The 133,106-nt window shown below is 41.4% G+C and overlaps 6 protein-coding genes across 12 annotated transcripts; 4 read left to right on the top strand and 2 right to left on the bottom strand.

Annotated features, from left to right (window-relative positions):
• The first annotated feature begins 14,565 nt into the window (after positions 1–14,565).
• XCR1 (X-C motif chemokine receptor 1) lies at positions 14,566–17,926 on the top strand. Its single transcript, XM_064667024.1, has one exon. The coding sequence runs from the start codon at positions 14,727–14,729 to the stop codon at positions 15,738–15,740; it is 1,014 nt and encodes a 337-aa protein (XP_064523094.1). The 5' UTR covers positions 14,566–14,726; the 3' UTR covers positions 15,741–17,926.
• Positions 17,927–23,323: 5,397 nt separating this feature from the next.
• Positions 23,324–69,317, top strand: FYCO1 (FYVE and coiled-coil domain autophagy adaptor 1). Of its 5 annotated transcripts, none has more exons than XM_064671248.1 (19): positions 23,324–23,430; positions 32,796–32,978; positions 34,457–34,563; positions 35,595–35,720; positions 39,328–39,434; positions 40,313–40,456; positions 41,188–41,281; positions 41,675–44,305; positions 45,199–45,291; positions 46,349–46,467; positions 47,373–47,540; positions 47,970–48,119; positions 49,569–49,774; positions 50,111–50,255; positions 59,395–59,478; positions 62,347–62,442; positions 63,480–63,690; positions 64,961–65,070; positions 65,484–69,317. In XM_064671248.1, exons 2-19 carry the CDS (start codon positions 32,924–32,926, stop codon positions 65,557–65,559), a joined length of 4,722 nt encoding a protein of 1,573 aa, XP_064527318.1. In that variant the 5' UTR covers positions 23,324–23,430; positions 32,796–32,923; the 3' UTR covers positions 65,560–69,317. The 5 variants fall into 5 exon arrangements, with proteins under 5 accessions (XP_064527318.1, XP_064527340.1, XP_064527334.1 ...); XM_064671264.1 differs by lacking the exon at positions 23,324–23,430 and adding an exon at positions 23,984–24,230; XM_064671256.1 differs by lacking the exon at positions 23,324–23,430 and adding an exon at positions 23,984–24,386.
• Positions 55,123–56,808, bottom strand: LOC135425321 (C-X-C chemokine receptor type 6-like). Its single transcript, XM_064677511.1, is given in 7 exon segments — positions 55,123–55,510; positions 55,512–55,707; positions 55,710–55,867; positions 55,869–55,941; positions 55,944–56,089; positions 56,091–56,175; positions 56,766–56,808. Coding segments are annotated over 7 exon segments (1,089 nt in total).
• A 3,330-nt stretch (positions 69,318–72,647) lies between the features above and the next one.
• CCR9 (C-C motif chemokine receptor 9) lies at positions 72,648–75,288 on the bottom strand. Its single transcript, XM_064671237.1, has one exon. The coding sequence runs from the start codon at positions 75,178–75,180 to the stop codon at positions 73,924–73,926; it is 1,257 nt and encodes a 418-aa protein (XP_064527307.1). The 5' UTR covers positions 75,181–75,288; the 3' UTR covers positions 72,648–73,923.
• Positions 75,289–80,829: 5,541 nt separating this feature from the next.
• GLB1 (galactosidase beta 1) lies at positions 80,830–121,489 on the top strand. Its single transcript, XM_064671185.1, has 16 exons — positions 80,830–80,953; positions 90,485–90,654; positions 97,873–98,023; positions 98,332–98,392; positions 99,206–99,300; positions 100,571–100,751; positions 101,936–101,994; positions 102,886–103,007; positions 103,110–103,150; positions 103,606–103,718; positions 106,651–106,725; positions 109,266–109,355; positions 110,662–110,775; positions 111,721–111,852; positions 115,811–116,050; positions 120,086–121,489. Exons 1-16 carry the CDS (start codon positions 80,900–80,902, stop codon positions 120,344–120,346), a joined length of 1,959 nt encoding a protein of 652 aa, XP_064527255.1. The 5' UTR covers positions 80,830–80,899; the 3' UTR covers positions 120,347–121,489.
• On the top strand, positions 80,854–85,147 carry TMPPE (transmembrane protein with metallophosphoesterase domain). 3 transcript variants are annotated; one of them, XM_064671197.1, is made up of 3 exons: positions 80,854–80,953; positions 82,988–83,114; positions 83,613–85,147. In XM_064671197.1, exons 2-3 carry the CDS (start codon positions 83,111–83,113, stop codon positions 85,016–85,018), a joined length of 1,410 nt encoding a protein of 469 aa, XP_064527267.1. In that variant the 5' UTR covers positions 80,854–80,953; positions 82,988–83,110; the 3' UTR covers positions 85,019–85,147. The 3 variants fall into 3 exon arrangements, with proteins under 3 accessions (XP_064527267.1, XP_064527275.1, XP_064527284.1); XM_064671205.1 differs by having other exon boundaries at positions 82,988–83,137; XM_064671214.1 differs by having other exon boundaries at positions 82,988–83,148.
• Positions 121,490–133,106: the final 11,617 nt, after the last annotated feature.

Genomic DNA, 133,106 nt, shown 5'->3' with positions numbered 1-133,106 from the left:
CCTGCCGTGTGCTGTGGGCACAGGCAGAGTTTCCCCATCTTTTTTTCTATATTTAAATTTCTGAACTTCCATTACATCTGATATACAAGCCCGAGTGCAAACTTTATCATTTTTCCTCTGCCATCATTAAAAAAAGTAGGCCTTGCTTTTTCAGCATGAAAGAACAGAATTATACCCTACTGCTCAGACACCTCCGGGAACAGTCCCATAAAATCCTAGATGAAGGATTGAAACAAAACTACCTAAATTTTGTTTTCTTGGTGTTCGTAGTGCGTTGACCCGGTACCCACTAAAGCTGCTCTCTCAATCCCCTCTGCAACTGGACAGAGGAGAGAAAATACAATGAAGGGTTCATGAGTTAAGAGCTGGGAGAGGTCACTTACTGACCACCGTCATGGGCAAAACAGACTCAAAGTGGGGATATTAATTATATTTATTACTAACAGGATCAGAGCAAAAGAGTGAGAAGTAAAATAATCTTAAAAACACCTTCTCCCCACCCCTGCTTCCTTCCAAGTTCTACCTCCTCCCCCCAGTGGTGTAAGGAGACAGGGAATGGGGATTATGGTCAGTTGTTGTTTCTGCCACTGCTCAGGGAGAGGAATCCTTCCCCTGTTCCCTGTGGGGTCCCTCCAACAGGGGAGAGTCCTGCACAAACTTATCCAGTGTAAGTCCATCCCACAGGCAACAGTTCTTCATGAAACTGCTGTCCTGTGGGTCACTTCTCCATGGGGTGCAGTCCTTCAGGAACAGGCTGCTCCAGTGTGGGTCCACCACAGGGCCACAAGTCCTACCAGGAAAACCTGCTCCAGCATGGGCTTCCCATAGGGTCACAGAATCCTTCGGGCATCCACCCACTCCGGCATGGTCTCCTCCGTGGGCTGCAGGGGGACAGCCTGCTCCACCATGGTCTTTACCACAGGCTGCAGGGTAATCTCAGCTCTGGCGCCTGCAGCACCTTCTCCCCCTCCCTCTGCACTGACCTCGGTGTCTATATTGTTGTTCACATGTTTTCACTCTGCTCTTCCCTAGCTGCAATTGTCATCTGCCCAACAACTTTTTTTCCCCTTCTTAAATATGTTACCATGAAGGCATTACTATCACTCCTGATTGGCTCGGCCTTGGCCAACAGGGGGTCTGTCCTGAAGCCGGCTGACATTGGATCTGCAGGTCATGGGGGTAAGTGTTTAGCAGCTTCTAACAGAAGCCAACCCTGTAGCCCCCTTCCCCCCTCAAAACCTGGCCACACAAACCCAGTACAGTGTTACAAGCTGTGACGTGCCACTCAGTTTGGTAACTAGATATTCACAGAAAATATTTAATTGGTTTGCCTAATCTCTTCTCCACTTGAACTCCAGTTGACTTCTGGCAGGGTTATTTACATGTTATCCTAGAAGTATCACTGTAGCCAAGGGACTGTCCTTACACAGTAGATGACAACAGTTAATGTCAACAGTTTTGTCATAATCCTTTTACCTCTTTCTGCTTTTTCTGTGTTCTTCTATCACCTGCCTTATGGAGATACTTAAGAACATCTTTAAGAATAATTCACTAATATTTTTAATAATTTTAAAGAATGTCAAGAATAATTTATTTCTTATTACAAGAATAAATTAGAGTATTTTAAGAATTTTAGTGTTAATCAGCAATGTGGATACGCCCAGGTGAAACCCAAGATAGGGCAGGTATCAGGATGTCTCTGAGAAAGGGAACATTGAAACCTAATTATCATGTTATCATGTTATGTGTTTTTTATCAGATAGAGTGTGAAAGTGGCTGTTGGTGGGGGAGCTGTAATGAAAGGACATGCTATCTTCTTATCTAAAATTCAAGCAAAAACATAACACTTTTGTCCATCAGGCTTGGGCAGGTGGTGCCTCTCATTTGAGACTCCTTCTCTTTGGAAACTCTGTGAGCAAGATTCTCCCAGAGAAGCTTCAGGCAACAATTTGTCATTCCTCCTGCCCAGGGGCAAGTTGCAGACAAGGGCAGTGAGGCACAAGGATGCATGGCTTGGATGCTGGAGCAAGGGCACCTTGCACCTCCCATGGAGCCAGGGTGGTCTTCACCTGCCTGAAGAAGGGGTCCCCGCTCCAGAGGGTGCCATTCTGGCCTGCCCAGGCAGAGGCAATGGGGCAGCACCCACCCTGAGTCAGCGGCATCTGCCACTGCCCAGCCACAGCCCTGCCCTGTCAGCCTTGTGCATGGGTGAGTCACTTCCAGCAGCCTTCAGGGAAGTTGTGGGGGTGGGGAGCATTTAACAAATATTTTCAGCTGGAAAATAAAAATAAATAAAAGAAAAAAAAAAAAAGGAAAATGTTGTGAGACGTCAGCACGCAAGATTTCATCTTCTAAATGCAAGGCCTGCCTTTCTTCACGTTCTACCCTTGTGGTTTTGCTTGAAAATGATGTTTGCACTTTGAGAAATGAGAACACCACTGGGTAATTCTGCCTCCCCCCATGAAACAGTTTGCTCCTAAACATATGGGTGTTTTTCTCACTTTTTCAGTAAGAATAAACCCCAAATATTTTCATTTCAAGTGTACCTGAAAATACACTGTTGCTGCCGAGGTTTCAGTGCAGCTCCAGAAACTGAACCATAAATTACACATGCAGATACAGCTGGTGCTTAGAGCCTCTCATGCACCTTCCAGGACAAACTTGACTGCCTGGGGAAGACCATGGCCACCAGAAACATCCTGGACAGGTAGTTTGAAGGCAGCAGGGAAGGAGGAAGTGAGTCAGCAGCAAGACGGCCAGCACTAGGCTGGTGTGATGGAGTTCCAGACTGGATAGGAGATTAAGTCCTGCAGAGGCTCATTGAGAGTGACTGAGGGGAGTAGGGGAGGAATGAAACTCACTTCCCTTCCAGGAATGTCTTTATGGAGGGAACGAGTGTCAGACACTAACAATAACTCCTACTAATCTCTGAATGTAAAACCTTAATAGGTAAAATTCAAAGCTATATCAACCCACTGAATTATCACATTTATTATTGAACAATAGCTTAAATTTTTTTGTAAAATTATAAGGTTCACTTGTAGGTAAAAATTCTGAAAATCCACTGTAGCTCACAACAAGCAGCAGTGCACTTTTTCAAGGAGATGCTGGGCAAGGGATTGAGAAAAGCTGAAAAATCTGACTTGTAACAACACATGTGCTGCTTGCATTGTCCCTGCCTCAGTGTTCACACACACTAGACACAGACAATCTGAAGGCAGCAGGGAAGAGGAGGTGAGACAGCATTAAGATGGCCAGTCCCAGGCTGGTGTGATGGAGCTTCAAACTGGATGGGAGACCAGCTCTTGCAGGGGCCCATGGAGAGAGGCTGAGGGGAGTAGGGGAGCAGAGAAAGAAAGATCTTATCCCAACAGCACTGATGAAAAGCTTACCACCAGCACTCCAGTGCCCCACAAACAGCACAAGGGGCTGGGGCTCACCTACAGCCACATGTAAGACCTGATCAAATCTGGTTTCCCAGCAGCCCTGCTTATCTGCTGCTGGTGTAATTGTGGATGCATCTGCCTGCTGAAGAGCAGATGCTCATCTAATACTCCCTTTGGAATAGAGCTGTGTCTATCAGGGGACCTTGGACTGCTGAGGGAAGGCAGGGGTTAGCCCTGTTCAAGTGTGCCACCTATAGCAAACCATCACCACTGCACACAGCCTGCACCCTGCACCCTGCTCCCCTCTGCAGTCACTGCAGACACAATGGGTCCAGGGCTCTTGTCAAATCTGTTGGTCCTACTGCAAAAAAACAGACAAATCTCTTGGCTCACAAGCCTTTTTTTTTTTTTCTACAGCTGTACTTACAGATCTAAAAAAATCAATAAAATCTATAAAAATGCTGCAAAACTTCAACAGACACACATTCATTAACCTGGATAGACCAGCATAGTACTGCTGTTGAAGGGCATGGGCAGGGTGATTTGTTGCCAAACAGGATGGTTATTATCAAAGCTAACAGCCCAATAATCATTCTGGATCTTAGGGTATCTCCCACAACGTGTATGCGGTCTAAGGAACTACATTATACCTGAAGCCATAGAATCATAGAATGGCTTGGGTTGGAAGGGACCTTAAAGATCATCTAGTTGCAACCCCTCTGCCATGGGTAGGGACACCTACCATTAGACTGTGTTGCTCAGGGCCCCATCCAGCCTGGCCTTGAGAACTTCGAGAGATGGGGCATCCACAACTTCTCTGGATAATCTGTTCCAGTGCCTCACCATCCTCATAGTGAAGAATATCTTCCTAAGTCCAGGGAGGCACAGGTACAGTGCTACTAGCTCTTACACTTCATATTCTTACAGATTGAGAAATATTTCTAATTTTATGGGCACTGGTTTTATCTTTTTTATGGTTTTTTTTTTCCATTTATTTCCACAAAATTATTTTTACTTTATATAATTTAAGTGACTCAGCTCCCTGATTTGTTGGTTTTTTTTTCCCCAGCAGAAAGATAACAGAATATGAATGTGATTTAAAAAGGACAGGTTGCCATCTGCTAGGAATCAGAAGGGCTCTGTACAAGTTAGAAAAAATGCTACCAATTTATTTCATCTGAGAAGCCCCTAATAACTGCCTCTTAATGGAGGACATACCCTGGAGTTCCTCCAAAAGCTGCAGTTAGTGACTATCATGATCCATCCCTACTAATTTATTCCTTATAGTCAAGGCTCAGTTTTTGTATCCTGGATAATGTCTGCTACAGGCTGAGAAAAGCCCTTATCAGCCAGACTTTACCTGCAGCAAGACTGTATCTTTTGCTAGAACAAGAGACATTGGTGGGAAAAGCAACAACACAGTGGATGGAGAGCTGAGCTGTTTGATATCTCAATCATAGAAGAAAACCTGAAAGTGAAGGACTCACCGAGATGCTTCTACAAGCAGAAAAGCTCTCCAAGCTTCTTGGTTTTTCATTCTGTGTCAGCTGGTTTTTAAAAACTTCCTTCTGCAAACCTCACTTTGCTCATATCAACCACCTAGTGTTACCAACAGCTTTATACAACAGCAGCTTGTGGTAGGGGTCAGCAGAAGTTGGCCTTTTTGGTGCTGTGGGAAATTCCAAAGTAAGGAAGAATTGCAGTTTGTTTTAGGAAAAGAAGTGGTGGTTTGTGACAAAAAGAAACAAAACATAGAAATTGCTCTGAAATAATGCAGGTTTTAATTCTGGCTGAGATGGGAACTCTCACTTAGAGCTGAGGTCTGCACTTCCAGCCAGCTCTGGCATCCAGAGCTGAACAGGGGGCTTGGTGGTAAAGGGTCCTGACCCTCATCAGGGCAGAGTTACACAAGAGCTGAAACAAAGCTCAGGAGTGGTTCATGAAGTCTCCTTGCTTCATTTTACATGGCCACGACAGAACAGGGCTTTGGCTATGTCTTCCGAGAACGACAGGCTGCTGCAGAGCCCCAGGACCAAGTGGTTTGCCTTGCCCAAGTCCTTCATGTTTGACTGCCTCTTGTCTGGTGAAGGAGCAGCCTCTGCAGGCACACTGTGTGGTTTTGCAAATGCATGCTTGGACCCACAAGCACCTTGCAGCCTCACAAGTGTCTGCTGGGAGATGGGGGTGGAAGGTTTGCTCTTTGCACTGCAGTCAGCTCAGCTTCTGGAGAAGAGATGCCAACAAGTGCGGAGGTACCTCTGGTCACTCAGGGTGGTGGCTAAACTACGTAGCAAAATCCAAGAGTTTCGTCTCTGAGTCTTAAAGCCTCTGCAGGGGAACCTAAAAGCCTTGTCCTTCCTGGAGTTGAGACACCAGGGGTCTGATTCTTTGGACTGGGAGAGAGTAGGTGGGATCACATCCCAGTTTTGAATAAGGAAACATATTTGTTAATTCTACGTCCAGAGTGGATTCATCGTGTCATCCATGGGTAATTAACCTGAATTTCCTTCTGAATTACCATCCATAAATGTAATTAAAATCTGTTTTAAGTAAGGAAAATTTGAAAAGGGAAAGGATACAAGGGGGCTGTTTTATAGATTATTTCACCTTTACACAAGCCTAAAGACTCGTGCTAAAGGCTCCTCATTGTCTTAATGCCTTCAGCTTCTTGCCTTCAGGTTCTCTGCTCTTTAATTTGAGTGAAGGAGTTGGCCATACTTCTCAGCTCACAAACTTGAATTTCCTTGAGAGACACAACAATGGTTGTTTAACATGGTTGGAGCATAATATGACTAAAGAAGAAGAATATGCCTCTGCCAGACAAATTGAACAGAATAGACGGCCTGAGCGACTGGAGCTGTCTTCAGGTAAACATCGTGCAATCTAGGAGCTAGGGAACAGTTTTGGGAAGAGCATGCTAACCCTTGTTGCATAAAGTATTGTTTGCCCTCATTGCACTTACCACAAGATCTTGCCAAAGGGCAGAGGTGTTATGAAATGGCTCAGGAACTGTAATATTAAGTTTTTGTCTCAGTTTACCAATGCTTCATGCACAGACCTCCTGATGTTACCTCCTGCTGTGGAATGCAGGCTACAGCTGACTTTAGCTAAAGAACCCTTTATCTGGGTGGAGTTGCTGCTGCTGGCCACCTGCTTGCTCATACTTTGGTGCTGAAATACATGCACACAAGCGACATGGTGTGGCAGATGGAAATGTGCAGATGCCTTCTGGAAAGTGGTAAAGAACTGCAAGATGCCTCTCGTAACAACAGTGAATCTTCAATATAAGGAAATGAGCAAAATGCTAGAGAAAAAGATGTCAGAGTATGAGACCAAGTCAGGTCTAGCAGGATCCTAAGAATTGCTGGGCTCGGACTGAAGGTTTCAGCCAGCTGTATTTCAGCCCAAACCTTTGAAAGGAACAGCTGTGCTCACAGGGGTAGCCAAAGGAAAGGATTTCTTTTCTGAAAAGCCTATTGAGAGGAAAGCATGCACTGAGTCTGTCTGCCAGGAGATGGGTCTCACCTGGTGGCATGGACCAAGCGCAGTCCAGAGCTATCTGAACTGCAATCAGTGCAGGATCAGCTTGAGAAGTCACTGTTGTTGCAGTTGTTCTGGGGAACTGGGGGAAAATATTTGAAAACATGGGTTCCCCTCTTCAGATGAAGCTTTGCAAATGCACCATGCCTGGGCTGTGCCTCTGGCCTGTGAGCAGACATGGCACACCAGGAGGAAGTTGCTGGTGTTTGGGGAAGTAGTGGCTAAAACAGCACAGGAGTGTTTTCAGTTGTGGTCAATTGTTTCTGGTGCAAGCTATTAATTGCCTCATTGTTAACGTAAACAGTGCTCTGAATGTACTATGTTTTGTAGGTTTTTTTATCAAATATGATTTTTTTTTGCTTTGACTCATTAGACAAAGAGAGTTGGGAAACAGTGGCTGTGGTTTGGAAAGATCCTTGCACAAGGAAATTCCTCCTGCTCTGTCTTCTGCAGAACTTCATTTTAATTATGAAAAGCTTTGCTTTCCACAGTCAGTTTTCTTTTCCCAAAGTCTGACTGAGCCAAACCCATCACTGAGCCACTTTCCCACCACCGTTTGAGATGCTGTCAGGTTATCAACCCAGTAAAGCCTCAGGCCATTTCTCTCTCCCGTTCTCCCTTGCAATTTTTTTTTTAAAGCTGTTATGCTCCTGACCACTTCTTATTTCTCTCTTTTCTCTGACTCCAAATTTAACCCAAAGAACAGTCCTGGCGTTTGGTTACTCTTCAGAAGCAGATGGTGACCAGGATCAAAGAGAATATCTTGCAGCATACAATCTTCTCTAAGACCTGAAGGAAATGAGTGGTCAGCGGTGAGCAGAGTGGTTTCTTTTGTGTTTGTTTATTGTTTCATCTGGTTTTCTAGCATCAGCATCTTCACAGGCTGCAGTGAGAAGTGGCAATTTTGGGGGCCCAGTAATTCAGTAAGGGGTGGCAGCAGAAAGAGCAGCAGAGCAGCAGTAAGGTATGCTCAAATGCGCTTTATCTCCATGGCAGGTCCACAGCCTCAAGAAGACTGTGCCAAAGATTGCCTCATCCAAACTGCTGTCAGACCACTAGCAGCTGCCACCTTGAGAAAAAGCAGGGACAGCACAGCAGCCAACAAAATTGACCTAGTGACAGAAAAATGCCATGATGTGACTTTCCTCATGTTGAACCACCTCTGGGCACAGGAGATTGCTCTTACATCAGGTCTTAGTCCTCACAAGAGCGGAAGTGTGTCCATTCAAGAGAAAAACTAGCAGTTCATACTGGTAGAAGAGGGACCATCATACAGCCAATGGAGAGTGGGATACAGCGGTGCTTTGTTCATTGACCTGGCTGCAGCCCTTTGTTCTTCAGTCTCGCTTCTGCTTCTGCAAGAAAAGGCTCCCCTTCACTGTCTCAACTGAGTGCCACACTGTGGGAAGTGTGCAGCAAGGGGTCCCAGCATAGCCAGGGCTGTCCACTGGGAGAGGTAGAGACCGGTAGGGTGATACCCACTTGTGTCTGGGTGCCAAGGAGCATCCAGGATCAAAGTAGGCAGTAGCTGAGGCCAGCAAGTACCATTAGGATAAATAAGGCAAACTCAGGCTCTGTGCTGTGCTGCAAATTGTAAGGGATGTGATGAAGGAAAAGCAAAACAAAACTGGTTACAAAGCAGTGACATACACAGTTATGTTGTTTGCTTCCTTATGCTACACCCAGCCTTTCATTTTGTGCAAACATGGCACAGTGGGTAGCATTTTCTCTCTTTCTCTTCTTTCTCTCTTTGGCTAAAGCCTTATGACTTTCCTGGACTTTGGCATCATAATGGCTTACAAGTGTAAATAGCCTGATACCAGCAAGCCCATTTCATAGTCAATAAAACCAGAGATGGGCTGCACTGCAGGGATGAGGACAGCCTCTGTGACAAAGCCAGGCTCCTTGCAGCAATGTTGCTCAGCTCTAGAAAACACACCTACTTCTGCCTGCAACCACAGATGCTGAGGCTGTCCCCATCCCCTTTCCCCAGGTCACATCCCAGGGCTGCAGTCAAAAGCGTGGCCTCAGGAACAGGGCTGCACTCCCTTGTACATACTGGTCACATCAGTGGCTGACAGTGTAGTTTCTGTCTGTTTCAGCGTCATTCCTGCACTAATGGGCTCAGCAGGAACACTGGAAATCCCATTAAAGATGTGGTACATAAATTCTCTAGACATATGTCTTATAATCCTTCTGAATAAAAAAAAGGTGCATATAGCCTAAATACACCAGTAGCAATGCAATTCTGTAGAAAAATACAACCCTGTTCTTCATGTTGTCTCTGAGCCATAAAAATGAGTTCATGAACTTTATATGGAGGCTTGAGTTTTGCTAAACTTTAGAGTGAAGACATGTGACTATTTCTCCCAAAAGCGTGTTGTGCTCCTTTGTCTTAATAGTTGTCTTTATTTTGCTACTGTAAGGATTTGTGAGAGAATAGAGCCAGCTTCTTTACACACATTTTACATAAAAGACTTCTTATTCAGCTTTAAGATTGCGATTTAAATATAGTGTAGTGTCTGGTGAGATCTTTTAAGGACAGCCCTTGTCTTCCAGTACTTTGTCAGACGGATATATGTAGACCTGCACATAGAGAGACAAAGGTGGGTGGGTGGGTGTCAACATTTTGTTGGCAGAAGAAACCTGCAGATATGTTCTGCTTTAACCAGAAAAATAAGAAGTGGATTTGCTTGGTTTCTACTGCCAACAAACCCAGCTACTAAGAACCAAAGTGATGCTCTTTTCACGGCCAAATAATGGAACATTTATATTCTCTATGGAGCAGATGCAAAAGTGATATGTCATGTCACTGCTGTCTGGCCTGAGAGAAACAAGCTAGTGTTCAGTGCCTGCCAGGAGTGTTACTATTAAGACAAATCAGAATTACATGTCAGACACAGGGATCAGTGCAAGCTCTTTGTTTGCAAAAAATATACTATAAGATCTCACTCGTCTACACTGTAGAAACAAACAGACAATTTCTCCACTCAGAAAATCCCAGGAAGCTTGTTTTCCATTTCCTCACAGCCAGTTATTACCAAAAGGACTATTTCTTATCATCCCTGGGACATTCACTTACTCATCTCATCTCCACATGAACTACCAGTAAAAAAAAAGCCAAACCCTGCCTGGCTGCAAGAAGGAAACGATGTTCTCCTTTGCACCATCCAGCCAAATTAAGGGGTTGGATTGCTCCTCACCCTTGCCCTTGGGAACATGGGGAATACCCAGAGCTGGAACCACAGTGGCACAAAATCTGTTGGAGGAAACCACAGGCAGGATACCAACCACCCTCGCTTCCACACAAGCCTCCTTGGCTAAGGTTGCTCCAGTCTGTGCTTTGTTGTACAGCTGCTGCCCAGCTGCTGCCCAGCTGCTGACACCACATCCTTTCTGACCAGCCTTGGTGCCAATAAAACCTACTGATCAAATAGATATGGGGTTGTGGTTTCATTGTCACGCACCACAGACCTCCAGATCATATACTGTCACCCCAGCACCCCTTAAGGGGGCACAGAGGACTACATTTGTGCTTTGGACCAAGCCTACATAGCAATCATGACTTCCAGGACTTTGCTGTCCATGTGACTCTGAGACAGATACCAGTCATAGTTAGGGTAGCAGAGATATTAATGTGTTTTAGCTTCCTTTAAATCAAATGGCTTCTCCATTAATCTGTTTGAAAAACTAAAATCTCTTCCTACAGAAAAAGTCACATTTGGGATTTTTTATTCCTATCCCAATCTGGAACAAGAGATTGGCTAAGGAAGCAGCTACCAGATAAATTCCAGTTTAGGGGAACAGAAATTTATATTCTGAGTCAACCTTTGTTGTCTGGTAGCTAAAGTGCAAACCAGCCCACAAAACCAGATAACTTCCCCCCACCCCCCCCTTCCCCGGAGAAATCTGGAGAACAATCTGTGAAGTGCAGATTACTTTTTGAATAAAGTGAGTAACAAATGCCATCAGTGTATGCCTTATGGTAGGGGGCATTATTTTCCAATTAAGATGAAATTAACCTCAATTTGCCTGTGTAAATGCAAGGAATCCTCTTAAAGGGGTCTGTCTCAGCTTCCTCTGCCTGGGGAGGAGACTGGCATAGAACAGAATGAGGGGTGATGTGGCTCCTGCTAGTGCCTCTCTGACAGTCCCTCAGCTGACTGCAAAGTGAGCAGACAACTCCTCCCAGCCACTCTTTCAAATGCTCAGTTTGAAAATGAAATAAACTGATGAACAATATGTATCTTCAGCTGATGGAATTCTGGCTGAATTTTCAAAGAAAAAGAAAATTGAACAGGCGGCCACTAATAATATCATTTCCCCATTTCTGTATTAGAATCCTTTTTTTTTTTGTGATGCCCCAAGGCAAAGCACAGCACTGCTAGAAAATGAAGGTTTCTGGAAAAGCAGTTTTTCTGGATAAGAGGGAAATGAATGTTGAATGCCTTGCTCTTTAGAAGGGCAGGAATGACTTTAAACTGTATGATGTGTTTTTCCTCTGTTCCTCTTTGTCTTGACAACAGAAAATAAGGTAATTGCCATTTTTCAGCCAACTTCTGCTCTCAGTTGTACCATAGTATATACAATGAAAATAGTTGCATGATTTGTATTTCCTGTTTGATGCTAACAGGTTATTAGCCTGTTGATCCAACCACATAATTTTTTATATCCTTCACATTATCTTAACTGAAAATCCATACACAGTAGGAAGGGGGAATTAAAATACAATAGAGCAAAAATACAGGGTTTGATTCTAGGAGTTTTGAGGTAAAAAGGAAAAGATCCAAGTGCCTTAGGTTTCTGCAAGGTTCTCCTTACCACTACTGACCTGATGGAGGGTTTCCCAGTTGGTATAAATGTAATATCAAAGCCCATAATCCTGATCAACCATCAAGGAGGGCTGATGCTTTGTAGGCTAGAGCCTCCATCTGTAATTCCCTGGAGCCTGCACTAGGCAATATGGCACAGCATGCTGTATCATATAGATGAGTTATAACTGAGCACAAAGTGCAAAGCTGTGTTTACCCTGAGAACGCTGAGCCACTTCCAATGGCAAGTCAGCAGTGAAGAGGTCTTGCCTGCACTGGGAGCACAGTGCAGAGGTATCATGCTCCGGGCAGCCTGACATCACTGTGAACAACCGAGTGCAACATTTGCAGGGCCTGGCCCTGCAGCAAACAGGAAAGAAAGAGACAGTTTGAACTATTTCAGGTTCCTCAGTGGACAGGAAGCGAGGAGGAAAGCTGAGGACACCGTCTGGGAAAGGCACAATAGTTGAGGGAGAAAGAGCAACAGCTGAGGTAAGCAGAGGCATTACCACCTCTCCAAGAGTGAGCTGTGGAGACGATGCAACCTCAAGAGGGCAAGGAGTTGGTGGGCACTTGGAAACTGAGGAGCTGAATGTGATGCAGTGCACCTCGGCCTCCTCCAGACTACCTGGATGTCAAGGTGGTGAGATCTTGGTAGCAGGGTCTACACCTCGCTGTGTAGCTTTGCTCAGGCATGTCAATAGCCCTCAAGTTTGTCTGCAGATTGACTGTTCAAATGCCTACTGTCCAGATTTATGGGTTTGGCAGTGACACTGAGGGAGAAACCCAAGACAGACAAATGAACTTGTTTTGTGAACTGAGGCATTATCCAAGACCTAACTTTGTGGCACTGAAAAAGAAATAGGAAAAAGCTGCTTCACAGAAGCATTTTTCTACTTTCTCTGGAAATGCTGGACACAAAATCAGAGGGAGGACACTTGTCCTCTTGCAACCATTCCTCTGGCTTCTTCCAAAGTGCAAGACAGAGACTTTTGAGTCAAGTGGGTAAGATGCCAAGGCACACAGAGATTTGGAAATGGAAACAGCAAGAGTTTCTGACAGTTTCCAGTCACAGCTAGGCACCTGCCTTCCTAGACACTCAACATCAGTGCTCTCAGGGAAGATGGACACAGGAAAATGGAGGTTATTTGGACTGTTAGAACTATTTACCATCTCCTATCATCTGAACTGTGAAGAAAATAGATGGGTTGATATACTTGTTTTATTTTGGCACTTAACTGTTACCTGACATAATCTCAAAATACCTTTGCAAAATGGTTCTTTCTCCCTTGCAAGTGTTGCTCAGCTCCTGACAACAAGCAGGAGGATGAGCAGTGCTCCACAGCAGATATCTGATCTCTAACCACTGCCTGCCCTTCAGCAGGGGTGAGAGGAGCAGAATAACATGGGGTGATGTGGGACAGGACATGTGGAGGTCATGTCAGAGGTAGGGAGTAGAGGCTGAGGTCTTTGTGAGAAAGTTCCTGTGTCAGGGGCCAGCAGGAACTGCAGCAGAGGGAAGAAGCAGCCCAGCAACTGCCCTGTTAACTGTGTAGCTCCTGGCAAGTGGCAGTCCTGCTCTGGGGTTTACTGTCACTGAGTGGCCAGCATGGGAGGAGAGTGTAAGTGGGTCAGCACTGTCATCTCATCCATGGAGCACCTCAACAATTTGTAAAGAGGTTTCTTTTCTCCCTTAGGACTGTTGCTAAGGAGGAGTCATACCCCCCCAACCTGAGCTGAAACAGGACACGATGACAGTCAGGACCTCAATCTAACCTATTTATTACTTAAGTGTCATCAGTACTACCAAGTAAAAACAGAGGGGATGACTGCCTTGACAAGGACTTATCCTGCATGCCTGAAGATTGCAGCATGGGGCCAGAAGCGTCTTTCCAGTTAGGACTGTGAATCTGGTGGCAAATGTTCCAGGGTCATTTGCTGTCACAGTACTGAGTCCCACACATCCCTTGCCTCCAAAAGTGTGTGACCACATCCCAACGGATAGATGGCCCCTGGACCTGTGCTGCCTGTGCTATGTTCTTGCTGAACTGAACCACCTACCCCCATGTATGGCATTAAATTAAATCAGGACTCAAACATGGTGCTGCAGGTAAGCCTTCATCTGGGATAAAGTGAATTTAGACTTTGAACCATTGGTTGGAGCCATTATTGATTTTTCTGGACGTATTTTTTAGCTTAATTTCATAAAGAAATGAGGCTACTGTGCCTGTGTATATTCACCTGATTGTATGCCACCTTCTAACAGGAAGGCAGCACCCCCAGAAAAGGAGTTTGATGTGATCTTTGCTCCTGTTGCATCCTGGAGAGTCAGTAGGCCACAGAGATGCACAGAGAGCTCAGTATGATGATGCTTCTGCCAAAGCTTGGAGATGTTTAGATATCAACAAACCTCAGGACAAAAAACTGTAAGAAACATGGCTTTTCCCATTCTTAGTGCTTACACTTGTTGATACTGGTACTGCTCAGCTTTTTAGGTTTATGCAGTGCTGAACCTCGATGACAAAGAATCACATATACTGTGAAGTGCTTAGGAGTTTGATACCCTTCCAGAAAACTGAAAAAACAGTAGCACATTTGAAAGTCTTGGCACCTCAGATATTTACATCAAAAAACCATGCATCCTCATCCTTCACATGGTAGAAACTTAATAAATGACAGTTGTCACCAACCATATTGGTTCAGAAACATCTTAGTTTCTGACTTCTTAAGCAATTAAGATCTTGATGTTGCTTTGAAGGTAAATTTTTTGTATCTATCTGGTCATGCTCTAGTCATAAGAAGAAATGAGTCCTTCTTCTCCCAAAAACAGGACAAACAAGGTAGTTTCACTGCTTCTTTTTCTGTCTTAAAACAGAAGCCTCCACAATGGGAGTTTAGTCATTGGATTCATTTTCACGAAAGGTTTTGTTTGATTGTTGCGGTCCTGTGAAGTAGCTGCTGGAGAACAGCGCAAGATTTCCACAGACAAATGGATGAAGAATATTATTCAGGCAATTTAGATGATAATTACTCATATGAATACACTAATGAAAGCAACGTCTGTGAAATGGGTGACTATTTCATATTTAACACCCATCTCACCACCGTCCTCTACACTCTGGTATTTTTGCTCAGCCTGCTAGGAAACACTTTAGTGTTATGGATCCTACTCAAATATGAAAACCTTACATCTTTAACAAACACCTTCATCATGAATCTTTGTGTCTCTGATTTAGTCTTCTCCTGCATGCTGCCTTTTTGGATAGTGGACCAGTCTTTCGGATGGATTTTTGGTGAGTTCCTTTGCAAAGCGGTGAATGCCGTTTTCTCCATTGGCTACTACAGCGGTGTTTTCTTTTTGACTCTCATGACTATCCTGCGGTACGTATGTGTAGTGAACCCCCTTTCAACTTTGAGATCCCAGACACGGTGCTACAGTTTTCTGGTGTGCTTGGCTGTTTGGACTGTTAGCGTATTAATTGTGGTTCCCGAGGTGATTTACACCACAGTGCAAGAAAACTTTGAAGGGAACAGGACCTGTGATTATGCTGACTGGAAATGGAAAAAGGTGGACATTTATCTGAGAAACGTACTCTTCCTGTTTTCCTTTGGAGTTATCGTATTCTGTTACTTCAAGATACTCATAATCCTGCTCAGAGCAAGATCTCGCAGAAAGCACAGAACTGTGAAACTCATTCTCATTATTGTGGTGGCTTTTTTCCTGTGCTGGGCGCCCTACAACGTCCTCAGCTTTCTGATTAGCTTTCCACCATCTACGTGTCAGTATGCAAGGGATTCCATTCTTGCCTTTCACATCAGCCGTAACATTGCTTTCTCCCACTGCTGCCTCAACCCTGTGCTCTATGTATTTATTGGAGTCAAGTTCAAGAAGCATTTGGCACAGTTATGCAGTCACTGCTCACACTGTGGCAATGCTCAAGTCTCCAGCTCCAGGATCTGCTCTCAAGGTAAATTCCAGCACGAAGGTGCATCCATCTACTGAAGCAAGACCTAACTATTAGGACTAGTCCTGGAGGAACCTTCAAATTTTGCATGCCATATGGGTAACCTCTAATTCTTAGAGGCACTTGCCTGAGAAAGACGCACAAATTTACTCTTTGTAAACATTCTGTGTATGGAAAATAACAAAATGTATTTGCAGTGGGATGGAGAGCTGAGAATGCTGAGAAATTACTTCATTGGCCTGTAAATCTTAACTTTAAATTTTTTGCACAGTGAGATGGATTTTCTCTCACTTATACTGTGTTTTTAAAAGAAAAAAGAATTGCCTATTCTTTTGGGCTCTAAAACATCAAGTTTTAACATAAATATTGTTGCATATCTCTTTCTTGCCAGACTTAAAATACTTGGATTGTATATAGCAATGGACATATAAGTATTTTAATAGCTTTTAGTCTTTTTCAGTGCTTATCAGTGCTAAACTCATTGGACTTTCTGGAGGGGGCTTTGAGGATTAACTGTCCTGACAATGGCTACAAGACCTCTGAATTTCTGAAGTTCTCAGTGCAAATGTTCTTTTATCTTTTGGTAGACAAATATATATATAAAACTAGATCAGTATAAAGGCAGTATTTTGGGTCTGAAATGGAAAGTTTGGGAGAGTCCTAGAAGGAACACAAGCTGTTAAGAAGACACTTCAGTAAGGTACTAGTTTTCCTCCTGTTACTGCTCCTTGTTGCAGGATTCTTCCAGTCTTTGAACACCCCCTTCAGGTGGCTGCAGCAGATTGACAGCCCATCTCCTGAGCAGTGCAGGAGCATATTTGCCTCTAAATGCTCTTTCCCTCCTTTTCTCCCTTTGCAATGGTACTGAAAAAGAATTAAACTTCTATAGTGCAAGAACAAATGGCTTCATAAATAGCAGGATAGAAATAGCTTGCTTTATTTGTAAAATTAATGTTTGGCTATTTTTTTTAATGGAAACTAATATTCTTCTTCCTGCTAGCTCAGTAGGTCTTTTTTCCCCGGGGAGGGTAACATATAGTGTGTACTCCGGCGTAGCTGAATGACAAAGCCTCTGGAAACGAGAATATTTCATTTCCTAGCATTTGTATAGAAAGCCAAGGTAGTTTTGCTGTGGTATCAAGCAATGATTTGGCAGTGGTTCTAAGCAACAATTTGGCTTTTTGGGCATCCATCTTAAAATGTCTATGCTTTTTCTGCACTATTTCATTTGATCTCTGAAGATCATCTGGAGCAGACTGCAGATTCTTCACAGCTGTTCTATAGTTTACAAAAAGCAGAAACTCAAGTATGCCCATAGTACAATATCCTATTTATGAGTAAATCCAGAAGCAACCTAAGGAAAAGCCTAAGAATGGGGCAAACATATATGGCATAGTCCCAAATAATCTTCCTAGGGCTTGCCCATGGTTTCTAGTTTGTGCTTCAGTTTACTTGCCAGAACAAAGTGATCATATTATGTCCCTTATCATCAGATGAGCCTTTGTGAACAGATCAGTCCTGGTATTCCACTACTACAGTTACAGACCAAAACTTAAAAAATTAGAGAGGTTACTAATTAACACCACAGGGGAACTCACTCATGTTCAAACAAATCACAGAAAATTAGAAGTTGTCATTTTTGCTGGCTATGGTAGAGACTTGCCTTTGGATCTTGTCTCCTGATAAGAAACATTTGAAATTAATGTGGTTGCCTCCATGCACTTCAAGACACTTTGGACTGGGGACTCAATAGCAGAGATAACCTATTGAAGGACAAATGAGTCCAAATTCTTCTTCTGTTCTGGTAAGCCAGGACCACTTCACAGGCACCAGCAAAGCTCTACAAGATGAAAATACTGTGACCATGAGCATAAGAAGGCCTTGTGCACCTACATCATTTCAACAAGCTGTCATTCAACTCATAGACCTAGAGCCACACAACACTGAAATCTTTACTGTCAATACATTTTATATTTATCTTTAAAAAGTTGAGAAGTATAACAGAAGCATGGAAGACTGAAATGATCCTGCTCTGCCCAGTTTTTAACAAGTTATTTTAATCTATTTGTTGCTTGAGTATATTTTGTTACAGTGTATCTGAGCATGTTAAGGGGATGCTTAATATTACCTGACTGTATTGCTGCCATAACCAAAGTAAGTCAGAATGTGGATATTTTGCCTCCTGATATAATGAAGTGGTACTAATAAACATTCAGAAATTCAATGGAGTACTACGTTGTAAGTATTGTTCTCGGTCTTTGATAACTGTCTATTATAAAAAAGTTATTTTTAATTGAAGAAGTAATTATGAATTTTCATAGCTTAATTTGGCTTGGAAGAGACTTTTTGAGGTCATGCACTCCTCCATGCTGCTCACAGAAGTTTTGTCTTTCCTGTCAGCAAAGGTTGCTCAGGGCCTTGTCTGGTCAAATTCTCAAGATCCCTAAGAACAGGGACTCCATAATTCCTCTGGGTCCTTGTTCCAATGCTTAACAACTCTTAGGGTGGATTTCTTTCCTTCTACATGAATAAAATTTCTTTTCCTGCAACCTGGTGACATTGCATTTTCCCTTGCCTTCTCTCTGTCTTCGCATTATGTAATGGAAAAGAGCCAACAGATCTCCCCTAAGCCTTTTTTTTTCCTGGGACTAAACATATCCCAACCAATCTAGTCTCCTCATACGTCACGTATGCCAACTCCCTGTAAGGCACTTGGAGCTGTATCCACTGTCAAGTTGAAATCATGGCTAGGCTTCGTGAACGAAGATTTGGGAAATATGTTGTTGCTCATACACATATGCCATTAAAGATTTGTATTACTAAAGCCACTGGAAATGTCTGGGGATTGGTGGTTTGTGCATCTCTCTCCTTCTGGGAACTCCAGATGCTTGGAAAAAACAGACTGTTCTGGATACAACATCATGCTTGGGACCCTGAATGTTTAATTTCAATCAATCAACTATTATGTGGTCTGAGCAAATGCAGAGCAGAGAGAAAGAAGTTTGTGAAGTAAAAAAGGAGAAACTAATTGCTTTTGGAAGCCTATTTGGGGAGCAGTGTCACACTGAGCAGTGACAGTACTACAATTACTGTATAGTGTCAGGGGTGCCTTTATGCAGGATGGCACCACTAACCTTAATTTCTAGTTACAATTAAATAGATACGCTCTTGCTGCTCTGGTTAAGTACATATTAAGTTCCATCCAGCGGGAATGGCAGAGCAACAGCTTCTCTCACAAGCAGTTTAGCTGGATTAGGCCCTTCCCTACCTGTATTTTTGGCAGGTTAACACAAAACTGACCCTCATTGCTATAGCCTGTTGGAGCTCCCACCTTCTGTGCAGCCATGGGAGCTGCACATCATCAGTCAATGATCTGCCAGCAGGGAAGATCCTCACTGGTAAGGGTTAAGGCAGGTAACCAAATTAATCCTTTCCATCACTAATGCAAACTGTCTTAAACAAAACAAGCAAACTTAAAATCCACATGTTTAAGAAAGCATCCTACTCAAACCAATGATAATTTTGCTTTTGCAAGAATCAGACTCATAATTATGTGCAATGCATTGGCAAAGCACAGCATGCACTTCTTACTGCCAGAAATATTTTCACTGAGAGTCAGGATACGTTCATTTATATATCATTTCCAAACATTGAGTTTATAGAAATCATAAATAAAATTCTATTTTATCTTCTCCTTATGGTTACTCAGCAGTTCAAAATGCCCTTGCTCATCCAGTGAAGCAAGAAATCAAGAAGAACAAAGGAAAGTGTAGGGAGTGGAGTACTCTCTCCGTATTCAGGAACTGCTGAGGTGACAGAACTAAAATATTTTTGAGTTTGTTGAGTTTGTTTCATACCTCCAAACGATGCTGCTTTATAAGGTCAAGTTGTGTTTCTTGGTGGCGGTATCATTCCAGTCACCATAACTAGCTTTTAATCTCCTAAACCTTAGTGTGCTCTTTATCTGTGTGCCATCCATCTACATGCACGTAGGGGACTTGGGTTCATTTAAACTGCACAGTTCAGAGTCCACATCCTGGCTCTCCCATATCATTGCTGATTCAGCTGAATCAGCACCAACAGCTCAAAATCTTGGTACCTACTTTGTCCACACAGGAGTGAAATGCAGCCAGCCCTAAGCAGTGATAACTCCTAAGCCCAGTGTGCTCTGGTGGAAGCCAGTCTCAGAATCTGACCTGATATTAGCAGAATACTCCTCCAAGCTCCTCAGCCATCTTGTCTAAAATGCCATATTTGCTTCTAGAGGTTTTCCAGAGCTTTGCTGTTTCTTTTTATGTTGTCTGTTTCCAGTTTTATACCTACTGACAATTATTTGTCCACCTATTCAAAACAGAATGCAATCAAATGCAAAAAGTGCTTCCAAAGCTTTCTCCCTACAGTCAAAGAAGGTCTCTGATGATAAACAGCAGCCTGTTGTTCAGTCTAGCTACAATGGTATGTTAATCCACTGAGGGTGACCAGGGAAACTGGGAGTTTTCTACTCTCATAAAATACCTCAAGCCCCTAGAGGAAGCAAAACCCTCTCCAGTCATTATATAACACCAACTAACTCTTTAAAAACTCTAAAGAAAATATGTAGCACATGTAACAATAATGTGAGACAGATGGAAAGAATGTGTTCTATGGACATATACTCTGAGACCATGATGAAATATTTCCAGAGTCTACTATCCACAGGAGACCATATTTTTTTTCTGTTATTCCTTGTTTGGTTGGTTTTTTGTTTTGACTTTTTTTTTTTTTTTAATAGATCCCAGTTATTTAGAAGGTTTGGTAAAGACCTGCTCTAGTCAATGAGGTACCAAAGTGTTGCCAGCATTAAATGGTTGATGACAGTGTATGATTTTTTCATCACAATTAAAACTAAAGGATTCTATATTTATTTGCAAACTTTGTATAGAAATGGTGACATCTAGTGAAATGGGAAAAAAACCCCCCACCCAAACCCAAACCCAAACCAGCCAACATTCAAATTGTATTTTCAGAATCACTCTCAAAGAACTGCATCTAATGTTAGATTTAACTTCTGATGTCAGAAGTCAGTTTCAGCCCTGAAATATTTATCTTGGCCTACATTTCAGCAATATGGAACAGAACGTAAACACGATCTTTAAGAATCCTTAATATATGTTAAGCAGCAATTTAGTTATTTGAGTTGATTGAAGTGGCTACCTCTGTTACATTCCACCGAGTAGTGAAAAGACTTTTCCCAACAAAGGCTTTACTTTTGCTGGAATGACTGACATTGCCTTTCCCAAGCAAGTAAAATTGATAATAATCTCCATCCAGCTTACCACAGTTTATGAAGAAGTTATTAAATTAATTTTATCAGAATAAAAATAAAGGAAAGCATCACACATGGAGCAGATAACACATTTTTTTCTAGTGCAGTTTCCAAAAAGGAAAAATCTTGAACTTCTTTTATTGCTGAGAAATGAGAAAATATAGAAAATTATAAGGAAGTGTTGGTCAGCTATGTACCTAGTTGGAAACGGCATATTTTCCACTGAAGAAATTGATGTGTATGTAAACAGGCAATGATTCAATAATTAATGTCAATAATTAAATATTTCAGAAAGCAGTTTGTCACTACATAATTAAAAGGAGGAATAATTAATTCTAGTTGATTATTTTTAAATGAAAAGTAGAATTGCACACTGACTTTTTGAAAATACGTTAAAAAAAATCCATTGCAGTGAAATTATATGGGATTTGATTTACCATTATTTGCATCTGATGACTCTGAGATTACTTTTGGAAGACAGCCAGTTGTCTACAGATCAATGGAAAATAAACATTTGTTTTCAGTAGGTGCTCCTGGCACTGTGCTGCATGATTCAGCAAAGCATGCCAAGAAAATTCAGCTTGAAGGTTCCTTCCAAACTATGTAAGGCATTCCATTGCATTTCACAAGTCATGTGCCCACAACATGTGAAGCCCTATAACCTGTATTTCTGAGGACATTAAAATGCTTTTGAGCTGTTCAAAAACTATACATTAGATTAATCACCAAAACTTAAGGTCACTTAGTCATTCTTCTGCATGGAGGATGAAAAAGTGAGGATGATGGAAACCATGTACAGTGACTATGTACAAAATGTATTTCCTCAAGAGTCTTGAAAATGGGATGCTTTGATCTTATGGCTGCCTAAGCTGAAGTTCATGAAACTAATAAAGTCACAAGCATTGTGGCAAGAATTGATGACAAACTGCTTGCTCACAAGTTTTATTTAAAATCATTCATTTACCAAAGTCATGCAGAAAAAAACAAACAAACAAACAAAGGAACTTAGTATTCCAGTACACTTCAAGCATAAAACCAGCATAGACTATTTCAGATGCTGTGAAAGAAATGTCCTTTCAGAGAATTATATGCCTTATGGGAGGGTTAAAATCTGAAGAGGGGAAACAGTCTGCTTGTAGAAGGAGCTCGGTGCTGGGAGATAGTGTGCTGTGAGTGTTAGGAACCCCATGCCCCCCATGCCCCACATACTCCCCACACCCTGGCTCAGAAAGCACCCTCTTGTTCCAGTTTCAAACTCGCTTTCTCTCGGTCTTTTACTTTCCATGGCCTTTATTAATCCCTACCTATATCTTTCACAGAATCACAGATGCATTCACATTGGAAAAGACCTCTGAGATCATCGAGTCCAGTCTTTGACCAAACACCACCATGTCAACTAGACCATGGCAATAAGTGTCACATTCAGTCTTTTCTTAAACATTTCTGGGGGTGCTGACTCCACCACCCCTCTGGACAGCCCATTCCAGTGTCTAATTACCCTTTCTGTGAAGAAATTCTTCCAGATGTACAATCTGAACCTCTCCTGGCGCAGCTTGAGAGTATGTCGTCTTGTCCCTTGATCTTAGGGATGAGGATTTTCCTTCTGCCAGCAAACAAGGGAAGAAGGGGGAAATCTGCTGCTAGATTTATTGAACCTGACTTTCACATTTGCTTCAGTTGTCCATGCAAAGAGCTTGATGAACTCATCTAGCAAACCAGGAAAGAAAAAAAAAAAAAGAAAAAAAACCCCATCCATATTGAATAGTCCTAAAAGCAAGCAAAAGCTGGCATTATATTAAAAAGTTATTGTATTAAAACAAACAACCAAAAGTTATCATATGAAAAAAATCTTTTCGGTGGTGCCTAGCAATAGGATGAGGTGAAATGGCCATAAACTAAAACACAGGAAATCCATCTCAACACGAGGAAGAAATTCTTTCCACTGAGGGTGGCAGAGCACTGAGACAGGCTGCCCAGGGAGGTCGTGGAGTCTCCCTCTCCGGAGACATTCCAAACCATCTGGATGCGTTCCTGTGTCACCTGCCCGAGGTGACCCTGCCTTGGCAGGGGGGTTGGATTGGGTGATCTCCAGAAGTCCCTTTCATCGCTAACAATCCTGTAATTCTGTAAAAAGCGACCTTGTCTGAGGGTACCAGCAACACACCTCCTGAGAGGAAACCACCCCAACCCTGCAGCTGTAGCCGAAAGCAGCGATTTTTCCCCCCACAGCCACTTAAACCCCTTCTGTTTTCACCACAGACCTCTGCCCCCCCGGCCTCCGGGAGTCCCGGGCGGGGCTCCAGCCACCGCCCCGGGGGTGGGGAGGCCCGTCCAGCGGCCTCACGGGAGTTGTAGTCGGGCGGGGAGCGGCGGAGCCTCACCCCGGGCCGCCTCTCCGCGACATGGCGGCGGCGGCCGCGCAGGTACCGAGCGACACCTCCCGCACAGCCGCCGGGGGAGCGCGGCGGGGCCGGGGGGGAAGAGGCAGCGGCTGCCAGAGGGAGCGGGGGCGGGGGGGAAGTAACTTCAGCGGCTTCCACTTGTTGCTGCTCGGAGCTGGGTTTCGAGGGGTGGAGCCCCGGAGGGGAGAGAGATGCCGGCGGCCTTGGGGGTGCCGGGGTCGGCCTTGTGGCGGGGTGAGCGCGGGCAGGGCAGGGGCACGGGCACGGGCACGGGCACGGGCACGGGCACGGGCACATCAGCCCAGGGTGGGCTCTGGTTGCTGGCCTGGGATACCCCTCGAACGGAGATTCCCCGGCCCTCAGGGGCACCGCCGAGGCGGACATCGGCCACCAGCCAGAGCCAGTGCCCCTGTCATCGTGTCCACCTGGTGAGGGATGACTTTAAAACGACATGAACACCGTCCTCTGTTTTCTCCCCTCCTGCGGCTGTAGGAGGAGCGGAGTCACCCTGCTGGAAACCAAACACCCTCCCGTGTCCGTGCCCTCACCCCGCTATAAAGTGCTGACAGGCAAATATTTGCCGCTTGCCCCTAATCCCGCTTTGCCCTTGTGTCGGCAAATCTCCGGCGGGTGGAAAGGGAGAGAGTTTTGCTGGCACACGGTGCAGCTGGGTCTGTCTACAGAGCAGATGCCGGGGTTGCAGCCTCCTCCTCCGGCTTATGTTGATCCTGGTAATCCAGAGTGAGCAAGGAAAAGGGAAAAAAGAAAGGTTTTAGCGAACTGGTTGTCCGCCGCCTTTGTGCTCTGGATTCTCCTCGGTGGTGAGTCCTGCGGTGGTGAGTTGGACTGTGGAGGGGCTGTGCCGTGTTTTGGAAGCTGGTGAATTCCTTGCTGCTGCAGCTGCCTGTTCAGGAGCTCAGGACCCGGCTGTTTTCTGCCTGGGTCATCGCACCCACCCTCCTGCTGATGTTTGCAAGGTTTGTTTCACATACAGAGTTGGTCGGCTGCAGGTGTCACAATCCTGGTTCTGCTTCTCACTTGAAACCAAGTTTAAAGTTTCAAGTTTAAACAGAGGGAGCAGTACCAGGCCTTTGCCTCTTTAAGGCTGAAGATCGAAAGTGGGTGTTTGATTTTATCCAGCTCAGACTTCATGCACACACGAGGCAAGCTAGGATGAAACTTTGAGGGTAAAACATGTTCTCTGTCTTGTCAGGAACAAGGCAACATGTTCTTTCTTGATGTTTTTCTTATTTTCAATTCTGACACGGTGTTTCAGAACATGCGGCAGAGGAGATAGACTGCCTTGCAGTAGTGTGTTTTATGTTTTCCAGATTTTATTGTGTACAAGGCAGTTTCCTGTAGTCTTTAAATGATCCTCGTGGGAGTGCTTGAATTTAAAAAATGTTCTAGATAATCCAAATAGTGTCTCCAAACATTCACATTCAGAAGACTGCACTGCAGTTAAAAAGTTGTATTTAAGATGCTTTGGTGCAAAACAAGTGATAGCCTATTTTGCTCTGCTTGTTGTAGTAAAGACAACGCAAAAAGAATCGTGTCCTGCAGAATATACCACCTAAGGAGTCTTTCTGCTGTGCCTTTTGCAATCAGATATGTCTATCTCATATTGGCCTCATTAGCCACCAGCGTGCTTGTAACAAATGTGGGTAGAGCCTTCCTAAATCTTCGTTTACGTAGCCTAGCCATGGTATTTGACAGCATTTGTTGTAAACATGGTTTCACTACTTCTTCTGAAGAGCCTGTTAGTTTGTTATGGAGTCTAATTTTCACGTATAAAAGAGTCTCTTATGTACACCATCTGATAACAGTGAGTGTATTGTATTTGCAGTCCCTCTCTCCACTGCTAGAGGGTTACATAAAAGGAATAGGAATTTGTCCTAATGTCCTGGAGGCCAGGATCCTCTAAGACTTGTTCTGTGAGTGATCCAAATCTAAACAAACAACTAGGGAGAGAAAACTCTTAAAGATGTAAAGAAAACTATGTAAAATTGTGGAAATTATGCGATGCACTCAAGGAAAAGTAGTGCTGATTTTTTTTTATCTCAAATTGTTATTTGTTTTTCTTAGTTGATTACATTTAAAAATTAACTATTGCCTATTTGTCACATAAACCCTGAACTCTTCTAGTATTCTTTAGATGTTGTTGAGATTATTAAACTGAAGGGAACTGTAAGAGCCCTGAGTGCTTTCATTGTTACATATTACTGGATTTGTTTATTTATTTGTATTACTATGTTTTTATGTGTTTGGTTTTGCCAAAGCAAGGAAACTTTTTAGCAGCTTGTATCCAGTCTAGTTCATATTTTCATGTAGTAATTCCTGTTTGTCCAGGGAGTGGTGGCTGTTTGTGTCCAAAAATTCTGTAGTAGTACTAATTTAAAGTACTTTACCCAAACGTATTCTGAAGATGGTTTCACATTTGTAACACTGGTAGAAGGAGCAGAGCCTTTTTGCAGAGTGCCTGGATGTCAGTGCTTGGTACAGTGCTGGGAAACTTGCTGCGCAGGGCCTTGACTTGTATACCCTTCCCTGTGATTTAATATTTTTGTCCATCAAAGTATTCTGTGTTTGTTCATGGTATAGTGATCTCAGCAAAGATATTTATAAACAGTTAACCCCTGAATGTGTCCACCATGACATTTAATTTCTTGCTGGGAAGAAGGATGAGAACAGGAAAGCTCTTGCTGCTGCTACAAGCCAGTTTAGGTTTTGAAAGTGAACCGGTTGGATCAGGGTATCCCTGAATAACTGGGCTCATGCCACGCCTGCGTCATCTGCGAGCCTGTCTGTTCCCAGCCGGCCCAGCAGTTGCAGTCTCATACAGGCCTCTCTTCCAAACTTTGGGGCTTGAAACTCTGAAATTTCCCCTTCCCTACAGAATGGTGACCTACACTAGAAAACCCACAAGAAAAGAGGGAGAGGAAATACTCTGTTCTTCCTGCTGCAGAGGAAGGAAAACAAGAGTTCTTTCTGTTGGCTCTGGGGCAGCATGAAGCACTTGGTGGCCTGTCAGTTTGAGTTGTCTCAGTGTGCTTTTCACTTGCCTTGCCCTCTGTTTGATCTCCATGCATGTGACCAAAACCTTTTCAGTGTTACAGGTTGCTAGTTCACTGGGAAGTATATACAGGCCAGGAGTTGTCCTAGGGAGCTGCCACTGCTGTTGGACATGTGCAGTGCTACTGGTGGGCAAGTCTCAACACCCACCTGCCAAACTTCCCAAAACCATTAGCTGGAGGAAGCCTTTTCAAGTGCCTTTGAAACTTTGTCTTGGAAAGCCTGCGTGGAGTGGTAGATAAAAAGGTAAAAAATCCTGCTAAGGAAAGGTCCCATTCCAAAGAGCCAGGATGTAATGGTTGTTGCTTTTAACCTATACCAAAGTCTCAGAGGTGGCTGAAATGCTTTAGTCAGGCTGAGCTTGCTGAGGGAGTTAACAAAGCTCAGAGGCCAACTTTGGAGACCTGAAAAACATGAGAGTTTTTGAAATCTCCAGGCTTGGACAATGAGCAAGTTGGGTGTCATGAATCACCAACACTCCTTTGCAGCTGGAAGTCCTCTGCTGTTTCTGTTTCTGTAGGTGTCTACAGGGTGCTCCTCAGAGTAGCACCTGAGCATTAGGTGTATGGCTTGAAGAACGTGTAAATAGTTGTGCAAGTTATGGAGTGGAAGAGCAGGTTTTGTGGCAGGGAGGGTACACAGTGACATGGGGAGAATGGTTTGGGAGTATGAGAGCACAAATGGGGAAAAACCTTTTAACTTCTGAATGAAATATATCTTTTCAGCTCACCATACAGGCAGAGGGATACCTTCTCGAGGGGGAGTGAAATAGGATGGGAGCAGCTGAGAAGAAGCAAGTCTCTGGGAGAGTTATGGTTAGGTTAATTGGTAGATATTAGTAAACAAGGTAGAACTCCTGACATGGGGTGAGGTCTGGTGTGTTCTAAGGAAAAAGGGCAGACGAGTTTGTTAAAAGTGATACTGGTGCAATTCCTGTTATCAGAAGAGTGCTCTTCTCTTTGTAAACTGACTGCTTCCTCAAACAGGGAATTTCTCTGGTCATGAGATAGGGCTGAGACAGGGTTGTCTTTGTGAGATATGTACAAGCCTGTGATGTTGTTTGAAGAAAGTGATTGTTTGAGTTCATGTTGTTCAACAGGAGTCTCTGTCTCTCCTCTGATGCAAAGTCTGATCCCTCGTCCTGTGTGGCAAAGTTCAGTGTAAGGTTTTAAAGAGTTTTAAGCCAGGTCTTAGAGTGGAGGTGCAATTCAGTAGGTGCAGCATTAAAAAAAATTGTTAGGGTTGCCAGCTTTGCCCACATGAGGTTAAAAATTAACTCTGTCTCATGGAGTTCTTACTGTGCCACTAGTATAGTCATGTCTGTTGCCTAGTTTTGATCTTTTTCTAAGAACAGGTTACAAATACAAGGAATAGGGCTGGAATGCAGGTCAGTTGTTCATAGAAAGGGAAGATTGTACAAAGAAATTTATAAAACTTTACTGATTCTTCTGTGTCAGTCTCTCTTTCAGATTAGGGATACAAGCAGTATTTTATGAATGTTGTTAGTTTGTGCACCTATGCTGAAAAATGCAAATATCCCTAGAGCACAAGAGCCTTCCCACAAAACAGCTTTACTCTAAGGAGTCCTGAACTATAAAGTGCTTCTTCTCTGTGAGGCATTTGTGAAATACATGATTGTTTTTATGCACTTCATCTTGTTACTCTATTCTGCTATGCCAAAATAAACTTCAAAACAAGGTTTGTGTGTATCAATATGTGGAAAATCCAGCATGAGTTTGCAGCATGGTCTTATACTTGAGGTACTAGAAGAAATAAACATTCCTTTAAAATGTTTTTGTTTGTCATTGAAATGTGAAGGTTTGTTGGTGTAGAAAATGCAGGGGGAAGATTAATTTAGCAAGAAAATTTCACTTCTCAGAATGGAAACCCTAGCTGACATTAAGGCTGTGCCTGCCTTTTGTTTTCAGTTGTCCTATGTATTGTAGTCCAGCGTGTGTTTATATCAGTCACATTTCTTTGCATGCAGTGTTAAAGCACAAAGGTTTGGGTTGCCCAGTAAAAGCGTGTGTGTGGTTATGACAGAAGAGTCACTCTGTCCTTTTTACAGCTCACTTCAGACTCTTACTTCCAGCAAACAGTTCTTCAGCTTCATGAATGTGCAGCTTTATGTACCTGCATGGGACAAACTGGGAAAAGCTAGCAGCACAGTTGCCAAGAATTCCACTGGGGCTCTGTTTCCTGTAACAACAAAGTACCAAGTAGTTTTTCCAGACAATTACTGGAATGAAATTATTTAGCTAGATCAGTGGTGTTGCGGTCCTGAGAGTTAGGGATTTTCTTTTCCCAGTTCTTTCTTCATCTTTGCTGTGAGGTTTGTATTCAGTGTTCTTTTGTTAGTGTGTCTTGTAGCCAACTGTATGACTAGATAGGTTGGGGTTTTTTTCCACAGTGTGCTTTGCTGTTGTCAGTCAGTATCTGCTTTTATAGGACAAATCATGTTCACACCACACAAGGGAATAACGCAGTTAAGGTTGTTGTGACTCACAAACATAAGTTTTATCTCAGTATCCTCACTTGTCTGTTTCGTTTCATATAGAATGTTAGAACAGGCATAGGACTGCACACACCAAATATTTAAAGGTGTTATGATACTGTTGAGGGACATGTGATGAAATGTCCTTATTTATAATGGCTAGACCAGAGTAGTTATGTTAACAGGAAATATTTCTGTAAGCAGTACAAAGTAGTGGATCTTGGTTTCCAATGAGTAGTTCTTGTAAATCTGATTTACTGCTTAGTTGAATTACACCAAGTCTGCAGTGTGAGCTCTGCTCTTAGAGTACGCTGAAAATGCACGAGTTGGGAGTGGATTCTCTGATATCAGGCTATAACAGAGGTCTCACTGCAGCCTTTTTATCAATGAAGGGACACTCTGCTCATGGACTTCCTCCCAAATTACTGTTCTGATTGCACATGGGGGAGTGTAATATTTTGAAGACAACTACCTTCTGTCAAAGTTGGCCAAAATTGACCAATGAAGTAAAAAAAAATGTACCTGCTGGAGATGCAGACATGATGTAGAAAATTTTATACAATCAGATTAAAAGTAGGTCATTGTAGCTACTCCACTAACCAGTTTAATTACAGTCATTAAACTTTGTTTCCTGTTTTATATGTGTCTCACTCCCCTTCAGGTAAATCTTTTCTTTTCCTGGACGTGGGCTATTTCCTTTCTGCTTCTTTCTTTAATCTCCAGGATATCCTCCTCTGTAAAGAAGATTGTCACCCCCACACCAGTACTTATGCCAGCAAGAGAGGCAGGAACCACCTTCAGAGATCAGCAGGCACAGCCCAAGAGTGTGAGGAGGGACTGATGACATGTGTTGCCTCCTCTGTGCCACATCTTTAGTGTAGCTGCACTGATGTCATGGCAGCTCTGCAGTTCTTGTGCAAGTTAATGCCATCAGCCTTAGTCCAGTGCTGTTATGTTGTTATGTAAGAGGTAATGATGCATCATCTGAAAAGCTTTTGACCCGCAGCAGGTCATTTGTGCCTGAGGAATGTATCATGCTGTTTTCGCGTAGCAGATATTTACAGGCGTACATAATAGGATAGGAAATGCTGGAGGAACAAGGTTGTGCTCCAAAGAATTCTGTGATCAGGAAGGATTAGATCAGGTGTTTACAGAAGTTCTTCCTATTTTGAAACACTGAGAAACCAGCTAAGGTACGTTACCAGCTTTCTTTGCCACTGGCAGTGGGAGCTCTGCACCTTTCTGAGGGATGGACTGTGTTTTCTAAGAACACCTCTGGAAGGACCATGGAGGGGAGAAGTACCTTTCTCCCCATTTTGCAGAGGAGAAGGCAAGTAAAAAAGCTAAAAAAGCTTCAGCATATTTGCCTTATGTAATAGCCCAGGTCAAAAGATCCCCTTCACCTCTGGGAAGAGAAGGGGTTAAATGCATGTCTCAGGTTTGGGAGCTGATGCAAGGAAGGGGGAGCTGTGAGACCTTGCTCCAGGTATTGAGAAAAGGGGTGACTGGGAGTAGACAGAGGAGCGGACTGTGCAGCTACATCCCTCCAGCTGACTTGTGGTCTCTGTTCAGGATTTTCACATTCTGCCTAGGAGATCCCAATGGGAATAAAGATGCATGTCTTGGGCACATTTGACACAAGAGAATCAACCCATTGGGAACACAGCCTTCCCCTGCGCTGTGCCACTGAGCTGTTGTGACTTCTGGGCAAACACACTCATTTAAGCAGTTCTAGTGGTGCTGGGGAAACTCTAAACTGCCTTAGTCCTCCTCCAGTGAATATCTGACTGGGCACCCTGCTGGGAATTAGCACTTGGCAAGGTCCCGTGCTGTGCCTGTCTGCTGTAGGATGCCCCATATCCTCCTCCCTGCTGGTTATTGCAAAATAAGGGCTCAATTCCAAATTACCTTCTCTTCCAGGCTCTCTGTACATGCCTGCTGTTGGCCTGGTCATTGTTTTCCTGGCATGCCTCTTTGTGCCTCTGAAGTCTTGAATGGGAGCTTGTTGTGGCCTTTGGGAAGGACAGGCAAGATCCCCTTATTTGGTCCTTGCTCTTTTCCTTCTTTGTGTGAGGAAAAGCATTTGGTTTGGTCACACTTTTTAGCTTGCATTGCCCACATGGCACTTAATCTTTTTGTAGCAGTTGCCAAACTGAACAGCTATGGCTGATGTTACTGTGTGTGCTTAGAAAAGGAAACATTGACTCAGTCGGATTGTTATTCTTGCTTTTCTTTGTTGGTACCCAAGCTCAGCAAGTTGCCCGGAAGTGTGGTAGTTCGTATGTTCACTCAGTAGAATCAAGGTAGGAGTCTTGGGTATGTAATATTGTTGATTTAGGGTAAAAAATTGTGTTTGACACCACAGAAGGTCATCTGGCCTTCTCTCCCCGAAGCTACCCAGTTGTGGTGGCCAAGGCCCTTCACCGGACAGCACATGGCCCGTGTGACACTTGAGTCATAACATAACAACTGCCATCAAAATATGGAAATGGAAACTAGCAGGTAACGAAAGACAAGTATTCAGAGAAGCACACTGGTAAGCCTAGTTTCAGCCTTCTCTTTATACTTTATCATGTTTCTGTCTCTGTGGCTTTGTTAAGGTTTGCTTTGCTTCAAATGGAAAAGAATAGGGGATCACATCAGGATCATTTCGTAACAATATCGTGATACATAGGGAAGGATGGTCCATTTGATTAATTCAGACACCTACATCAGCCATGCCAATTTAGTTCTTTTGGGAGTGAAAGAAGGAAAGAGAAAGGAGATGTAATAATTTGACCTAGTCACATTACATTTCAAAAATTTGTAAGATTTTAATTAAAACTTAATTTCATCTTGGTTAATCTTGAATTATAACAAAAGCACTGAAACGTAACAGCAAATTTTCTAAAGGTTCAGTACTTTGGGTGTTGTGCTTGCTTGAAAATTTGGCTGTACCACTGCAGATGGAATTCTGAACAACCTTTGAACAGGATGCTTAGTAAGTTCCCTGTGCGGTTTCTGTGTGGCCTTTTTTTTTCTGAATGATTGTTCCTAGATTAGTGTTTGAAAGTTTGGATCCCCAGGCATGGTTATTTTAGTAAAGCATTTTAGGCTTTTAATTAATTTTACTTACAGAAAGATTATCTATGAGTGCTAGGTATAACTCGTCGTTGTCCTAAGCAAGGGAGGTGGTGCATGGTATGTTTATCCAGCCAGGGATGTTGTAACAGAGCTTAAAATAAAGTGGTGTCCTCTTACATGTGTTGGGAACAGTGGGTTCTGAGAACGGGATGGGAGGTGTTTCTCATGCTAAAACCAGGCTCCAGTACTACATCTTTTAGTAGCTCTTATGCATTAAAAGTACTTTACAGTGCCAGAGAATCAAGAGTGCATCATTTTTTGATTCCTTGGTCCCTGCCTACTCTATGTCTTGAAAGTCTCCCTGAAATGGAAAAGTTGTCATATCTTTTTACTCTGCAGCCTGTAGGGAAGATCTAGCAGAGTGCTTCGAGAGGGAAAATCACATGTCATTGGAACCTCCATCAGGGTCACAAGATGGATTGCATGAAATGCCAGCCTGAGCTGGGCTGTACAACTGACTGTGTTGTATCTACAGTAAAAGAAAATCGCTCTCTGAGGTTTGCTCAGTAGTTTTGAAAGATATAACTGAAGAAATAACTGAAATGGAAAGTGAAATCTATAAGGAAATAAAAAAGGAGATTCCTGGAAAAGAGTTGGCCTTGGAATTCATCACTAAACAGGATCTAAAATGCCAAAGCACCTCTCTGATGCTCATTTGAGCTGATAAAAACTTTCATTTAATTTTTGATTTTTACAGTTGCAGGTGTTACAGAGAAAAATAACCAGCGTCAACCCAATGGTCATCAAGGATATGAACTCTGCTGTTTTTATCTAGATGGATGAAAAGGTTAACAGCCCAGAAGGGGAGTTCCTTTTGTTTTCGAGATGGCAGCAACTAGTGGTGAAAGCCAACTGCAGCGGATTATCAGAGACTTGCAAGGTACAATGCCATGCTGGCAGAGGCATTCTGTGGGCTGGACTGCAACCTCTATGTTTTAGATAAAACAGAGTAGAAGTTGTGTTTTCAGTTGTTACTCTTTCATGCAGCCATTATAGCAACATAATTCAAGGTGTGTGATGTGACTGAGGTTTTTTTGTGAAACAAGTGCTGTACCTTCTGCAGGACCCTAAATTCCTAAATCCTGCAAATTTAAACATACAAGATAAGAAATAAGAAATATTTTTCATGCAAGATAAGAAATAATTTTTAAATATAATTTTTAAAAAGGTGTCTGGAGTGTGCATTGTGAGCTAGGACTTTGAGATAAGAAGGCCTAATTTTTAGACCCTTCCTTGATGGGAAGCTGGTGTGGAGTTGCTGCTAATGTGGGAAGGGAAAAAAAACAGGAGGCCAAACCAAACTAGGAAGGGAGATCCAGAGGAAGAGTGCTGGCGAATTGAACCTGCTGTTCTTGCTACAGTGGAACCTAACTTATCCTCCACTAGAAGTAGCCAACCTAATTTTCAACAGTTCTGTTGCAGGCAGAATTGGCAGCAGATTCTTAACAGTTTGCCTGCTCTCTGTCCTGATCAGCTGCTTATACAAAGATCCGAATATTTTTCCTTTAAATTTTTATTAAATATAAAGTATATGCACCAAAACTGGGAACCTTGATCTTCCCACAATATAAAAAAATGAGATCTATGTACCTGCTAACAAGAAGAGATTTTAATTTGCAAAGGCGATCGAGTCGGACTGGGAGCTGAGGCTCACTCAGTCACATGAATTAAGTACAACACCCAAGTGGAAAGCAAATTCAAAATCAGTAATTTCTGATGCTGAGAAGTGCACCTGTTGGGGGTTAGGGTGTCCTGGAGGACAACAGAGTTTGTTTTGACTTGAGTTTTCCTCACCCACTACAGCTGTACATTTGAGGGAAGAGAAGTTGCTGTATGCTTTTTTTATGTAAATTATTTTCCCCGTTTGTGTTTGTAACCAGCACAAGCTGAACCTTCCTGAATAAAGCATGGAGAAGATAAATGTGCTGACCGAATGACTGTTCTCGTGTTACTGATCCCCTTTAGCAGATTACATGCTTTGTCCTTTCTAATCAGAATTCTGTTTGTTCTGTGGCAATACCTTAATGTGCACATGAAACAGCAAAAAGTTATTTCTCTTTCCTCTGCTGAGGTAGCAGTTAGCAATTGTCTGTTACCAGTTTTTGCTATGTGTCAGAAGTGCTAAGTGTCCTTTTAAGAAGAAGAAATAGTCCACACAGCAGGTTGACATAGCTTGAGCTCTAGTTTTCTTACAGGTGGTCTTAAATTGCAAGCATATCAGTAATTTTTTTGCCCTGTCATTAAGACATTTCAACTAAATGCAAAATATCCATGAAGAAACCGTTTATTTAGTTGTTTATGGATTCAGTGCTATATATCATTTGCATTAGTTAACTATTTTGGTGTCTTGTTTCACAGATGCTGTGACTGAGTTAAGTAAAGAATTTAAAGAAGGAGGGGAACCGATCACAGATGACAGTGGCAACTTGCAAAAATTCTCCTACAAGCTTGAGTACCTTCTACAGGTAGAAAATGATGTGTGTCATTTGTAATCCACCAGCAAAGCTCAGCCTTGTTTTCTCTTACTGCCTGTTCAATATGTGGGGTTTAACTCAAATAATCATAAATGTCCTACTGAGTCTCTTTTTATTTTTTTTTTTGTGTGTGTCTGGTAAGTGGACTGAAATGCATGGTGCTTATTGTACTTATTTCAAGTGAAAATAAATGTAATCAAAAGGAAGAGCTGGCAGTTTGATTGAAGAATGTAAGGCATTTCTTCTTGGATCTGAAAGATCTGAGCTTGATTTTAGAGATATATCCTGCTAAGTTATCCTGGAAAAACTGTGGTAATGAGTTCTTGACAACATTTTGATGCAAAATAAATATTAGTGAGCTGTTCATGGTACAAATATAGTAGTGTGAGTAATTTACAGAATTTTTTGCAATTTCACTTTAGAAATTCTTTTTTACTGTATGGAAGGCTTAATGCAAAATGCTGATTTTTAATCTGGAATGCTATTTTTTTCCCCGATCCTCAAAATTTAAGTAAAAGAGAACATTGCTGGACAAACTGAAATTCAGTTTGCATAGTGTCTTTTCCACATATACTGTAATCGTGTCACTGATTGCAACAAAGACATGCTAATCTAGCTTTAATCTAGGCAAGGGAGTTTTAATTGAGTTGCAGAGGCTTCAGCAGAAGCTGAAGAATCCTTCGGGATTTGAGTGGCCCAAGCTGCAACTGGTTGTTAGTTCATTGCTCTTGAACAGCTGCCGAATCTGTTGTAAATCTTTGTTTCGGCAGTTTTGAAAGGATGTCTGTATTTTAAAGAGACTCAAAACATTTTTATCTGTTACTGTCTGTAAAGTAGCTTTTGTAACTGCTGGATTGCATCAGCACAATGCAATGTCTCCTTCCTTTGTGAATACACTGGCTAAAGCTAAGAGGAGTCATGAAAGCTCATATTACTGGGAGAGGAACAGAATTCCAAGTAGCTATATATAAATATATTTATAGTTAAGTTTTGCTCATTGCATTTTGTTTTCCTCATTTAAGTTTGACCAGAAAGAAAAAAGCACATTGCTGGGCAACAGAAAAGACTACTGGGATTATTTCTGTGACTGTCTGGCAAAAATCAAAGGAGCTAATGATGGAATCCGCTTTGTCAAGTCTATTACAGAAGTAAGTATATCAGCTAAGTATTGTAATATGTGGTTTATGCTTTGGTAGGTCTTTTTAGAGAGCATTAGAAACAAACCAAAAAACTCCACTGCTTTTAACATATAACAAAAAAAATAGGGGATTTTTATTTGTTAATTCTCATGTAAAGTATAAAAATGCAAGATTACCTTTTTTACTAGAGCATTAAATTATGTAGGATTAGATACCTTGACTCCTGTTTCGAAGGCCACTTAAAATAAGTGAATGGACCTGTTTGGTTGTGCCCTGCCTTTTCATAAACTTAGTGCCATTTTCTCTAAAAAGAAGTGAAAAATTAAGTCAAGGGCAGAGCCTGCCATCTTTAGCACAGCTTACAGCAAGACTTGGCTCTAAGAGTAAGATGAAAGGTTCACCGTATTTGACATTTCTTAAGACCTTTTCAGCTGGTCTGTAGAGTTGAGGAGGACTGACTGAGAGCAGCAATTTCATCTTCTGTCTCAGCTTTGTTCCTCTGTGTGAAATAGCATGATGAAATGACTTGGAATGGTTGTCTTTATTACCTGGGTTAAGCTGTTATGAACAGCACAAAAAGCCTTGTTTCTGTTGTATACAGTAATAAAAGCTTAATCTTGTAAATGCCATGTTATGTCTTCAGCTCAATAAGTGGGTGGAATAAATACTGTGAGAAGCTTTCTGTGTTGATCCTGTCTGAGTCCTTAGAACCGTTTGAAGATTTTCCTTGTGGGTAGAAGAGGCGGTGGTGTGGTGGTGCCAGCCAGCATTGTCGTGATGCTCGGTGCCATTATCTGTGAGCAGGGCTAACTTGTATTGGCAAGTTACTATTTACAGCACATTTCCCTATTAGCAACTCTTCCACAGCAGCTCTAGATAATGTTGTTTTGATCCATCTGGAAAAGAACCATGATACTGTAGCAGAGGCAGGCCCTGAGTTCTCTACCTTGCTTTCTTCTCCCTGCAACTTCAACAGTATTAAATTTTGCTGTTCCAAGGTGAACAATCCAGGGAAGGGCTCCAGTTTGTTTTACCACTGGGAAGGAAAAGAGGGGAGAGACATGGAAATTTGATTTGAATTTCCCATTACTTCCAGGAAGACTGGCAAAGTAAGGACAGTAACTGCTGCAACAGGAAAGATCCTCTGACTACAGATAGTGACCCCTAAATTCTCAGTAGCAGTAGCCAATCTGATTTCTCTGCAAAGGTGATTGTGCTGTAGTCTTTAACAGTCTGTTGCCTGTGGTATCACCTGCATATTACCACATGTAAAGACTTTGCTTTTTCCTCCTTCAGTACCTCTGGCTGCTTGATTGTTAGCACAGTATCAGAAGTTATTGTTTGGAAGTAGGATACTCTCTATTTCAAATTATGTGCAACTATAGAATTTAGCTTGTGGAAAACTTCTTTTAACTTTATTAACTTGTGCTTTAGGAATACGAACACTTAAAAAAGAATCAATCAGCCATTTCAGATAACTGAGCTGGCAGACTTGGGTCCGTGACACAAAAATATGTTTGTTATTTCCCTTAATTACAGGTAGAAATCATCAGCCAATCTTTGAACCTGGGTGCATAGAACACAAAGGTTTCCAAATGTCATTTATTTGCTCATGGAACAAGACTTTGACTTTCAAAGGTGGAAGTGAACAGAAAGGAAAAAGCAATGGCAGTTAATTTTAAGAATGATCAAACATTTAACAGCATAATGCCTCCCCTTCTGCTCTGCCTTTAGTACTTCTAATATTCGGGTGCATGATGGGCTAGAGAGGTGGAGCAAGGAGGCAAATGGAATACCCTGGAAACTGTTATCTGTTAATTACAGAGGGCTTTATTCTTTATGGCAGTAGGTGAGCAGGGAGTTCTGATCATTCTCCTTTTCCTTTCGAAAAGTGATTACACTGAATACACATCTTTCCAAATCTTGACAGCCATACATAGCACCTTATCTACAGTGTTTGCTGTCTAAATGGAAACACTTCCAAAGCCAGATGCTGCCTGCCTCCCTGATTGCTAGTAGGGCTCTAGTGGGCGGTGGCATGGTTTTGCTTCCTAGTCAAATAGTCTTTGGCTATTTGTAGCTGCATATAAATTTTCCTCTAGTCCTTATCATGTACATTTGTTCTGGTATCTCCATGCTTAAAAAAGGCATTGCAATTTAAATTGATAAACCAGTGGGAGTAAGGATAGGATTAATTCTGTGGCTTCCAGTGGGGTTTTTTTTGGACAGTTCTTAATGTATTCACTAAATGTGCCTAGTTAGGAAAAACACTTCTAAGCTTCTGTGCACAGGGTGGGCATAATCTCCCTGAAGAAATCTTCAGACATCTCCAGGGTGAATGAAGGTGAAAACCTGTTGGTAAATTAAATTTGCTGTTTCTGGGGTACTTAGTGTTTGGGGACCATGTTTTTTGTATTTTGTGTCCTATAGAATTCAAAACAAAAAGCAGTAAAAACTGTTGCTTTCTTTGCTCCACATTTCATTTATGTTCCTTTTATAAAGAACATTTTTGTATGTAATGGGTTATTGAGCTAAATGAGGAACCTGTGTCTTACTTCAGAGCATAAGCCCAGTAACAGCAAAAACATGGAAGTTGAGAGTTTTAGATATTGCTGTTACTTCACCACAGTGGAATATTGATCAGCAGGAGAGAAAGCTTGTGTGGCCTTCTTTTACACTAACTTTTCAAGCAAAGTTTACAGTAACCTACCAACTTGTGCCTCAACCCATCTAATATTTGTCTTGTCTTCTGTTTTAGATAATGAGTTTATTTGCTTTGTTAGTTGGATGAGCAGTTTGGTGAGAAATTCTTTCATCACGTACTGATTTTGATGGAAAGAAAAAGTGAAACACTACTATTCAGAGTTTCACTATTTTGCAGGACAGAAAATGGTTCAGATGTAAAAGACATCAATCCCCGAAGTCAATCCCAATCAAAACATCAATCCCCAAAGTCAATAGCTATAACAAAATTCAGTGCTGAGTTTTGTGATTCTGCTTATGTTGACTTAACAACTGTCTTCCTAAAGAGATCCATCAGTTTCAGTCATGCAGCTGCTCTTGGTCTGAAGTAAGAATTAAGAATACTTAACGGCTAAGTATTAAGAAAGGCTTTTTGCATCATCTGGGGTTACTGTGTCCATGGGGATGTATATTTGTATATGTATACATTTTTGTTCTGTGACTAGACCTTTCCTAAAGCTCTTCCAGCTGTGGCCATAAACGTCTTAAGCATCATTCAGCAGTCACTTCTGGCTTTGCTGGGCATATTGAGGTTTTGGCTTTTATTGGGAATTGTCCTTAGCATAGTCTGTACTCAGGTACTCCATATATTCTATGATTCATTGGTCCTGTGATGCCTTTTTTAGTATTATAAAGTGGACAACAGCCAGCTGTAGAAAGAAATTTATCCTTCAAAAAAGATTCCACCCAATGACAGACTTGGGAGAAGGTGTCTCTCAGTGGCAGTTCTTCCTGCTTTCCTTGACAACTTTTTCCTTTACAGTGGCTTACTGTGAGTTTTTTTTATGGCGCTGTGTAGACTGTTCTGGCCATATTTCTACATGATTACAAATGATATTTAGAATTTTCTTTTCTTGTGGTTTCTCCCTTCCAGCTAAGAACATCTCTTGGAAAAGGAAGAGCATTTCTTCGTTACTCCCTGGTTCACCAAAGGCTAGCAGACACCTTGCAGCAATGTTTTATGAACACCAAGGTGACCAGGTGAATAGCAAAGTACCTTGTTAACTAATGGGTGTTTGCTCAGTGTGATCTAGCAACATCACCTAGTAGCTATTGAAAGAAGTTGAATCCCTTCCAAATGGGTGGCTTAGAGAGCTGGTAATAGGATATGAAGGATAATAGACCTTCTGGCCTAGGTCACTGGTTCATATCTATCTTGGGCTTGTAAAGATTGAAAGTTAGTACAGCTAAATGTGTGTGGAATGGGTGGTACTGGTGCTTCCGTGTGTCGATCTCAAAGGTCATGTTTTCATAAGTATGGAAGATCCTGTGTTTGATCAGCTGCACATCATGAGGGAGGATTAATTTGGATATGTTGCACAAAGCCCTAGAAAGCATTTCCATATGCCTCTGGATTGTCATACAGAGGAACAACTTGCCCCTGGCCAGGGAACACCAAAGGTAGCTTGTAGTTTTTTGGAGGGACACCGCTAGGGCATTTAGAATAAGCCAGCTATTTTCACAGTGTATTTAGCTCTGGATGCTGCTTTCTGTCCCTCATTTTTGATATACTAAGTGAGTGCTTTAGGTATTTACTGTGTGATTTTCCCATGTATAGCAAATATATTGTATTGTCAGTGATTTGCCCAAGCACTAGAGGAAAAAGTCTTCTGTGCAGGGGCTCCTCTGAAGATATTTATGTGGAATTAATTAAAGTTGTTTAATTTTTTTTACATCAAAGGGATGGGATGTAGTTTGGTGGGTCTAGTTGCTTTCAGTTTGTATTTAGTGTAGTGTATCCTAATTTTTCTGGGGTGGAGTAAATAATGATGTTGTTGAGGTTTTTTGCAAGAGAAACTGCTTCTTCTCTTTTGCTTATGAATAAGTATTAAATTGTTTTTTGTTTGTTTGTTTTCAAGTGACTGGTACTATGCAAGAAGTCCATTTCTGAATTCCAAAATGAGTTCTGACATTGTGGGTCAGCTCTATGAGCTCACTGATGTTCAGTTTGACTTGGCATCAAGAGGCTATGATTTAGATGCTGCTTGGCCAGCATTTGCCAGGTAAGATAGAACCACTTTGTCATTTTGTATTAACAGGGCCATAAACCACTTGCCTGCTAAAGAACCTGTAAAAGTTTATGCTTTTGAAGGTACGAATACTTGTGTTAGAGCAGGTATATACTTTTCCATGTAATTATTCTATGAACAAATTGGCCTGTTTTTCCTTCTAGTCCCAGCAATCAGAGCTGATGCTCTGTAATACAGTACTTTCAGTAACAGCAGTTTAGGCCCAAATCCTGAGCTATTCTCATCTATACAGGCACAAGAAGAAATGTTCTTGGCTTCTGTTTTAAGAACTGAGACATACAGTGGGTGGACAGGCTAGCAGTGTTCTTCACTTGCAGCAGTGGTGAACCCAGTAGACTTGGGGAATAACAAAACTACTAGGTCTGGTCCAAATCCATTTGTATCAATGAGAATTTTCTAGGGCCACTTGCTGCCACCACCTGGTTGAGCTGCTGCCACACAGCAATACAATTCCTTAGAGTAAGACTGCACTGGTTCTTGTGGATGTGGGAAGTCATGGCTATCAGCCCCATAATCTTTTATAGGTGCCTTCGATATCCCTGTTTTATTTTTCATCAACTTCAGTGGTTGTTGGCCAAGGCAGCAGGTGCAGTTATGTCTTTTTGGACGTGGTAGATACCAGTAGATAAATCTTACATATACGAGTGGAAAGACCTGTATATATGTGCTCAGAGTTATATATTGTTTCTCTGTGTGATCAACAGAAGGACACTGTCCTCGCTTGGATCTTCAGCATATTTATGGAAGCCTCCAAGTCGCAGTTCCAGCATGAGCAGTTTAGTGAGCAACTATTTGCAGGTGAGCAGATTGCAAATAAGTATTTATGTGGCATGGTAGATCTTTAGTTGGCATAGTTCCAGAGAACTTGGTGGTTTTACCATGGTTGTGACTCTTACAATGCTGAACTACAAAAAAGGGTTCTTAATTAAAAGTAAAGGGAATTGTCTGGTAGCTGAATCAGCTGAATGTGCAAATATTGTAAAGGAAAAAAATATATTCAGAAGACTGCCTGCAGATAGGTATGCTTTCATCTATCTTTTGGGAAAATAAGTCCCATTTCCTATAAGTAGATATCTTGTAGCGCTATGAACACAACGTAGAATGTCACTGTGTGTTAAGAATCTGAACTTGCATTTATGTACATGTTTAATACTACTTAAACATTCTGGTTTTCCCCCTCTGTTCATTTAGGCCCAAGAGTTTCCCTCCAGCCCTGATGTAAATAGCTCACTAAATGTTGAACACCTTGAGGGCTATGAAGAGATGCGTTTAGAACTTGACCAGGCTGAGCTGAGGCAGAGGGAACTTCAAGATCGTATTCACCAGCTAGAAATGGAAAACCAGGAGCTCCAGGCAGCTGTCAGCCTTCAAAAAGAGCAAGTACAGGTAGAAAAGGAGAAGAGCAATAACTACAGTGAGGAGAACTCCCGGCTGACAAAGATGATCACAGAGTTACAGAAGCAGTGTGAGGTCTCACACTCCACCCAGAGCACTGTCCATGACCTGCAGAAGTGCCTACAGTCATTGGAATTAAATGCAGTGGAGCAGCAGAAAGAATATTCAACAAAAGTGGAGCAGCTGTTGACCAGCAAGGAAGACTATGCCTCAAAATTGCAGGTTTCAAATCAGGAGCTGGAGACCTCGAGGGCTTTGATTGCTGTGAATAATCTTTGCATCGATGACCTCAAAGCCAAGCTGAGTTCTGCAGAACAGAAGAATCTCAGCCTCCTTGCGAAAGTTGATGCTGCCTTGGACGAAAAGGGGCAGCAAGCCACAGCCCAGTGTGACTCTGCCCTACAAATACATGCACTGTTAGAGAAGCTTCAGGAGATGGAAAAGGAAAAGGCAGATATGCAAAGACTCAATGATGAACGTGCGTCTCAGCTGCAAGCAGCAAAGGAGGAGCTGCGGCTGAAAGAACAGGCACAGAAGGAACTGGAATCCAGATACAATCGCCTCACTGCTGACTCCAGAGAAGAAAGTGAAAAGCTGATTGGGAGCCTGGAAACTATGACAAAGGAAAAGGATGCACTTCAGGAGGCCCTGACTCTGAAAGGAAAGGAGATGGCTGAGCTCCAGACCCAGGTAATGGGGTCGCTGGCTCAGGTGGGGTCACTGGAAAAAAGTCTTGAGGAAGCCAGGAAAGAAAAAGAGAAACTTGAGGAGGAATATGGTAGGAGGGAAGGAGCACTGAAGCAGGAATCCCAGTCACAAGCAGAGCAACTTGCACTACAGGAGGGTCACTTAACAAAGGTGAGTCAGACTGTGTGTAGCCTTGAGGAGCAAAACCGCAAACTCATGTCTGAGAAAGAGCATCTTGGGCAGAAAGTCAAGGAGCTGGAGGAGCAGATGGAGCAGCAAAACTCTGCAGTGACTGAATTGGATGAGGAGAGCAGGAAGCTGAAAGCAGAGAATGTGAATTTGCAGCAGTCCAAGAACAAGATGGAAGCGAAGCTGAAAAATGTGGAAGCTTCTAAAGCTTCCCTGGAAGCTGAGGTAGCCAGGCTGAGAGCCTCTGAGAAGCAACTTCAGAGTGAGATAGATGATGCCCTGGTGTCAGTTGATGAAAAAGAAAGAAAGCTCCGGAGCGAGAACAAACAGCTGGATGAAGACTTGCAGAATGCTAGGAGGCAAAGCCAAATTCTGGAGGAGAGGTTGGAGGCTCTGCACTCAGAATATGAAGAACTAAGGCAAAGAGAGGAGACCACCAAGGAGTCTTATGCCTCACTTGAAGGCCAGCTAAAGAGTGCCAAACAGCATAGTTTAGAAATGGAAAAAAGCTTGGGCACCTTGAAGGAAAGCAAAGAGTGTCTCCAGTCACAGGTCGCAGAGAAGGAAGTAGAACTGCAAGGCTTGGAGAGCCAGTGTGAGCAGCTGAGAGCAGAAACTGAAAGACACAGAAAGAAAGCAGAGACTCTTGAGGCAGAAAAGCTCAGTGTTGAAAAGACGTGCCTTCATCAGACAAAGCTTATAGAATCCCTCACATCAGAAAAAGAATCAGTGGAAAAACAGCAACTACAGCAGGCAGCTTCCCTGGAGAAGGAGGCAAAAGAGCTGGCCTTCAGACTGACCATGAGCGAAGAGCAGTTGGAGGTCAACCGAGGTGAAGTGTCAAGGCTGCAAGCAGAAGTCCTCAACCTGCGAGTCAAGCTTCAGCAGACCACTGATGAGAGAGAGAGGATGAGAGGTGAGCTGGAAGTTGCTGTGACTGCCTTGAGTGAGCACAAGGTGCTTGTTCAGCAGCTGAAAGAGCAGAGTGAGTGTCTCAACAGAAACCATGTGCAAGAACTGCTACAATGTAAAGAAAGGGAAGAAGTGCTGAAAAAAGAGCAGGAGACAACAGCCCATCAAAAAGCTGAGCTGGAAAATAATTTGCTGAACTTGAAGGAAGAGCTATCCAAGGTTAAGCAGTACTTGGAAAATGCTAGAATGGAAAACGAAGAAAACAAAGATCTCCTCCACAGGACCAACACAGATATGGCTGAACTTGGTATTCAGATTTGTGGCTTGTCCTCTGAAAAGATGGATGCAGAAGAGCAGTTAGCCCAGGCCAGAGAAAGGCTCAAAGAACTGGAAGAACAGGCGGCAGAGCAACAGAAGAAGCTGAAGCTTGACATCTCTAATCTCAAAGAAGAGAACAAGAGCTTGCAAGAGAAATTAGAGGAGGCTCAAATATGTGCCGCAGCTGTCCCAAATCTGCAATTGCAGCTGGAGACAGTAAAGAAACAGGCACAGAGTTTCCAAGAGACCAGCCAAGAAGAGCTGTCTGCAATAAAATTTCAAATGAGCACAGAGATTCTAAATTATCAGACAAAATTCAAGGTAAATTAATGTAATTATTATAGCTGAGGGAGCTGCTTTACCATCTGCTGCAACAATTACTGCATGAAATCCTAAGTTTTGTGTAGGTCAGGCTCTGAGACTAGCATGCAACTAACCTTAGCCTGGGAATCTGAAAATGTCTCTACACTCATGATCTAGGCCTGTCTGAGATAAAATCACTCTTCAGAGTGTTATGGACCTGTACAGTGTGGCCGTCCAAGCCCAGTGGAGAAACCATCCACTCCTTGAGAGGGTGATGATTTCTTATGCTGGCACTGAAGGTGGCATCTGCTGTAACTATTCCCTCTGGTTACAGCTGTGGTTGTTCTCTTTTTTGGTAGGAACATTGCAAGACCTGTTCCCCACACCTCTAACACTGCTTCTCCTTAGAACTGACTCTGATGAAAGCAGACTTAAACTGAAACCATATGCTTTTGCAGCTAATTCTCTAATGTATTTTTGCTTTCAGCTGCTCAAGGTAGCAGCTGAGAAGATCAAAGTTTGGCTTCCAGAAAAACCTGAATCAGCCCTGTATATGTGAAACAGCACACCTAAAGGCTGAAGATTTTATTGTGGGTTTTTTGCCATTCTGAGATAACGTCTAAGACTGGTGGTTGATCAGAGGCTTATGCCATTGCATGAGTTTGACCTTCTTTTTGTTCAGAATTGTAATAACCTATGGAAAGTAGCAGTAAAACACAACTAGTGCCACCACAGTTTCCTTGATTCCAAGAGTTGAGTGTCTTTTTAGCTGTCTTTCATAAGCCTGACAGTGGTGCTGCATTTATCATACGCATGGCGCTAAGAGCACTCACGATTCACAACTGGGAATTTTGTAAATGAAGGGGTGGCCGCTAGAAGATTTCTAACTCCTGGCTCAATCTCTCTGCTAGGCAGTCAGTGAGGAGTGTGGGAAAGTGAGAGAGCAACTTGAGGAGCAGAAGAGACAACAGCATGCTGCGGAGGAAGAGATTACCGAGTTACAAGTAGGTGCTTGATCTGATTTAAAACCAGAGGCGTTTGTGTCAGCAGGCATTAGTGTTATAGCTGAGAAGGCAAGCAGCATTTCTGATGACTGGCTGTGAGTCTGAGAATGCCTTGAATAAATACACCATGCTGCAGACAAAATACTCAGCAGCTGACAGCCACCAAAGCAGAGATTATGAAAGGCATAACTTCACTTAGGATTTGTTCTCTTTTGAAAGCTAGCCAGGTTTTCTGTAAGACCTGGCTATGTGTTCTCTTCTTGAATGGGAATGCAGGTTCAAAATGTGTCTTTCTTAGGCCCTGCATGCCTTAGGCCCTCCCACTGTACACAGTTACATGTCTGGATCCTTCTGTTTTCAGGCTTCAAAGGGCACTGAATCAGAGAGTTAATCTGTCTGAGAAATAACCCAGCCAGAAAAAATATAGAATTTTTGCAATAAATTTATTGAACAGTTGAGTTAGGAGGGTCATACTGAGTTGTAAGGAATCCAGAAACAAGGGAGTTAAGGTTACTGAATGTGGCCCTGCCTGTTAACAGAAATACACACACCTTTAGATGCAGTTGGATACATTCCCTGAGGACTCCAAGTTTGGCATACTTGGCATACTCTGGAGAGGCTAGCTGTGAAAGGAGTTGGTTTTGTTGTCCATTGTTCTTCATATTCCATATGGCTTTAATAAACAACATTTTTCCCCTACTTAATTTTTTACTTTTGAATTTTTTTAGGTGGTGAAAAAGCTTTCAGGGTGTATTCTTTTGCCATTATCTTTGAGAGATTTTCCTTGATAAAGAGGCAAAAGCTCAACTGACATGAACTAACAAGAATTACAGGCTTAATGCTCTCTTAGTTTAGAGTTTATCCCTTATTCAGTGTGACAGAAGTAATCAGTCACTAGTACACAACTAATTACTGCCTGCTTATACAATAATATCTTAATTGGTTGTGTGGCTGTAACTGATTCTTCTGAAACATTGTTAGCTGTCCTGGGAATTGTCCTGTGCATGGTAAAGTGTTATTTTTATGTGTAAGGAAATACGGTCATTTATTTTACTAGGCTGCAAACACGAGTTTGTCCAGAAAGCTGGATGAAGCAAGAGAGCAGCTGTCTGAATCAGAATCTGCTCGGCTGCAGAGGGAAGAGGAGGTGACATCTCTTAGAGAACTCTTGGAAAGGTGAGAGTTTAGGTTCTTTACATGAGCCGTTAATTGTAAGCTCAGCAAGGGAACAATAACCAAAATGTAATGAAAATTGCTGGGGTTTATGAAGTACCGTGTGCCACAGGGTTTATATAGGGCAAATAGTGCATGGGCACTGATGAGGAATGTCAGATTGACACTTCAGATAAGAAATAGATAAATTACACAGCACACATGAATGAGCGGTTTAGATTTTACTGTACTGTTAGCTGAGGACATAAATTCATTGTATGTCTTCCTTCATGAAACTTAAAGATGTTCTTATAACCTTCTTTTACCTTATAGGTTAAGCACAAAATTAAAACAATATTGGGAGGGGTTGTAAGGAATGGAAAATTTAAGGTTTTGGGCTGTTTGTTTTTTCTCTCCTCTCCATGAGCTTCAGGGAATCAGCAAGAATTATTTGAATGGGACCACATACTGCTTGTCTTTGCCAGGTTTCTTATCAGCTTTAATTATCGAACTCAGGCTGTGTTTTCAAGGTCTGTAATGTGGGCCTGTGTGGTGTGGATAATCTGGAAATCAGAAATAGAACTCTGAGGTGTGGACTCACACAACCACCAAAGCCTATGTATTTTTATGTTTTTTGCTGATATCATCTGTTTTATTCCCAGTGTGGTAGCCATCATAAGCTTTACTATAAGCAGGCCATCCAAGAAATTGCTGGTTGCTGACTGTGTTCACTAGATGGTGGACTATGTGCATTTTCAGTGATGCAGAAAAGTGGAGAGATTCTGTCTAGCTCTAAAAAATTTGCAAAATTGAGAACAATTTCACTGAAACTAACCATTTATCAGGGTGGAGTAGTCCGTTCTTCCATGGGGAAGACTTAAATGCACATGAGCTAAAAATGATTCTTAATTGCCTTTATATTTGATCAGGATCCAAAAAGAAGCTGATGAAGCAAAAGAGAAGATCCTGGATTACACTGAGAAGCTCAGCAAGGTGGCAGCAGACAAAGATAGCAGTGACCAGAAATTATTTGCTGAACTGGATGACCTGACAAGAACAAAACACTTCCTTGAAGAGCGTTTGATAGAACTTATCAGGTTGGCATCAAAACAAACAGCAAGCAGAAATTAAAATCCTAGCTTAGGATGTTGAGGGATACTGCCTAGGTGGTCCAGTCTTGTATTCCTGAATTAAAGATACAAGTAATAGCCAAATTCATCAGCAGCTGAAATTTTGCATTTCCATAATACAGTAAAAATTGTAACACCGAATGTTATCTCCTTAATTTGCTGCCTTTTTTGCAAAAATATGTAGTTCTCCACATGGCATGTGTTCTTCTCCTTGTCTTCCCAGAAGCTTCAGGAGGTTTTTCTATCTATCTTCATTTCTGAAAGCTCCTCAGAAATTTAGAGCAAAGGAATTTTTACTGTGAAGCTTTCACCAGCATTCCACTTGAGGTTAGTTAACAGTAAACCAGCACTGATAACTTCTGTGTGTTTTTCTTTCCTTTAACTGTGTCTCTGCAGAGATAAGGATGCTTTGTGGCAAAAGTCCGATGCTCTGGAGTTCCAGCAGAAGCTTAGTGCAGAGCAGAGGTGGCAGGGGGACACAGAAGTTAATCACTGTCTGGACTGCCAGAGAGTGTTCTCGTGGATGGTGCGCCGACACCACTGCAGGTCAGTTTGTTGAACTGTATTGCACTGTTCAAAAGCAAAATTCAGTATGATCATCTACATGGATGAAAGATTTCTTAATGTTTGCAGTTCAATGATCAAAATAATTGATATATGACATTATAGAGGCTGAAAGAACACACGAGCTTGGAAGGGGATAAAAGACATTAATGGAAAGGTCCCTTGACATGTATTAAGACAAAGATCTGGATGCAACTCTGACCTGGGGAGTCTGTTAGTATCTCATTTCTGGAAACAAAGATAATCACACCCTACCTGGTGTGTTTCTTTGAAGGACTGTGCACTTCTCTCTTCATGCTCTAAACAATATTCACTAGGATGGTTTTGCTATTGTGATGTAAGTATTCCAGAACAAATTCCAACCTGCTGTGCAAATGTAAATTTTTTTACTTACACTAGATATGCTGAGAGATAATTACCGATTGCAGAGTAATCTTTTTTTTAAAAGTTGATATTAAATTATTTCCCCTACAGTTAGTATTATTTATACGATCTAGATTTATTAAAATATTTTTAAGTGCATACATTTCAGGGTCCCAGTGATATATTTGGTTTGGCTCTTCACTGTTCCTTATTCTCATGACCTGATTTGTCATGTAAGGAAAGAAATACTGGGACTGTTTCAACTGCATATAAATGTAAACAGCTTTCCATGGGGATTAGTGAATAATGAAGTCATTTTAGGTAAAATCTTCCAAATTACTCATTTCTGCTAAAGTCTGTGAAAGGTATTCGTGTTGATGATTTAAATGGTTATGAAAAACAAAACCATTAAAACTTCATGAGTTGCAGTCATCCCTGCTGGGTGCTTTTCTTCATGAAAATCTTTAAATGCTCATTAAAAAATAGTTGACAGTTTAATACTGAGAGACTTCAGAGTGAAGAGGGCAGGAGGGATGAATGTACATGTATGAGTCCAATACTGTTTTTTCTTTCTTGTCTGAAGGGGAGAGGGGTCATTATGAAGCAGAGACATATAGATGTGTTCTAACAGTCCTTACAATCAAGTAGAGTTTTGCTGTACCTTAGTATGAGACTTGGCCTGTGCAATATTATTAAGCACATTTCCTTTCTATGTACTTAGTATAAATATTATTTATTTGCATTGCATATTTGTGTGCATTTGGTTGTTTTATGTCTTTATATTTAAATGTAATTTTATTTCTTTTTTAGTACTTCTAGTTTTTTCTGTTTTCTCTGTTTATTAAGGTAGCGAAATGTGAATGTGAATTTCTGCCCTGTGCTTGTCAAGAAGACTTGTTTCACTTCAGAAAGGAGCACAGTCTGTATAATGAGTTCTGCCACGGACGTAGTTTTCACTCTTTTGCAGAAAACAAGACTGTTATGACAAAGCCCCAAACTCTGTCACGTAGATATGTTCCAGCTGTATGTGGTGCTTTTCTAACATCTTTGGTTTTGAATCATTTCTAGAATGTGTGGTCGCATTTTCTGCTACTACTGCTGCAACAACTACATGGTGACAAAACCTGGTGGAAAAAAGGAGCGTTGCTGCAGAGCTTGCTTTAATAAGCCTAGAGTCATCGTGGACAGTACAGATGACTCTGGATCCAGTGCCAACCAGGAAGGATCACCAGGTTCATTGGAATCGCCAGTGTCACCATCTGAGAGGACTTTTGGTTAGTTTATTGTTTGCATGCTGTGGAGAAATAAGTAGGGTTCTCCAAGAAACCACATGGTCACCTCCTGCTCCAAGGACCTGCAGTAGGTCATGGAGTGTTTCCAGGGTGTGACTGATCCCATCTTTGAATTTGATTGGTATTGACAGAAACATGTATGTATATTAAATGAGTGTCAGTCAGCCCAAGGTTTTATATTAGTTCTGGTAGTTACTTAATGCTTCTGTAAAGGTAAAGGAATGGCCCAGTCTTCCCCCTTAAGGGCTTTGCTTGTTTATTTTCCAGACAACCAGCTAATATTGTTTATGTTTATTTTCATGTCCTTTTATGGCACAGTTGCAAGTGAAGCCTCTAAACCACCAGATGATGCAGCATTTGATATAATCACTGATGAGGAGCTGTGCCAAGTACAGGAAACAGACTCTCTCCACAATGAAAGTCAGATGGAAAGAGTGTCTCTGGATCAAAGCATGACAGATTTGTGAGTAAACACTGGTTCATAGAGAGGAGACTCTTTTGGGTTTGCTTTAGAATGTTCCTTTTTTTCCCCACTGAGAACCTCTGCATAAAGAGAAGACACCTCTGTTCTGAGGCCACATGTTCATTAGACCAACACAAAATAATTTTGACCTATTTGAATAGTCAGCATCAAGTCTAGTAAATATAAACAGCTCCATCCTCTCCCTCCACCTGTTTCTCCACAGCACAGGGGAGTAGTCCCAGCTCTGTGCTGTCATCAGGCCAGCTGTCACCTTTAAAGCAGCATTCAGGCCACGCTGGATCACTGGTCATGCACACGACTTGTAATAAGAGCTAAGTGATACTGTCAGACTCACCACTGTGTAGTATCAACAGAACAAGGGGGTGGAGAAAAGTTAAGGAAAGATGTGCTCTTTTTATGACAGGCTTCATTGAACTAAATGTGAAAGAACCTGTCTGTGTCCATAGGATTCCTTTTTACCTTAAGATGACAGCTCACAGAAAAGAAAAAGAGCAATTGTGTAGCTAAATCTGGCACAAGTTTGTTATTTCTTTCTTAAGAAAGGGAGAGTGAATGTGGATTTCAGTAATTTTTTTTTTACATCTATTTCTACACTGAATTAGCAATGAAGAGGATCTCATCTGAATATCTAAATACTTGGTTTGCAAATTATGTTGTAGTATTATAGTGTAATATATATCGAGGTTTAAACAAAATGTTGATTTACTATTGTTCAAATATTTCAAGTATTTTACAAAACTTCTGTAAAATATATTATCTTTTGAGAAGAAAAAAGAAAGACAAATTTCATCTAAATGATGCACTTGCTTTGCTTCTGAGCAGAAAAATAAACTTGATAAATCTAAATGCTAAACTGAAAATAGCCACAGAGGTACCAGTCTGTTGCTGAGAAAGCAGTTCTAGACTCTTTTGCCTTCAGGAGACACATTTCTGATATAAACCACAGTGACTTGCAGTTTGTTTATTTGGTAAAAAAAAACTTTTCAAAGTTCTATGTTTTTGTTTCTTGGTAAATAACTTGTCTGTATTCTGCCTATTTTGTATACTGTTGACACTGACAGTATATTTCTGCTTGTGATGTGCTGTGCATGCATGAATGAACTGAGCTCCACAGTGCTCTTATGAATTGTTTTGCAAAGGGGCAGTTTGTGGTGGTGGGTTTTTGTATGTTTGTTTGTTTTATAAAGGAAAAAGTGTAATGTACTACTAATTTGAATTTGTGCTGTCTGCAGAGGGTATATCACAGGTGAATTAGCTCTGGAGAAAACAACCAGAAGAAATAAGTGTGGGTCACCATTTGTTTCAGTTTGGGATTGATCTAGGTTCGTCTTGTCCCACAAAGTATTCAAGCTAGAAGGAAGAATTGCCACTAACAATGGAATACTATTCTTGAAGAGTGCCCATGCAACAACCTACTTGCACCATGTAAACTTTTGCAGGTTGTCCATCTCCCCTTGTTCACATATTATAGGCAGAAGAGCCAGGAAATAGTGTTTTCTCTCTGCTGCTCTTGGTTATCAGTTTCCTCAGCAGGTGGGAGAGTCTACTATGGTCATACTTGGAGCGAGAACGGCCTTCTTACATTGCAGATGACTTGATCATCTCGTGTTGATTGTGTGGTTTTGTGTTATGGGAGAGATCTAGAAACTGATAAATGAGTCAAGTGGTGGTGTGGTGCCGGTGGTCCGTGTTGAGGGGAAAAAAGCAGAGCACAGTGTTGATTGTGACAGCACAGTTTTCTCACTTGTTTATGTGGCGAGGAGTGTACGTGTACCTGAAGCTTGAGTGTCACTTAGCACATGAGCAGATAATGCAGCACAAGATGCTTTGGGGGTTTGAGAGTAAATGTGCCAGAGGCACTATACTGAGAACAAGCAAAGATTCTGCTAACCCTCTGTTCTGTCTTTGACAGCAGCCCATGGCAGATGTACTGAAAATTTCCCACATTTCAAGGATCTGCAGTTCAGTTACTTTCTGAATTTCTTTGCTGCAGATTTCTTGGCTGTACTGGACTGAACACCCTGAACTTCATATAGACCTCTAGTCCTTTTATTGTTTTTTGAAAGTGTCCAGCTAAATGTGGCCTGATGGAAAATTTCTATAGTCTCCACTGGCATTCCAATAATGTTCTCTTTGCATGAAACTGAATACTTTGAGCAGAATTTACTTTGATATTGTGCCTGGGGAAGACATGAAGGATCCAATATTGTGCTTGCTAGATGCAGGTCTGAGGAATACATACAAATAAGTAAGTTTTCAGGCCAGACTTCTTTGTTGAGATCTCCTGAAAATAATCCAGTCTAGTTGGGTTTTGCCAGAGATGTGGACTAATTGGTGCGGCTCTATAAATGAGGGAGATAAGCAGCCAAGAGAGGGAAGAGAAGGGAAGCTTGGTGTCCAAATAGAAGATCTGCAATAGACATGCTCTGTTGACATAGTTTCTTATGACCTTACTCTGGCTGACTGGCAGTCACACTGACCATATCTATTCTAGGTGTGAGTCCTTTCCAGACAGGCAATGCGAGTTTCTGCTCAAAGAAGTGAATTATCTTAAAGGACATTCCTGTTTCTATTTGTCATCCTTTTGGTGCCTACTGTACTGTTACTCTATTTTTCACTTGTTTTCTTCACCTAGCCTGCCACTGTAGTTCTTTCCTTGAAGTGACGTGAAGCAATTAAAACAGAAATATTTCATAACAGCAAATTTTGAGTCTGCCTTTACTGGTATAGGTCAGTTGAGAATCAATTAAAACTCAACTTAGTCATGAACTGCACAGATGTGTGATAAGATAGTTGATGTACCAGCATAACTCTGGCTGACCTTGAAGCAATTCTTTCCTACAGGTTAGGATTAAGCAGCAGTTGCTTCATTCTTTCAAGTCTGTTATGTGTGTTTGGAGCAACCTGATAAAAATCTTTATGTGAGAAGCTAAGTTGTGTAATTGTGGTAGATCCCGCTACTTCAAGACTCATGGGTTTTCTTTTGAAGTGTTGTATTTTTAAACTCTTTTATTTCTAAAGCATTCACATTTGCAGATTGTGTTCTAAAACAGAGGTCAGGATAGTGTATAGCACTGGATCAAAGTCCTCAGGGTAAACCAGTGCACTGTGTTTCCATTTTTACATATCATAGACATTACATGCCTGCTATACATGTTGCAGCAGCAGAACCAAGATCATAGACAGCAGAAGAATAAAAAAAAAAAAACAACAAAAAAACCACCAACAAGAAAAACCAACAAAAATAACCCCTTGCCACCACCCTGGTACAGAAACAAAGAGTTTATTCACACGTTGGTAGTGGTAGAAAGAACATCTCAGCCTATCTGCACTGTGGTTGCTTTGGTTTGCATTCTTTTTTTTCTTAAAAAAGACTCATAACACTCTTTGCTAACCTAATTACTACTAACATGGCCAAGTGCCTGTGTAGCCAAAAGAGAGAACTGAATGTGGCAAAGCATTCACTGTGCAGAACCAGCCAGGAAGGAGTGGGGGCAGAACCTCTTGCCATCCTCTTGCTGGCAAAGCCTGCCTTGCTGTCTATGGGGATTAGCAGTTTTACTTGCCACACACATGTAAAAGCACAACATGTTCCTTCCTGGTTTTACTTTAAGGATATTTCACTGTGGGAGGAACGAGAGATTGTGTAGTAAGGAAAGGATTGCCTAAGCAGCTGTTTTCTAAGGGGGAAAAGGGACATGGAAACAATAGGTCAGGTACCACTGAGCTGCACTGCTCTGATAAGAAGGACTGAGAGTTACTGGGGATAAAAGGAACATCCAGAGTGAGTGTGATTATTTAAAAAATGGTTTGAAACAGTTTAAACTGGTATTTTAAAGCTGTAATGCAAAAGACTTTCAGCCTTTGGGCCAGACCCAACCCTGCCTTCATCACAGCTGCATAAAGCCTCCTTCTGCTCCTCTCCAACATCCCTTCTTTTTCTATTCCAGTCTGTTCTCCAGCCTGTTCTCCTACTCTCTGCAAGAGCTTTTGCATACTTTCGGTCCCAATCTGCCCTGCTCCCTGCACACCTTTTTGCCTCCCACTGGGAAGTGAAAAGGCCAGAGGTGGAAAGGGAGGACTGGAGGAACAAGGTTGGAAAACAACTAAGGAGTCCACAGTTTCATGGCAAGGGAACCGGGGTGCCAGGAGAAACAGACTGGAAAGATGTCACGGGGCAAAAAATGTGTGGGAATGGGGATGTGAGTGTTTGGATCTAGGGAAACAGTGCTTAGTGTTGGAGACCACATGTGACATGATGTCCCTTGTGTTTACAAGGGGTCTGGTCAACTGGCACCATGAGCTCTGTTATCAGAAGTAAGATACAAAGATGTGTAGGGGACGTTCAGACCATGAACCTGATATTAGATGAAAGGCAGATGAAACTGCTGCTTCATTACAGAAATTTTAGACAAATACTAAAGGATTATGTGTAGAGAACTCCCAAGTGGGGAAAAAAAACCCCACCCAAAAAAAACCTAATCACACAGGAAACCCAGTATGAAGATTGAAATGTATATGTTTTTAATCTAGGAATTCTCATGAAATGAGAAATGAAAGGCTGAACTAAAATATGTAATATATTTGAAACAAAACTCATAAAAGCTTTTATTAACAAATACCATTCATGGAAAAACAGCATGCCAAAGGTTTAGGAGTCAGGAAATTCAAGTTAGCTTTATGTCATGGAGCGTGGGCTCTGCATAGCTAACTCAGGTACCAGCTTTGGCTGGAAAAACAGGAGACACTGAAGTATCGTGATTAAGATAGGTTGGTCTAAAGTTGATCACAGTGTTTATTACTGGCATTGTATTTCCTCTTTCATGCAGGCTACCTATCTCAGCATTTACAAAAAAACAATGTGAAACAGAAATGGTGAAATAGTTGACAGATTTTCTAGGCAGTTTTTGTAGCTTTTGGCATCTGCATTATTTGAAGCAGTAGGTTGAGAGTCTTCCTGTTCAGTGGTTTGCCACTGTTTAGCCATAACTTGTTGTTTGATACATCTTGAGATTTTAATAATTTCCTGTAAGTACCTTCTGATTTTCATCCCCATGAAGAAATGCAGAACAGGGTTAAGACAGCCATGGAAATAAGCAAGAGTTCCTGTTATGATAATTGCATATTCAAAACTGCTATTCAAGTTAATGCTCCAGTCTGTGTTAATTATCTGTCTCAAGAAAGTATAGAGTAACTGAGAGGGGATAAACGGGACAACTACAGAAAATATTTTTTATAGATTTGTTCTTTTGAAGAATTCTGGCATGCAGTAAAGTTCTAATAATTAGTGAGTAGCCAGTGAACATGGCTAGCATAGGAATACAATACGCAAGAGTCACTTGGATCACTTCAAGAGCCAATTCTGTGTGATGGTTTGGCTATTCTTCCTGACATAATGCCTTATCAATATTAAACACCTCACTAAAAAATATGGTGTGGCAAATGCTAGCATGACCACTGAGATCAAGACACAGATTAATTTGCCCCATGTCATTTGTTGTTTGGTTTGACACATATGTGTTTCGGTGGCAAAAGTGATAGCAATAAGTCAGTCAAAGGTGATAGACATTAGAGTTAACATTGAAGTGTATACATGCCACGGTGCCTAAAGTCCACTCCTGAGCAACAGAATATCCCTAGAGTGGCAGCATCCAAAGGAAGACCTGTCAGCTATAGCCAAGTTCACCAAAAACATGTCTGTCATCATCTTCAGTTTCATGTGGAAAACTAGTATGGCAAAGACCAGTGCATTTTCTGCTAGGCCAAAGATGAAAACATCTGAATACATACAGAGCAGGAAGACTCTTGTAAATATGAAAATTCTCACTTCTGTTTTGACTGGGACCAGTGATGGAGAAGTTATAATAGAAGTTAGCAGACTCTGTAGTTGCCACGTTGCCTTCTTTTTAAAGGCAGCCTGTAAGGAGATACATTGAGATTTTTTTTACTCAGCAAATAATTAAATCCTAATGCATCCAGGAGACAGGAAAAATCCTAAGTGCTAACAGATAAGAGTTGTAATAAAGCATACATGACAGACAAAAGCAAATCTATTTATTTGCTTAAGAGGATTGGCTTGACAGCCAAGACCCAAACACAACAGCTGGTGGATTTGAATACATCGTCTGTTACCAGATTTATACTGTTGGGGACTCAAAAGCATACTCAAAAGAATTACAAAGAAGCTTCTGAAAATAGCGTAAGGATTAAGCTTTCAAATACATCAGTGCTTTAGTGTTTGAATTGAGGTCTTCTGGGGAAACCCATGAGGAAAACAGAATTCATTTTGCCAAATCTAGCCTTTGGGCTCAGGTTGCAGGCTCTGGGTGCTGGAGTCATTTGTCTTGGGTTGGACTTGTCCTGAAAGGCATGGTTTGAGTCTCAGCAAGTGGGCACCTGTGGTTCAGTTCAGCCTCATCTTGTTTTTTAGATGTTAGTCACATCATCAGATGGTGGCACTTCTTCCTTTCCCCTTCTCAAGTGACTTACTGGAAACATGAAGGATTTTCATTGATGTATTTCTAAAAGCCATCTTTACAAGTTGTTTACCTGGTAAATTAAATCTTTCATAAGACAGGTTTTTAAAGATTTAGTCCAAAAGTTAAATGTCCTCTCTCTTGAGCTACAGAGAATGTTTCTGTGAGACTAATCCTACTACAAGATATTACTCAGCATAAGATTAGCAGAATTCACCTCTGAATCATTAACATTGGCTGAAAGGCCTTAACTGGTGTGTTGTAACATACAGCAGTCTGAATGTCTCTTGATTCTGCAAGGGAGGGAAACAGTATTCAGAGAAAGCAGCCCATGCAGTTAGATCTTTGCAGCAGTCTGTGGTACCATTGCTGGAGTGCTTCTGGGACTCTGACTTTTAGAGCAGTGTGCTTGTACCTCTGAGTACTTGAGTTTGGAACCTGTGAATGTGTATATAAAAAACCCCCAAACAACTCCAAATTTGACTTAATCCTGCAGCATCATTTACTAAAATAAGACTACTGACACAAAGCTCTGCGATGCCCTTTAAAATTGAGTTGTTCCTTGTGCTTCGTTGCATGTGGTAGCAATTTCTCTGCCTCTGAAAAAGAAACTTGAGCAAGGTGCTAAATATTCACAAACTGCTCCTGTCAAATAGAGTAGAAATGAGTTGTGAAAACCACCTGCTTTTATCAGTTATTTTCAGATGCAGAACAGAGTATGAGGATGATACAGCAGTGGCTAAGTTATGTGGTAGCATCTGTACCCTAAAGCAGTGTGAATGTCTGCCTTGAGAAAAGATAAAGTTCCCACTGTGCTGCAGAGGGCCAGTGATTGGCCCTTTCTAACAACAAGGCTCATTTAAACTCCTTAAAACCGGAAAATGTCACTTGTGAAGTGTCTTAATCATGTATTTATGGAGAGCTCATCTAAGCTACTCTGGTCACCCTAGTTCACAGTGACCTCAAGTCACCAGAGATGCTTCTTTCTCAGACTGTATGGGCAGGGATGGCCTTCCCATGGAGATCACTACTCTTCCTCCCAACATCCATTTGCCCTTCTCCGTACATAATAAATCTTGGGATCAATTCTGTAACTTTTAATAAACTCTTTACCAAAGATGACTGCAGTATCAGCAGTATTCAACCCTTAGTCCTGCATTCGGGATCAAAAGAAACTCATACATACTTCATTTCTGCTTGCTAACCTACCTGTAATTTGATTTGTTTCCTCCTTTGTTTCATAATCTGTGTTTCCATATAATAGCTTTTTGATGGACTGCTCAAAGAAGCCCTCTCTAGCATAGAAATGGTAAAAACAGAGGTGGGCTGTGTGAGTTCACCTCAGGTAGTGGGCTGAGAGATTAGCTGTTACTTCTGTACAGGTCAGTCTGAAAACATTTAATTGTATAGCTATGAAGCCCCCTGTGTGCAGAAACCACATCGGCTGCAGGGAACCTGCAGGCTCTGGGATGGAGCAGCCTCTGTGGAGGTACAAGCTGGGCATAGAGGGCTAGGGAGCAGCTCTGCTGAAAGGGCCTGGGATCCTGGTGGATAGTGATGTAAACTCATGCCAGAAACAGCCTCTGCTATACCTCTCCTATAATTCTGCCTCAGCTTCCTTGTAATAGCCTCTAAAGAACTGTGCAAAGAAAAAATTCAAAGTATCTAAGCTAGTGTTACCCACAGAGGTGGCTGTAGCCTTGGTGATCTACAGACTGTGCAGTATTTGGGATATTTGGGCAGCAGCTTGCCAGTGTTTGTAGTGTTGATTCTCATAGTCATCTGTTTGCTGCCTCCTGCTGGGGAGGGGACTTGAAAGTACCGTGGTAATCCCTAATCACTTATTCTGTACCTTTTGCAAATGAGCATTTGAAAGCTGTCTGCATCTCAGAGCCTTTGCCAAACCTCTTCCCTATCGCAATACTGAAAAAAGAACCATCATAAGATTTTGCATGTTGTCCCTTGGAGCATGGAAATATTCCTTTGTCGTGATTGTTTCCCTAGCTTGCTCTCTCTGTATTGCCTCTGGTCTTACAGATAGAGTGTAACCAATTTTAATACCAATTTTAAGACAGGAGAATCCTTTTGTATTGTTTCTTTTTTTGTTGGTTTTTTTGTGGTTTGTTGTTTTTTTTCATACAGGATATGGTGTAGTTAAGTCATACAGAGGTTTTTTTTGAGAAATAGATGGGATTTCCTATGTACCAATAAGCAGGTCACCCACAGCACATGGTGGTAGATCTTCATGTCCATCCATGGTTTTTTCCCATCAGTTATCTGTGTGATGCTTTCCCATCCCAACATATGTCAGGGTTTGCTCATAACCTTCCCATCCCTTTCCCACCCATACACCATGCAAGACACTGTCACGCACCCCGTTTAAAACAGTGAGCTCTGTATCCCCCATGCTCCACCCCAAATCAGCCTCTTTTCCTGCCCTTGTCAAGGGCAGTCTGTGGCATCCTTTCTTCCGATCCTTCACCATCTTCTTTCTTTTTCTTGTTCTTTGTTGGGCTGGAGGGGAAGGCTAATAACTAAGTTAGGGTGCTTGGGGTGGTTCTGACCTGCTAGATAACAGCAGGCCCAGGGAACCTATGGTGCACTTCAGCATAATGCCTTTGATTGTTTCTTTGCATTTTCAGATGTGTTTGCTGGGCTAAGCAGCTGTTAGGGGCTCTGTACAGCCTCCACTCTCCGTTTCAGGTTTCTGGCTTTCACAGAATTCGGTAAGATTCTCACCCTGGATGACTGAAGTTCTCTCCAGAAATCACTGCGCTGCTGACAGGCTTTTGGGATTTCACTGCTTAACCATGTGAAGCCAACACCTCAGACACGTAGCTATAGCTGTCAGAGCTCAGGTGTTTATGAAAGCAGAAAATTGCCAAGTGCAGAGTTGAACCAGCTTCTTTCAGGATTTAATTCTGAAAGGGACTTCTAACTCCCAAAGCCACTTATGATGTTGACCACAGCATGTTTAGTATCATTTGTTAGAAATGCTTTCCATGTATAAGAACAGGCATACTGGACAAGACCATCCACCTGAGGGACAGTGACCAATAGCAGCTGCCTGAGGAGGAGCATAAGAACAGGACAGGCATGAAGTGATACTTCAGAATGCTCCACCAGCCTGTGACAACCTGTGTCTTGAGGATTTGCTGAATCAGAGCTGTTCTCTTCCTCCTGTAGTGTCTTTTCCATGCTTCAGTTCTTCCTGCTTTTCATCCCCACTTCATTTCACTTAAAAAAAAAAAAAAAAGAGAAGAAAAAAGTCCAGACTGTTTAAATAGATAGAGTAGAGGATATGTACTCATAAGCTGGGGACCTGGCAGGCTGGAGGAACATCTTAATGCTGCCACATAGGGTGAATAGGTCATGCAAGAATAAATTCTCTGGTCAGGGGGACAAGAGCTTCAGTTAAATCCTGAGACTGTTTCTTATATTTTCCACATAGGCTAGCAGACCTCAGTTTAGACCGTTGGACTGAATGGGATATCATCAAGAGAAGGAGGGTTTGCTTTGTGATTATAATGCACTTTGGTTTAATACACAAAGTGAGAGACTTAGCATTTCCTTAGCCTATAGTGAGTAGATGTGTGGTGAATTTATTTATTGGAGCAACCAAGTGGAAAGCTAACCACCTAACCATGTACTGGATTGCAGCAGCAGGAATAAGGAAAATCACATGTTAGAGGAGATCATGGAAAATATATTGGTCCTGGGATTTAATTTACATGTCAGAGTTCCAAACAAAAGGTGAAATTAATGAATTAAATAATGAACTCTAATGGTATTTTGTAATAAATCATGGAGTTTGACACTTCTGGAAGCCTGTAGTCATGTAGTTCTCTTTGTCTACATTAATTCAAGGCTGTGAAATTAAAGCTGTGTAGTTATCATGGTGGGAAGGGAGACTTATATGGATCACAGCATGAAATCTGTTGCTGTTACCACTATGCAAGCAAAATATACATATAGGTTTACAAGCTACAGTTTAGTTTTCTAGGTGTTGGTGGTTTTTTTTTCCAGAATCAGTTTTCTTATCTAGTTGTATAAAGATAGTTAACAATTAAATTATTTTTATCACTTGCTAAGTATTTTCATGGATGTTGCATTAACCTTTATGGGCCAGCTTGTAGTATGTCATTTCTACATTTCACCTGGGAGGTAGTGTTTGATTATAGCTCAAGTTCTGGCACTTAATTACAGCTGTGAGTGTTCTGTACATATCCCAACTGTCTCTTTAGGGTATTAACAGTAGTGGCATGAATCTGAAGAAGTCGAAAGTTATCCAAGTGGCTACAGGAATAAGAAAACAGGAATAACAGAACATGAATTCTGCAGGTAGCAGTGCTTTGACTTCAGGAAATATGCAGACAGTGGGTGCAGCTTTTTTTTTCTGCATTCATTTGTTGCATATTGCAGTCATAAAAGTAAATTCTTCATGTTTCCAACCAATAATACCACTACACTGGACTTACACCTGGTTGCATGTGCTGCCACAGTATATTCAGATGCTGCTAGTGACAAGCTGAAGGAGTTGTTACCTGGAGATATTTTCTCCTGCTCTTGTGGAGAAATGACCCATTGGATTTAAAAGGAAATGCTAAACTGTGCAGTGCTTTTGAGAATTGCTCTACAGCAAGTATGGGGTGTGATTACACTTGGTGGTTCAGAAGTGCATATGGTATTACATTTTATTAGATTCCACTGGTTTTTGGAAGGAACTGACCAGTTGGTTTCCTGTATATAAGAATCCTTGGCATTTTTTCTGGGAATGACAGTCTTATTGTCTCAGTTATCAACCTGCTGAAATGCTGAGAAGCAAAACAAGAACTAGTTAGAGAAGCTCTAACTTACTTGGAAACTATCAGCATTTGTTTACTGGCTCTCAAACTCATCCTACTCCCTGTGTCCAGCCCTTTAATTTCTAACTGATCCTACTCCATTGTTCACCCAGAGCATACACCCTTTTGGAGGTAAGGAGTGGATAGCAGGTTCTTCCATCCTCTTCCTCTGCTCTTCTGGACACATCATGGTGTGGAGGAGAGGTCCTGCTTTGTCATCTCGTATTCCTTGTATGAAAAGAAGGCACATGGTAGTGATTCTGCAGTGATAAAATATGCTTTGTGTACAATTGTCAGAGTAAGGAACTGGATAATATGCTCAAACACCTCACAGATTAAATCCAGGGAAATGTCTTATCCATTTGCCAGCTTTGATTAAGGGACAAGTGCAGACTGTTTTGCTTGTGTCAGGCCTCCATGAAGTTTTCACCTGCCAGGGAATCTTTAAAACCTGACAGCATCTCAGTATTATCTTATGATTGCAGAAGAGATGTTTTGGATGTACTTATGTATTCTTCTTAGCTCATGAAACCAGGATAGGAACAGTTTTATGTTTGTGCCCAGTGGTGAGCAAATAGGGCTGCAGTTTTGCCCAGGCAGTTTTGTCACTAGAATGTGCAAAATAAGAACCCTAGAATTTGGTATTAGAACTATCAAAGTGTTTCTATTTTAGGAAGGCATCAGCATGCAGATGGTATTTGACCACATACTACTCAGGTAATCATGATTTTCCTTTTTCCCTTGTTCTAGAAACAGTACCTGTAATTCTTCAACCTTTGATGAATCTGAAGAGTGGCAGCTTGCTCAAGATGCTGAGATATGCTTGTTGAAGTCAGGAGAAATCATGTAAGCAGAACAGTTTCATTACCTCCAGGCTGAAAGAATAAAGGCTGAGATCAGATATCAGCTATGTGAGCACAGGTTTTGCAGGCTCCTGGAAGAGCTGATCCCTTGTGTCCTGTAGTAGAATTTGATCTGAGGAGGATGAGAGAGTGTAACTCAACTACACAGAGCAGCAGCAATAAGCCAGGTCCTCCCTCTTCAGTCCTACAAAACTTTAGTGCAAGTGGGGGACGAGAAGGAAAGATGTAGGTCCACATCACACCAGAAAATCTTCCTTTCTATTCTTAGAAGGAGGTACTGTCAACAGGAAGGGGGCTTAGAGGGCTGTGCAGTTCTAGCAGTCACTGAAAGAGACTGCAGGGACGAGTCAGGGAGTGCACTGCTAGTTGGACCTGTTTGCAGTCTGAAATAGATATCTGAATGAGGTCAGCTCATATAATGCTTTAGGACTTTAGCACCGAGATAATGCTTCATCTAGGTGCTAAGAACTTCCTTTTTAATTGGAAGTATTTTGAGGCAGCTTTTTTACAGCTTGTTTGGGTAAAACAGACCAAGATGTAGCATTAAGTGCTTCATAGGATCTAGAAGGATCTGCTGTTCACATTTCATCCATCTATCCCCTTTGTACTCCTGATCCCCATTTCCTGTACAAATGATACCGAGAAAGGTGAATAAATTAGGTAACTTATTTTTTGTTTAAATTTATGTTTAAAAAGAACAGTAGAGGGCAGCAGACTCCTTTTTTAATTGTAGTGACTCTAAAAGGCTTTATTCCAGCACTGGTTTTCTCTAGGTGAAATGAAATAAACAAGTGAACAAAATCCACATTTGCCAGAGCAGTGAAAGTTCTTAATATCAGTCAGCTTTTCTGTAGTTTTTGCCTTCCTCTAAGGCTGAATTTTCATGCATTTTGTGGACCTGTCCAAAATATGCTGTGGAGTCTACCTCAAATAGATGCAAAATAAAAAGCAGTGATTAGTGGGTTTGTCTGAGTAAGCTGATTGGATCTCTTCAAGTAATTGTATTTTTCTCACTCACAGGATCAAATTACCCCTTACAGTGGAAGAGATCATAAACTTTGGAGAAAGCAACAAAGAGCTGTTCATTAAATCCAGTACCTACAGTATCATTCCCATCACTGTTACAGAGATGGGACTAACAATTAGCTGGATCTTTTCATCAGACCCCAAAAGCATATCCTTCAGCGTTGTCTACCAAGAATCTGAAGACACACCACTGGATCAGTGCAAAGTAAGACCTTTGTTTCCTTACTACCTTAGAGACTGTAGTACTCTGCAGTCGGCTGCCTAAAGGAATCAGCAAGTATCACTAGGAGGTCTCACCAAAATGCCAGTTGCTACTGCATTAAGGATTTGTTTCTCCAGTTAAGCTGCAGTTCTGCTAAAGGCAGGGCTACATCTGTAGTTATTTAATGTCACCTGCAAAAGTTCAGTCGAAAAGCACTGTAGCTTCTACTGGTTGCATCTGAAATTCACCCACTATTATTAAACAAAACCAAAAGTTCCAAGCCTGCAAAATTCTTCTTTTTTTCCCCTTTTTCAAACTTACTTAATTTCAAGCCCTTTAGGGCAAATTTGCCAGGTCTTGAGCAGAAGCCACAAGAAAACATAAATTGCTTGGGTTATCTACATTTCTTACAATGAAGCATAAGCTTGATGCTGTTCAAAATTGCTTTGCCAGTGACCAAGGTACCAGTTTTTATATGTGCTGTCCATATTTCATGAGGATTATGGATTAAGTGAATCTATTTTACTCAAGTAATTGCAAGGTTTTACTGAAGACAAGGCAGCTGTTGGTTTAATCCACCATGGTAGAGAGAACTCTACAGCTGTGATTTACTTGGGGAATAAGACATTTATATAGCATGTGTTAATTCACTCCATGGTTACCAACTCCATGTAAAATATCTCTTAATCTGAAAGCTGAATGAAATGTGAATGTTGCTTTTGTCTTGATACATTTATTTGATATAACTTCTGAGTTTTATGGGGTCATTCTTGATCTATGTCAGCTGCTCTTCTGACAACTGTGCTAGGGTTTTACAGCAAGACACGTAGAATCATAGATACACATGCTTTTGCTGTAAGCTCAGATAAACAATTAAGATTTGCTGAGAAAGCTTATTTTATAATACAGGGAGTATAAAAGCATATATTAAAAGACATATTTAGCTAAATCTTGCTCTTCGATATATGGATTTAAGGCAGTGTTAGTAAAGTTGTTTAGATTAACGTTTAAAAGATCAGGATTTGATTCTATCTCTAAAGCAGAGATTTATAGGTTATTGCTGTAAAGAGATTATCAGAGGAAAACAGGTATCTCACTGTGAGATTTTAGCTTGGGTGAGGTTTTAATGCTCATCAGTTAAAATAATTAGTTTTGCAGGCATATATGCACTTTGGGAGTTTCAAGATGGCTGAAGTCTAAATACTTTTCTGAAGGCAAATGTCAATTTATAGGGCAAATAGCAAGTTTCATTTTGATTTGTATTGAATTCCAGGTTCTTATCCCTATGACTCGCTGCAACTCTCATAAGGAAACTATCAGAGGACAGGTGAAAGTCAGAAACCCTGGAATCTACACACTGATATTTGATAACACATTCTCTAGGTAAGTCCTAGCTGGGTGTAAAAGGTGAAATAAGCTTAATTTTAGAGACTGTGGAACTGATCAGATGTATCATTATTCTTCCATTCAGAAGTAAGTATGAGAAATTGGCCAAGAGATCTTCAAGGTCGAGTTTTGGTTCTTGTTCTTGTTTGGGTTTTTCTCCCCCCAGAACAGAATTCCACTCTTCTGTTTCCACCTCTGGGAAGGTAAACAAAAGTAAGCAAGACAGTTTGGTCAGGATTGTCATTTTATTAACAGGAGGCTTAACAGCCCTTTGCACAGGCAGACTTTGTTTTGACAACAGTCAATTTTTTACTTACATATAAAGTGAAAGACTGAATACACTTTTAAGGCTTCTTGCCTAGTTGACTTCAGCTAACACGATCTTTTTGCTCTCTCTTCTTCCTTGACAGGTTTATCTCAAAAAGAGTGTTTTATCACTTGGCTGTTGAGCGACCCGTCATCTATGATGGAAGTGATTTTCCATAGCCTTGACTATACTGTGTTATTTTTAATTAAATTTTTAAGAAATTATATTATTTATGTACATGTAAGCAGACTGATTACCACTGTGTTTGAAGACTCTGAAACTATGCAATAGTTATAATGCACTTAAGAAGAGATGGATACACTAAAAAATGGAAGCCTTTTCAGGAACACTAATGGTTCTGTACTGTGTACAGATTGCTGAAAAGCCAATGTTTGATTTAACAGGTCAATAATAACCAATTTTTTTTTTTCAGTGGGGAGAAAAATAAGTGTGTGGGTGTCTAAATGCAAACTGAAATTCTCTGCTGAATTATCGCATTATTTTTCTTCCAAAAATATCCTTCGAAAGGAAATTTAAAGAAAAAAGTGTATTTTTGACCTCTTCACTGAGGAGTAAACATAACCATTTCTGTTCTGTTACTCTTACAGTCAGAACAACAATTATGCAATATTTCAATCTTCACAGGCCTATATTGTAATCCATCTAGAATTTTTTATCTTTTCCAAGTTTTATAAACAGCAAACATAGGAGTTTTTTAAATTCTGGGCTAAGATTTGGTAAGCCTTAGCTGGCTTTTACAAATGCTTTATCACAACCAGTTACAAAACAATACAACATGAAGCAGCAACTCCTTTCACTTTTGCTCACCGTACTCTGTACATTGGTCCATTCTTACAGTAGCAGTGGCAGAACAAGGAGTATCCTCTGTAAAGTACTGCTCACTGTGTGATATTATGAGGAAGAAAATTCCTTTTTCCTGCCTTAGCACCTTAGTCATCAGCAGTCATAGGAAAGCACAGTTTCTGAGGACATCAGCAGTGTCTCTCTCTCTAGACCACGTGGAAGGCAGCGATAATGTTTGAACCGATCTCAAAACGTCCATCCAAACTGAATGAATATCCAGGCCTGAGGAGCTCTCCACCCAGTGTTAGTGTATTCTCTCCCTTTCCTAAACCTTGCAGTTGCCCTATCCAACTGCTAACTTTTCATCTTGGATCTGGAGAAAGAGCTGGCTGTAAACACTGCCTCTTAGGGGAAGACTGGGTTCTCATTTATACAGAATTTCTACGCAAACCATCTGCTTTCTATATAGAATTTTATCCTTTTGTCAAAATATCTGAAAGCAAATTTTTTTGTTTTAAAATCCTGTCCTCTGATGGAATGGCAAAACATTTGGCAGGATAAAGGAGAAAAGCTCTTTCTCCCAACCAGCCCTCCTCATCATTTTAGGTGTGTATGATTTCTCATGTCATTGTTCTCCCAAGGAAACCTCAGACCTGGAAGGTTTTAGTGCAACAGTTGGTAGAAGACCAGCACAGCCTGTCAGGAACCCTGTAGAGACCTGGTGGCAGCTGTAGCCGATATACAGGAGTCATTGTAAGAGACAGAAAGTAAAACATAAGGAGAAAGAAGAAAGAGGCTAGCACAAGCTGAAGCAAATGGTTTAGGGGAGGGTAAGGAGGCAAACTTGTAAATGTAAAAGCAAGAGCAGGGAATTGGAAGGATCAACTTGACTAGGGAAGAAAGTCAGGGGAGTCCAGCTGGTGTTTATATGTCACTGGTCCAATCCCACAAGGGATTCCCGACATCAAGAGACTGGTTGCTTGTTTAAAAGATGATGATCACAAACAAGTGTTGGACATTTACACAGTAGCAGCTGAGATAAGAGGGAAATTTATGATCATAGGAAAGAAAAGAATTGCAGATAAAGCTAAAGGTTGCTTATCATTTGTTCCAGTTCTTAACAATATATAAATGCAGTGATCTTGAAAAAGACTGTGAAAGAATAACAACTTTTCATGGAGCACCTGGATTTTAGGTGTCTGGTTAATGGATAGTGTTTCCTTCCCTTCAGCTGCCTTCTTGTCCATACCAGTGGTGTGCTCCCCAGCCTCTGCCAGGCAGAGGGGTCAGTGCAAAGTACAAGCAGATTTATTCTTCCTCCTGAGGGCTACAGTGCAATTAAACCCATACCTGGCTGTGTGCATGAACATGAGATGGACAAAGATGGACATGGGCAATAAACAGGCCATAAATAGCATACGGATCGGTTCAGGAATTATGGCATATTTCAGTGTTGAAGCTATGTTTTATATTTAATTAGGCAAGAAGAGATTATTTATTGCTTAAAAATGGAGCACTGTGTACCATATGCTATGCAATTTCACTGAGCTGTTACTGAAGTCTGCTGCAGTTTTCCTTTAAGCTCTTAGGTGTGGTTTTTAAAAGCATTTTGCTGTTCTTAGGTAGAATACTAATCTTACTGGGATATCTTTCTTAAAATGCCAAATGTAAGGTAAAGGGACACTGTCAAGTAGCTTGGGCCAAAATATGGCATCTCTGTTCAAAAGTATTTGAAGTCTCTCTATTCAAAATTATTTGAAAAATATTGAAAAATTGTCTTCATTTCCTCTCCACATCCAGTTCTTAACATTTTTTCATACTGTGGCAAATATTTTTAAGCCACTGTTTATGTAACTCCTAAAGTAATTGTCTCCATCTAGTAAGGTAGATGTTTCCCTGAAGGTCTTTCATGTTGACAGTCCTGAGACTGGCTAAAGCATATGTTTGGAAGGAGGGGAATAAAACCACTGGATTGTTTTCATTTAGCATTTGAGTCTTTATGGTACCTTTTCTTCAGGTTTTCCTGCCCCTTGAGAGTAGTTTTATGGCTTTTTTTTTTTCCTCTCTGAAAGAGGACTAAGAGTGGAAGCCAGAACCTGTAGTTTAAAGATCAAAAGGTTTGCTCCTAACCAAGGAGAGTATTTAAGGAGAAAAAGTTTCAGATGATGAAATACTCAGGATGCTAAGGTACAGGAGTGCTAAGGTACAGGTAAGGACAAGAGTGCAGCTGTTCAAAACCAGCTTGTCAACAACAAGAATCCCATCATACCAGCTAGAAGAGGCTGTGCAGAGAAGATAGTACAGAACCTGACATTAGTACTGACCTTTTGTTTGAATGCCACTGGAGCTATGGAAACCTAATAAAGGACTTTGCACAAGTGCAGGTTTGTGCAAGAGATTATTTCGTTCAAGCACCTTATACCTCCATTCATAAGGCACTTGTTTGTGTGAGCTGTGCCAGTGATGCTGAAAAGTCTGTTTATTTACAGGTGCTCAGGTGATTTGTTGAACTGGGCTTTTTATTACCTGCAGGAATGCAATTAGGAGAAAAGAAATATTTAAAATTGATCATAAAATTAATTGAAGGGGATGTCTCACTCGTAGGACAAAGAGATTATATACTGTGTTCAGCATAAGAAATTGGGTGATTTTCTTGGGTGCTGGAAAGGGTTAGGAGGTATGGAGGGTAAGATTTTTGTTATACAGAGGTTTATGTGAAGAAAAGAAATGTAGTTTCTTTAAGAAAATGACAGTGTTCCTTTACTCAATCTTACTCAGTGTTTCTTAATGAAAAATGACAGAGATGTATTGCACGAGAACGTACCATGTTACAAAATAGCAAAGCTACAAAAGCCTGACTTTGCTCCTTCCTCAAAATTGAAATTGCACTATAGTTTTAATCATGCTCAATCACTGAGGTCGTAACTTGTTCAGAAGCATCTTTTGGTCTAAACTGCCAAAGAATTGCAAACCCTGTTCACATCAAACTTCTTGCTCCAGATATGGGAAAAATTATGTATACCAGTGTCTGTTACAGAGATGTAGACGGTTGTGTACTGGAATGTTTCTTGATGCTTTTTTTTCCCTTTTTTAACCTCAGGAATTAAAAAATAAAATTCTTTATCGTTGTGAATGTATGTCCCTTTCCTGCCTTGTCGAGATAGCTTTGTGTGGAAGATAAATCTGATGATTGTATGGTCTACTTCTAAGCGGGAAAAGCTTTTACAAAATAAGGAAAATAGAAAATAGATTGTCAGCTATTTCACAAATAGTGGTGAAGGGCCACATCTGTACAGTACAACAGAGGAACAGTGGAGATCCTTAAGTGAGCCAGTCCTCAGAGGTAGAACCAGAGCAGCCTCAAGGACAGCAAGTAAAGTCACTGTTGTCCCTGACAGTGAGCCGTATGGTCCTTCAGCTTAGGGCTCCCATCTGGTTTTCCCCAGGTCTAGCTGGCTCTGTACGCCTGGGTTATGTGGCATGGCAGCGAGAGGCCAAGAAGTGCTGTGTGAGTCACAGTCACTCTTTGGGTGTCACCTCAGTGTTTGCATCTGTAATCCCAGCCCCAGGACACATGGTAAACACATGAGCTGCTGGGGCCATCCAGATGGGTCAGGGGGACAGCAGGCCACATCACCACCAGTCATTGCTTCTTTTGTCAGCTATTTCTGTTTCCTCACAGGAGTTTGCTCCTGGGGTGGAGGCTGCGATGCAGCCTGTCCCCACACTCCAGCAGGAATATATGTGACATGAGTCTGTGTTTCAGACTGATCTGTGTTTGTGGAATCTTCCTTCTTCTTCCCATCTTCCTCAAGTTTTGTTTTTATTATTTGATTATTAAATTAAAATATGAAATTCAAGGTTATCCTCATATTGTGCGATCCCTCATTTCAAAGCTACAATTACAAACAGAAGTCTCAGAGCATCTCCAGGAGCATCTCCAGAGGATGACACAAAGCAGCCTTTTATTTTCAATGCCTATGTGAAGAATTTAGATACTGCATGTGTCTTATGAATATTCCTGATTTTGCTTAAGTCTAGAGTTATCTTGCTCTGCAGAAACATCAGAGAGTGAAATTCACGCTGCTGCCTGGTAGTGCACCTTGTCACTTTATCACTGCTGAAGTGATATAGTCCCAGTTCCACACTCAGAAGCTTCTCTCTAGGACAGGGTCTCCAGCAAAGCCTAATCTGGAGTACAAGGGATCTGCCAAGACTGAGTTTTACAAATACACAATACATGTGTAGGTGACCTTACCTTGCTGCACATCAGCTCTGCAGGGAAGGCTGTAGCTATTGAAAACCTTCGTGTACATTTCCAATAATCCATTTTTACCCATGCTGATTACCACCTCCCTTCCTTGGTGCTAGCAGCAGGGCTCTCCCAACCCGACTTCTGCCTTATATTTCTATTTTGCTGTGAGGAACATGTGAAGCTGCCACAAGACAGCAGAACCCTCTGCATTAGTCCTTCAAGTGTCACGGGGAGGCTTTGAAGCCCAAGTATAAGGTTTAAAAACATGGCCCAGGAGACTTGGAAAAATCAGGCAGCATTCGAAGGCACTGGGAACCACAGTATCTGTTCAGTTAAATAAAGGATAATTGATTCAGAGCACACTTGGGTCTGCACATACTGAACTCAGATCAATGGCTGACTTTATTTACCATGACTTGAGTGATGCTTGCAGCTTTAATTGCCGTACTTTCACACCCTTCCATCACTTCCCTGCTCTCTGGAAGAGGCGCTGGTATAAAGCATGTCTGTTTCAGGCAGGAGCAGGCATCAGGAAGGCAGGTTTGCCTGAGGAGAGTGAAAGTTTCTTATCGGCTCTCCCAGCTTCCTCTCCCTGTACCACAAGCAGCGTGGTGCTGTGCTACGTGACTGCCTGCACCTTGGTCTCTGGGTGACAACACTTAGGGCAGACAAAGTCAAGCTGCTCCTTTAAAGAAGAGCGACAGCAGAGGAGACTACAACCCAAAACTGGGAACATCTATGAAAAAATGGCCTCAAAGAGAGCAGAGGGGAATGAAGCTATGGAAGATCTTAGGCCTCTCCTGGGGCTTCCAACAAGTGCTTAGTGACCATCCTGCTAGAGCTGTGGGTAAGACATGAGCAGTGTCCCACAGGAGGTGTGAAGGGACAGGGGCAGGGGAGACAAACCCTTTGCCTTCACAGAAAACTCCCCTCCTGGGAAAGTGCATGAGCTGAAGGCTGGGGACAGCCTAGTGAGGCATGAGAGTGATTTTGGTAGGATAAATTCAACTAAAACATCAGGGCAGAGGGACAGAGGAGCCCCAGGAGGGCTTGACCACAAGGAGCTATGCTGCTGGCAGATGGAGGCTCTCAGCAGATGGAAGAGGGGGTAATGACAGCAAACATTTCCATGACTGAGCCCCTGCTCTGTGGTGGCCAGGGACCCCACCAGTGACGAGGCTACAGCCAGAGGGCTTGTAGGTAGGCAGCTTCCCTGCAAATACATGAGGCACCAACAGCCTCGGAAGCCACCAGCAGCTGCTGGACTGCAGGCAGCCGTGGTGGAACAAGCCCAATGAGGGAAAACCCATCCCAGAGGGGCTGGGCCCTGGCAAAGCAGCAGGGAGCAGCCTGACTCAGAGCAGGATGTTCATGACCCAGGGATGACCCCATCACCCCAAACTGCTCCAATTTTGTTGTCACTTCACCACCCTCAGCAGTTTCACCTGCTGATCAAGCGTGAATATTTCTCATGGCATTTTGGGGAGTGAAGAAGCTTTTATCTTCTCTGAGAAGGCCACAAAATTCAAGTTCCCGGGGCTGGTGAGATGCTATGCAGGGAAGAGGAGCTTGAGGCCCCCAGACAGGACCAGAGGTTGGCAGCTCTTTTGGGGCCAGGAGGACCCTCTGGCTAGGAGCACCCTCAGCCATGGGAAGGGCTGCTATGGGAAAGCATCTGCCCCCAGTGTGCTCCCTCCTCCCCTGCCCTCAGAAACCTGCCTTCCCTCCCAAAACTCCACCCCTCGTCTCAGGAGCTTAAACCCGCTGGTGCCTGCGGAGTTCTCAGCTGCACCCCAAGGATTAGATATGTGAAGTAAACCCTGTTAGAAAAGCTTTCCTTTGGCCTTTTTGAGATGGGTAAATCCTGTCATTGGAAACAGGTCATGTGTATGGATCCAAACCTGGGAAGGACGTGTGGACAAGAAACAAACAGTTCATCCTCTCGAGATATGTGACAGTGCCTTTGTTTAGCAGAATTTCAGCTTCTGTTTGCTGAATACAGATTGCAAAAACCCCCCAAACCCTTCTTGCACATACAGTAAAAAATATGTACATCTTTGACCATTTTTTTTCCCTAAGGAAAAGTTAAAAAATATTTTAAAGTCCAATAAATTTATACAGAACTAGAACCCCATCTGCTTAGATGTACCCTATCCACTAGAAAAGCAATGCCAAAAGATGCAGAAAGCTTGTGTTTATCAACACTCTTTAATGATAAATGCACAATGAAACCACTTTTTACCTGGAAGAAATAATTAACCTGAAAGCAAACTAGGTTAAATGAGATTATTTAAAACAAAACCTCCTGAGCACTATGACTTGCAATTGAAGACTGGGAAGTGGAGGCTTGCAGTCAGGCAGGACAGGCAATGCCATGTCCCTGTGAGGGGATGAGCGAGGCGCAATGGATACACGATGTCCTGTGGCCTCAGGCACTGTTACAGCACCAACACCGGCATTCCAAAAGTCCTATAGAAGTTGTGGGGTGCATTACAGCACAGCATTTTGGGAACTGCTGCCTCTGCCAACCTGAAGTCTCATTCCAAATATCGTTAAGTTTGACACTTAATAATGATCTGTCTTACTGGCACCAGGCTAAATATATTTTGTCACTGTTAGCAAAGACACCAGCACATAACTGGCAGTCAGCTGAACCATGGGTTTGTTTTTTGTGTTCTGGTTTACTACAGTTTTGCACCATTCAGAAAATATCCCTGGGACAGACAGTGCAGTGTCTCTGATACCCTTGAATTTTTACTGTGAGGTGTGATTTGTTTCCAGTACCAAAGTAGGAGCTATAGCATTAATTGTACCAAATTTCACCTGACACCACACAGCTAAACTATAGGAGAAAGGCAGGTCAGATTCTGCAATGACCAGTTTATGAACACAGACGAATGGGTTTTCTTTGCAATAAGAACCACATGAGCAGCCAAACAGAGTTGCATTTGCCCCTGCACAGAGAGCAGCATTTGCCCTCTTCAACAAACCAGTGTTGGAGCTAAAGGCCATTCTCCTTTACAGGGGAGGGGATCTGGTGCAGGAGTCTGGCAGGGCACTGGAGTCTGGCCACCTGCATGGGAGACCTGGCATCACAGCAAATGAAGGCTGAACTCCCTCCTGCTGCTTCCTAGGAGGAGGAGGAGTGGTTCATCCTGCTTTATCTGCCTCTGTTGCTGCTGTAACCGGGTTTATCACCTCCCTGTAAGACTTGTTATTTCAGGCTGTGGTCGGAGCTGCTATTTACAGCTGTCACAAAGACAGCTTTTGTCCTCTGTCAGTTCTGCTTATAGCAAGTATGGTTCCACTTTGCTGCTCTCTGCCAAAGGTTTCCTATCTTTTCAGCAAGCAAACCTCAGTTGGGTCCCACACATCAAGGACAGGGCCGCCAACCCTTCCTGCTCCTCTGGGACAGTCTTTGGGGTACACAGGTGCTTTCCAAAGAGTCTCATGTTCCTCTGGAGAGGAGAGAGTGAGGACTAACTTACAAGAGGACTTTGCAAGGAGGGGACATAACAGAGGAGGTCAAGTGAGCGCTAAGGATCAGGGAGTTCCTCACCCGCTGCCTCCCCAGCATGGTAAAGGACCAGTTTGAGCTGTGCTCCTGGCTGTCACAGGCAGGGGAGAACTGATTTTGGACCCTGCTTCGGCAGCAGCCACTGCTTTGCACCATCCTGCCCAGTGCTATCCTGAAGCGCTCACCAGCAAAAACATAGAGGAAGGGGTTGAGGCAGCTGTGGAGGAAGGCGATGGTCTGGCTGACCTGCAGCCCGATGTCCAGCCGATTGGCAGCCTGACAACTGTACACTGCCCCGGTGTAGGTGTTGATGGCTTTGACCAGCAAAACAATATTGTACGGGAACTGAGAGAGGAGGAAAGCTGTGATGATCATGGCAATGATCTTCACCGACTTCTGTTTTTGGGATCTTTTGGCTTGTAGGAGGGTCTTGATGATAAGAGCATAACAAATAACCATGACAAGGAGCGGGAAGAAGAATCCGATTGTGACTTTCAAGACCAGCATGGTAACTCTGAAGATCCTGCTGACATTTGGTGGGTACGTGATTTTGCAAACTATTATGTCACCCACCTGCGTGGTTTGGCTGTATATGATTTCTGGGATGCACATGCCCAGCGCTGTCAGCCAGACGGCCAAGCACATGAGGTTGCTGCGCAGGAGCCACCTTCGCTTAGAAGTTTTAGCTTTCGTTGCCTGGACAATAGTGATGTACCTGTCAAAGCTGATGCAGGTCAGAAGCAAGCTGCAGCCATAGAAGTTGATCTTATACAGACTGTTGACGACTTTACACATGAAGTCCTTGAAGATCCAGCCATCAGAAGCAGCCTTGGCCCAGAACGGGAGAGTGAAAAGGAGCAGCAGGTCTGCGATGGCCAGGTGCAGCAGGTACCGATCCATCATACTTCTCCTGAAGTGGTATTTGCAATAGACAAGCACAACCAAAGCATTTCCTACTGTGCCCACAGTGAAGATAAGCCAGAAAAACACCGGCAGGAAGGCTTGAGAGAACTGCCTGACCTGCCTCTTGTCGCACATAAAGTCTGTGTTGTTCATTGGGTTTCCACACAGGAACAGCACTGCGCTGTCATTCCTGTAGTAATCCAGGCTGGTCTTGGCAGGGTGGGTGACCTGCAATACGACATCTGGTAAATTTGTTTTGAGAGGCTCAGTAAAGCATGCATTTGCCCCTCTCCACCAGATGCATTTGAAGATGCCTAACATATTCAATTTAAATGGGAAAGTGCAAAGGCTGACAGAGAAACAGTGCGTTTCAGACTGCTTGAAGTGTTCAGCACAGCAGAGACTTCTAAAAAAGACCCACTGAGTAACACACTCTTTACAAAAGAATAGTTCACCACCTCCAGCCAACTTCAGTTATTAAAACAGCAGGTGGTGAAAGCATTTTCTCTGTCAGCTCATTCAAAACATGGTTGGATTGGCAACTTCAAATACAATACAAAACGCAAAATGCCCAACTTGGAAAGAGGTGGGGAAGAAGGCTTCGTTTTACTGCTACAGTGGAATGGCACCACTGGCTTGAAAGAGGCAGAAAACTGATGGAGGAAAAGAGGGGGGAGAGGAAAACAGTGATGAACAGTAACATAGCTGTATACTCACTATGCTTGCAGCTGCCATCTTCAGCCAGATTGTTACTCAGTACTGAAGGAGGCTCCGTAGCCTGGAGAGGAAAGATCAGGGAAAACAACTGATTTGAAACAGCTCTGAAGTAGGACTGTGACTTTTTTCTTTCTTCCTCTTCTTCTTCTCCCTTTAATAAAAACCTCAACTCTATGAAACAAGTCTGGCCGGAAGATGAACAAACCACACAGAAATTGATGTTACTGATTTGAATTATTTAGCTATTTCCATTTTACAGATTTACACTTATCCTACTTTAGGTCTTCAACTTCTCTATGGCACTGTACTGATTAAGTCCTTTGATGTACTAAAGTCACTGCAATCTCGTTTTTAACAAGCTGTAGACTGCCCAGCATACACATGTAATAAGGAAGTAATCTGAAAGCACCATATCTTCAAAAAGATTCAGGAGAAAAAATGAAATATGTCTCTTAAATATCTAGCAACCAATAAGGAAAAGCATCTGCCTTTAAGGTAGTTTGCAATCTTAAATATTTGCATCCTCTGCAGCAAATGATTAACCTCTGCCTGCAACTTCTCTTTCTCATCTGTGACCCTGAGATTACCTCAGTTGGTTAGAACATGGTGCTAATAATGCCAGGGTTTGGGATTTGACTGCTGTATCGGCCTTTCATTTAGGAGTTGGACTCGATGATCCATGTGTGTCCCTTCCAACTCAGACCACTCTGTGATTCTGAGTTTAGGCACAGCGCTCATTGCCGTTGGCTTGTGAAACCTATGCCTCAGTAAACAAGTAAATATTGGTTTTTTATGCTGCAGATTGTTTTTCTGGTCAGTCCACCATCACAAAAGGCAGCTGAGTCTCACAGGCTTGATGCAAAACACATGCACTCAAGTATTATTCAACATGGTCTGCACTAGCCTGTCTGTGATAGTGCCTGGGGATGAAGCCTGGGGCTACTGGGAACCCTCAAACAGCACAGACCTTCCCTCCAGAACCCTTCAAAAGCAGGTCATGTAACCAACCGAGAGGGCGCCTTGCAAAGCCAAACCTCTCGCCACAGCAGAAGCTGGACAGAGCCGAACCTTCTCCATGGAGAAATGGCCCATGTTCGTGCTCTGGCTTCCCTCTGGCTGCTTGTTGCCTGTTGACTAAAAGCACCTGTGACTGTGGCTGGCACAGACGGTCAGCGAGCTACTGATTTCTCCCCATACCCATTTCTAACATGTTGTTGCAGCATCTGCTGAAGAGTGCAGAGCTGGGCATCCCCAGGGGGCTTTATAATGTCATTTTCTTTTAGCTGTCAAACCTACCCTAAATTGCAGTCACAAAGATGATTGTAACTGGGCCAGTTGAGTGGCAAAAAAAAAGATGATTGTAATTCTGTTTCCTTTCCACAGAGGTTGAACGTGGGAAAGACAGATATGAATAGTGGAGAAGGCGGGGGACTCCCTTATGAGACAGGTTGAGAGAGTTGGGGCTGTTTGGCCTGGAAAAGAGAAGGTTGTGTGGAGACCTCACAGCAATGTTCCAGTATCTGAAGGGGGCCTACAGGGAAGCCAGAGGTGGACTCCTCATCAGGAATGGTAGTGACAGAACAAGAAGAGTAATGTGTACAAATTAAAAGAGGGTAAATTTAGGCTAGAAGAATTTTTTTACTGTTAGGGTGGTGAGATACTGGAAGAGGTTGCCCAGGGAGGTTGTGGATGCCCCAACCCTGGCAGTGTTCAAGGCCAGGTTGAAAAAGGCCATGAAACCTGGTCTAGTAGGAGGTGTCCCTGCCCATGGCAGGGGGAGGTGGGACTAGGCAACCTCCAAGGTTCCTTCCAACCCTTAACATTCTATGGGTGTGACTCACTGGCACAGTCGCTGGGTGGGGGGTGGGGGGGAGCAGCCTGGACTTGGTGCCCAGCAGCCACACCTCTGCATGTTTGCTCTTTAAACCTGTAATCAACCTTTGGGCTTTTTGTACGCTGAGCTGGGTGTGTGCTCCTGGGACCCCAGGCTGATTAGACCTGTCACAGACTGTTTATTCTGTGGTTTGCAGGGTTTAGGTGGCTCAAACACAGATGGCAATCTTCTTTTTTTTTTTTTTCCCCCTTTTTTCCTGGTAAACTCTTTCAATAGCAAAAGGACAACATTGCATACCATCGTTTTTCTGCTCATGTGCATCATCTAGCACAGGGCAAATCAGAGGCTGCTCCCAGGCTGTGTCCTGCTGCAAAATGCTTTCACTGGAGGAAAAAAATATGCTGGAACAAGAACTGGGTCTCTCTGGGCAGCCGCCAGTGTACCCTGGGGAAGCTGCAACAGAAAGGAGGGTCTAGTCCTGCCCACTTCAGGCTGACCCACAGGCACAGCTTCCCATTGTTGCACACCAAGGCTGCAAACAAGGAGGAGCCAGGGTAGCAGGAACTGCATCATGCCTCACAAAAACTGGTGCTTTGCAGGCAACAGCAAAATGGAGCAAAACAAAAGTACACCACTTTCAAGAGGAAAGGCCAGGCTATTCCTGCTGCAGAAAGTGGAGACCCAGGACGGGACTGCAGGTAGTCATGTAAAGTTCCTGCTGGTGACAACCATCCAGAAGAGTGACAGGAAAGATTTTGAAGAGGAAGGCAGTGAGAAGTGGTTAATAAATATATGAATTTGCACATCTTATGTCTTCTTTCTGGTAAGCTGACATGCAAATTATTCTGATTTAAGTTCCTGTTTCTGCAGGAAGTCCAAGTTCAGGCTCAGTTCCAGTTAAGGAGAAAACAATGATTCTGGCTAGGTTTTGGGTTGGGCTCCACTGTTACTTGGCATTATGCTCCAGTGTCAACAGTGTGGCATCTCCTTCCAAAGGGAAGGAGCCCCAGCTGCTCCACGCTCCACCACTAAGGTGTCTGCATATGCTTAATACTTAGTTGTCATCCTGAAACTCTTCCTGAAACAGGTGTAGGTTTGTATGTGATGATACCTCTGTATGACACTTGGCCTCTCTCACAGCCTGGGTCCTCCAGTAGGAAAACAGAAGTGAGGGAGTAGTCTCAGATAAACTCCAGGGTACCTGCTAAGGAAAGCACAGGTGTGAAAGCACAGGCATAGTCTCTGGGCTCTGGCACAAGTTACTCTGGGCTGGCAAATGGCTGCCTGACAGGGGATCCATGGTAATTATTCCTAATTCAGGCTTGTTTGGCCCTTGGTGTAATGCAAGCTGATTCAGCATTGGGAGAGCTACATTAACTTCAGTAGGGTAAAGGCATGCCCATGGGTAAAGCCTCTGATGCAAAGGATCTTCACATTCTTTGGTCTCTCCTTCATGAATCTGAGCCCTTGTGCTCAGGATTTAAGTGACTTTAATCAGACTTAATTTAATTCTCCCTGGAGGCAAAGTAATAAATTTATCTTATCCCACCACTTCACACAGCCCATTCCGCTGTATTAAAAGTCCCTGGGGCAGATAAATGTCCAGACCAGAGCACAGGGAGCTACTCATCTTGTTCATTACTTTTCTGTCAAATGCCATTTGTTAAATGTGAGTGTTGCTGACAGCAACAGCTTTTTTGCCCCCAAGGGTGGGAACAGAAGCAGAACGGTGTGAACGTTTGTCCATTTGCCAAATTTCTGCGGAACTTGCTCCTTGTCTTCGCTCAGTGCCATCCACAGTTAGTTCCTTTCAAACAAAAACTGTGTGATGGCAGGGTTGTGAGCCTTCAGGTAAGGATTAATGAACAAACAAATACAACAGATGTCATTGCAGGAGTCTACTATAGGCCACCCAGCCAGAATGATGACACCAACAAATTAGTCTTTAAGCAACCAAGAAGTACCTGTAGATCAACACAGCTGATACAAACAGGTCCAGAAGATTCCTAAAACACCTGTACTTATTGGTACAGGTACTATGGGAACTGACTAGGAAAGGTGCCTTCCTTGATTTGTTACTTGTTAACAGACAGGGTCTCGTGGATGAAGTGGTGATTTGGGACCATCTTGGCCACAGTGACCATGAAACAATCAAGTTTAAAATCTCCACTGTCAGGAAGAAAAGTGACAGCAAAACTTCAACTCTGGATACGTAGTGAGCAGAATTCAAGCTGCTCAGGGAACTAATTAGTGAGGTCCCCTTTTGAAGGTGCTAGGGTCCATCAGTGATGGTCAGTTTTCAAGTGCCATCTCTGAAGAGCACCGGAGTGGGCAATTCCAAAATTCTGGAAGTCAAGCAGCCGAAGTAGAAGGCTGGTTTGGCTGAGACGGGATCTTCTTCTGGAGCTAAGGCGAAAAAGGGAAAGTGTATGACCAGTGGAAGCAAGGCCAGGGGACACGGGAGGACTTCAGAGATGCTGGAGTAGTGGACAGCCAAACTGCCAATCATGTGGCCACTGCTTTGCTGGGAAGCTAAGCAGAGGTGGCCCCAACTCCTACCAGGATAGGAGAATGCCAGGGAGGACTGCCTTCTTGCTTCTGCCTTTTGCTTCTGCCCCTTTCCATTTTGTTTTTTCTTTTCCATTCCTTCCCTTCTTCCCCTCCCTGGCCCTGGATTTTGTCATCCTCCTTCCAAAGCATCCTCGCCCGCGAGGTGGAAATCAGTCACATGGATGGAAGTGAGAGTACGGCCATCTCCCCACCCTCTTTTTGTCCCTTTGGCATCCATGCCACTGTTGCTGTCCTGTAGACTGGGAGATGGCTCTTGCATTTCCTTGGCACGGGTGCGCGAGGCATTTCTGCCCAGCCAAGGTGGTGGGGGCGGGTGTTCTGTCATCCCCTCTGGGGAGCTGGGACAAGTTCCGGGGCCTGGAGCCTGTGTGGTGCTGCAGGCAATCGCCTGCCCACGGGAGATAAAGGCCAGAACCAGCCTTCTGTCCGGGCACCTTTTCTGTGGGAGCAATCTTTGGAGATGTATTCAGTATTGGAGGTTGTATCTGTATTTCGGTGCTGGGCTCCTGAAAGAGGATGACAGTGCTTTTACATGGGAAGGAAAGCACCTAGCCCCAGTGCGAATGATGGGCTGCCCGGGAGAGGTAAAGGCCAGAAAGACCTTTCTGTCCTGGAAACTTTTGTGTGGGAGCAATCCTTGGACTTATACGATATTGGAGGTTATATCCAAAAAGTCTGCTGTGAGCTCCTGAAAGGGCATGACTGCTTTAACACGGGACGGAGAGCACCCAGCCCCAACGCATCAGGGGCAGACGATGGTCTGCACAGGGGAAGTCTCCTGGGAGGCGGTGGGAGGCAAGGGCAGGAGGAGCCAGGGCGCTGAGGGCGGTGCCGTGGGTGCCGCTGGGGCGGGAGGAAGGATGCCCGTTTCCCGGCGGAGCCGTCAGCTGACGCCGCCGTTTCCTGGCCGTGCCCGCCATGCTGCGGCTGCTGCTCCCGCTGGCCGCCCTGGCCGCGCTCCTCCGGGCGGCGGTGAGTCCCTCCTCGCCTCTCCCTCCTCCAAGCGCACCTGGGGCCGTGGGGGGCGGCTCCGAGGGGCGCGGGGGGCCGGCGCGGCTGAGGGCTGGGCAGGGGCCTCCTCCCGCCGCTGGAGGAAGGGGCTCCGCCCTCGGTCCGTTTTTGATTAAACCATGAGCGATTTGGGGCTCATGGGCGGCGAGCGGGGAGCGGGTGCCGGGATTGTGCTGCGCCGAGGGGGAGGTCCCGCGGCAGGGACAAGGAAGGGTCCGTGCCCTTCTCCCGAGCAGGCCGTGTGGAGCTGGGGAAGGGCTGGCGGTGGCGCCCTCCGAGGGGGGATGGCCGGGATCGTGTCCGGCCGGGAATGGTGGTGCCAGCTGTCCTCCGGCCGGCGCCGGGGCTCCCTGCGCTCCCGGGAGTCGTGGAGTGCAGGGCCTCGCCGAGCAGCCAAGGGCGGTGCGGGAACCGGTGCCGATCCCAAGGGAAAACTCGCTCGTCCTGTGGTGTGTGAGAGGAGGGAAAGGAGTTTTTCCTGTTCTGCATCGACTCTGTCTGTAGTAGGCACTTTTTCCCATACCACTGCCTAAGGACAGATCCTTGGTCTTGACAGTGTTGTGGCTCATGCCTTGAGTTTGAGGCAGTGTGTCTCTATTACCTTGGTAGATGGTGCAGTTGAATCGTGCACAGGTGGTTAAAGTTGTATGAAAAGCAGCACAGCCTCAAGTGAGACCTTTATGGAATGGGTGACAGTAAATATGGGGGAAGTTACGGCTGAGCCTTCCAAAATTCTGAAGGTTGGTGGGTAAGAGGAATGGAGAACCAATACTCACCAAATTTGGTGGTATTAGCACTTCTGGGGGATTTAATAGATTAGTTTAAAACAGATTAAATACTGTAAAAATATATAGTGAGTTTCAAGAATTTGCTGCTATGTGAGGTTGTAGAAGCAGACAGTGTTTACTGGATTAAAAAAATTGGATTTGCCAAATTTAAATATATCAGGTTCATAAACAACATCCGGAAATGACTAGGCAAGGATTTGCTTTCGAACATCCCTAGTGTAGCAGCTTTATCAGCTGGAGGAGTATGAGGGAGCAGACCACAGACAGTGGCCAGGGTCATGTAATTTCTTTAAACAGCATTTCGTGTTGCAGTTGTCCAGACAGAATATTGCCTGGTGTCTAGAGGACCTATGGACTTGGATCAGTAGATTAGCAGGGCATTTTTTATGCTCTTATCCTTTCTAGCTTTGTTTGTGTAAAATAGCAGTTTTTTAATATGAGAACTTGAAGAACTGAGGGTGGCAGACACGGTTTTTCTTATCAGCCCACATTTCCCTGACACAAGCAATGAGGGAAGGGATCCTTTTAAAACTTGCTCTAGTCTTCGAAATAGAGCACGGTCCTGTTATCACAGAGCTGCTAATGTTCTTTTAAATTAGCTTGGGAAGGTATATGCTACAAATAAGCAACCTGGCAAACTGCGGTTTTGAGACTTCTGGGCTCAGGCTCACTGCTGAGCCCTCTAAGGCTGCTTTTGTGTCCTAGTTCTGAGATATTTTTGGCTGTAATGATTGCTTTTTCTCTAGTTAAAGTGTGGACCGAGAGACAGGAAGTGTGTTGAAAATAAGCATATGGCACTGCATGACTGTTATGTCAGACATGATCTCTACTGTATATTATAAATGACCATCCAAACTTCTTTCATCTACAATCAAAATGAAACAGTAGGTTTGTTTTAAATAGAAATATGCATTAGTAGAAACACTGTGACTCTGAGCAAAATACTGAGCAAACCAGGGAATTCCGGTGCAATTCAAACATAATTGATCCTTGTTTGTTTTCAGTCTGTGAGCAGATATGTGGTAGACTCTGCTCCCTTCTAAAGGAGCAGAGTATGTGACGTTTTGATCCATTTTCAACTAATCCCTGTTAGAATAGGATATGCTGAAATAGGCATTGAAACTTGGAAACTGTACATGTAGCGGAAGTGGTCTGGAAGCGAGTAGCAAAACACAACGTGAGTTTCACTGATCCTACTGATTTTCAGGGCTTTGGAGAAGTCTGATTCGCAACTGCAGGCAAGGATATCTGCTGATACATCATCTGCAGTTTCTGGGACCACAGTTGCATCTGGTAGCTGTTCCAGTGGGGATTTCACTGCTGCTGTAGCATGTGTTAGTAGAACCTCTTGCATTCGGTAAGAATGAGGTAGGGTGATGCCTGCTTTTCGGATGGAGCCAACTGCTTGGGAAGAAGAACAGAAAACACATGTTAAATTAATATCAGAAACAACTTAGTCCCAGAACATGTATGAAATTTCCAAATACTATAATGATTGTTTCCAGCACTCATTGCATCCCTGTTGCGATCTATTGCCATCTGCTATAAGGAAGTCTTAATGAGAAAAGAGCATATTAAAAAAAAAAAAAAGGGTGGGGGAGGAATCATAGAGGGCTGCAGGCAGGGAGCTTGGAAGGGGACTGCCAGAATCCAGTCTTTTCTGTTGTCTGATTTATTCCACATCAAGACATCTCCTCTGTGTCTTTATAACAGTGATTCTGCATGACCCAGCATCTTGGGTAGTACGTAGAGTAACAAGCCTTTATTGCGGTCTGGGAAAAAGGGAATGTGTGTAATATTTTAAAACGGCTGATACTGGTTCCTGGTTGCAGGCTTTGTTGACCCAAGGCACCCCTTCATAACCACATTATTGCCTACTGGAGACTTCTGCAGAACAGAAGGGAACAGTCAGGAAGCAAAGATGATCTCCTTCAAGCAACTGCCCCTAGAAGCAAAGGCTGCAGTGGCTGCAGGAATGGTTTTCTTCTCTATGATGCTGTCGCGGAGTTATCTGGCAGAAAAACTCGATCTCAGGATGCGGCACTGGGTTCTAAGGCTGCAGATGGCACTATTTACCAATGCACTCATGCTGATGGGATCTCTTCATGTTTGGAAAAGCACAGTCACCATGTTCACCAGGTCTTCAGCTGCCAGCTCCCTCTGTTTCATGCTGTGGAAAATAGCTGTGTTCATGTTTCTAGCTTTGGCTCATTCAAGCTTCTTTACATTGCTATTTCTTGTTGCAGAAGAGCCCTATTTCTTTTCTTTAGCTGCCTACACTTGCCTTGGGGCCTATATCCTTCTCATCTTCTTCCTCTTCACTCTAGGCTCTGTAGAGCAGGCTTACAAGTACTTGGTGGGGAGAGGCACTAAGGCAGGCACTGGCAACAAGAACAGAACAGCAATGAAACCAGTTTTGGCAGTCATGCTGACTCTTGTGCTGACTGTTGTCGGGCTGTTAAATGCTTCCCAGCCTCCTGCTGTGAATTCAGTGGAGATTCCGGTTCACAAGCTGCCCTCAACCATGACTAACCTGAAAGTGGTGTTGCTTTCAGATATCCATCTGGGGCCTACTGTTGGGAAGACCAAGCTTGCCATGATAGTGAGAATGGTTAAGGCTTTAAAACCAGATATCACGGTGATCGTTGGGGACCTGACTGACGCTGAGGCAGAGATCATACGACCTGCTGTTGAGCCTCTTGGAGAACTTGATTCCCCTTTGGGGACGTACTTTGTCACAGGAAACCATGAGTACTACACATTAGATGTTAGCAACTGGTTTGAGCTGTTAAAATCTCTTAACATTCAGCCACTGCACAATGAGAATGTGAAGATTGTTTCGCCAAAGAGCACTGATGACTGGTTCTGCCTGGCTGGCGTGGATGATATTGAAGCAGATGCATTACGCTACTCGGGACATGGCATGGATTTGAAAAAAGCTCTCAGAGGTTGTAGCAGTGAGCATGCAATAGTGCTTTTAGCTCATCAGCCAGTTGCTGCAAAGTGGGCCCTTCAGGAGAGACCAGACATAAATTTAATTCTCTCTGGCCATACTCACGGAGGGCAGATTTTCCCTCTAAATGCTGGAGCTTATCTTCTGAATCCATTCTTTGTTGGCTTGTACAAAGTTGGGCAGAACACCTTTGTCTATGTCAGCCCAGGGACGATGTACTTTGGAATACCCATGAGGCTGGGCAGCAGAGCTGAAATAACGGAGATAATCCTACGTTCTGCTTGAGTTTTCCATTTGACAGACTTCTACTGTTCTTTTTTTGGTCAGTATATTGGCTCTTCTGCTGTGAAAGCAAATCCTTTTTCAGGGAAGCCAGAGAAGATGTATTGGGCTGAACTTCAGCAGGTTCTATTAAGTTTAGAAAGCTGGTTCTATTAAGTTAGCAGAAAACACTAAACTGTATCTTGGGCCTATGAAAGAAATTTGGGGCATGTTAAAATACTGAAGAAGTTAGTTCTTTGAGTTCACTATCATTGAGATTCTGCATTGAAAGCTAATGCTGATGTCATGCAGATAGTGTGTGTCCTGTGCATGCTTAGTAATATCTGTTTCCTGCACCTACTTGATTTTCCAATGTTTGCTATCTATCAGGCAGCTGCCTTATCCAGTCTCAGGCAGGCAAAGTTCTGATCTCATGCAGTGAAATCACTCGTGCATGTTTTGCAGAAGGGACTGCAGAGTGCCCACTGAGTATGCAAAATCTAGAAGTCTTATGCTAGAAACGTTAGGGGAAGGGAATAGTTGAGGATTTTTTTTTAATCGAGGTTGGATATCCGTATCCTTCTAGCTATCTGCAACATGCATGAGGGCTTCCAGTCTGTGCTTACTAGTACAGTAAGTTGCCAGCCATCAGTTCCTGAAATCCAATTTTTTCCAGTTAAAAAGTTGGTGAGACTGACATCAAAGGATGAAAGTAGCAGTCATTCTCAGGCATTTCCCCAGAATAGCTGATCATCTAGTAATTACTTACTGAAAATAGCTCTAATAAAAGCAAATGAGAAAGAAATTTCAAAATTAATTTCTGTTGCTGTCTAAGCATGCAGTACCTCCTGATGTAGAGCACAAAATCCGAAGCTGAAATACTAAGTGTCTTTTCATTCTATGTTTTTTTTTCTTTCTACCTAATTTCTGCTCTGTCATTTTTCTCTTGCAAGAGTAAGGAGATGCTATTTGAAAACAATGCAAATAGGTTAATGCTTGAACTTTGTTTAAAGGCTTTAATATCTCAAGTAAATTGTGCCCTTTTTCAAGGAGACTAAACTCTGCAGTGGGTGACTTTCCTTAAGAGCACTTGCATATCATTGTCCTGGGTGTCTGTAGCCACAGGGCTTCCCTTGCTCTGCCTTTCTGCCCACCAGCACCTGGGTTCCTCTCAAGCAGACCCATGTAGCATGGGGCAGAAGAGAGCAGTTTTTATGTGGGAGACTGAGGACGGCAAGACCAGAACTGAGGTGTTCTGTCTTTTCCTGTGTGAACCTGAAGCACACGACCATACACACTTCTGTTTTGTTCTTCAGCTTCCATTCTCGTTTTGAAGGAGGTGTATTTGAAAAGTGCTATAGGCTTTGTAAAGTTGAGTTTTTCTCTAAGTTAATAAATTTTGAAGTTTCGCTTCATCCGCTTCCTTCAGCCCTCCCCCAGGCAGAGTTTCTAACTGCTAGGTTGGTTTTGTATCCTGTTCCTATGTACAAACATCTTGCCTTTTTACTCAGGAATATTGAGAAATACTGTAAATGTGTCATGAAGGTCAGTGGAATTGTTGGAGAAGTCAGTGCTCTTTTAATCTGAAAACTGAACACCTGACCACTCAGGCTCTCTACTTGCCAGACTAGATAATTTCTGTTTCCTGACACCTATAATTTTGTGAACTTTTTTTTATGCTCATGAGATGATACCTGCTTAAGTATCCTGAAGTTTGCATGTATATTTAACGCTGCCCACTGTCTGTGTGGGCAGTGAGTGCCACCACTTTGCAGTCGGTGGCATAGTGTCAAATGGTCTTAGGCAGTGAGAATTTTGATAGCCTGTAACCCTCTGTTTACTTACCGACATGCCTTCAGTTAAAAGCTTTTCACTTGTTGCACTGAGTGCTTTACCATGTAAAGAAGACTAATTGTTAAGCAAGTTTCCTTAACAGGAGGCATTTGTCGGACTGATTTTAGATGGTGTCAGTTTCTCAGTGAGTTGCTAGTATTACTTTTTCTTTTATTTTTTTTTTCCTTGCCCTTTTTATTCTTCTCTTCATTCTGTCCAAATGTGTGCGAAAACCTAGCTGAAGAGGTCTTTCCATTCCAGGATTTCTTAATTACTTTTTATGTGCCTCACTTGGAAGATTGTAATATGTCCTTTCAGAAGCCAATATGCATCCTTTTAGGAGTGGTCATATTGTCATTTCATAACTTTATTGAGTTCTCCCACTGTAATTTAGTTCTTGTTCAATTTGTTTTCTGTAAGTCTCTCCCTCTGAAAGCTTGTTTGCTTGATGATTACTTATTACTTAACATGTTTTCTTTCTGTGCCAAAACATTTCAAAGCCTTTTCTTATTTTGCTTCTTAAATATGAATTGAAAGTATCTTAGATCAACTTTCTTCTTGATAAAAGGAATTAGCTGTTTCTAAAATCTAATAGAGTAATATCTAACTGTCCTTCAAGGTTCTTCCTATACATTTTCCGATTTGACTTGAATGTCCACAATGTAGACCCATGTTCAGTATTCCAGATGAAGAAAAATCTCTGTGCTGCTTATTTTGTAATTTTTTTTGATTTTTTTTTTTTTTTTTTTTTACATTTTGTGTGTGTGTGAAATGTATTTGATCTGGAGAACTTAACTAAATGAATATGTATTTCTTTCTATAAAAGGCCAGTTCACTGAGGGGTGGGAGGGCAGTTAATTACTGTCAGAATTAATAGCAGAATAGATTAGTATCATCACTTCGTGAAAGTTATATTTATTATATAATTGCTATAGAATGGATTAAAAATATGTAAAATGTGATATAACAAATGCTTTAAATGTTGGGATTTAATAAAATTTTATTCTTATATCAAGAAATATGCCTCTAATGACCTCTTATTTTGTACCAGTATATACTGAGCAGTTCATGCTGAATAGTTTTAACACGCTCATTGTATTTACTAACAAAAAGCTACTGACAATAAACCTGACAAGTTTTGGAAAATCTTGCACCCACACTGCTAAGCAAGCCATGGTGAAAAGTGGGAAAGGTAAGGCCACTATTAAATTTTCCTGAAGCATATTAGGAGAAAAAGGTGCAGGCTGAAGAGATGAGAATGTGATGCAGAGAAAAGAACTGCTGCAAGGAAAGAGAAAGGTTATTAAGAGAATTTCTTGGAAGGAGCAGAAGTGGTTTGTGGTTCTCAATTTTGGTACTTAAGCTTTGGGGTAGAGGAAGGGCTGTTTTGTGTTTGAATGGTCTAGATAGGAGAGGCCAGAAACCTTCACAGGTGGAGAGGTTTGTTGAGTATTTGTATCCACATCTACTTGCTTTCCAAATAAGAAAAAAACCCTGCTTTGTAAATTTGGAGAATGAGAGATTCTAGCCACTGTTAAATAAATTTGTGTGTTGAAGATATGTATTTTTTTTTTATATCAGGAGACATACACATTATAAAATGACAAAATAGTATTAAGATTGCAAAATAAATTCTTCCTTTGTTTAAGAAAGGACAAATTCTTTAGTTCTTCCCTTTTTCGTGTGAGGATGCTCTGAGCAAGTAAGATGCAACATTGCCTCTAAGGTCTGAATTTTCAGCTGGCACTGATGTGATTTGCTATGAATGAGCTGGCATCCCAAACAGTGCTGTTAGGGTGTGTCTGTTGAATCTGCTCGACAGATGAGCAGACCCTCTACCCCATCTAGGGAGATAGAGTGGGAATGAATTCCCTGCATATTCACAACCATGAGTATGCAATATTGACAGAGCTAGACATAAATTCATGACAAGAGCTCTCTTGTTTTCATTGCAAGCCCTGGGTCATGAATTAACAATAAAATCCTGTTGAGTAATTGATCATGAGTGGAAGTCTGTTTGCAATGGGTGATGAGGTAAATCGGAAGTACTCTGGAATCTTCCTCCCTCTCTTCACCCCTGTAATAACACTGTGTCAGGAAGCATATGTGTTGGGAAGGTGACTTACAGCTTTAGAAGCATGACTTCTGAATGGTAACTGGTTCAATGATGAACACTTTCATAATTAATACCTTCTTTTAATTGTTTTATTGCTTTAAGGCAGCCTTGATTCTCTGCCAGAGGTGTCTGTCCCTGGGGGCATGTAAACAGTTGTTTCAACATTCATCATCTCAGCAGTTATCTGCCACAAATGGAACAAGTGTCTTTTCCATAGGCCTCTTGATGTGGTCTAAAGTCTAAATGAGAGGACTAAAATTCTCTTACAGAGGGAAGCCACAGCAATTTTGACTCTCCTTATTTCCAGGGATAGTGGCCTTTTAATGTGTAATGTGCTTTTATCCCTAATGATGCCTTTGTTTTTTCCTCATAGCATTGCAGAACTGCATTGCTGCACCTGGGTTCTGAGTTCCATTTAGTCATGATCATTTGGAACACTCAGCTCTGCATTAGTGCTGTGATTTGTCACAGGGCCCTACAGTAAAAAACATTTGAAGAATGTGAAACATCTGCTTGGTGTTTGTAGGGGAGAACGGTTTTGTTCAGGGGTACACACAGTACAATTTCATCCTAGTGCAGCATGCCCAGGAATCAAGATGCAGGTTTTAACTGAAAGATCTGCAAAAAGCCACATATATTTGAATTGAACAGAAAGTAAGCAGCTGATCTTAGCATCCTTTGCAGTGATAGTTTACTTGAGGCCTAACAGCCTGGAGTTACTACAGAATAATAATTTCCTATGGAGAATCCCAGCCTTTGAATTACAATTGTTCCATAGCAGTTGGTTTGTATTTCTGAGCTCTGTAAGGTCCTGATTTTGTAGAAGTCTGGCATGCCCATGCCTTTTTTGAGTCAAAATTTATTTCAACTTTCACGAAACTCTCTGTTAAGTAATCTTAAGAATGGGTCCGTGTTTATGGAATGAGAGCTTGAAAAGCTTCTGCTGTGCCACACTTGGCAATCCCTTGCATTTTTGGTGTCCCTGCCAGCTCACTGTTGTATCTTCCCATATCTGTTGTTATATGTTGACCACACTTTCACTTGTTCACTATTGGCAGAATGTTTTGAATTGCTATGTGCATTTAGGACATTTTCCACAACTTTTTTTAGGTTTTCTGCAAAAAATTGCCTCTGTTGCAGCTGCAACACAATGTAGTCTTCCTCATTGAAATTTGTAGTCTTGAAATGTTTGCAGAGAGTTATCTCACTCAGTTGCTCAATTTAATGACAGTCTAGGGATAGGCATGTTTGCTGAGTAATTTCATCCTCAGTTTTTCAGGAGGGTGTGTTTTTATTTTGAACTATATCTACTAGTTTGTACTCTTGTTCTTTTGTCCTGTGACACACTGCACTGGTTCCTGTTTGCTTTTGTGTTGTGCTAAGGCTCAAGTGGGCTATAGGTAGCTAGTCATTCACCATCTGTTATTTTAGGACCATTGTATCTTCTGTTATGGGCAACCCACAGGTGTTGTATAGACTGTTCTCTGTGTCTTTCAAGGCAGGAAAAAATTACATCCTGTGTTTGTTTGTTTTGTACACAGAATGTACCCCAGAGGAGTTTTGGGATTGATTATGATTCCAACTGCTTTGTCAAAGATGGGGAGCCTTTCCGTTACATCTCTGGCAGCATTCACTACTCACGGGTGCCCCGGTATTACTGGAAAGACCGCTTGTTGAAGATGAAGATGGCAGGGCTTGATGCCATTCAAACGTGAGTAGCTGATGACTTTCCAAGAGATTTGTAGTCCTGGGAGCTGTATGAGAAGTAGTTGAGTGGAATGCTGCCATTTTTACTTGGTTTATTATTTTTTAAGTAATAGGTGAGAAAGCTCTGGAGAAGTGAAGGGTGGTACAGGATGACCCCTGTGAATGTAAAGTGAGGCAATTGGGCAGGTTATAACTAACAGGCAACACCTATTTCACAACCCAGGGTGCAAATGTGACCTGAAATAAATTGTTGGACTGTGAACTTTGGCAGCTATGAAACAGTTGTGTGTGCTCTGCCTTTGCCAAGGACGTTGTATTCTGTGGTCAAAAGGCAGATCAGGTGAGAGGACACAATAGCCTATTTCACCAAGAGCATTTAAATTTAGAAAAATGGTTGGGAACTAGGTGTTCTTGTTTGAAAAAAAAAAGTCTAAAAGCTTTCATTTTTGTGTGAATACCAAACCCTTAGTCCATCTTTCTTGTCTTTCCTGCTTATGGCAACAGGTGAGGCACCGATTAAAAAAAAATAGGAAGCTTAGTCTTATTTTTGCCAAAGCTTTCTTGACAAGGGGAGTGGTGGAAAAGTGTAAGGCAGTCTTTTCAAGCAAGGGTTCTAATTCCCAAACAGGTTTGGTTTTCTTTCTGAAATCATTGCAAGGCTTAGAGCTTCTCTTTGAAGCTGCCTGCTTTTGTGCTATGGACTGCCAGACAGTGTTGGTTCTGGCAGTGCAGAGCCTGTAGGCCAGGGCACTTTGCTCTGTGAGAGTGTTGCACCATCTCTCCTTCCCTACCCTTGAAATCAGTATTTTTGTTAGACCTGCAAGTTGCCTTGTACACTTGGGGGATATGATTAGTCAGGGTTAGTATGTGAAGAAAATACAGCAGGGAAAGAAAAGAAGTTGTGTTTTTCCAAATTTAGGATTCTCTATTATTTTTGTGTGTGATCTTCTCTGTCTTGAGATGATGCAGTGACTGGTGAGTGGGTTTTGGGGTGGTTTTTGTTGTTTTCCATTAAAGCAAGCAAGCTCTGTCTTCACTCACGTTATGTAAGAGAATGGGATTAAGTAACACACTTGCTCAGGACAGGGTTTCTGGAATTGCCCATGTAATTATTTTTTGCTGCAATAACAGTAATCTAAAGTGGACCTGAAAATTAATACCTTTTGTTGTTTGGCTTGAAGGTCAGCCTGGGTCCAGATAGTGGCTCTGTGACTCCTGCGATCCATAGTGTCTCATACTTCCCTTATGTCTCTGATTAATTTTCCTCCTCCTCCCAACACCCATTTTCAGCTTTTAAAAACAGTTCCTTCCCTTTTTTTTTGTTTGAAATTGCCTGTTCATGTCTCTGCTGTGTCACAGGCCTTTTGAGATAGAAATATTTTCTTTCCTGCTACCCTATCACTGTTGTTTAATGGCAAAATTGCTGCAGGGCTGGTTTGTTTTCTTCCCTGTTGCTTTCCCCCTCCTCCTTTATAATCTCCCACTAAACCCATGGTTTTTTTCTTATTTCTTTTCCTTTTTTTTCCCCTTGTTGAAATCTCTGCTTTACTGCTTTGCATTAGCATCCTTCTGCTGTGCAGGAAGGAGCAGAGATTGTCTTGTTCTGCTGGTGCCAACTGTTGGTCTTGGGAGGGCTGAGTTGTGTCTGTTTTGGCACAGAAGGTGCTGTGCAGCTGGCAAGTGGTTATGGGACCTATGAGCTTAGGTGTTGCTGGATGACAAATGACAGATAACAGTTTTATTACAACCTCCATTTCTTTTTGTAAGAGCACATTGAGATTCTTGAACTTTCTCCCCTGTTATTGCTTTACCTTTGGATTTTTTTCTGCTGTGGTGAAAGATAAAGTCCTAAATGTGTACCTTAGAAGCAGAAATGACCCCAGTGCCTTGCGTTTTCTACAGGAATGAAATCCAGGCATTTTTCCATTTGATACCAATCTCTCTCTCTTTCTCTCTTGATGCTAAAAAACCACCTCACCCACCAAAAACCCCTTTTGTTTTTCTTAGAAGTTTGCCAATAATCAAGCCTTACTGTTCTTTATTATTTGAGATAAAGCAATAAATGTTCATTATCCCAAACAAATCTGCTGTGATTTTGTGGTTTTGTTAAAAAATGAAAATCAATGTACATGATTATTTAGTTGTGTTTTTGTTTTCTCTTCTTCTACATACTCTTTCCTGGATAAGTAATGCTGTTAGCAAGGGATTGTGAAGTCATTCTGGAATGGGCAGCAGCACTACTAGACTTCCTGGTAGAATGTGGTAGTTGGACTCCCAATCTTGAGGCCACCTCTGAAGATTGTGATTTTGCAGCTTGGGGTTTTTCCATGAGATATGAAACAGTCTTGCTATAATTTAAAATATGGGAGCCTTCCTTGTTCTTATCAAGGTGTTCCCAGTAAGGCTTACCACTTCAAGGGACACAGAATCCTTTTGTTACAGGATTGTTCTTGTAAATACCTTGTGGTCAAAGCCAGCCAGACCTGTTCTCCTTCCTATTCTCTGCAGCTTCTTTTCCAAAAGACTCACTATGCCTTGATGCATCTGTGATAAACAAAGTCTCGAGTTTCTATAAGTTTCGAATAATAGTTTATTATATGGTAAAAGCAAGCAGCTGGCTGGGTGACAGAAATGGGACCAGTTTCCCAAATCTGCACACCCCTACTACAGGGTACATTTAGTATTTATCTTAGCTACTTCACGCATATTAATTATATCATATACATATACATTCTACAGGTTTTTGCTAAGTATTTAATATAGGGGTTTTCTTACAGCTAAAGCTAAAAGGGTTATCTCTACAACCAGTCATAATTAATGTATTCTTGGACGAACAGGCACCTAAAGATTTAGTTCTACTATATTTTACTCTTAGAATACTAAGGAGGTTTTAGGCCTCTTGACCTTGTAAGGGTCTGTTTTATTTCTTTATGGGGGTGTAATTAAGTTTTACAATCCGTTTGTTTTATTTTGATGTAATCACCCATTTGTTTCACGAATCACAATTATTTATATATCACACATCTTTTGGCTCCTGACTGAGTCAGCAGCTCATCCTGGACTCTGGAATAGGTGAAGGCAGTACATATATATAACTGCCTGCACCTGGTAGCATCTTAAGCAATAACAGAACAGGAGAAAATGGGTGACAGAAAGCTTGATCTTACATTAAAGCTTAAAATATCAAGGCCTACACCTTCTAAATAGCAGGTTGAAATTTAGTGTTGTGGTTGGTGTGACATCCCAGAAAATGATGGAAAAGGACACTGAGGAGCTCCCCACCTCAGCAGGCAGCACACAAAAGTGTCTGGTCACACGAGGGTAATTCTGTGTTACACTGAACAGTAACTGTACCTGTGTGCTGTCAAAGACATCTGGAAAGGACTGAAAGTTAGGGGTTTGTTTGGTTGGGTTTTTTGGGGTTTTTTTTGCACGGAGGAGGTAAGCAATTAACCACTAGATGGAGGTAAATATATACAGGATTTACAGATCGGTTTTGAAGCTTCCTGGAAGAATCCACAGTTACCTTTATGGGCTCATAGAAGGTTAAAGTATGTTGAGCATTTTCTTTGTTGACTCCATTTGTTGACTAATGAGTGGAAAACTGTAAACCTGTAGAAACACCTTCTAAGGAAGAGCTGCTGTTTGTCTCTTAAAATTACTTAAACACAATTTACTGTTTTTAAATACTCATATATGTGTAATTTAACTAGCTACAATATGTATATGTATAATATGCTGCTCATTTCTGAAAGTAGTACAAGTTACTTAATTTTACACTTAAAAAACCCCACCCTGATATTACAGAGAGAATTATTTTGTACATTAAGGTAGTTAAAGTATGGGGTTTTGCCTGTTGAGAGCTCTGTAATAGGAGAGGAAAACTGTGACTTCTGAAAAGGAGAAGACTATAGGACAAAGCTTAGGAATTGGGTGTAAATGGAAAGTAAATGCTATTACTCAAATACAGAAGAAATACCACCTTTCAGATTTGAAAAAGGGATGTGGCTTTCCTATATAAATTCATTATTCTGTAAGTAAAGCAATACAGCATTAACCACTGACTGTAAATTTGTACAATGGCATATAAGAATTATACTCATTAATGATAACAATTCCAAAGTAAAATGATTTGAGGCCATTGCTAGCTGTAGAAAATATTGGGGGATTAAAGTGTCTTAATAACAATTTTTAGACCAGTGTTTATAATATGTTTATATCATGATTCATTCTGTAAAAAAACACTTCACCTAAATTTTTTTTCTGAATTTTCTTCCCCCCTTCTCCACTAGAATCTGCTTTTTTTCCAGCCTTGTGGTGAAGCATGGGACATAAATGAAAACTGTTTGTGGAAGAATTTTTCTGTCTTCTTCCATCTTGGAAGAAGAGCTGGAGAAACCCTCCAGTCCTCACCTCAGATGCTATTAAGACTTGTTTCTAGAACAAGTTCATAAAACTCTCCAATGAGTATATTTTCATAACTAACAGATGACAAGGTGTAGTTAAATTGCAGCTAGAATGCTTTTCTCATATTAACCTCTAATTTACTTACCAGTGATAAATAGCTGGTTTGGTAGACTAAAAAGAAAAGAGTATAAGTGGTTGCTGTCTCTCTGTAGTCGTATTTTAGGCAGTGAGAAACTGTTATGAAGTTAATACCTAGTCATCTTTATTGAGCTCAAACAGGTGCAGCGCTCTTATAGAAGCATTTTTCAGTGAAACAATTCCTACATCTACCTCCCTGATGTACAGGAACAGACAAAACTTTGCCTCTTACTGCAGTGTCATGTTGCTGATTCATAGTCAGATGGTACTTCTCAGTGGAACTTGCAGACCCTTTTCCTATTAATACCACTTCCGTATGTCTTCTTTCTCATTTTGTATATTTTTACTTTTTCAATGCAAGAGAGACCTGAAAAGGGATAACTCTTAATCCCTTGTTGATTTCAGACTATGTTGCTCATTAGTTAAAAGCACTTAGAATCCTCATCGTGTTCACTCATCAATTTGCAAGTGCTCCCCATTTGCAATCATGCAGATGTCAATAAAAGCTTTGGATATAGTTAGACCTACCAAAGAGACTTGGGATACTCCTCCAAATAACCCATTGCACTCCCAGCATATTGTGGGTTGTTGTTTTGTTGTTAATTTTTTTTCTATGTTGTTATCCCAGTTATGCTCTTCTTTTTTTTTCTTGCTTGCTTAAAGGGATGTGGTACAGCAAAGTACCAAAAGCTTTGTTAAGTCAAGAGACATGAATTTTTTTCCTTTAATCCTTTAGGCAAATTTTCCAAACAACAAATAGATTTAGGTTTATTTGTCCTTGACAAATCCTTAGTCACATATATATGTAACTTAAAAGAATTCTGCATTCCTAAGCAATAGTTTTGAAAACAACAGAGCTGTTATAGCTTATAGCAAGCTGTAATTATACTGCAGTGGTAGCCTGGATGATGGTATGTGGAACACGGAAAGTAAGTACAGTACGATACTCTGGTATTGTCTTTTTTAGGTAGGTTGGGCATTGGTTTGTCTTAAATAGCTTCCTACTTTATCCACTTTGACCTTAAATGTCAGCAATCAGCTTGCTCCTCTGCTTGAAAATTAGACAAAGTGCACAAAACTACATTAACATCACATGTATTTTCACGTGATTCACGTATTCATTAAATGCACATTTTGTTTTACAAGTGAGTTATTAGTGTGCTTCGGAAACAATTAGAGCATGTTGGCAAAGAAATAAGATATACCACATAGAGGGGAAAATCTGCATTATGATGCCTGAGTGCACTGCTTTGACTCCATCCTGGCATATGACTTTTAAGCTTCATCATCTCAAACAGAAGCCTAATACTGTAGTCTTTCAAATTTTGGCATTTGAAAGGGTATGATATTAACTGAGGTTGAAAGATTATAATTTTTTGTATTTGATGTTCATGTGCTTGTTTGTGTGTGTATGGCCATTTCAGTAGTGTACTTATTGGAGGGTTCCTATTTTTCCTATTGAAAGCACTGTTTTATGCACTTTGTTTCCCTCTTGGGTAGTTTTTACAAAATTAACTGTGGAACATATAAACAAATACAGACAGTAAGACAGTGAGAGGATCTTTGCTTGACTGAACACAGTTTTGATTTTAGAAATTTTTCTCAGATTTATTCTTTCTAGAACAGTGGCAACAATTCTCCTAAAAGGAGAATGTGCAAAACAAACCCATGTGCAAAACAGTAAATGCATGGAGAATGAGTTTTCCCATTCCCTTGAATCCTTGCTCAGGCTGTATTCATCCCTGATTTTAATGTCTCTCTGTGCTGTGATAGCCACTTAGTACTATGCCAAGCCAAAACACTCATGGCTGTCAAGAGGTTGTCCAGCAGGGACCTTAAGCTACAACACCATGCATAGTAGTTGGTAGATTACATGTTTCTTTGTTCTCTTGCAACCAAGTGGGTTTTTTTTATTTGTGTGAGATGTTCAGTGCCGAGGTTGCGGTTTCTTAAGTCCTGGAAGTAGGAGAGAGGTGTTCTTTCAAATGGTGATCTGCTTGTTTGGCAGCTTTATTACTTAGCTGAAATGAAATTTTACTTTGTCCAGGCTCTTGGGCACCTTAACATACTCGAACTTGACCGTTCTTCCCACTGTTGTTTTCCAGAACTTGCTTTGCTCCTGGTCAATGAAAACTTTCAGGACCAAGATGCAGTATTGTTTGAGACTTAGATGTTTTTTAGGTTCTTTGTAGTGGCAGCAGCATGGACCTGTCAGCCTAGTTGGTGTTTCCTGTGCAATCTGGGTGTTTCGTTCATGAAGGATCATGTGCTGTTTTGGTTCCTGACCTCCTCCTTTGTGAGGGGTTTACAGTATTCATCTCCTCATCAATCTCCCCCCACAATATAGCTGGCACCTCACTTGCTAACTTCAAAACTATTAACTACTTAAATTTTGCGACAGACATCATAGTTTCAAAACAGCACTACCAAAACCTGTTCTTGCATTGATATGGATTCCTGGAGACATACTGCAAAGTACTAAACCTAATTTCAGTATTAATTTCAGTGCCTTCTGCCATATGAAGTAGCTCACAGAAGGAAGGTTCTCTTGTCTTTTACTGACCTTAAGGACCAGTTCAGCATTACAGATCTCTGGGGTGGGTAGTGCAAATAGTTGTTACTCTGAATTCTGGTTAGTCTCAGTTTCCTAATGGAAGGTGACTTTCTCTCTTAATAGGTATGTCCCATGGAACTACCATGAAACCCAGATGGGCGTATATGATTTTTTTGGTGGCAAAGATCTGGAGTATTTCCTGCAGCTTGCTAATGAAATTGGATTGCTTGTTATCCTGAGAGCTGGACCTTACATCTGTGCAGAATGGGACATGGTATACAGCCTTTTGTGACAGTTAGCTCATTTCTAGGGTAAATCTAATGCAAGTATTTCTGTCTTAAAGTAGACAAACATACTTGATGTATCCCTTGGACAAGAGTCTTGCTTTAGTATGATTAAATCTATGCATCCTAATTGACTTCTTACAATACAAGCTTCCTCAGTATTTGTTTTTTCATTAGGAATTACTACTTTATTGTAGAAAATCAGTCTTCATGTCTCACTGTATATATTGATAAAAGACTAAATTCTTCTTAGATTTCCTAAAAATGTTTACTGAAGTGTTTCCCTTTCTTTTCACAGGGAGGTCTTCCTGCATGGTTGTTGGAGAAGAAATCTATTGTTCTCAGGTCTTCTGATGCAGGTAGAGACATGAAAAAGGTTATCAAAAATACACTTTGGCAGCAAGGCGACTTGCTGTTTGAGGCCACTAGTAGATAATTCATATTTCAGCTTAAGTTTTTTTGTGAGTAAAATTTTTCAGTAGTTTTACTCAGAGGTGTGCTTTCAAGAAGTATATAGAATGAACAAAGTAGGGTAGAAAGTATCTGAGCTATTGACAAGTGGGTGCCAAGAGGGAAATCATTGTCACCATTGAGGAAAAGACAGTAGCTTCAGCTTTGAGATCCTTGGTTTTGTCATGGCCAACTGGCCACTCATCATGGAGATTCCTTCTGGCTGGTCACTGTCCACGTTAATTCCAGAACTAGTTACAGCATTCTCAGGTGCTGCCTGGTCATGGACCAGTTACAGAGGGATGAAATGAGACAAGAGATTAATGTGTTTATTGGAGTGCGTGTTGGGCAACAAATATATAGATGTCAGTTTTGCTCATTGCAGGTTAAATTATCTATTTTAAAAATAGTACACCTAGCAATGTTTGAATTCTTTTCCTGTTGAAACATGTTAGGACAACCTGTGTGAGACATGATGATCATATTGGTGATTTTCCAAGTTCATCAGTATTTAAGTGTTTTATTTTTTAGTAAACGGTACTGGATGCTGACATTTATGAACAAGTATAAGAACACATCTATTCAAGTATAAGAGCAATCTGTTCATTAAATGCCGTTCATGGTTCGTATAATTAGAACTATCCCTGTGTAAACAAAAATAAATAAAAAAAAAATAAACCCCCAGAAATTTAGGTGAAATGTTTATGCTTTGTGTATCACAGATTACCTGGCAGCAGTAGAGAAATGGATGAGTGTCCTTTTGCCAAAGATGAGGCCTTACCTCTATCAAAACGGGGGTCCAATCATCATGGTGCAGGTAACTTTCTGGAAATCAGATGACTCCTAGCAGCATGAATGCTTATACCACTCTTTCAGACACTCCATGGGTTGTGGGTGGTGGTGTCACAGATGTTCCTTAGCAGTTTCAGGTAGCTGAAAGTTTCTGATGAAATACCTTATCCTAAAGAACTGAATGCACTGTTTCCAGAATTCAGAGAGAGCTCATCTGCTCTGGTGAAGTTGTTTCCCACAACCATAGAAAGCAATAGAGGGAACTTGTGTAGCTTTTTAGATCTGATATTCATGCCAATTCTCACATAAAGCCAAGATACATTACAAATGCCTGAAACAATTTGACAGGGAAAACCTGCAGATAGAAGAAAAAGCAGTATGGACTAAACCTAAACCACATGACAAAAACTGCCTGAAAACTTAGGCTTTTTAGTTCTTAGCACCTAACTTAAGTTGTAAATGTTTCCAGACACAATCTTGTACCTTTGTGGTGAGTAGCTTCTCTCTTAAACTCCTTCTAGATGTGCAGGAGTGATTGTTCTATATTCTTAGAATTTGACCATAATGAAAGCGTTATTTCAATTTTTTTCGAACTCTGTGGTTGACACAGGATGGGATAAGAGGCCCTGCTTGTAATATGCCCAAGATCATTTAGCTGAACAATGTGTTTTGTCTGTTGAGCAGAAGCACTGGGAAAAATTATTCTTTGGCAGAAATAAGATGCTTATAACAGGATTTTCAGAAATAACCTTCAGGTCCGCGTGGTGTTGGAGATCTGGAGCTTGAAAGTCCATCTCCTTGAGAAAGGGGCAAGATGTGTACCTTTCAGCAGCAGCATTGTCCTTCTGCCCCAAGTCATTCTGAGTCCATTGCAGGGCTTTACAGTTCATGAACCCTTTGTAGATGTGCAGTTTTGTTGCAGTTTTGGTCATATCACAACCTGTTCTATGGCTTTGTTGTTCTGCTTGGGAAGGTGATTGTAGATCTCAAATTTTAATAGAGATTGTGTTGTGATCACTGTAGCTAAGTAGCAAGGGTAGATACTTCTGGTGGGGGTTGATTTTGTAGGAAAATGGCTTAGCTCTGCTCAGTGATTGCTCCACTGTAAGACACAAGTGAGGGGAATCAGTGCCTAGAAGTCTTGTCTTCTCTTACTCCACAGATCTGGAGTTAAAATGACGTTTTCAACATTGCTGTCAAAGGAAGAAGAGGGCTTGGGTTTGGGCTTTCTGGTTTTGGTATTGGATGCAGACTGAAACTGGCTATGGCTTTACTGACTTGCTTTTACTCTACAGGTAGAGAATGAGTATGGAAGCTACTTCGCTTGCGACTATAACTATCTGCGTTTCCTTCTGAAGCTCTTTCGCCTGCATCTTGGTGATGAGGTGGTGCTTTTCACAACTGATGGTGCAAGCCAGTTTCACTTGAAATGTGGAGCTCTTCAGGGTCTCTATGCAACAGTGGACTTTGCCCCAGGTTGGAGACTGCTGTTTGATACCAAAAATTCTGTTTTGTGTGTGGTTGTGGCAGGACAAACTGACTTGACTGCTTGAAAAACCTGACTGCTTTGTTTAAATGGGGTAATAGGCATTTATGTGTATTTGATGTACTCTTAAACTTACAAGAATCACCCATGAGCACCCAGTTAAAGAGTCTTGCATCTTGAAATCATGAATTAACAATTTACACTACTCATAGTAAGTATCTCCTAAAAATAAGCAGTAATAGTTGTTGTTGGTTCCATGTATTTTTTTAATATTTCTTTTTGGTCTTTGAGTTTTTTAATGTCCTCATCTGTCCTAGAATCCAGCTGTCAAATTACATTTCTTTTTAAGCCAGTGATTATTAGAAAAAAAGTACTGCTGAAGATCATAATTAAAAATGTGCACACTGCCACAATTTGGTGTGATATCGGTCTGAAGAATGGCTTAGCAGCAGTAATGGGATCAGAAAGTACCCCTTTAATAGGAAAGTTAAGGATTTAAATGTTCATATACTGCATGGACTTGGCAAAATTAGGCTTAAGGCAAAAATAGGCTTAAGGGACGAGAAACAAACTCCAAGATAGATATTTTCTTTTTTTTTTAATATGTGGCCTGTTCTGTACATTATTCTCTCTACAGCCAAACGTGTGCTTAGCAGGATCTGTTTTCTTACAAATAGAATGAAATTGTGAACTCCTTCATGTGTATCATTTATGAGATGGTGAGCTACTCATGGAAGTGGTTGTTTCCATTCACTATGGTTTGAGCCACTAGGAGTGATCAGAAGTGAAAAGCCTCTTTAGAGACTGCCTGGCTTCTGTTCTTCCCCATAGTCTTGGCAATGTAACCCCAGACCTAGACTTTCCAATGATCAAGTAGCAATTCTGACGCATCTCAGACTTTTTTGTGCCAGAATGTCATTGCTGAGAAAAGCTGGGTTTTCAACAGATGTATCTCAAAAGCAAAGGCCTATACATATGCATGCATACATGTATGTATATACTTTAAATAAGTTCTGCAAATGAAACACTGGAATCGAAGTATTGATTTGTGTGTTTGCTGGAGTAACTTCTCATGATTTTTGCTAGGTTGAAAGGGAGATAAGACACCTATCTCAGTAAAATGAATGACCCAGAAAGTCACAGATGTAGCAACTCCATTTCTTTCTGTTTATAGGTGGCAATGTCACAGCAGCATTCTTAGCTCAAAGGAGCAGTGAACCTAAGGGCCCTTTGGTATGTCTTTTCACTTAAATTTCTTGTATACTTTCTAATCTTGAAGTTGTTAATAAGAGTTAATAAGAGTTGACAGCAGTGCATTGAATAGTTTTAGGGACATGTTGACAAAGACGTAATTTCCAAGTCAGTCAGAAAAAGTGAATAGAGGAGCTTCTGTGGGTGTTTGTCAAACCCACATTAACTGCTCTTCCGCGAATACTATTTTAGTCTCAAAATGTATTAATTTTGTGTCTGTAGTTTTCCTTGCTAAGGCAAATGTTTACAAAGCAGCGGAAACGCTAAGTATGATTAGATGAGTTAGTGAGATATGTGTGTAGGTGGAAGCTAAACGCAAAATTAAAGCAGCAGGTTAGAAGTTGTTTCCTGTTTTCAGCTACCCTAGAGGTTTTAGACAAGCCATAATGGGATGTAAGATCACTTTTGACAAAGGGAAAAGGCCCACTGAGGGTACAAGATTATCTCCGTGCTATGAAATTGTTTGTAATATTGAGTTTTCATTACATCTGGTCTATGTATGCTATTCTGCACAGAATATACTGGATTCATCGTTATTTGAATGCCAAGCGTCTGAAACATTCATGTTGACCAGTTCCCAGGAAATCCATGTTCATTGATACTTAAGCATTTGTTTTCAAAGTGTCCCTATAAAATTATTGAAACGATCCTTTAATTTCTTTGACTCAGTAGTCTGAAAGTTTGACCAGTCTGCTGAAAAGGACTGATTTAGTATATATTTTGCTGTATTTGTAGTAGTTTAAAAATGGCTCAGATGAGTCAAGGTGGCTTTTTTTCCTTCCCTCTCACACTTAGTAACCTTAAATCACATTGCATTCTGTTCTTGTTCCCTCTTCATGTTTTCCCTTCCTCTTTTGCCCTTCCTCCTTTCAGGTTAATTCTGAGTTTTATACTGGATGGTTGGATCACTGGGGGCACCGTCATTCTGTTGTGCCCGCACAAACTATAGCTAAAACACTTAATGAAATCCTGGCACGTGGTGCTAACGTTAACCTGTAAGTGTGTGTTCGGTAGAGGTTAATTTTGGGGGGATTTTTTTTCCCAGTTCGGCAAAACCTGATTTAAGTGGATGGCTTTTTTTTTTTTTTCCTTTTTAGGTACATGTTTATAGGTGGGACTAATTTTGCCTATTGGAACGGTAAGAAATTATTTAGAAGATACTAATGATGTAGGAGAACTGTTTATGAATTAGGTAGTAATGTATTCTGTGAAAGAATAAGCTATGCCTACTTTCACATGAGAAAAGAGTACTGCACTAGCTATTTTCTGTCTATTGTCCGCATATTGTACTAAACCCACATAGTGCTTGTCTTTGCCAAGGCTACTTCTGCCTCACTCAGTGCTGTGAAACAGTGTTTCTCTTCAGAGTATTTCTGAAGACTCTGTAACAGAGCAGTGCGAGCTCACAAGGACACTGTCCTCCATCAGGAACAGTTTCTCTGTGTCAAATCCCACATATCAAGGCCTGCATTGAATCTGAAAATGTAGCTGAGTCTGACTGTGATCGGAAAGAATTCTCAAAGTTGATGCCTTTGGAAAAAAAACCAGCTCTTCCACTGCTTCTATGGCTTCTTTTTTTTCCTCTTGCCTTAGGTGCTAATATGCCCTATATGTCACAGCCCACTAGTTATGACTACGATGCTCCACTGAGCGAAGCAGGAGATCTGACAGAAAAATATTTTGCCTTGAGAGAAGTCATTGGTATGGTGAGTGCCCCCAGGACATTTTTAGAATGGCTCTTTGAAACATGCCTGGTGTACTGCAAACTCTCTTGCTCTTGCGTTGGTATAAGTCACTTCTGAATTTACTGTTTTCTGCAAGTGGTGGAAATGAAGTAGAACAAGACAATGAGTCCAACCTAACTGCTTGTTGTTAGAAAAGGGAAAAGATCTTGCACCTCTCTGGCTATCCCTTCTGTCCTGATGGATCCCTCCTTTCTTTTAGAGGAGAGGATACAGATGTAGCTCTGACACCAAAATCATTGAGCTGTCCTTTCTTAATGTATTTGCTTTCTTTCAGCTGAAGGTCAGTAAGCTGAATCCGCTCCCTCAGTCGGCTGAGAGCCAGTGCTGCCACAAGGGGGGCAGAGAGAGCCAGGAAGGATTTGGCTGGGAGTAGAGATGGGGGAGGAGTGCATAGAGCTTTTTCCTTGCAGCATCACTCAGCCATTCAGTCGGTTTAGGCTCATGACTCTGTATCAGCCTGATGTGTGCTACAGCTTAGTATTTTGGCTGCCTGTATTCCAAGCTTCATGCTGTGGTTTTGGGCCTCTGTGAGAAGAAGCATGCTTATCCAGCTTGGTTTTGTGATTTCACAATCTGTAGCTAGTGGGTGGGACCAGCTTTGCATTGCTGTAAAAATGCAGTGTCTCTACAAACTGGAGACTGAACTGAAACATGGAACCTGTGTCCAGATTTGAATAGCTTTGCATTGGAGGCTGTTTAGATGAGGCTTAAAAACAGATTCCACATGAATTCCAAGGCTGAGGCTTGTACTCGTCCTGTTGCATGCCAGCAACATTCCTATTCACTAGAAGACATTTTTATGCTGGGATTAGATCTCCCAAAATAGTACTACCCTTTCTCTAGGGTTGAGCATGCCTGTATCTCTGTAAATGTGGAAGGCCTGCTGTGGATTGTTTCCTTCAGTTTCTCAATTTTCCCCAAGCGTGACGGGTTAAATTGATGGGATAATTTTGATGGCCTTTCCAAGGGGAACCTCCTGTCTTGATACAACCCTTTTCACCAGAGACATCTCAAACTTCCTGATTTACAGTTGTTTTCTTCAAAGCAAAGGTCCCTGTCTGAGATGTAAGTAGTATGCTAGTGCAGTGAGAGAGCCTTGATAAGATCTGAAATGTTCAGTATAACCTCAGGTGTGTTGGGTCATTTTTTGGTTTGGTTTGTTTCTTACTTTCCATATCCATAGGTTCTCATGAAGTTTTCCTGTCTCTGCTGTGGGTTCTAAACCTGTAACAGTCTATCTACTTAGTTGCAGTTTCAGGTGAATCTGATGAAAAAAATTAAAGTTGCCTGTAACTGGTGACTGAGTTCAACATGTTAGCTACAAGGCTAACATTATAATCTTCCTTTACAGTTTCCTTTGCTTAAAAATGTAATGAAGAAGAGTTTCAGTTTACAGCTTCCTTCAACTGCATTCTCTAAGTTTTACTATTTGAACTGAAATTTCCTGCTTTTGACTTCTTCTCTTGGGTGAATACAGTTTTTGTTTTCTTTAAGTCTGGATATCTTGATTATTTCCAAATACAGAGAAGAAGGAATGAACTTGTTACCGGAAATATAAATCAGGCTTTCATCCATCCATAACTGACACTTGACAGGACAGCATTGAGAATTACACTGCTGTGATCTGTTAAAAAAAAAAAAAAAAAGGCCAATTAAAAAGAGTCCTTGTCTTGGTGCCAAGGCAAGCTTTTGAGCCTGAATTTTATGCTGGTTGTGTAACTTATTTCACTTATACCATGTGTAAACCTAGAAAATCATGCCTTGTCCTAAAACTTCCAAGCTGAAATCAAAGTAAAATCTCTTTAGAAAAACATCTCTTTCAGCCTCTCACCAAATTAATTTTTAAAACAAAATCTGCCAAACTGAGCACTCAGAATGTGCAGATGTGCAGCCTTCACAAGGGCAGTCATTTGTGATATGTATTAAAACGTAGGCTTAGACTGCTTGCTTACATGGGTATCTTGTCTGCAGAAGGTTTTTCTCTCTAATGTGCAGACAGGACAATGTTTAGTAAATGAAAGAACAAGTGAGAAGAGTGGACATTACATAAGACAAGTAATGGCAGGAAAGGGAGAAGAGGATGATTGCAAGGAGAAAAGGTTGTGGGCTCACAAAAGAGAAGGCTAGGTTATGGGGCAGAAAGCCTGGTCTGGTCTGCCTTTCCTCAGAGTAGTGGATGCCCTTCATCCCTTCTCTCTGCTGATGTCAGGTGGTTATTCCTAGAAATATAAGGCAAGAAGTATACAGAAGTAGATCCATGGTCAGTGTTTCCTTGTCATGTTTCCCTGTGATTAATTGGACAGTTGTCTAGACCAGGACTAGAGGAAGGTAAAGATGGGACCTCAGAGGTTTGTGGAACTGTGGTCTCAAAGCTGTGCTTCTCGAAGACCCCAGCCTAGGAAGTAATGGATTAGCAGGAAAGGCACAAGAGTCTAAAAATTCCCATATGGAAGTGCTACTAAGGAAGGGTCAGGTGGAAATACTATTTTACAGACTTTTTGAAATGTTCACTCAAGCCCCTATGGACTGGGGAGATGACTGCAGAAGAGTTGTAGAAGTAACTCAGGCTGAAGCCACAGGAGGGCTCCAAGGGCACTGTGATTCTTTGGCAGCTCAGTTTATTTGTTATACCTTTTACCGTTACCTCGAGTTGAATAGTTATTAAAAAATTTTTACCATATGTGATCAAATCAGATTTTTTCTTTAAAAAAAGTTCCTTCATCTTAAGACTAGATGCATCTGTAACATTTAATGAGATCATTTACTTTTAGCCAAAGTTCTGTTTACAAAGTTTACAAAGTTTGTAAGTTGTAAAGTATAAAGTGAGAATTCAGTTAAAGTGTGTTTGTATTTAAGTTTTGAGTGTGTTCTTTTTTACTTCTTCTCTTTCCAGTATAAGCAGTTACCAGAAGGTCTTATCCCTCCAACAACACCCAAATTTGCATACGGGAAGGTTCGCTTGCAGAAGGTGAATTAACATCTGTAATATGTATCTTTTGTAATGCCCTGTGTTTGCTTTTTACAAAAAACTGTTTATAAAGGTGTTATGGCAAGCTCTAGATATACTACAAAATAAAGAGGAAAACCTTGAAAGCAAACTTTCAGGAAGGAGGGAACAGAACTTCAAAGTTAGGAATCATGCCCATGTTTGAAAATGAGAAAATGCATCTTATCTGGACATAAAAAGGTGATTTTTACAATATTCAGTATGTACCTGAAGATTTACTTCACTGAAATTAATATACTATTAACACAATAGAATCACAGTTATCGAAGATAACTCATGTATGAGTAATGTAGCTGGGGGAATGTTACCATAAGAGCTATGAGCAAAGATTGTTTCTGTAGCTGGTGATGCCTCTGAAGTAGAGGCAGCAGGTAGGATATATGTACCTTCATGAAAATTTTGCAAGCCGTTGTGTGACCATCAGGCTTGTTGCCTGAGTGAACATGCTTAGCTGTGGGCTAGTGAGAGTGACCCAGCCTGCAGGTAGTGATGACCATTACCTTTTGTATACTTATGGCATCCTTCTGCTTTCTTGTTCCTAGCTAGAGTTAAGATAAGCTCATTTTAAAAGTTGGTTTAGATCTGTGTCTACATGCTTGTTGTGGTTTAATCCTGGTTGGCAGCTGAGCACCACACAGCTGCTCACTCGCTCTCCTCCAGCGAGGTGGGGGAGAGAATCGGAAAGGTAGAGGTGTGAAAACGTGTGGGTTGAGATAAAGATAGTTTAGTAGATAAAGCAAAAATTGCAGGCATAAGTGAAGTGAAAACTACACACATAAGTAAGGTGAAATAAGTTCATTTACTACTACCTATCCACAGGGAAGTGTCCTGCCATCCCCAGGAAAACTGGGCTCCATCATAGAATCATTAAGGTTGGAAAAGACCTCAGAGATCCTTACGTCCAAGTGTTAACCCAGCACCACCCTGTTCACCACTAAACTGTGCTCCTGAGTACCACATCACACACCTTTTGAATAGCTCATGTGTATTGGTTACTTGCCAAGATAAAAACACTGTCACTCCAAACATGTCCCCCTTCCTCCTTTTTCTCCCAGCTTCTATTGCCAAGCATGACACCATATGGTACGGGATATCCCTTTAGTCACTGGGGGTCAGTTGTCCCAGCTGTGTCCCCTCCCTACCTCTTGTACACCTGCAGCCTGCTCTTTGGTGGGGTGGAGAGAGAACCAGAAAAACCCTTGACTCTGTGTAAGCTGGACTCAGCAGTGACAAAAACATCCTCGTGTTATCAGTGCTATCTCCAGCAAGAATCCAAAACACAGTCCCATACTAACTACTGTGAAGAAATTTAACTGTATCCCAGCCAAAACCACTACTGTACTGCAGAATTAATTATGCATACATAGATGATACATGCTGGCTTCTGTCACATCACTGCAAAATGCTGTATGTACATTTTAATATTTCAGCACTGGTTTTGTTTATGCACACAAAAAATTCAACAGTTCTGTTATTGAAGTAGCCTCAGAAGTTTGAATTGCTGTGAATGCTCTTGCAGTACAGTTTAACAAGACTGTAAAAACCTAAATTTTTTTGCTGTTCTTTTTTTCTCAAGCATTTGAGAATGCTTGAGATCTGTGCTCAAATTTGTGTTTGAGAAGTATTTTGAATGTGAACTGAACACCACGGAACAGTGACAATAATTCTGGTGAAACAGATTGACATCTTGCAGGAAAAATTTGATTTTTAGAGCTTGTAAGACAAGCTCAAAAAGTAGGCATATTGTGGGCATTTTGACTAACCTCAAATTGATCGTGGACTTCGAGACAGAATTGTAGATTGGTAGAAAACTCTGTAATCCTGAAAGGAAATGGGGGATGGCAACAAAAGACAATTTAATTGTACACATCTAAGTCCTCGTTCAGCAAGGTATTTATGTATCTGACTGCTCTAAACCTTGCTCCCAGTCTTACTAAAATCAGTCCAGCTACTTACATGTGACAACTGAATGACAGCCTTGAAATTTCTAAAATAATCTAAGACTAAATAGGGTAAATTCATCTTGGATAGCTCTTGATGGAACCAAATTGTATCCCTACTTAGCTCAGAATGATTTCAGAGTAACTCAGTAGATATCAGTGACACTTTCCCTACCTTGAGTCTAAGTATAATTGAGCAAAATTTAGATAATGCAGTTGTTTTCTAATAATTGTCCAGAGCAGTTGTGTTTGTTTATAGAAATTTGGTGAGAAAGTCCTGGGTTAGTTCTTGTTAAATAATAAAGGGTCATTTTTATTTTTATGAATGCATAGCAAATTTAGAACATCTACTCTTTTAAAACATTGCTCCACATGTAGCATGTTTCTTTCAGAGTTCATCAGTCGTCTGTACTGTATTGTATTATTAATGTGTCTGCAAGGATGATGTAAAGATTTATTAACTTTCTAGACAGATGCAGCGAGCTGGCTTGGTGGTATGCAAGCTGTTATATTTGGACTGAACTTACTGACCTTCACATATCTGCTTTTTCTGTGCTGCAGGTGGGCACTGTGGTGGAGGTTCTTGATGGGCTGTCACCTTCTGGACCAGTGAAAAGCACTTACCCATTGACCTTTGTTCAGCTAAAGCAGGTAAAGATTCCTTCAGTAGGCACTCTGCAGTAATGTTGTAAAGTTTATTTGAACAACCCTCCGTGGTATTACTCTTCTTATGTTATGTCTTACACCTTATCGCAGCACAGTATAATAGTATTATACAGGTATCCAGGATTTTTGCATTGCAGGCCTTTCCATATTCTACAGTGCTTCTGTTTTGCACCTGAGGTTTTCTTCTTCCTGTGAATGTAGGTATCTGTGCTGTCCAGGCTTCCACCTTTATTTCTCTCCTCTCTGAAGTATTGACTTTCAGATTTTTAAGAGACTGTTGGGTTTCTTTTTAAATCATCTTCATAGCCCTCTGCTGGACTCTCCAGTAGTTCCGTGTTCTTCTTCAGCTGGGGAGCCCAGAACTGGACACGACGTTCCAGATGCAGCCTCACCAGGGCTGAGTAGAGGTGCAGGATCACCTCCCTCAACCTGCTGGCAGTGGTCTTCCTAATACACCCCAGGATACCACTGGCCTTTTTGGCCACAAGGGCACACTGCTGGCTCAAGGACAGCTTGTTGTCCACCAGGGGCCTTAGGTCCTTCTCTGCAGAGCTGCTTCCCGGGAGGTCAGCCCACAACATGTACAGCTGCATGGGGTTATTCTTCCCCAGGTGCACGACCGTGCACTTACCTTTTTTGAACTTCATTAGTTTCCTCTCCACCCAACTCTCCAACCTGTCCAAATCTCAGTAATGGCTATGACATTTTCTTCTGTTCCTGATGAGGAACTTAGTGAAAAATATTCCTAAATGTTCCTGATGTAAACCATGCAGTATTTAAAGATAATAGATAATTAGATATATAAAGATAATAGATAATTAGATAGATAAAGATAATAGATAATTAGATAATATTAGATAATATTGACTTGATGAATATGTCACTTTATGGGCAGTGGGTGATGGTGAAGTCAGTTATGAAGGGATTTTCCAGCTATCTTTTCATTGATTTTAATGAAGAAATAATACTGCTGGTCATTAACTGCTTTGTTTTTATTGAGGAAATACCTCTTAGAGAGTGCCCTATCTTGTAAAGTTACGTAAATCTTCTGATGAAATTTAAAAGTGGAAACTCTGTGGGACTTAACACCCATTGCCTAAAGGTCAAAGTGAATTTTAATCTGAAATGGTGTCTGTGATAGACGCTGTCTGAAGTGAATGAAAGTTAACATTTGAATCCAACTACGTAGGCAGAAATATGGGATATTTCTAATTCTGACCTGAATTGAAACTACAGAATTACTTGGTTCATGAATCTGCTTGGGTTTTTTTTCTTTCTTTTCTTTTCCTAGTATTTTGGGTTTGTACTGTACAGAACTACACTTCCAAAAAACTGTACGGAGCCAACGGAACTGTCTTCACCTTTAAACGGAGTCCATGATCGTGCCTATGTCTCTGTCAATGGGGTAAAAGCATTGTTTGCTGGTGTTCATGTCTGCCATGAGTGGCCTTCATGGAAGTCATGGATGCAGTCTACGGGTTTTTTTTCCTCCTTTCTCTAGATTACCAAGACAACCCTGATCTTATTTAATCATACAAAGGAAATAAGGAAGTATATATAGTTAATTCATACCAAATGTTCAAGTTTGTATTTGAGAAAACATGACTTTTATCTTGCCATTTTTGAAATTTGAATGTTGACACAGATGCATGACTTAAGTGACCAAAAGACCTAGAGAAAGGGTTTACTTGCAGGTTCATGAGATGTGTTAATGATATATATGCTTGGTGGCTTTCTGCAGTATTTCCATAGATTTTTTTTTTTTATTATTATTCTCTTATTTTTTCCTTTGAGGGTGGGAGGAAGAGAAAGCCTGAGCCTATGTTTTAACTTATGAAACTGGCTTCTGATCACAGTCTCAGGACAAAAAAAGTTTATTGTACCAAATGTGAAATTTGTCTTTCTCCCCATAAGCAGGGTTTTATTCCTGCTTAATGAGAATTAATATAAATTCATAGACTTTTATCATCTATTTTTTAATTAATATTTGACCTACGCTGAACTCTCATCACCTTTATGTCCAAGTCAAGCTCTTTTTTCCTTATGTTATGGGAATAGGAACAAGTAAAACTAAATATTGATACATGCTTAATTGGAAGATGAAGCCCCTTTAAATCACTGATATTGCCAAAATCTTTTCAGTCAGTAGTCTAAATTTAGGAACCTGCTTTTTTTGAATCAGGTGCATCAAAACTCACTAGCACATCTATTTGATGTGTACCGAAATGTGAACATTGACGTAGCAGTTCGGGAAATTTTTTTTTTTACTCATTTTTTTTTTCTTTGTCATTTTTGTTTTCTTCATGCAAGTTGAAAAAACAAATAACAGGGTATTTTTGTTGTTTTCTAGGTTCCTCAGGGTGTCCTTGAAAGGGACAAATCACTTACGATAAATATAACTGGAAGGGCTGGAGCAAATCTGGACCTCTTGGTAGAGAATATGGGCCGAGTCAACTTTGGTAGATACAATAATGACTTTAAGGTAAGTAAAATCAATTGAGTTATGGGACTGTAATGGCTTTTATTCTTTTCCACAAGTTAAAAAAAAAGTAGTGGAATAGAAAGAGCAAAAAGGTCAGGATTACACAGCTGGAACTTCACCTCAAAATATAACTACTCACTAGTTTTCATTTGAGTTTTTCCAGTCACTGAAATCAATGTGAAATTAAAAACTGCCAGACATATTTTAAACTTTTTTTGTTGGTTCACTTACATTGTCGCCCACAAGACTTTCAGATTGAGTTGAGCCTGTACCTAACATTTTAAAATGTGCAAAACCTGCTTGTATAAACTCCATAAATGGGTTGGAAATCGGTCTAGAACTTGATTGTACTTGGAGGTTTGTGAATCCTGGAATTGCATTTGGGAGGTTGGTGGGTTTGGGGTTTGTGTATGTACAAATATACACTTTTGTATCTCTCTCTCTGTCCCATTTCATTTGTCAGCAGTAATTTCAGTGTGGCTGGGAAAGGCTGTCTCACAAGCACTTTATCATGCAAAAGTGCCAGTTCAAATTTGGGTTGGTCAGAGGTTAGAGATAATTTTTAGAAAGCTTCCAAGTGCTTCTGGGTCTGTGCTGCACCTTGGGACTGTCAACTCCATGCATGAGTGGCTGTGGTGGGTTGACCTTGGCTGAACCATGTGCCACAAAGCCACTCTGTCGCTCCTCCATCAACAGGAGAGGGGGAGAAAATACAGTGACAAATCTGTGGTTCGAGATAAGACGGAGATCACTCAGCAATTACCGTCATGGGCAAAACAGGCTTGACTCGGGGAAATCAATTTATTGCCAATTAAACAGAGTAGGATAATGAGAAATAAGAACAAATCTTAAAAACACCCTTTCTTCCCAGTCTCAGCCTCACTCGTGATTCTTCTAACTCCTCTCCTTGAGCAAGGAAAGGGGACAAGGAATGGGGGTTGCAGTTAGTTCATTACATGCTGTCTCTGTTGCTCCTTTCTCCTCATACTCTTCCCTGCTCCAGCATGGGGCCCTACCTATGAGAGACAGTCCTTCACAAATTTCTCCAGTGTGTGTCCTTACTATGGACTGCAGTTCTTCATGAACTTCTCCAGCATGGGCCCCTTCCACAGGGTGCAGTTCCTCAGGAACAGACTGTTCAAGCATGGGTCCCCACCGGGTTACAAGTCCTGCCAGCAAACCTGCTCCAGCGTGGGCTACTCTCCACGGGTCCACAGGTCCTGCCAGGAGCCTGCTCCAGCACAGGCTTCTGCAGGGTCACACCCTCCTTTGGGGGCATCCAAGTGCTCTGGCCTGGGATCCTCCTCATGCTGCAGGTGGATATCTGCTCCACCGTGGACCTCCGTGGGCTGTGATGGGACAGGCTATGTCACTGTTGTCTGCAGGGGAATCTCTGCTCCTGCACCTTAAGGACTTTTTCCCCCTCCTCCTCTACTATCTCTACTACCTGGGGCTCTTTGTTTTCATTTTTCTTCACTCCTCTCTCACGGCTGCTACACAGTTTTGGGGGTTTTAGCCTTTCTTAAAAATGTCATCACAGAGGCACTCCCACTGTCACTGATGGGCTCAGCAGTGGGTCTGTCCTGGAGTCAGCTGGAACTGTCTTTGTTCAACATGGAGCAGCTTCTGGCATCTTCTCAGAAAAGCCCCACCTGCAGCCCCCTTGCTACCAAAACCTTGCCATGTAAACACAATACCATGGAGGTGCCACTAACGTAGCACTAGGAAGGGCGGGGCAAAAAGTAAACTTTTTTGGTTTTAGACGTAATGGGATCCCCAGTGCTGTGTGATAGTTGATAAAAGAGAGGAGCGCTGTAGAGGCCAGTCTTGTGTTGTGTTTGTGCTGTGTAGAGTTCACAGCATTCCTTTTTTTTTTTTCTTTTTGATATTATTAGGACACAAGTGGGCAGCAGTAGTGCCAACTCTGTCCATGCTGTCTCTTCAAGGCACTTCACCGTTATCTGAGTGGTAGGAGAGGGAAGGTAGTATCCCACTGTTTTGCTTTCATGTTGAAGCAGCAGCAATATTTTTGTGTATTTAATAACAGGCAGGTGATAAGGAAACTTATGTGCCTAATGCTAAATAAAGGTAACAAAATAGAGGGTTAGAGGTTGGATTAGGGAGGTGCTCAGTGTTGCTGTGGTTGAGCTGAGATTCACACTTATACCAGGGTTTCAACCGTTTAAAGATTTAAGAGTGAAAGCAAGTTTAGGAGATGTGTCCCTGGTGAGAATAATACTCTAAAACCAGGATCCTTCTATGTAGAAAAGGCAGCCTTTCTCAGGTAGTTTTGGACTGTGTGCATTGCTTCTTCCCATAAAATTCCTCCATCATGCTGTTGTTTATGTTGATTTTGAAAACTGGAAATAATGATACCTTGGGTTTTAGATATTTTGTGCTTTTGAAAATTACGTTAGTTGAAGAAGTTCCTGCCTTGTGAAGCCTCACATTTTTAAGCGAACAGGATGGTTTCCAGGGTTTTGTTTGGCTGGAGTTTTATCACTTTTTTGAGCTTGAAATCAAAATAGGTATTTAGCTTTTGTGAAGGAATCTTAAAAGGATTTTGATTTTAAAATGTCCTTCTGACCTAAGTCTTGTTGTTGAAGGACACAAAAGAAGGAATGGTGTGGTTTCTGGTTTTTTCTATGTTTTCACATGCTGTGAAAACAGCATGTGTCTCAGTTATACTTCAAAAATTTATATCCACATCTGGACCATTGAATGTGCATTTTTATGCAGACCAAAGTAATAATGTTTAGTAGGCAATTCATATAATTTGAAAAACCCCACTGTTCATAGTGCCTACAGATGAGCTTAGGGAGGCAGGTTAGAAGGTTTGACCTAAAGTGACATTGCATTACTTCAGTTGATTACTAGACAGAATAGAGTCTAGATTGTATAGAAAGGTTTTGTCACTTAACACTCTGCAGATATTTTATTTTGACATAAGAAAAATAAATTGCAAAGTGTACATTTAGGTAAAGGAAGAGAAAACCAGTTAGTGCTTGTACAGGTGATGAGGTCTGTGGAGTCAATGCAATGCTTATTAGACATCACAACAGACACACAACATAGTATCAGCCCTCCAAAGCCGTAGAAACTGTGGTTTTACTTGTTCCTGTTTGACATGTGGTGTTTGCAACAGAACTTCAATCGTGCTGAAAAACAGCTTCTGTGCAGGGTGTATTCAAGCAGTTAAAATCAACCCCTTGCATCACGCTGAAATACCACTTTAGGAACTACTACTGTAACACAATTAGGATGTGTGCAGGGGTGACTTAATTTTTCTTTCATTCTTCTTAAATCATGGCCTTATCTTGCCTTTGCACTCATTGTGCAAGTACCCTGGTGTGCTGTGAACCAATGTGTACGTGGTTCCATGGAAACGAAATGGGACTCCGTGGGCTTAAAGCTGACTGTAAGCTTAAAGTATTTCACTGAATTGGGCATGTGCATTGGTTTTTATGATACTTTATCTTATCTGGAGAGATTTGTAGGAAGTAAATACCACTTTCTCTAGTATAGTGCAGGTTAATGTCTTGGGTTAGTGACTCAGTGTTACCAAATGATGGTATCACAGACTTAATGATACTTAATGTTGCTTCTGCTTTTTGTTAAGCCCTAGGTTTTGTAATCATGTTAATGTTAAAGCAAAATAGATATTTTCCCAGTTACAGGAAAAAAGTTTGAAAACAAACTCTTGGGTATCAATGAAAGCTTAAAACTTTGAGGAGTAACAGATCTCTCACAGAGAACAAATGAAGCCCTTTATTCTTAAGCAAAGCTTATAACTTGGTGAAGACCAGATGCTTGGCTTTTTCATGCACAGATTGGCAGCCAGCTATTGCAAGTACTTTGATTCAGTTTTTATTCCTGATTTATAGTTGCAGACAAATAACTTCAATGACAAAAGCTAATTATCTTATATTTTGATGTTGTTTTTTCTTCTTCCTTTTAGGGTCTAGTTTCAAATTTAACTCTTGCTCAGGATATACTTGTTGGATGGGAAATGTATCCTCTAGACATAGATGGAGCAGTGAACTATGGCATTGTTTCTCTCTTTGATCAACCGGAGAGATTTGTTGGCAATCCACTGAATGACGAAGTACCTACGTTTTACGCTGGTAGTCTTTCAATTCCTGGAGGGATTCCAGACTTGCCACAAGACACCTATATCAGTTTTCCTGGCTGGACAAAGGTACAACTTTTTGCTGTAAAAACTCTAAGTCTGCTTAGAAAGCTATTGAAACTTCTATGGACAATCAAAGTCCGCCTCTCTTGGATGGGTAGAAGTTGGTTGTAGTGGTGGGGTGTTTCAAATATATTTAAATAACTAAGAAATGGATTCTTTGCTTTAGGTAAATCTAGAAATAAAATATTAAGAGAAGGGAAACACACTCCAAAGACACGTGGTATTGGTCTAAAAAGTGGAGCAGTCACAAAAAGAACCAAAACAACACAACCAACCCACCCTAGTTTTTCAACAGTGAGGAAAATCAAGTGTCAGGCTGTTTAGAAAGGCTGTATTTAGTGGTGAGAGGGTTTTTTGTGTATTTTTTTTTTTGAGATGTGAAGCAGAAACAGCTTGTTGTAGGGAAGAAAGTGAATACTTGCCTTGAGGTAACAGTTTTTTATTCTGGAGCAAGTGATGTGCTGCAGGACACTTTCCTGGTTGTATGAATTGGTTAAAAGTACCTATGAACAAATTGGAAGTGCTGTGTGAGGAACTATACATCCTGTTGCAAAGCATAGGGTTGGACTCCATTGCTGGTGTTGTGCCCATAGATACAGATGTAATGCATGGAGGAGGTTACCTGTAACTGGACTGAATGGATCAGGGAGCACTGCTGTGGGAAGCCTGTGGACAGATCTCTGTTAATGGGAACTTCTCACAGGGCTGGAGCATAGCTAGAGCAGCAAGGAGTGTGTTTTCACAGTGCCATGCTTGAAACCACCAGCATGCAGGATGGGTAAGGACCAGCTCAGCTTGCTGGTGGGACAGAGGGAGCAGAATGTGTGCACTGAAGTGCCACTCCTCTTGGAAGCCTAAGCATTTAAATACAGGGTTTAGGGAAGTACCTGTGACAGTGTTAGGTAGCAAAACTGTTCCTCTCTGGAACAATTAATTTACTGCTATTAAAATAAAGGAAAGGAAATAAAAAAGAAGGAAAAGGAGTTGCTGTTGATCTGTCTTATCTACCAGTATTGTAGTGATTAAAGTACTTCACAATATGCAGAAGACTGTGGTTCATTGCAGGCGCTTAGTGTTGCTGGCACTGAGCTTGGATGAGGAAGTCTGACTTGGTCCCTGTTCCTGCATATATGTGCATGTCTCAGTCACTGAATAGAATTTAAAAATAGCTTTTTTTGCATGGCAACTGGAATCTGAGACTTTTTCAGTAAATTCTGTGACCCCATTGGTTATAAATCTTCTTTAGGAAGCGTGGTGGCCATACCTGCCTATTGGCTAATTCATATATGAAATGGCAGATTAGTCCAAGAATTCTTATGTATTGGTGAAAATCTTTTCCTCTGACCTATAGAAACCTTTGTTTTACATAGTTTGTATACCCTCTAAAGCAGTCATGGTGAGAGATCCCAGATGAACTGTAAGTCGAGCTGATGAATTGATCCTTCAAGCTTTACATGGATTGGTCCAGAGTTTTAAATAAGATATCCTGGAGTAATAAGATTGACGTGATTCTGGGTGTGGAAACTGAGACTTCCAGGTAACTTTAGCAATGAACAAATACCTTTAAGGCAGAGGGCCTTGAGGGTATAAATTCCACTCAAGTCCTTTTGTATCTGGGCCTTAATTCCTTGAGCGGCACTATATAAATTGCTGATGCCAAAGTGTGGAGAGGGATTCTTAATAGGGGTTAAAACTCACGTATTTGAGATGTTGGAAAACCATGGAAGCAACACTTATCAAGGAAACTTATAGTCCTAATGATGGTTCTGCCTTTGCATACTAAGGCAAGGAATATAGCATGGTGGATGGCCTGGAAGGAAGGGTTGCAGCCTTAAGAGTCATGCCCTATTGTTGTAGCTTGCTTGTCTTCAGTGGGTTTTAAGCCCTTAACTAGTAATAAAACCTCCTCCACCTTCCCTTGAAGAATCACGATGCCCTTGAGCAAACATGCTGAATGTATGGTTAGATTTATTGGACCTTTCTTTTTCCTCAACAGAAAATAGGATTTGGAGTCAGGACTGTTTTTGATTTATGTGGAATTGTGGGATGTAGTTGCTTTCCCTGCTAAGGGAAATCTTGCTACTGAAGATACAGTTTCTCCCTCTTTTATTTTGTCTAAGACATTTTCATTGGTAGTGTATATAGTGTCATAATTTGCTGGTTTGTGGCACACAAATTCCTGAGTGTGGGCAGTGTTTAGAAACTTCAGTGTTAATAAAGACAATTTGGAATTGAGAAATTTAAGTTTATAGCTTTACTGCAAAAATGCGTTGCAACCAGTGGCTGATAAAGATCAGAAACAGAGACCTGTCTGATCATACCACCAGCATTTGAACTACAATGCAGTTGATTCCTGCAATAAACACCTACTTCCCACAGGTTTACTGTCAGTGTCTGTAGGAGGAGGTCTACTGTCTGTTTAGTGGGTGCACTAATTAATCTGGGGGGGGTGGAGTTGGCATTAATGCTATGTTGTCTTCTAAAACTACTACAGCAGCAAAGTAGAGAGTTTGAATAAAGATAAACTTGATTAAAGAAAAAAATTTTGAGGTCAAAGTTTATTAACACCTTGGCAGAATGATGCAAGATAGGATCTTATACCACGGAAGTGGATACAGAGCTGAAATAACTGAACTGCATTTGCAAATGTACTGGCTCCTTAAAAGCTTCTCTTGCATGTTTCATAAAATTTGTTTTCATAAATACTTGGAAAAGGAAACACAAGAAAGATACCTCTCAAACAGCCCTGAACAGCAATACTCACCATGTTACAATTGTGCCTCTATAAATCCTTTTAAAATATTTTTCTGATTTCAGTTATTCCAGAAAACTTTAGAAATTACTTGAATTCAGTAAAAGTCCTTTCTTTCCACTGATTCAATTTTATTATTTTTATCAATGCACATCAATGCTATGAGTTAGTTTGTTTTTCCTCTATATTTTGATTACCAAAGACCAAAGCAAAAGGAGAAAACACAGATGCAGTTATCTGTTCCCATCCCTTTTCTTGAAGCTTAAATCTTGTTTGACATACAGTGAAAAGACACTTTGAAGGAGTAAAAGCAAATTATTTATCCAAATCAGTTGTATGTTCTCCCTTCTATCTTGTTTAATAAGCAAAACTCAACTGAACTCAGCAGGAGTCAGTTTACAGTTTTACTAAACATTCTGCATCTCGCCAATTTATAGACTTTTGGAAAAATCTGCATTTATGTCACTTTGGTGTGTCTGGTTTGTGGTGTATAAATGATTGGCTTGACTTTTTTCTTTTTCTCCTTGCCCATTTTTTTAAATCTTTTGAACTTAAGGTATTAATGACGTTAGGACAATATTTTGAACTAGGGGTTCTGACCACCTCAACTATAAAAAGCAATTTAAGGAGATTTTATGCCAAGTTAACCACAATTTCATTTAACCTAATACTAGCAGACCCCCAAAGATTTTAATGATTGTCTGTAACCGCAGCAAAATACAGTACTTTCTTGCAGTGTGATTTCACAAGTACTTTTGTTGACTTAAGTATAAGAGACATCTGAGTTTCATGTGTCTAGACAAGCTATAGCTTTTCCATGAAATCACAGAAACAGAAAAGGACTACCAAGGTAGTGTAGTCTTACACTTGTACAGAGAGCCACAACAGAACTAGTATCTGCATTTTTCTTCTGTGAGTTTTTTCTCCTTTTAACAATCAGCTTCAAGCAAATACAATTTTCAGGTTTGTTTTGATCTTAAACTTGGTGCAAAATTCAGTGCGAGGAACCTGCAATTGTTTTCCTAAGTATTGTCATATTTGGAATTGCTGCAGTATTTGACCACTTTCTTTTTAAATATTAATGATAGCTTTAACTGCTCAGGGAATTTAGATTCTTTTGACTGTCTTTAGCATTTTCTCAAACAGATTTTCTGTCCTTGTGTTCTATCAAACTGAAAGATGAAGGAAATTCAATTACTATATGAAGAGCGTTATACTCAAAGCTATTTTGTCATTTGATCTCTGACAAATTATTAAAATGTTGTTGTTTTTTCTTTCTCTCTTAACAGGGGCAAATTTGGATCAATGGCTTTAATCTTGGTCGCTACTGGCCAGCCCGTGGTCCTCAGTTGACCCTTTATGTTCCAAGGAATGTACTTGTTTCATCGGTGCCAAACAACATAACAGTCTTGGAGCTGGAGAGTTCTCCTTGCAGCACTCAGGCGTGCGAAATAGAATTTGTAGATGAACCTAATATCAATGCAACCACACAATATGAAAGTTATGACCACCAGCTCTTCGTTAGAGACATGTGGCTGACCCATCTATAATGATTTGAGTGTTTCTGTGTCTTTCCCCCACTTTGCTTCCCTTTCCATCAAATCATACTGATTTGACACCAAGTCTTTAAAAAAAGGGAAGTTGCTTTGCTGAGGCAACTTTTTAAATTCTTCAAAGACTTTTTTTTTAAATCTCTCAGAGGTAAATATTGAAGTTCTTTCTAAAAATAAAAGCTGCAACTTTAACATTTGTCTTGGACTGTGAAATTGAACTCAACTGGAAGGTAATGTTTGCATCAGTCTAGTAAAAATGTACACTGCTTGCACTGCAGTAACCTTCTGACACTTTTATTTTTTTACTGTGTTTTGCAACTAGAGAGGAGCCTACAAAAGGGGTGCACAGCCCCTGCTGGCTTACTGGTTTCACTTGTGGGACTGGTAGTTCAGAGCTGCCAACAGACAAGACACTTTTAAGCTTCTTTTATCACCTGGTTAGTATCAACTTTGTTTTAGTCTGATTGGGCTCACTGCCAGCATTGAGTGGACCTCATTTTTTTTTATGACCTCTGTACAAGTGACTTTGGGAAAATTTTAGTTGGTTTCTTATGGGAGCTGGTCCAAACAGCAGTAAAATGGAGAGGGACCTTATAGTCTGCATCTGTCCCCTCTTAGAAAGCCAGTTTACTGCTTCTATTCTGCTATCCCTGAAAACTTAAAGTAAATTGAGAAGTACAATGACATATGAAAAATTTAGGCTGTTTTGGTTGGCCTCTAACTAACCTGTAGGTTTAAAATGAGCCATTTTTCCTCTAATATATCCTTTTTATGTTTATTTTCTTTTTTTTTTTTCCTAATGGACATGGAGTACCTGCTTTTTATAGACCAGCACCTTGGAAGTGGAATGTTTTGAGTTAAAGAATTTTATTTCTCTTTAGTTATCTGTTTTGTTCCAGTAAACTGATGGTCTTTGTAAGTGCCTGATATTTGCAAAGGTGCACAAACTCTGTCAGTACAGCTGACTTTCTAGAGCAGACAGAATGTTCTTTTTGATTCCTATGGTTTTGATGTCAGTCATGCAAACTCCTTGGTGATATTTAAACAACAGAATATGATGGAATCAAGTATTTTCATAATCAGTGGTTTCTTACTTTGATTTTTGTCTGACATTATTAAAATGGTTCTTTAAAGATTAAATTTTTCCTCTGTGTGTTTGAGAAGGAAAAAAGGGAGGAGGAAGAATTATTAGCAGTACTAAGGAAGAAATGAGGTTGTAAAGTCTCTACGGATGAGGAGTTATTCGTGTTGACATCTTATTTATTTTCTGTGTTATGAAGATGTGTACAAAGTAAACAAAATGAAGTAGCTGTGATGGGCTGAGTGGACACTGAAGGTGCCACTGTTTTCTTGGATGACCAATGCAAAAACCTGACTATTTCTTCTCAGCTGATAAGGATCAATACTGTCACCAGAGAAGGCGGTGAAAAGGAGCTTCAGTATCTGCTTCAGGTCTGCTACGTGTTTGACGTGTTTGATGGGTTTTCAGAACAGACTGATGTGGTTCACCCGAGACAGAGCTTGTACTTGTAATTTCTCACCTCAAATGCCAGTTCTAATGATTGAGGACTGTGTGTTCAGTACCAAACACACTTCATTCTTGGAATAAAGTGGTCTGCACTGACCCTAGAATTGCCTTTTTTGGTGTTCAAAGGCAGTTACAGAATTGCCTTTTTAGTGTTAAAAAACGGCAGTTGCACGCAATTTTTCTTTTGTGGCACCATCCCTATGGAGACCCTGGAACATGCTCTGTGTGCAGTTAATTGTTAAGAATTAATTACCTCAGAGCCAGGCTTTGAAGGTAAGGAATGAAACAGAATTAGTTGCAAATTAGTTATGGGTTTTGTGGCTCAAAGTGTTGTTAGAAAGCAAGGCATTACTTTATTTGCAGCACTGGGAGTGTATGTGGCCGACAAAACTCCTGCCTCTGCACAGACACCAATACACCACTTTTTCACCTATTCATACATTTTTAACAAACAAATTAATATTCATTGGTTCTTAATTACAGAATTCTCTTTCATTAGTTAGTATTCTACCTTCTATTGCTTATTAATTTCCCACTTTCTATGCTAATTAAGTCAACTTCTTTAGTCTTTTTAGTATCCTTCTCCTCTGGTAGGGACCTTCCGGCACGTATACTGAATTATTTGTTTATTCTTTTCTTTATCTGCTGGTTTCTGCAAAATGTCTTTATAGGTCATTCCAGATGTCCAGCTTCAACAGCACATCTTTCTCAGGCTTTGTTCACTGGACCATATCAAAGTTAGTGTAACAAAACTTAAAGTTTTAGTACTTTTCCCAAGCTACGTTCTCACAAAAGTAGCTCATAACAATTTTTCGCTAAACACTGGGTAAAAATGATTTAAGGCCTAACACAGCATCTATGATTAATTAAAACAACTAATCAAAAGGTTAATTAAAGTTATTAAAAATTAGAAAAGTTATTTCCAACTGTGTGCAGAATGACACATTTATGTATTATTTCTACAACAGTTCAGTGCTTTACAGCCAGGAGTATTTTTATTTTTCTGGCAGTTAGTGCTGTGAGGAGAGCAGAATTTTGGTTTTCACTCCATTTTGCTTTACATTGTACTTGTGAAAACGTAGTGTATCCATGAAACTTCACTTGTTGCCATAACTGTGTAGTATTGCAAGTAAAAAGGTTTTGTGTGAATAATAACAAACACACCTCTGATTAGATCTAAGAATAACAATAACAGCATGGAAAGAATGGGTTTAAAGTTTTTCAAGTAGGGCTCTAGACTGCTTCATTGACACACCTGCCTATTTACTGCTTTCAGTGAAGTGGTCTTCTGTCTACAGAAAAGACCTGAGAGTTGTGGCCCTGATTCCTAATCGTGGTCTACCTACATGAAACACTGCTAGAGATTGTATTTGACTGTGCAGAAGAGAGGTCCCTGTGACAAAGGAGCCTCAGACTATATAGCACTACTAAGAAGAACCTTTGCCAGTTACTGCTGCTTTACCCAAGGGTGTGTCTGTATGTGCTGTAGCAGGGTGTTCTACCCTGCCCGTGCTGCACACAGGGTCACTGTGCCCACACACTGCTGCTACTACGTGGCTGGGACTTATCCTGTGTTTCCTAGCCTTGGCATGCAGTCCTGCTGGGACTGAGTATGTGACACAAAACGGGACAGCGTGGCATTTGCTCCTTTGCAGTCTCAGGCAGGTCAGTTTTTCTAACCTATCCTCAGATGGGTTCTGTCAGCCACGTCCGAGATGGAAGTGAAATCAGAATGAAACCTTCTGACTGAGGGAAAATGCATAAGAGGGGCTGTGGGGAGTTACCTGGTTCACCTTGACCCAGTGGGCAAGGCACTGGTGCGTCTAGTTTTAGTTTGTTTTTGAAAGGCGTGGTGTGAAAGCACTGTCAGATCCCTGGCTAGTATCTGTGGTGTAGTTGTATGAACTATTCCATATGCTGAAGTTCAGCGGGATGGTCTGTGTGGTGGAGCCAGCTGCCTCCTGAAGGCCTGGGAAGAAGGAATGTTCCTAATACTAAAACTGTGGGTCCTCAAATCCTCCCTGCTGCATCTCCTTGGGAAGGTGCAAGTGCTTTGCTGACACAGCAGTTGAGTAATGAGCACAGCATTCTCTGATTTTGGTGGTCAGTGCAAACCCGGTATTTAGTCAGAATCAGTCTGTAAAAAGCAGGTTTTATACTGGTGCCATCTGGAGGGTATGTGGATCCTTGCAATTCTGTAGGGGCGTGTAAAGTTTAGCTGTAGGGGCTCAGCACAGATGTTGTTTGTTTTTTTTTTCAACCCTGGAGTGGGGTTTGTAAGCTTAGACTGTAATCCTGCCTGAGCATGAATGAAGGCCTTTAAATGTGATTATTTGGGATGAATGAGCAAAGAGAAGAACATGCACTGGTGAATAATGTGCACTATATAGTTGAATTGTATTTCTTAACCTAGGTGCAAGGCTACTCTATCCCTTACGTTCATAATGTTGCTATGTCAGATGTTCAAAAATAGCAATTACAGAAGAACAATACTGTGGTTTACAGTGTGCTCTGAAGGAGGTGATACTGTATTTTACAGGCTGAGAAAGCATCCTCTTAACTAAACCCTAAGTTTGGATGGCAAGGAGAAGGAATCAGCTCTGTTTGGATGGACTTTGTCCCTTTGATATAATCAGATGGCTGACTCCAGACTATTGCAGTCCCTTTGTTTCTCATTTTGGATATCCTAAAATCACTGGGGATAACAGCACCTCTGTGTGTGTAAAATGGATATTCTGACGCTTTTCCTAGGATACCTTTCCTAAAAATCCATCTGTATCTGAGCAAGTAGTTCACAGTGCTGACAGATCCTAACCTGAGCCTCTGGCAGCAGCTTGGTTATTTACTAACCATTTCTGTCTGTACCCGCAGGGAAGCTACTTGAGAATGTTTTCTGTTACATGAGTTTGCAGTCACTCATCATCTTCCCTTTTTTCACTTGCAAATGCTCTAACATGACTTCCCAAAGGAGCTGCTGAAAGATTTGCAGTCCCCATATTTTCTCTTTAATCTGTTCTTGTATGTCTTTTCCAGACTGTGAACATCATTTTAACAGATAATACAAGATGAAAGGTTTGCGAGAGGTGATCTAGCCCTTTGCCCCTCTAACCTAAGGAAACATCATTTGTGTCTTGAATATTATTCCCAATGTGTTTGTTTAACCTATTCTTCAAGATTTCTTATGATGGCCACTCCAGTCTATCCTAGGCAAATTATTCCAGTGAGTACTGTTGGGAAACTTGTCAACAACTAACTGAAGTCTTCATTGCTGTATGTAAGGCAGTTATCACTTGCACTATCCAAAGCCAACACAAAGCATATATTTGTGCTCTGAGGCTGTTTTGTGCCCTCTCTATTACGCTTTTATCTCCCTCTGGACTGGATTTGCAGAGTAACACAGGTGCAGAGTAACAGAGACAAGACATGGCAAGGATGTGAAAGGGTGACCAGCTCCTGAATAACTTGGTCCCAGTGCTACAGCAGCATTTTTTGAAAGAAATGACCGAGTTACAAGAAAGTTATCTTGCAGGCTGGGATTTAAAAACATGGCAGTTAACCCCAAGGTCCTGGCTGGCAGATCAGGTGACAAAAGGAACTGGAAGCTACAAAAGAATAGGGTCTCTTTTAAAGGTTCTTCAATGAGAAGGCAAAACTGGGCAGGAAGAGATTATCCTGGAACTCGATGCCAAGGGCTGAATGGAAAAATGTTGGAAACGTATGTCACAGGGATCTCTGTTATGCTTTTGCTGAATAAAGTGTGTATGTTTAAAAATCCCTTTTCAGAAGATATTCCCTGTTGCTTGTTATGTTATTAAATACGGGAGCAATGAACTTCCCCAGTTCTGGGGGAAGTCTTGAAATTGTGTGTCACCTCAAGAAGTTTCACAGAACCAGTGCTTATTTCAGGCCCTTGGTCATGCAGTCCCCTTTCAGTAGGATATATGGTCTTGATGGCCAAGAAATTGGGAAAGTATTTACTAATTCGTGTTTTGGGCTTTAGCACATACACCTGTCCCTCAGGAGGCAAGTATATATAGAACTCCCAAGCCAGGGTCTTAGGAAGGTCCCACTTCTAACTCTGCAGAGGTGTAATGGCAAGCACAATCTGGCTCGTGAGACTCCCCAGCACACGTTCACAGCAGACGCTGTGCAAGCATCGCAATAAGATTGTGATCTTGCACTTTGGTGGTGTGCCTACAGCTGCATGCCTAAAATTTAGCCTTTAAAAATTGTGAGGGGAAAGAAGAGGGGGAAAAAAAGACTCCTTAATGGACGTGGGATTTGAGTTTGAAACTATAGCAGAATGGGCCTTTGTTAAGTAGAGCGGACCTGTTGAATACCAATGCAAATCCAGTAGAAAAATGCAGCCAATATCTACGGTCTGAAAGGATTTTCCGGTTAAGTTTCCTTCTTCATTGTAAGTATATGCACTAGTTTTATTAAACTTGGTGCTTCTGTAGAGCTCATGCTTCTATACTAATATTAACTGAGCATTTTCAGTCTTTTCTGTGGTTGTGGGCCAGAGGATGGATCTGAGCACAGTGTGGGCAAATGCCTCACAATTGAGGGTCATGCCTCTGATGCTGTAGCTAAGAAATTTTTCTTCTCTGTTTCCTGTTTTTTTCTTAACTCTTACTGATTCTTCCTCTTGTAGTAGGAAAGTTTTATGTGTAGAGAAATTTTAAAAATTTCCTTCAATGTGTTTTTGTTTGTCTGAGATGGAGTTAATCTCCAATCCACTGCTAGTTTGCAAACTGGATAAAAATGCCTGCCTGTGCTTCCAGCTGTCTCCTTTCTTCCAAATCCCATTCAGAGGTTCGGTTTTGCAAGTTCCACCAGTCTTCATCAGGTGTACAGAATGAACACTTTTTATGGATCTCTACTCCAAATTTAGCCAGAAGTCTCCCCTGGTTGTGTACTTGTGCAGTAGCACTTTCTGTGAAATCTGTGAATAATCTGTGAAAGCACTTGCCCTGGGAGAATGTCAAACTGCTGTGTGTTGTTTCTCATGGCTTCAGGATCTGGATATGTTCCTGTGCTATGGGTGAAGGGGCCATCTGAATCATAGGCAGAATTACTGAGGAGGAGGAAAGAGAAACCTTCCTCATGTTCTGCCTGTTGCTGAGCTTCAGACTGTAACCTTTCTCCTGTTTACTGCATATGTTGGTTGCTGTTTTCAGAGCAGATATGTATGGGATAAGACAGAAACTGCACAGAGGAAAAATTTGCACTCCTTTCTTTTCTTCTCCATGTTAAATTTTATTTCTGGGTGTTGTAACACTCTGATGTACCATCAAGGCTTTCCGAAAGACTTAAGGCTCTGAGAGATGGGTCTGAATCCTGCATGCACATATCTTCTTTCAAGCTTTTTTACTTTTTTTCCTCTCTATTTTAGGATGTGGTTTGCACTAATCATGAATAGGTAGATCTGGTGTGCTGAAGAACACAAGAACCTGATAATGAACTCAATGATTTCCTGCAAAACTCGGTCTGAGCAGTGCCTTCTGCTGTCGTGCCTTCCTATGCTGCTCTTTTGGTCCTTTGATCCAGAGCAGTATCTACTTCAAAAGCTCAAGTTAAAACAATGCAAGTCTTTGACTGTAGCCAAATATAGACACTTTCAGACCTGACTTTAAAGCACTGAGTCTGTCTAGCTCTGTTGAAATAGAAGAAAGTTCAGCAGAAACAACTAGCAGCAAGCAGCCCTTTTTTAACTTTTTCAAGTCTAACCTCTCAGGTCTGTTGGCTTTGATTCAAAGGCTTCAGAGATGGTGAAAAAAACCCCAACTTACTGCTTCTATGGATCATTTCTAATTTTCAAACTATATAATGCCGAGACAGTTGATGTTTTATTGTTAGCCAGATTTTTGACACCCCTTAATGTCTTTTAATGGGAAAAGAGGGACAGACCACATACCCCTACTACCCCAAAATTAAGCTCGTTCACCTATCCTAGGAAATAAAGATAACTTGGACAGCTATGCTGAAATCAGCCAGAAGGCTTTTTTAGGTATTTTTAGTTCTGAAAAACCCAGTCTGTGCAAAGATACTGAAAAGAGATTACAGTAGCAGACCTGATTTGGGTGAACGTTGTTTCTCCATTTCTCTAGGTACAGTAAAAAGAGCTGAAACAGGGGATGTTTAAGCACTATGGAGATATAAGCAAAAAAAGAATATTCAGTGTTACAAAACATTACTTGGATGCAAAGTCTAGTGAAGACAGAAGGGAAAGCATAATAATATGTCTGGTAAAGAGTGGGTTTGTTGGGTTTGGTTTGGGTTTGGGTTTTTTTCTCTTGTTGTTTTTTTTTTTTTTTTTTTTTTTTTGTTTTTTTGTTTGTTTTTTTTTTTTTCAAACCCAAGCAGGTTGGCAGCAGAGAGGGGAAGGAAAATAATTTCCCTTCTGGTACCTCCAGCTACAGGCTGTGGCCTTGCATCTGACTAAACTGGCAAAACTGAATGATGCTGAGATCTATAGTTTTCAGATTTCTTAGTTACAAGTGGAGAATTTTTGCATGAAAGAAAGGAGGGGAACTGGAGTAAAGATTCAGCTCCCCTGGCTGGATGTGCAAAGCAGGGAAAATACATCCAAATCCTAACAAAAAGTCTGCCTGACCACAAGACTGGGAATGTCCATAGTTCTGCTGGTACTTGCTCCCCGGCTGCTTGTCATAATCTTGTCTTCCATTTTATCCTTGCAATGCAAGGTAGAAACCATGCTGTTTCTGTCAGTCCTTGATATGCATCATCTGTTTTCAGTTGTTCACAAAATAATAAGGTTAGATGATGCCTAGTTTGGTTTCACTGTGGTTTCTGGTGAGCGAGTACCTTCTTTGGAAATCCAACCATGCTGTTATACTTGTCTTGCAAGGTGGGTGAAAGAACATTCAGGGGTTCCCAACTTTTCTCCTCTCTCTGAGTTTGTCAAGGGTTTGGTGCAGCACACAAGGATGCTTTTGTCTCAGAGGCTGAGGGCTTTGAAAATACACAGAGCTCAGCTCACATTTTTTGTTGTATTTGTTTTCGTTTTCTCATTTAACAGAGTTCTGTTTTTTCATAAAAGAATAATGGCACTGAGTTTGACTAAGGTCCATCTAGCCCTGTATCCTCTTTTGAAGTAAAGCATATCTCATCATCTCTTTTTGAGCTTCAGCACCTGAAACTTTAAGGTGAAATCTTTATCTTTGTACAAAGTTGAGCTGAAATTCAGTGCATTTAAACTCTTTTAGAAGAGACTCAGCTTTGACTGCTGACTCAGCTGCTTGCTTGCCATGACTCAGTTTGCAAAAATAACGCCGAAAAAATTCTGAAGTTCACACTCTGCAATGCAAACTGGAATACAGCAAATGAAATAACTTAAAAGCATCAGCTCTGTTCAGTAGCCTTGGGCAGTGCTCTACAGTGTATTCTAATTTGGGAGGTTGCTTGTGTGCCTTTTGATGCAAAATTGTGTTGCTGGTTTGGCTTGGAAAGAATGTTCCTGTTCTGTCTTGCAAAGTACCCTGTTTTTTCCTGTTACCTGTTTTAGTGTGTGCATGCAAATTGGTGAAACTCCCTGCTGATTACAAATGTCAAAACGTCGAGTAAATGAGGCAAGCAAGTCGAAAAGGGGTAGGGGCTTAATCTGCAAACCTTCATGATTCAGGACAATCACCCATTGACTGAGAAATGCTGGGAAGAAATTGCTCAAAACCAAAGACTTGTGTTTAGAATAATGCATTATGAAGTTGTTTTCATCTTCTGTGGAAGGAGATGAAACTTTCTGTGCTGTGAGTAAGACAGTGCATGGTTCTTGGTGTCTTGAGACAAGGCAAGAAATCTAGTAATGAATACTCAGATTTTTATCTCTATAATAATATTAACTTCCATTGCAGTGCTTTCATCTGCAAAATTACTTGTTTTACAAAGGAAGACAGAGTTTTGATTTCTATGTAGCAAATGCAAGAGTGGAATTGACTGAGATCCCTGGCAAGGCTGAAACCAGAACCTTAAAAACAGCTTGCTTTTTTTTTTTTTTTTTTTTTTTTTTTAATTAGGGAGAAGTAAAGGACAAAGGTGCTACAGTCTCTTTTGGGCATATCAGCTCTAGTCAATAGGCTGGGACATGGTTGAGCTACTTCTGCCTGGTGTAAGTCTGCAGCCCAATATGATAAGGAAGCCAGTGCAGACAGTGGAGGCCGTCTACTAAGGTGCGGGTAATAAAGCATGTCTTTTTTCTTAAACAACCACTGTCTGCATGAACACAGCTGGGGCCAGTTGTGTTCTGCTCCCCAGCCACGGTCTGTCTGAGTGGGACTGTCAGCATTTGCAGTCACAAAGGAGAAACACTTTCTTTCAAACATCACGTCTGGCTGTGGGTCTGCATGAGGTCTCCCCTACAGAGTCCTCAGCAGCTGCTGCTCTTGTTGGAGTACACTCACCTATAGGTGTGCCATTCACTGACCAGGCAGGTGTGGCTTCTGCTGTGATGGATCTCACTGATTTTTATTATTATTATTTCTTTTTTTTTTCACTGTGTTTCGTTTTGCTTTTGCCAAAGCAGTAACTTTATGGAATCTTTTGGTCTCTGGTCTAAAAAACATGGCAGATTTTTTTAGGTGTCACTTAAATTAACATTGATACTCGCTACCTATTTGCTCCATTGTTGGGCAGTATCAGCTTTTCTGCAGCTATTTCTGTACAAGTTTTTGACATTTCTAGAGCTCTTTTTACATTTTTCCAGGAACCTGGAGGCGTATACATCATACACTACATATGCAGTGAATTATGCTGGTGTGAACTTCAAGAATTGGGCATGTGCCCTCCTGAAAATTCAGGCTGCATTCAGTCATATCGTATTGTGATTGAGGTCTTCATTGTGAATCACCTTAGAGAAAAGGTGGACTTTTTTTTTTTCTGCTTATGACACAAGTAATAGTTGCTCTGCCTCTGTACACACCCATTCCTGGAATTAAAAAAAAAAAAATCATGCAAATTAAAATTCAGCAGAATCTTTGGTATCTAGTACTGACGTTGCTTTCTCAGTCTCTGATGCAAATTGCTAAATAGTTATCACTTAAAGATTGACCTTTCATAAATGTTGATGTGATGTTTGATCGCTTAAATTTTATTCACATAGTCTCTTGTGATAGTCTGTAAAATACTGCAGTCTTTTACGCTATAGAAGCAACAAAAGTTATTTGCTGGGCAAATTGTCATGAACAAAGGGCAGATTTAAAAAATAAAAAAAAAAACCAACAGCAAAAAAATCCTGCTTTTGACTGGTAGTTTTCAGCAAAAGTGGTCATCGCTTTACTGAAATTTCGCTTCTCATGCTATCTTTTTTCCTAAAATCTGGCACATTCCTATGGGTTTGTGGAATGAGCTACTGACTGAACAGTGTGGTGAATTTATTCTATCAAAGCCATTTAAGTGTGTTAAAGAAGACAAATCCTTGAGTTTTTTCTACAATTTTTGGTTACATGAGGACTTCTGATATTATTTTCCCCATCAGAATAAAATTATAACAAGAATTCAGAGCAGAAATGATGAAATATTTTATTTCGGTAATGTTGACAAGTAGGCTGTGCTTACTCTAAAATAGTTTTAGTCTAAAGCTGAAACAAAATGCATATCAAAGTCTGGGGTTAAAAGGTGTTGATCATTAGCCAGTGCAGCTGCCACCAAAAATATGCTCTTTTTGGTGTTTGGATTTTCATTGAACTATAGAAGTATTTGGGTTGGAAGGAATGTTGAAAGGTCATCTAATCAAACTCCTCTGCAATGAGCAGGGACATCTTCATAGAACTGCCTTGTCAAATGCAAAACATTCTGCCAGTGTAGTCACAAAACAGGCACCCTGCTTAGGGTGACCTCTGGGTGTGGAGGATGTGAGCTTAAGCTAGTGAGGAAATGAATGGATTGACTCCACGTGACTGTGGAGAGGAGGTTGTGGCATACACATTTATGCAAAAAATCAGAGCAGGAGCAGACAGGAGCCAGCCTCCCCATAGGGGATTTTGGAGGTTCCCTAATATTTCTGAGGAAAGGAAGCAAGTACTGGCCTGCATTATGCAAGGATGGGCTTGTGAAGCAGAACTGAAGAGAAAACAGCCAAAATCCAAACTTGCCTTTTATTTCCTTTTGTAAACTCTTCAGCCCCTTCTCTGTAGTGTTGCAGGGTTTTGTGTGACACCTCATGCTATGGGTTTCGCTCTTCTAGAAAGCATAAACAAGTTTCTTGATAGCAAAGTCAAACCTGTTCTCTGCAGCTTCTCAGCACTGTTTGTGTGCAGGGCCTGCAGACAATGTCATTGCTCCTTGCAATCAGCCAGCCTTGTTTTCTTTCTGTTCCTGGTGCTTGTGAGTGAGCAAAAAGGGCATAAGCAACAGCAAAATCCATCCTTCTTTCTCTTCTATGTGTGCTTTTTACAGCTTTCCCACATGCTTTGATAGCAGAAAAGGCAAGTCAGTCTGTTGTCGTGGTCTTACTTGTGGCAAATTTCAGTTTACTGGTCTATGAGCAAGTACAGAGATGTGTTGTGGTCTTTCTTCACTTTTATTAAGATGCTTTCGTGTTACTACTAGCTGTGTTACTACTGCTCTTTCTATTTGGGAGTGATGGTGACAGGTTAAATGTTAGGGAGGGCCTCTCTCTTCCATCTACCTACCCAAACCACAATACTTCCGTGGAGATATTTTAAGGAGTGCAAAGTTCCTATGCAAAAAAGACAAACATGCTTTTCATGCAGGGATGTCCACTCCTTGTTCCAGTCACTGTCCCAGCCACAAAAGTTTCTTCCTCAACGTGACTGCTTGGACCTTCTCGGAAAATGCTGATTAAATGCCACTGGTCTCTTCTTGAGCAGAAGAGTGCATCTAGTAATGTCAATCTTCACTCAGTCTGTGTTGTCTTACAGGCTGTTAGCAGCATTGAGAGTACTTTTTACAAGGGTTTTATAGCTGTGGAAAAAAATCAGGTTCTTGCAGATAGATTCTTGATTACTTGCTATCATTGTTAAAAGCAAAAGGAAGGAAATAAACATTTTGGCCTTAGTAGTTTTATTTTGCAACACCTGAATTCACGAAAATCTTGAAGTATGCAGTTACAGAGCTACTTAAACTGAATGCATGCTGTTACTCGTTTTGAAACTAAAATCCAGAGAAACTTCAACTCTTCGAAGATGACTTGAAATAAAAAATAGAAAAAACCAGCACAAAACCTAAAGGATTAGTATGATGCATTGACCA

Source organism: Pseudopipra pipra, chromosome 1, assembly GCF_036250125.1.
Source record: "Pseudopipra pipra isolate bDixPip1 chromosome 1, bDixPip1.hap1, whole genome shotgun sequence".
NCBI lineage: Eukaryota > Metazoa > Chordata > Aves > Passeriformes > Pipridae > Pseudopipra > Pseudopipra pipra.
Note: the sequence above shows the minus strand (reverse complement) of the source record. Positions and strands in the feature narration are given on the sequence as shown.

What these genes read in the sequence shown, in the direction of transcription:
- GLB1 (XM_064671185.1), top strand. Translation starts at nt 80,900, where the DNA reads ATGCTGCGGCTGCTGCTCCCGCTGGCCGCCCTGGCCGCGCTCCTCCGG. An exon ending in TCTCAGGTCTTCTGATGCAG is followed by an intron (nt 98,393 to 99,205) that starts GTAGAGACATGA and finishes TGTGTATCACAG; the next exon opens with ATTACCTGGCAGCAGTAGAG. An exon ending in GATACAATAATGACTTTAAG is followed by an intron (nt 111,853 to 115,810) that starts GTAAGTAAAATC and finishes TCTTCCTTTTAG; the next exon opens with GGTCTAGTTTCAAATTTAAC.
- CCR9 (XM_064671237.1), bottom strand. Translation starts at nt 75,180, where the DNA reads ATGTTAGGCATCTTCAAATGCATCTGGTGGAGAGGGGCAAATGCATGC.
- FYCO1 (XM_064671248.1), top strand. Translation starts at nt 32,924, where the DNA reads ATGGCAGCAACTAGTGGTGAAAGCCAACTGCAGCGGATTATCAGAGAC. An exon ending in GATTATCAGAGACTTGCAAG is followed by an intron (nt 32,979 to 34,456) that starts GTACAATGCCAT and finishes CTTGTTTCACAG; the next exon opens with ATGCTGTGACTGAGTTAAGT. An exon ending in AGCTTGAGTACCTTCTACAG is followed by an intron (nt 34,564 to 35,594) that starts GTAGAAAATGAT and finishes TCCTCATTTAAG; the next exon opens with TTTGACCAGAAAGAAAAAAG.
- XCR1 (XM_064667024.1), top strand. Translation starts at nt 14,727, where the DNA reads ATGGATGAAGAATATTATTCAGGCAATTTAGATGATAATTACTCATAT.